At 47.6% G+C, this 142883-nt stretch overlaps 1 protein-coding gene and 1 pseudogene across 2 annotated transcripts; both read left to right on the top strand.

Annotated features, from left to right (window-relative positions):
- The first annotated feature begins 13777 nt into the window (after nucleotides 1–13777).
- On the top strand, nucleotides 13778–14146 carry LOC140511337 (cytochrome b5 pseudogene; annotated as a pseudogene).
- A 7906-nt stretch (nucleotides 14147–22052) lies between these two features.
- Nucleotides 22053–123145, top strand: GNAI2 (G protein subunit alpha i2). Of its 2 annotated transcripts, none has more exons than XM_072650660.1 (9): nucleotides 22053–22463; nucleotides 96257–96299; nucleotides 98033–98174; nucleotides 99614–99774; nucleotides 112165–112293; nucleotides 115209–115338; nucleotides 116285–116438; nucleotides 121226–121445; nucleotides 122161–123145. In XM_072650660.1, exons 2-8 carry the CDS (start codon nucleotides 96295–96297, stop codon nucleotides 121414–121416), a joined length of 912 nt encoding a protein of 303 aa, XP_072506761.1. In that variant the 5' UTR covers nucleotides 22053–22463; nucleotides 96257–96294; the 3' UTR covers nucleotides 121417–121445; nucleotides 122161–123145. The 2 variants fall into 2 exon arrangements, with proteins under 2 accessions (XP_072506761.1, XP_072506757.1); XM_072650656.1 differs by lacking the exon at nucleotides 22053–22463 and adding an exon at nucleotides 29020–29278.
- Nucleotides 123146–142883: the final 19738 nt, after the last annotated feature.

Below are 142883 nucleotides of genomic sequence, written 5' to 3'. Positions count from 1 at the left end.
AGGGCATTAATGAAGGAGACTTAATGAGGTCAGTGGGGAGAACCTGACAAGCCCCCAAAACTTCACTCTTGTTTTGCTCTGTACAAGGCTGGCACTCTAGAACAACACAAACCCTTTGCCTGGTTTTTAGGGGACCCTGGGGGTCAATTATAACTATTTGAGATACCCCTGTGGGCTTCAGGCTGTGCTTAGTCACCAAAACATGCCCATGCTAGTGCCATGGCATGGTCATCAAGCAACTGGTGTTCCCAGGTGCCCAAGCGCATGGGAACCCTTTAAAGGTTCAAGTGAGTTTGCTAATGAAAGAGGGAGTGCCATGCTAGGATTCTAGGGAGGTTAAGGCATCTCTCACATTCAAAATATTAACATAGGAATAAATGCTCTCTGGCTTCTGACCTCATCACTCAAATGAAATGGATCCCTCTAAAGTTACCCATGATCTCTTAAAGCCAAATCTGATAAAGGTTTTTCTCAACCTTCATCCTTCTTGACCTCTCTATAGTCTCTGACTTTGTTGACGAGTCTCTCTTCCTAAAAACTCTCTCCTCTCTGGGTTATCTTAACACTGGTCTCTCTTAGTCCTCCTACCTTACTGTTGCTAGTACTGAATGTGCCCCTTAACTCTAAGTGTATAACAAGACTCTGCTGGCTCTTTTTGAGTTGGCAAATAATTGGAAATTGAAGGGATGTTCATTAATTGGGAAATGACTAAACAAGTTGTGGCATATGAATGTAATGAATCATGCTCATCCTTCATTGCCAAAGAAGACCATGCCATCATGACTTGCACTTGACTTTGTTTTGAGTGAAGGAGGGCTGTGCAGGTCACCAGCCTCTGGAGAAGTCCTCCAGAACCATCTGAATCCAGTGACCAGATATTCCTCAGGATAACTGGAGATGACCCAGGATGAGGCAATTGGGGTTAAGTGATTTGCCCAAGGTCACTCAGCTAGAGAGTGAGAAGTGTCTGAGGTGAGATTTGAACTCAGGTCCTCCTGACTCCTGCACTGGTGCTCTATCCACTGTACGGAATACTATTGTGTTATAAGAAATGATGAGCAGGAGGATGTCAGAAGGACCTGGAATGCCCAGTGATATGAGTGGAACCAAGAGAACATTGTCCGTAGCATCAGCAACACTGCACAGCGATCAACTGTGATTGACTTAGCTCCTCAGCAACTTAATGATCCAAGGCAAGTCCAAGAGGCTCATGATGGAGAAGGCTGTTCACATCCAGAAAAGAACTGATGGAATCTAAATGCAGATCAAACCATATTATTTTCACTTTCTATATTTTCTCATGATTTTTTCCTATTTCTTCTTTCACAACATGACTAATATGGAAATATGTCTTACATGACTGCCTGTTTATAACCTATATCAAATTGCTTACCATCATAGGGAAGGGGGAGGGGAGGGAAGGGAGGAGAAATTTGGAACTCAAAATTTTATGTAGAAAAATAACTGTTAAAATTGCATTATATGTAATTGGAAAAATGCCATTTAAAAGAAAGAATGAAAAAGACTCCATGATAAACCGTCTTTTCTTCTCTTACTCTACTCTCAGAGACTCCATTATCTGTCATGGGCTTAATTGGTCTCTCTATGCTGATGATTTCCAGATCTATATTTCCAGCCCTTGTGTGTCTCTTCAGCTCCAATCCTACACCATCAACTGCCTAATGGGTATTTAGAATTGAATATCTTTACAAATGAAACCATATATAAATGAATATATACCTAGGGATATTCAACAGTGAACTATACTGATCCATTTACATCTTCAGAATGAGAAAGGCTAGCATTTTCAGTTTCAAAATTCTAAGTAGCAAAACCGAAGTCCGATGCATAATAGCAAAGGGTACAGAACTACAAAAACTGGACATCTTGGAAAGTATGGCAGTCACTAAAGCTTTGTGGCCCTGCCACAGCTGGGGCATCCACCATTGCCAGTCAAATGATGATGCCTTGTCCTCTAGCCTGGCACTAAGGGATTTAGTGGTTCTGTGACCTTGGCCCAAGATTTTCATATTCCAATTTAAAGCCCCAAGAATCATTTCTTCCTGAGGTTCACCAAACACGTGCTTTTAGAATTTGCTCTCAAACCTGTGCTAACAAATCCTTCAGCATCCCTGCCTCCTAAGCCTGACCCTGTGCTGACGGATCACCTAAGCATTCTCTAGCAAGCCTAAATCTCTGCTAACAGATCCTCTCCAATTCTCCTCCAAGTCTGACTTTGTGTGGGCAGATTCTTCCAAATCCTCTCTTAAGCTTGAATCTCTGTTAACAGCTGGTCTAGCATTGTCCCCCAGGTCTTACTTTATCCAGAAATTCTCAAAGTATGGTCCAGGGATTCCCTAGGGATCCCTGGAACCCTTTCAGGAGTCATGTGATCATGAGATAAAAATATTTTTCATAATAATTCTAAGATGTTTTAATTTCTATTATGGTAAATAGTGATAGCTGTAACTCATAGAAACAAAAGTTCTTTGTGGCAGGGGGCTCCTCAATAATTTGTAAGAGTATAAAGGGGTCCTACATCTAAATAGTTTGAGAACCACTGTGGCAACAGGTCCTCCAGAATTCTCCCCAAAGTCTGACTCCGTGCTGAAAAGTCCACCCTTTTCTCCAAGCCCACACATATGTTCGCAGCTCCCCTAGCCCCGCCCAAGTCTGACAATGAAGTCTACATGGAACTGATAGCAGTCCATTGTGCTGGTACCTTGGAGGCGAGAAATACAGGTGCCTGATAAATATCTTCCGTTGCTGGGCAACCTTGAACTGTAACAGTGGTTGCTAGGAGCATGGATGGGGAAGGCTCATTGACTGGGAAGTGCTTAGGAAACTAAAAAATGGTACCAACCAAGACTACTACTGTCCCTGTGTAGGCCCTGTGGGGATGATTTAGTGAGTTCTGACTCAAAACCATATTTCTTTCTCAACACAGTTGAGCCCAGTGGGGCCTGCAGGGTTCATATTTACTCAAAAAATGGGTCACCTTTGACTTCTGGAAGGTATGAGGCATTCTCTGGGGTGTCCCTCACTCATCTTCCATCCTGTCTCCCAGCAGTACTTTCCTCCACCAATTCCTCTAAGAGAGGAATTTTTTTATTTATTTGCCAAAGCCTGGGGGAATTGGGAGCAAGGAAGGTCAAAGAGGGTTGGGGTTAGATTATAGTAGGAGGGGAGCTGCTACCAGAATTAAGGTAGAGTTTTGGTTAGAGATAGAGTTGGGATTAGGATTTTGGAGCTACAGTTAGAAGCAGGGTTAAGGTTAAGGTCAAGATTCAAGTTGAAATTGGGATTCCAATTTCATAGCTAGAATTTGTGTTAGGGGTAAGACTGGGTTTGGAGTTATGGTTAAAGTTGGAGTTAGTATTGAGATTGGATCCCAGACCAACACCCTTGCACACTGGCTACACTCTCTTCCCTTCACTATCCTGACCCTTTAGTGAACCATCTCAGCTCTGTGCCATCCTGGATTAGTCCCACCATCTACTTCCTTCAGTCCTAGCCATCTAATGGCCTGTGGAGTTAGATTAAAATCACAAAACCATACTGATTGGATCCACTACAAAGTTATGTTATCTAATGTCAACTTACTTCCCTTACTACAACAATCAAATCATTCTACTCCTCCCTAATGGACTTGTTATCCTACTCTCCACCACAGCTATTCTAAACCTTCTCACCTCTCCTCAAGCCTCCCAGGGCACCTGTTCCCCTACTCCAATCCACTCTTTACTGAGGACCTTGCATTGTACTTAAAAAGAGAATTCATTAATTGAGAGCTCCCTCTTCCCCTCTCTTTCTCTTCTCACATCACTCAGACATCTTCCCCTGTTAATCTCGTCCTTCATGCTTTTATCAGATGAAAAGATCACTCTTCTTCTCACTAAGGCCAAACACTCTACACATACCCTTGATCTCATCCCCTCTCATCTTCAGCAGATTGTCTCTATTATAACCACTACTCTATCTCTAATCTTCAGGCCCTTCATTATTACCTACAAACACGCCTCTCTCCAACCATTCCTGCTAGCTTTTGTCTCTTTTACCTTTCTTGGCTAAACAACTGGAGAAAGCCATCTACATTAAGTGTCTCCAGTTCTTTTCTCATTGTCTTCTTAACCTTCTATAGAAGGCCTTCTCATTACTCAATTGAATTTGCCCTTTCCAGAGTTACCCATCATATCACTAGCCAAGTCTAATACCTTTTCCTCAATGCTCATCCTTCTTGACCTCTCTGCATCATTTAATACTGTTGATTAATTTCATTTTCTGCACTCTATCTCCTCTAAATTTTTATGACACTGTCCTCTTCTGGCTCTCCTCCTATCTAACCACTCTTCAGTCTCCTTTTTTGGATCTTCATCCATGTCAGCCCACTAACCAGTGACATCTCCTAAAGCTATATTATGGGACTGATTTTCTTCTCTCTATATACTATATTAATTTGTTTATCTCTTCAGTGCCATGGGGTTCAATTTTCATCTTCATGTAAATGATTCCCATATTTATATATCCAACCATACTCTCTCCTGAGTCTAATCCTTCATCACCAATTGCTTTTTGGACATCTCAAATTAGATTTCTTATAAGCATCTCAAAATCAACATATCTGGGGTTAATCTTTTTATTTTGCTACCATTTAGAAATATCTCCATCACCTCTGTCTCCTATGTTGCTTGGTTTAGGACTAATGGAGATTGTGATAATGAGATGGAAGATGCCTAGATACCCACTTCCACTTCTCCTTTCCCCAACTAACCAGTTTTTCCTAGGTTTCTCCCATGTGCCCTGATAGTTCTGGTTTTAGCTCTGGGGTCTCAAAAAGCTCACAATCTAGTTGGGGAATTCACAGCTTTGTTGCCTGATTGGTTCCTCTTCCCTTGATTAAGAACCTATGGTTTTCTGATCCCACTCTCCTTCATTAGAGGATAGCGAAGGAAGGGACTCTGTCTTCTAAGTTGCAAAAACAGGTAACCGTATTTACGTAAGTAAAGGGAAGCACAGAGAGGGTCCTAAAGCAAACTGGAACAACAGGAGAACACATTGGGGCTGACTTTTAAAAGACAAATGGGATTTCTGAACTGTTTCAGGTAGCCATAAAAAAAATCACTGATATTTTGTCCTATTCCTCCCTCTATCCCTTTGTTTCTCTTTTCCTCTTCTCTACCTCCTTCCTTCCTTTTTCCCTTCCTTTCTTCCTACCCACTCTCTCTTTTTGCCTTCCCTTCATTCTTCCCTCCTTTTCCCTTTGTCTTTGCTTCCTTCCTTCCTTCTTGCCTTTCTTCTACTTTCCTTCCCTTTCTTCCTTCCTTCCCTTCCTCCTTCATTCTTCAGTCTTTTTCCCTCCTCTTTTCTATCCTTTCTTCCTTCCAAGACAGGGTCTGCCACCTCAAGCAGAAGATAGTGTATGTCAAAGGGAGGGTGACCTTTCTGGCTTCCATTACCAATACTCAACTGTGTGTTTGGGGTTCCAGTCCAGGACCTTCCAGAGTGAGATGAGAGCTAGAAGAAGAATCACAATATAATGCAATAAGGCTCCAAGTGGATGTCAGGACACCTAGGTTCAAATCCCAAAGCTACTATTAACAAGTCAAAAATATGTGAAACTTTAGGGATCACATAAGAGCCATGTGGCCTTAAGCAAATCAATCTGCCTCAGTTTCCAACTTTGTAAAATGAGGGGTTTGGACTCAGATGAGCTCTAAGGTATCTTCCTGCTCTAATTCCTGTGATGCCAAGGCATATCACTTGGAGTGGCTAAGCTGATGCCCTGTGTGCAGATGCCCCCAGCTTTGGACAGTCGGGCTTGCCTGCAGCCCTACCCCCTCCTCTCCCTAAAGCCTGTAGGATGTGCAGAGTCTGGGGCCCTGGAGCCTAGCTGGGAAAGGCTAAAGGGATTGTCTCTGTTTGCTCAGGATGATGTGAAGTTGAAAAATGCTCTCTGAGGTCCCTGCCAGCTCTAGTGTTCTGTGAATCTTATTATTCTAAGGACTCAGGTAATTTGGATTTGCCAATTAATCATCAGGCCCCAGGAGTCCCCAAAGGCCTCTAGTCCCAGTCCTAAAGCCACAGAGAATAAAGTGCCTCCAAGCAGGGGAAGGCTCTGTCTGAGAGCCTGGTTCTACAACTAGGATAGTTTTTCCCAAACCCATAAAGATCTGTTCACCAGCCTTTAGAGAAAGTGTATGGCTCATATTTTTTAAAATGTTATCTCAAAGCATCTACTAAATTTTACCAACAAGAGAGGAGGGTCAATGGTGAGGGTGAGGAAGATCACACAACAGCTTGTAACTGGGCCAACTGAGAACCCAAGGCTTCAGGCAATAAAGGAGCCCCCTCTAGTCATGGCCCCTCTCAGCTTTGCTCACTTGAGGCTGTCCTTGCTGTAAGGAATGATTTCTCTCCCTTTAAGGCAGGGGAGAGATGCAAAATGTAAACTCTTCTATTCAGTCTGCCTCCCCCAATGTGTCTTTCCAGACTTACTGGACATTCTTTTCCTCCCATCATTCTATGATCCAGTCTCTCTGTTCCCCACACATCTTTTTTGGCATAAGCTTGTCTCCTCCCATTAGAATACAGGTGACAAATGGACAAGGTTTCATTCTTGGTCCTTGTACTGCTCAGGGCATGGCACATGGTGCATGCTTAATAAGACTTGTTGCTGGTGTGAGTGATAAGTGGGGGACAAGTCTATGGGGGAGCCTAATCTGGCTGGAGAGCTACAGGTTTCTGAAGATGCAAGTGCAGAAGACCTTCTGGTCCTCAGAAGGCAGAAGATGGGCTCAGACTGGAAAGGTAGAAAGAGGCAGGTTATAAAGAACCTTAAAAGCCAAACAGAGGATGTTAGGTTCAATCCTGGAGGCAATAATATTCACACGAACTACTAGCCAAGAAGGAGGCTAGCAATAAACTCTGACCTCAGATGTCTACTTGCAAATATACAAGGGATAGGCGATAATCAAGGTGAACCAGTGCTCCTTGGGCAAGGTTGCAAATGTGACCTTCTAGGTATGCGACTAATACCAGGTGGGATGGGACTTAGTGTCTGGAATGTGGCTCTGGAAGAATGTTTTTTTCAAAAAGAACAGATTAAGTAAAAGGAGAAGTAGAATAATATTGCAAAATGTTAAAATGTGCCTGTGTGAGGAAATTCAGGAACCAGTGGCAGGAAGCCTGCTGGATAGCACTTAGGTTAAGACTGACAGAAGCAGAAACCAGGCTTTTTTTTTTAATCCGCAGACTTTTATTAGATCCTCAACTTTTTGCAGAGTGTCACAGTGCTAGGCACTGGGGGAAGATAAAAAGTTTAGGTAATAAGATATGGTTTCTTCCCTCATGGAATTCACACTCTTGTAAAATGAATAATATGGCTTTAAATTTTTATTTTCATTCTGAATTTCACACCAAATTAAATGGGCATTTCCATACACAGAACAGAAAAAGGGTACATGAAACTGCAGGTCCCTATTATGTTCGGCTAAAGAATATTATCATAAGAAATTAGTATAGACTTCTTGGACAAGAAGATGGAAACAGATCACACACCTTACAGAAGAAAGAAAGAAAGAAAGAAAGAAAGAAAGAAAGAAAGAAAGAAAGAAAGAAAGAAAGAAAGAAAGAAAGAAAGAAAGAAAGAAAGGAGGGAGGGAGGGAGGGAGGGAGGAAGGAAGGAAGGAAGGAAGGAAGGAAGGAAGGAAGGAAGGAAGGAAGGAAGGAAGGAAGAAAGAAAGAAAGAAAGAAAGAAAGAGAAAGAAAGGAAGGAAGGAAGAAAGAAAGAAGGAAGGAAAGAAAGAAGGAAAGAAGGAAGGAAGGAAAGAAGGAAGGAAGGAAGGAAAGAAAGAAAGAAAGAGAAAGAAAGGAAGGAAGGAAGGAAGAAAGAAAGAGAAAGAAAGAAAGAAGGAAGGAAGGAAGGAAAGAAGGAAAGAAAGAAAGAAAGAGAAAGAAGGAAAGAAAGAAAGAAGGAAGGAAGGAAGGAAGGAAAGAAGGAAAGAAAGAAAGAAAGAGAAAGAAGGAAAGAAAGAAAGAAAGGAAGAAAGAAAGAAAAAGAAAGAAGGAAGGAAGGAAGAAAAAGAAAATTTACTAATAGCTGTTACTAATAGCCAATCACTGGATAGATAAATATAAACAAGAAGGGTGCTGTTACAGTGATGAAGAACTTCAATTATCTAGACTGGGTGTCTCCAAACTTTGTTGATTACATACTCCCCTTAATAAACATTTGGGGGCATGCCCCCCAGTATGTATATATTGACTTATAACTTATATGTATATATTGCTGTATAAATGAAGTCAATTATAAAGCATACATAAAAATGGAAATATTAATAGAATGAGATAAAGAGGAAATAAACCATATTTTTATGGCTTCTGGCCAAGCTGGAGTGGGTGGAAGGAATGACTGACTGACCACTAGTCTATTTGTCTCTCTGTAACAGCCAGCGTTGGTCGCAGGGAGAGAAGAGAGCAGCAGAAACCAGTAAGAACAGTAAACTAAGTCGCTGAGTGGCTTTCTGAGAGGCTACTTCTTCATGCCCATCATCAGATCTTCTTAAATGCCTCCTGCAATACGCACACCTCACTTTGAACACCACTGGTCTCAACAGTCTGGATCTCTTTGACTACCAAAAAAACCCAAACCAGAGCAATGGATCAATTCTTGACTTGTTGGCAATTACTTTAAATGAGGACAGGAATTGTTATTCTGCATCTGATTCTGATCAACAGGAAAGAATTTCTTGCTGAAGACACAATGATGGGAAACATTGGGAGGGAAGTGGCCATTTTATCTCAGCATTTAATGACAGAGAAGAAAAGTTGAACAGAGACTGACTTGCACCCCTAGGGTGAGGGGGGCAGATCCCAAAGAATTCAGAGAGAGGATAAGAAGAGAACTCCAATGGTCTAAACTTCTGAAAGAAAGGGGATGGGAACACAAGAATAATCAGTTTGTTAGCTAGCATTTGGTAAATGCCAACTATATGCCAGACCTGGAATCAGGAAGATCTGAGTTCAAATATGACCTCAGATTTGAATTACTAGCTGTGTGACCCTGGGCAAGTCACTTAACTCTATTTGCCTCAGTTTCCTCATCTGTAAAATGAGCTGGAGAAGGACATGGCAAACCACTCCAGTATTTTTGCCAAGAAAACCCCAAATGGGATCATGGAGAGTTGGACACAACTGAAAAGACTGAACAACATATACCAGTCACTGTTCAAAGACTGAGGATACAAAGAAAGGCAAAAAACGAACAGTCTCTGCTCTCTCGGGACTCACAGGGGGGAGACAACATGCAAACAACTATATGGAAACAGGATGAATTAAGAGTAGTCTCAGAGGGAAGGCACCAAAATTAAGGAGAACTAGAAAAGGCTCTTTGCAGAAAGGAGGATGTTAGCATAGAAAGATGATAGAAGATAATAGGAAGCAGAGGTGAAGAGAGAGGGTGTTCCAGGCATGAGGAACAGCCAGTGCAAATGTCTGGAGTCAGGAAATGGAATGTTCTATGTGAGAAACAGCCAGGAGGCCAATGTCACTAGATGACATGGTATCTGGAGGGGATAAAGAACAGATTCTAAAGGTGTCAGAGGAAAGATAAGAAGAACTCCACTCTTCTAAATTTCTACAGGAGAAGTTGGCACAAGAACAAAACCCAGAAGACAAAAGCAGAAACAATTTTGATGAGGATAAAAAGAAGAAGCTGTCTAAAGCGACCCATCAACCAATCATTAACCAGTCCTGATTTTTTTAAGACATGCATCAGAAGCAGAACACAAAAGCATAGCTAGCTGCCGGTGGTGGTTTGTCTTCCATTCTCAAAGCGGACCATGACATCAGGGACATGATGACATGACTTACAACTAACTTTGATTTGAGGGAGGGCTGTGCAAGGTCGCCAGACTTGCTTTCTCCTCCAGAGCCATCTGGATCCAGTGGCTGGATATTGATAAAGATGACTGGAGAGGACAGAGGATGCAATGGGAGACCTTGACCCTTTTAAGCTAAGGTCTTTTCAGGTTCTCACTTCCAGAGAGGCAACACCCATTCAGTGAATAGGCCTCTTTAAGAAGTGAGTCATGGGATGGTCCCTTTAATAAAAAAATATCAAACTGGGAGTGGAAGACCCTCAGGGTTGTTAACCAAAAGAGAATCCTTTACTATTTACATTCACTTTGAGCCAGAAGAGCCCCCAATATAACCATTAAATGGTACTTGGCCTAAGCCTCAGAATGAGTTGAGTTTGTTTGGGACAACCAAAAAATATGCCTTTTATCTCTGAGGCAAGAGGAACATCAAAGAAGTCCCCTAACTGCTACTCCAGATGCTTAGAAGGAATGAAAATGAACCCTGAAAGGAAGGCAAAACTACTTCGTTTTACCTGAATTTTCTCTGTCAAGGAGAATGACCTTTGGACTTGGCAGTACAGAGTAAAAATAGAGGACATGGAGTTAGGTGAGATGATAAGAGAGCAAGCACCTTGCTCCCTTGAATGACCTCCTTCCAGCAGAACTCTAGAGGAGCTGCAATAGGTAATCTTTGCTGTGGCTCCAAGAGATCTCAAAAGATGCATGAGGAAGTGGTGATCACAGACTTACCATGGCTTAATTAAAAATAAGTCATGTCTGTCACACTAAGCTTATTTTCTCTTGTGACTGGGTTACTAGACTGTACAGAGGGGGAACACTATAGACATAGTTTGTTTATCTTGAGAGGTAGTGAGTTTTCTCTGCTTTAAGCGAAGGCTAGAGGATGTTGGAGAGAAGATTCTTTTTCAGATATGACTGGAGTAGCTAGTCTCTGAGGTCCCTACTTACCCTGAAATTCTATGGGTCCTATGATTCTGGAACTGGAGGTGAGCAAATGGTTTCCCCTTTTTTTTCAAAAAGGGAAGAAGTTGGTCTGAATTTGACTTCATTTCCTGGAAAAAAAATTCCAGAATTAATTTCATTTTTAAAATATTTATTTATTTATTTTTGGTTTTCAACATTCACTTCTGTAAGATTTTGAGTTTTAAATCTTCTCCCCTTTCCTCTCCTCTCCCCAAGACAGCATGCAATCTGATACATATATAATTATATTAAATTTAATTCTACATTAGTCATGATATAAAGAAGAATTGGAACCAAAAGGGAAAACCATGAGAAAGAAGAAACAAAAAAATGAGAAAATAATAGCTTCGATCTGCATTCAGACTCTACAGCTCTTTCTCTGGATGTGGATGGCATTTCCATCACGAATCTTTTGGAATTGTCTTGGATCCTTGCGTTGCTGAGAAGAGCTAAGTCTAACAAAATTGGTTGCTGACCACTATTATTGTTTGATATTATTATAAGGGAATATTATTATGATTCATATATTATTGTAAGGGAATATTATTGTTACTGTGTACAGTGTTCTCCTGGTTCTGTTCACTTCCCTCAGCATCAGTTTATGTGAGTCTTTCTAGGTTTTTCTGAACTTTGCCTGCTCATCATGTCTTACGGAACAATATTATTCCATTATATAGAATTTATTTCAAAGGGAAGGCTTGTTACTATTTACTAAGGGAAACCATGGGAATAGCTGGACAAATTGTGATATATGCATTAAATGGAATTTTACTGTACCAGAAAAAGGGACATATATGAAGAATTCCAAGAAGCATGAGAAGGTCTTCATGAAACGATACAGAATGAAGAAAGCAGACAAAATGAAATACACAACGACAACAATGTAACAAAGTCATCGTTAAAAGACAATAAAACTTGGATCAAAGACAACCTGAATATTTTTACTGTATGTCCTTTTAGTTAACCATTAAAAAACCACAAAAATGTAAAGTAATATATACAGACAGTAGTAATGAACTAATCAACAAGTGCTTGATAAAGCTTTTTTTTAAGACAGGAACTGAGCCAAACTCCAGCAATACTAAATTAAAGCAAAACAAATCCCTGTCCGCAAGGAGATAATGGCAGAGACATTTTAAGCCATTAAATCTTAAACTATTTTAAATATTTTTAATTTAGTTTTAAATTTTAATTTATTTAATTTAATTTTTATTTTTAATTTTAAATTACTAAAACTTTAAATTGTACTAAGACTTTTGGGACACCCTGTACAAAGTGGTAAGTAGAAGATGAATAAAAAGTAAGTGGAAGGTAATTTAAGAGGAGAAGGCAGTAACAGCTAGTGGGGGTGGAGGGGGGAGAGGGCCAGCGGGGAGTCTGGAAATAGAAAAGAACTCCTGGATGACTTCACGGAAAGCTAAAGTTTCTAAGAGTCAGGAAAGTACTTCCAGCTAGGGCAAAGGTTTGAAGGTGGGAGATGGAGTATTCTGAGTGAGAAACAAGTAGATCAGTCGTACTGAATCACAGAATTCATAAAGAATAGAATGAAAGGAAGAAGAATGCGGGAGCAGCTGGGTGGTGCAGTGGATAAGGCACTGACCCAGGAGTCAGGAGAACTTGAGTTCAAATCCAGCCTCAGACACTTACTAGCTATGTGACCCTGGGCAAATCACTTAAATCCAAGGAGGAGAAGATGAATGGGTCAGGTTGCGAGGAGCTCTAAATGTCAAACAAGGGCCTTATATCTGATTCTAGAGGATGGCACAGTGGATAAAGCACTGGGAATCTTCCTGAGTCCAAATCCTGCCTCAGTCACTTACTTGCTGTGTAACCCTGGGTAAATCACTTAACCCTGTATGCCTTCATTCCTCATCTGTAAAATGAGCTGGAAAAGGAAATAATAAACCAGTATCCTTGCCAAGAAAATCTCAAAAGGGGTCATGAAGAGTTGGACATGACTGAAACTCTCAACAGTAACAAAAGAGATAATAGAGAGCTCATGGAATTTATTAGGTAGGGGAGTATTGAGTGTGTATATATATATATATATATATATATATATATATATATATATATATACACATTATACACACACATGTGTGTATAATGTGTATATATAACATAACGTATATAACATATGCACATATGTATAATATATATAACACATATTTCAGGAAAATCACTTTAGCAGCTGTGAGCAGGTTGGATTGGAGTGGGGAGAGGTTGAGGCAGGAAGATCAACCAGATCAGGAAAAGGCCTGATTCAGGGAGGACAATTAGAAGACTGCTATTAGTGGGGAAGGGGATAGGAGAGGGAAGATAATAGAAGGGACAGCAGATTGGGGAAGAAGATAATCAGAAGCAAATTCTATTGTAGGAGGACAGGTCAAAGGAGAGAATGGAACAAATGGAGAGCAGGACAATACAGACGGAAATGTGGTTAGTCTTTTGCAACATAACTGTTATGGATGTGTTTTGCATGGCTACGCATGTATGACCTATATTGAATTGCTTACTTTCTCAGTGAGGGTGGGTGGGGAGGGAGGAAGAGAGAGAATATGGAATGCAAAGCTTTAAAAATGAATGTTAAAAATTGCTTTTGCATGCAACTTGGCAATAAGATGTACAGGCAATTGGGTATAGGAATTTATCTTGCCCTAAAGGAAAATGAGGGGAGGGGGATAGGAGAAGTGGAGTGATAGAAGGGAGGACAGACTGGGGGAAGAGATGGATGGGGTACACGTTGTCCTGGGGTGGGAGAAAGAGAGATGGGGAGAAAATTTGGAATTCAAATTCTTGTGGAGGTGAATGATGAAAACTGAAAAATACATTATATATATAAGACTATTATTACAAAGGATTCCATGAGCTACTGCTCTGAAGGCTCGCTCCCAGTGCTGCCTGTAAAGTGCTACGGGATCTCTCCATGGGCCAAAATGGCAGAGCAGTCGAACAAGAATGTAAAATACAATGCCCTGGAGAAGATCCAGGAGCATCATCATCGCTGCCACCTCTGGATCACCCTGCTCAACAAACTTTACGATTCAACCAAATTCTTGAAAGGGTATCCTGGAAACACTTGGAGGGAGCAAGATGGAGGTGATGCCTCTGAAAATGTGGAGGGTGCTGGGCCATCCACAGGGCTGCCTAAGAACTATCCAAGACGTATTTTTGAAGAACTTTATCCAGATGACAAAGGCAAAGTAAAGAAACAGAAAGATGCTCTTATTACTACCATTGGCAATGACTCTAGTTGGTGGACCAAGTGGGTGATCCCAGCAGTCTTTGCACCTGCTATGACCTGATGTATCCCTTCGACATATGTTGGCACATTTTGTAAAAGTCAGTGGATGAAGAGAGTGACTTAAACCAAGAAATAAAAAAACCCATTGTCACTGTCCACTTGGCTGACAGAAACCAACTTCATTTTCAAAAAAAGCACTTGAATGTGATCTTTCCTGCATACTTCTCTATAGATTGTGCCTTTTCATTCAAACTAGTTTTAAGGTTTTATTTGTCTTCTTAATGCTTTATCACTAGTTTAAGTAACTGTAGCAGCTGCTACAATTATGATACAGATTTTAAAAATTAGATCATTGTGAGAAAAGATAGGAGAAGGGAGGATGGAAGGGAAGGAAAGGGAAGGGAAAGTGAGGGGAGGGAAAAAAGAAAAGAAAGCCATTGCAATAGCCCAGCTGGGAAGGAATGAAGGCTTGAACTAGAGAGATAGCTGTGAGAGTGAGGAGAAGGGTATATGTGTGAGATATATTGTAGCCTTGCTCTTCTAAGCATTTTCTTACAGCTTTCAAAGACTGTATTTTTTTTGGAGGGGGAGAGAGTTTGCATAGTTCTTACAAAGTGTCTGTTGGTACTTTAAGAGACTTCAGAACTCTAATCAAGACAACAAACAATTGTAATTCCCGAAGACTCAAGAGGAAACATGCTGTCCATCTCCGAAGGAGAGCTGATAGACTCCAAGCGCAGACTGAGACACGTCTGCTCATGTCCCATGTGGGAATTCGTCTCCTGTGACTATCCATGTTTGCCATAAGATGTGGCATTGGGTTTTGTTTTTGTTTGTTTGGGTTTTGGGGTTTTTTTTTAGCCTTCTCAATGCGGGGGAGAGGGAGGGAGAGAAGGCAGATCTAGAATTAAATTAAATTTTAAAAAATGAAAATATCTGTTAGGTTAAAGTATCTTTTCAGAAAAGAAAGAAATGCAAGTGGTTATCACTAAGAACCAGCACAGCTTCATCTTACCGGTACTAGGACTGAAGAACGTAGATGGCGTTGAATATCTATTATCCATTGTTTTCCCTTAATTGGGTTTTGGGGTTTTTTTTGGTCATAAAGGAAGGTTGGGACTGAGGGGGAGGAGCTCAAAGTAACCTGTGTAAAGACAAAAAATCATCAAAAGGTATTTTTGACAAAAAAAAATTTCAGAGGTCATTTCATGGTAGCTTCATTTGAGGTAATAGTGGGAAAGTACAAATTTAGACCTGCGGTCAAAATAAACTTCCTAATCATTAGGGCTACTCCAAAGTGTGACCTTAAGAGGTGCTGGGTGCTTCCTCACGGGATGTCTTCAAGTAAAGCCTGGTTGTACCCGTCAGGTTGATTTTAGAGAAGATCCTTTTTCAGAAAAGACATCCCTTGAGGTCCCTTCCAGATCTGCTCAGGCTCAGTCCTGGGGGAGTCTGGTCCCTAAAAAGAGGGATCAAGCTCTGTTCTCAAACTCTCTGACTCTTTTTGCCCCCACCCTGAAACCCCAGGTAAAATTTATTAACACTTAGATTTGGCTCATGTCTATGGTCTCTCCAAAAGAAAATTGTTTGTCCTTCATTTCTGGAAAGCACCATGGACATCACGGTGATGTTTTGTCTCAGGTGGGAATCAGATTTAAATGAAGCAGAAAGTTCAAAAAGTTGCAGAAAGTTGTCAAACTCACTCTCTTTCCCAGAATCATCAAAGTCCGGTGGCAGGACTAAAGTCAAGACAATGGCCTGGGATGCAGTGGATGCCCTTGGTGTCTTTGACATCTGACCATCTCCAAGTGCTCCACAGCACCTGCTTCAGTCACCTTTGTAGCCTTTGGAACCAATTGTTCTCATCTTATTCTGATGGGGGAAGTCTTCACATGCTTGGAGTGGACGGCCCCCCACCTTTCTCCCCAGAAGGTTTGAGGCCTGTCAGTTACCCTTAACCTGGTTTAGCCTGTCTGCAAAGACAGTTTTACTTGGGTGTGGTTGCTGCCCCTACTACAGCCTCTTGGAGTCACAAGTGACAGTCGAGTGACAGGTGGACACCAAAAGTGGATGAGCAGCCCTGAGGAGGGTTCACACCACAGAGGCTAGTGCTCCCTGAACGCTCCATATGCCCCTGGACGTATGGTGAACCTCTGAACACCTAAGCCCAAATCAACTTCAAAAGTTACTATTTTTGAACTAGTTAGGGATAAGCAAACCAAAATAAGTAAATTACTCACATGTACAAAAAATATTTATAGCAGCTCTTTTTGTGATGGCCAAGAACTGGAAAGTAAGGGAATGCCCATCCATTGGAGAAAGGCTAAACAAGTTGTGACATATGAATGTAATAGAATACTATTGTGCTATAAGAAATGATGAGCAGGGGGACTTCAGAAAAACCTGGAAAGACTTCTATAAACTGATGCTAAGTGAAGTGAGCAGAACCAGGAGAACACTGTACACAGTAACAGCCACACTGTGTGATGACTAACTTAGACCTGGCTCTTCTCAGCAATGCAAGGTTCTAAGACAACTCCAAAAGACTCATGATGGAAAATGCCTCCACACCCAGAGAAAGAACCATGGAGTCTGAATGCAGACACAAGCATATTATTGGCTCTCTCTTTTTTGTTTGTTTCTTCTTTCTCATGACTCATTTCATTGATTATAATTCTTCTTTGCAACATGACTAATGTGAAAATATGTTTAATGTGAATGAATATGTAGAACCTATATTGGATTGCATGTTGTCTTGGGGAGGGGGGATGAAGGAGGGAAAGAAGGGGGAGAAAATTTGGAACTCAAAAGCTTGTGAAACTAAATGTGAACTAAAAATAAACAATTAAAAAATAAGTAAATTATCATTAAACTTTGTAGAACACTGAAAATAAATAAAATTAATTAATTTTTAAAAATGGGAAAGGGTCCCACATGTACAAAAATATTTACAGCAGCTCTCTTTGTGGTGGCCAAAAACTGGAAACCAAGGGAATGTCCATCAATTGGGGAATGGCTGAACAAGTATGGTATATGAATGTAATGGAATACTATCGTGCTGTAAGAAATGATGAACAGGAAGACTTCAGAGAAGCCTGGAAAGACTTATACGATCTGATGCTGAGAGAAAGGAGCAGAGCACAGCAATGACCACAGTGTGCGAGAGCTTTTTGTGGTAGACTTGGAACTTCGCAGAAATGCAAGGACTTAAAAAAAATCCCTATGGTCTTTTAAGGCAAAATACCTTCAACATCCAGAGAAAGAACTATGGAATTCAATCGCAGAATATAGCAAATCATTTTTTTGTGTGTATTACATTTTGGTTTGCTATATGATTTCTCCCATTCATTATAATTCTTCTACACAGCATGACTATAGTGAAAATGTATTTAATAGGAACGCATGTGTAGAACCTATATAAAATTGTATGCCGTCTCGGGGAGGGAGGGGAAAAAAAATCTAAGTTATATGGTAGTGATTATAGAACACTGAAAATAAATAAAATTAATAAAAAGAAAAGATCAGACACCAGAACATGCAAAAAACCCCAAAACTAAACTTGTAGCTAAGGAGAATACGACAGATACCTGGATTTTAGAACAGCATTTGATAAAGTTGTCTCATGCTAGTCTTATGGGAAAAGTGGGAAGATGGAAACTAGATGACAAAATACTTAGATGAACTTGGCCTCCGGGATGGCCAAACTCAAACAGTGATCATTAATTGCTCACCACTAATTTGGCAGGAGCCCTCCCACGGAGAGCCTCAAGGATCTGTGCTCGTGGAGTCCTACATTATTCAACATGTTTATAAAGGGCTTGTATAAAAGCACAGGTGGCATGTTGATCAAACCTGCAGATCATGAATCTGGGAGGCACTTGCTAACATTCTAGATAACAAGATTCAGAAAGATTTTGACAGGTTAGAATATCAGGCTAAATCTAATAAGACAAAACCAAATAAGGATAAATGTAAAGTCTTACACTTACACTTTTAAAAGATAACATCACAAATCCAAGATGAGAGAAGCATAACAAAATATTACTTCATTTGAAAAAGATCCAGGGGTCTTCATAGATCACAAGCATCACCAAACTTCACTTGGGAGTCAGAAAGGGAGTAATCAGAGGGAGTTCCCCTGATCTGCTCCACTGGGGTACTTTCCAGGGAGCTGAGTTGTGAATGTTCGTTAGCAAGGGACCAAAGCACATGTGTCCACAGAAGGTGCACATGTCAGAGGGCATGTCAGGGGAGTGGCCTTGCTTCTTTCTATCTTGAGCTACAGTAAAAGAGTCATAGCTTGCAGGAATAAGGAAGTGATCATTTCACTGGCCTGGTTGGCCTACGTTTTGGGATCCTGAGTTGAGAGCTCTAAGAGGACTTAGATCAGGGGCTCTGGCCCTGTTTTGAAATAATGGAACCCTTGGACAGTCTGGCAAAGCCTATGGATTCCCTTCTCATAATAATGCATAAGATAAAATATGTTGGAGTACAGAGGAAGCTAATTATATTAAGATAAACCTATCAATTATTTTTTAAGTTCACAGACACAAGTTAAGAATCTTTGCCTTTCAGGTCATCTAATTTGACCTCCACTCATTTTACAAATGAAGAAACTGAGTCCTAGGGGGATGGTTTGCCCAAAGTCACACAGATGGTAAGGAAAAGAATAAGTCAGACTCAGGTCCTCTGCAGATGTGGCATTTTCCTCACCCAATTATTGCACCTCCTCCATCTAGAACATTGGATTCAGTTGGGAGAGATACAAATTAAGATTAAGATTGGGAAAGACAGCAAGTAGTCAGAGGAAGAGAAGCAGTATCGTGAAAGGCCTTGAGATGTTGGCACAGGAAGACCAATGGAAAGAACCAGACATTTTGAGCACAGTGCAGAAGATCTGAAGGCAAAAGATGCAAGGATCTGAAGGACTGTGGCATGGAAGCTGGACTTAGACTTATCTACTCTGGCCCCAGGTAGCAGAAGCAAAAGTTGGAAAGAGGAAATGGGGATTAACATAAGGGGGAAAGGTCCTACACAATTAGAGCTATTCAAAAGCAGAATGCTGGTGAGGTAGTCAAGGTGGCTTGGGAGGCAAGTGCTGGACTCAGAGTCAAGGAGTTGTTGTTCAGTCTAGTCCAACTCTTGATGACCCAAAGATACTGGAGTGGTTTGCCATGTCCTTCCCCAGCCCATTTTACAGGTGAAAAAACAGAAGGTGAAGTGACTTGCCCAGGATTACAGTAAGTGTCTAAGGCTGGATTTGAACTCATGTCTTCTTGCCTCCAGACCCATCACTCTATTTACTGTATCACCTGCTTAGAGTCAAGAAAACCCAAATTCAAATCCTGTCTCAGACACTTAGTAGCTGTATGACCCTGGACAAGTCACTTAAACTCTCAAGCCTCAGTTTTCCCACCTATAAAATGGGGTTAATAATAGCACCTACCTTAGTGTTGTAAGGATTAAATGAGATGACATATCTAAATCCCTTTGTAAATCCTCAAGTGCTGTATAGCTTCTAGTTCTTACTATTAGTGGGTCCCCCTTCTCTGAAGTCCTTCAAACCAAGGCTAGATGACCATTTGCTGGGTATGCTGTAATGGAGATTCGTTTTTTGGGTATTGGTGGGACTAGCTGGTCACTGAAGTCCCAACTCTAAAATTCTGGGTTGTGACTATGGTAATGGGGGGGAGGTAGATGGCTGACATGAATGGAGATCAGCTGAGGGGAAGGGTAAAGCCCTGAAAGGAAGCCAGTGGAGGATTGTTTCCCAAACTCCCCATACCCACCAGGGCCCTGAGCGTTCCTCACCTGGCCTTCTGGCAAAAATTCTGAAACTGTGTGCTTTGAAACCTCCTTCAGTTTTTTGTTGAAAGAAATGTTTTGAATCAAAAGAAGCTCATTGTGAGCAATGACAGCTGCCAAGGAGCCAGGACAAGATGTCGGTGTTGGGATTCTGCTAACGAGCACTAAATCAGCCCCCCAAAATCATGCTGTGCTGCTCCCAAAGCTTTCATATCCCCCCAAACTCCTGGATTTCAGAAAAGCTCAGCAGAAGAAATTCCAAAGGTAGGTCTGTCTCAGAGCTTTTATTTCTTCCTTCCCTCTCTCCCTTCCTTTAACCTGTCTTCTCCTTTTTTGCTCTCTCTCTCCCCCCCCCCCCCCACATCTGTCTGTCTCTGTCTATCTACCTTTCTATCTCTCCCCTTCTTCCCTTATTGATGGTCTCTTGGTTGCCTTTTTTTTTTTTTTGTAATAATGAAGTCCCAGAATTGCTGTTCTCCCTTGCTTCACAGAGCTTGAAAATTGATTTCTCAATACTTTCTTGCCTCCATTTCCCTTCTTACCTCTCTGTCTCTTTCTCTTTCTTCTCTCTTTTCCCCAGCCTCCCTTCCTTTCCTCTCTTCCTCTCTCTCCCTGCTTTCTTTTTCCTCCATTCTTTCCTCTCTTCTTCCTTTTCTCTTTCCTTTATTTTTTCCCTTTCTCCCTCTCTCCCTCCTAAAGGTCCTGGGAGCCCTCCTGTGGGATTGCTTTAAATCAAAACCACTTGGGGTCTGGCCCACTGCCCCTTCCTTCTAAAAATGGGAGTCCCCAGATGAGCTGTTTTTCCTCTGGACAGCTTCAGATCGAAAATAGTTCTCAGCAGTCAGAATTTGCTGTGAGCCTCCTGACTCACTGTCTGCCTACTCACTCCTAAGTCTCTGGCGGCCAGCGGGGTTCACTCTGCCTTACCTGGGACACCACAGAATTTCCAGGCCGGGGCCAGGCCCAGGCCCAGGGCCTCATGGGAGTTCAGAGAGCTGGAAGGGTGGTTTAACAGAGGCAGGAACCATCCCAGAACTCCTGCATCTGTTCTCTGGTCTCTTTTGTGGTTCCCCATTTGTAAACTTCCTGTCCAAATCTAAAAACAATTTATCCTGCCCTTGCCTGACATACAGTCCTACTCTAAGACATGAAGTCAGAGTCCCTGGATTCTAGTTCTTGCTGTTTACTCCTTGTGGGATCTTGGGCAAGTCACTTCCTTCCCCTCTTGGGTCCTCAGTTTCCTTATCTGTAAAATGAAAGAATGGGGCTTGATAATTCCTAAATTTTCTTCCAGGTGTAAATCCTATGATTTCCTGGGGGACTGTACTTCTCCAATTCAAATATAACAAGTTTTCAAGGGTTCCATGAGCAATTCAGTTCAACACACATTTAAGGGATGGTCTCTGAGGATTTCAAAAATCAAAATAAAAGAGTATTTTACTTCAAAGAGCTTCTTCATCCAAAAGTCTCAGTTTTAATGTAGTTTTAAGCTTTAAGAGTTTTAATGGATGAGGATAGATTGTGAGGGGACAGAATGAGGTAAGATTTGGAACACAGTAGGCACTATATAACTTCTATCTACTATTATTATTATAAACTAGCTTCAAGCTGCACTGAAACTTTCGGGACACCCTGCCCTCTTTCCAGTCCTCTGACATTATTCCCAGAGCTCTGGTCTATTTGTTATACAATTTGGTAGAAAGAATCCTGGAATAAAATAAAATTAGGAGACTTGGGTTGGAATCCTGACTTTGATTGTTATTAACTATGTAACATGGAGCAGATCACTTCACTGAGCCTCAGTTTCCCCACATGTAAAATGAGAATCATACTACTTGCATTGCTCCTCCATGGGCAAGGAAAGGAAAGAGCTACTGCTCTTAGGGCAGTTGTTCTTACCATTATTTTTGTTAAGCCCCCCACAAAGTCCTGCTCTGATGCCTCATCGTGGCCCCAAGGTGATGCCATGTGTTTGAAGGCCATGCCAATGAGCAAACTCTGGCAAATTCTGCCATGTATGAGTACAGTCCTGACAATAGACTGTGTCAAGCTTAACTAAGCATTGAAGGACTCCCTGCCATTGGCTGGCCACTTGGTGATGAATTCCTCCGCCATGGCAACCAGTGAAACAAAGTGAAATACAAAATGAATAGCAGAGCTTTACAGCTCTTGGCTGCTTCTGGAAGAATGGCAGTGACATGGAGGGAAGGGGGAAAAGGAAACTAAGATCCGAGATGTCAGACAGTCTACTGACACTGACTTAGCTTTGGTACTCTGAATGTAAGATCCTTCTCCAAGGACCAACAACCAAGTTAATTCCTGGAGAAATTGAATTGAAATTCATTTGGATATTTTTGCTACAAACAAAGCCAAAATACAGATGGGAATATGAGTAAAGGAAAGAAATTTGTAAAACACATAGTCCAACAGGGACTATGGGACTAAGGGCTGGGGATTGCCATTCCTTTTCCATTCTCAAAGTGGACCGGACACAAATGCAAGCAAGAAAGATAGTTCATATCTTCAAGGAACTTCTAATGGGAGAAGCCAATATTTAAAAGGGGACTAGAAAGGTAAGTGAGTTTTCTCTTGGCAAGTGCTTGGCTTTGGGCAAGATAAGTCAAGAATTCATCTATAGGAGCCTGGAGTTCCAGAGATGTAGTCCATGTGCAGATGGGAGGACAGTGAATGTATAGGCACCGTGGTTAAGAAATGGCCAGCAAGTAGCTGTTAAATAAAAGGATAGATCCCAGGTTCTCTTAGAAGAAGCAAATAAAGGAAATGACAAAGTTAGTTTTATTGTGTGTCTAAAGGCAAAAAGAAACATCATTCCATGGGACATCTGGTCATCTCGTATTGTGGTATAGCTCATAAGAAGTATTTGCAAAATGGCCACCATGAAAATAATTGGTTATGTACCAACATCTATATTAGAGGATTAGGAAGTAGGGAATTTCTATGAAGAACTCAATAAAACCCTACAAATTAAATCAACATATATTTTGATATATGTTGATAAATACTTTGGGTAACTGATGCAAAAGTAGGCATAAGTAAAGATGATGAAATGCATGTTGGAAAATGTGGTTGATGAGTAAGGAATGAGAGAGGTCAAAGATTTGCCAACTACACAGAAGCCTCTTGCCCATAAACAGATTTACAAGGTCATTATGAACATGATTAACATCAAACAGCATCCCAAATAATAAAATTGATTGTAGTTTAACAGAGAGAAAATTGCTCTGACACAGGAGTCACTTCATTGTATAGTCAGACCACCAAGTTGTTAGAGCAAAGATCAAAATTAATTTCAAGCTAAAAGATAGATTAAAAATGAAAACAATAACATGGTCTATCTTCAAAACAACTCCAAACTGACCTGCTTAAATAAGCTATTGACCCAGGAACACTGGAAATGGATGTACGAAAAGACATTAACAGAGATAACAATGTATTCACAGGGACACTTAACCAATGTAAATCAATTTTCATTAGACCAAAAGAGTTCCCAAACCACATTCATTGTTGACTTGTCCAAAAGTCAAGGGCAACATTGACTTAGAATATAAAATGTTATGGAGAAAGATGGTAGGAGACAATGAGTAATATTATCCCTGAAAAGAAACAGTGGAAAGAAGAATCCGTTAAAGAAAGTTTGGCAAAGTTATGCAGAGAACATTTAAGGATGAAACTGGAAATCAACAACAAACACGCTGGAAAAGATCTGAAAAGATTTTCAAAACAAATTCCTTTTACCTTAAGAGTGGGGGAGTTGCCACATTTGGACTCAGTCCAGGATGTGCTTATAAAGAAAGGAGAAATGATACCAAAAAAACAAACAAACAAAAAATCCCAAAAAACAAAGGTAAGAAAAGCAGCTGGACAAGACCAGATATAATTAGAGGAGGTCAGTGCTGCAGGCAGTAGAGTTTCGAGAGCAGTGATATTAATTAGTCAGGTGACTGAAGAAGGAGAAAATACCACAGCTGTAGAAAAAAAATTCAGACTTTATCACTAGCAAAAAAACCCAAAAAAAACAAAATAAGGAAATAACAATGATCACCCACGCATACGCCTATTTTCCCATCTTCTTACATATCACTTTGCTCCATGCATTCCATGCTCCAGTGATCTAGTCTACTTGGTCGCTGCTGCTGCTGACTCATTTCAGTCATGCCCAACTGAATGCCAAGGCGATATTCACAGCAGCCACTATGGATATGCAGGCATATTTCCAGGATAAATTTACAAAATATAAACTCTCTTCTTCAAAGACAAAACCAAAATATTTATTCAGATACCAGAAAGTCAATTCCACCATGGTAACAAAGCAGTTTATACATATCACTAACAGAGGGAACGTTGACATCCCCAAGTCTTCCCTCCCTTAGGCTTCTCCACAAACAAGCTCGTAGGCAAAATTCCTCCCTCTCTCACTTACACTAGCTGCTCTGCCTCAACTCTGCCTTAGTCTCTCTTAGCTCCACCATTTGGCAAGCTCCAACCACCATGGGCTTCATGTGACTCAAGCTGTGGGCTGGGCCAAAGCTCAAAGCAAGTCACATGGGCCTATTAAGGGTCAGGGAAGATCTTCAAATTCCCTTAATATTACACCAACTCTTCATGACCCTCTTTGGGGTTTTCCTGGCAAAGATACTGAAATGGTTTGCCATTTCTTCTCCAGCTCATTTTGCAGATGGGGAAACTGAGGCAAACAGCATTAAATGACTTACCCAGGGTCACAAAGCTAGTTAGTGTCTGAGGCCAGATTTGAACTCAGGAAGATGAGTCTTCCTGACTCCAAGTCCAGCACTCTATCCACTGTAACACTGAGTTGCCCTTTTGGTTGATTGATCACATACAATTTTTACAAAAATAATCTTTGCACACATTAAGCACATCCTTGATAAGGATGTTAGAAAGTGGCAGGCAGGGCTTCATGAGTGATATTCCATACGAGAACACAGCTCTGATGTTGTCGTTACCGGTGTTCAGTTGCTTCAGTTGTGTCTGACTCTTGGTGACCCCATTTAGGGGTTTTCTTCTTTGCCATTTCTTCTCCAGCTCATTTACAGATGAGGAAACGCAGGCAAACAGGTTAAGTAACTTGCCCAGGGTCACCCAGCTAATAAGTGTCAGAGGTTAGATTTGAACTCAGGTTTTCCTGACTCCCGACCCAAAACTCTGACCATTGCACCACCTGCCTGCACTGAACACAATTTTACCATCACACAATTAACTGGAAGATGTTTATAGTATAAGAACCAACTGTCTATCACTTATCAATATGAAAGTTTGATATAGGGAATAAAATGCTGTTTTTAAAAGCTATCAATAAATAGATCAAACACTTATTAAACATTTACTATGTGCCAGGGATGGGGGCAAAGCTATAACAAGCTTGTTCAAAGACCCTTTCATTCATAATATGAAGTGAGGCACAAAATAAGGAGACATTCTTGCCAAAGGTGTTGGTCACTGTCATGAAGGCTGTCTGGGCCAGAATCCAAACTGAAGAGGGATTCCCTATAGAGGGTCAGGTGCTTCAGGTGTGACTGATTGTGGAGTATTGCAGGGGCTTAAATGAGATCAGTGATCACCCAAAATAGCTTAGGGTTAAAAAAAAAAGTGGGTGAATAATGTCTATTGTCCTTGGCAGAGTGGTAGGTTGTGGACAACAGGTGTGGAATGAGATATATGCAGCCCATGTTTTAGTTTATTTTGCTTGACTATATGTATTGGTTACAATAGAAGTTTCTATTGAGTGAGGGTGGGGGGCAAGGTCATTGATAAATGACAGTTGTTAGAAAGAAAGAAAGAAGGAAGGAAGAGAGAAAGAAAGATGAAGGAAAGGAAGGAAAGAAAGAAGAAAGAGGGAGGGAGGGAAGGAAGTCAACAGAACATTTTAAAAGAATGCCTAGAGGCTAGACTATGATATACAGCTGGATGAACAGCCTATAGAGTTCATTCATATGTGTGACACATATTGAAAGTAGAAAATAGTTTGGGCCCCAGAAATCCACTGGTTGATGTTCAGGTGTTTTCAGTTGTGTCTGACTTGAGATCTCCTTCAGGGTTTTCTTGGCAAAGATACTGGGATGTTTTGCTATTTCCTTCTCCAACTCATTTTTACAGATGAGGAAACTGAGGCAAAGAGGGATAAGTGATTTGCCCAGGGTGACACAGCTAGAAAGAATCTGAGGCCAGTTTCTTGACTCCAGGTCTGGCACTCTATCTACTGTGCCACTTAGCTGCACCCCACCCCCATGACTGATGGGATCAAATAAAATCCTCTTTTTTGGCCTTCAAAGACCTTTACAACCTGGCCCCTTCCTACATTTCCAGTTTTCTTATCCTTTATTCCCATCCAGTCTGGCCTGCAGGATCTTCCTACCCTAGAATATTCCTCCCCCATGCTGGTCCCCTTCTCCCATTCCCGCAGTTTATGTGGTATGGTGGATGGAATTCCAGACCTGAAGTCAGGAACCCCCAGACATGGGCTGTGTGACCTGGCAAACCACTTAACCCTTGTCTGCCTCAGTTTTCTCAGCTGTCAAATGGGGATAATAATAGCACCTACCTACCAGGGTTGTTGTGAGGATCTGAGATATTATTGGTAAAGTGCTTAGCACATATAATAGATATATAATATATGACATATAGGAGATCTTTAATAAATTCTTATCTTCTTCCCCTACTGAGATCTCTGTTTTGGAGATGGGCCTAGGCCAGTCAGGCTTAATTCTTAACTTAATTCTCCTAACTTAATAAATGCTTGTTGACTGACTGACATTACAAACAAGGCATTATTACAAAGGAGAAACAGCAGAAAATGTGACCAAAATGGTGCAATCAGGCTGAGAGGGAAAACTGACCGGCAGTCTTAGGGCTTCCAACATATTTTTGTGCCATTAAGAGGACTCTAGAAAGACGTTTGGATCACTGTGGGTGATGGTTCCTCTGTGTCGAACTCTAGGGAGAACATGTACAAGGGTCACCTAGGCATAGGCAAGTATAGATGGGCTGCAATCCGAATCATTGGAGGGAATTTCCACATCAGTGAGGTCACAAATCCGACTGAGTCTTTGAAGTATAAAAAGTTATTATTAAAATTTATATTGACCTTGACACCTTCCACGAGTCCCACTTGCCCAGCTGTTATCCCCTCTCCCCTTCCTCCCTGTCTATATAAATTCTTGGAGACCTCAATCACCTTAAGTCCAATAGGAAGTCTTCCATGACCACTACCCTTCGTTATCTGGGCTCCAAGAGATCCTGAGGCCCTCAACCCTTCCATCTGAGCCCACTAAAGCCATTCTTGTTTCTCAAAGTCCAGTTTAGGTGCCTTCGTTGGTCCCCTCCAAGCTGAAAAATGTTCTTTCCCCCCTAATTTTCCTAGATGATTGTGTAAACCCTACTGAGGGAATTTTTTCATCCTTGTACTTCCAGCCTAGAGTTAATTTTTTTTTTTTAAATCACCCCTGGCCTCTAGTTTTTAATTTGGAACCTTCCTCCTCAGATATCATTGTGAACTCCATGGTTAGCTGAGGGCTAAGCTTCTCCTCTTACAGTTCTCCCAGTCAGGCATAATACACACACACACACACACACACACACACACACACATATATATAATTTTAGACATAAATATATTCATATTTACAAATCACTGTATATATAAATATATCCATTTTATATATCACTTTATATATAAATATGCTCATATTTATCTATCACTTTATATGTAAACATATCCATATTTATACATAAATATATCCACATTTATACATAAATATATCACTCCGAGGTCCACAAATCACTTTACATTGAAGCTTTTCCATAACCCTGGAAGGCAGGTGATACGACGATCTCCATTTTACAGTTGAGGAAGCTGAGGCAGGCAGAGCTTCAGTGACTTGCCCCAACAGGGTCCCCACCCTCAAGGAGTTCACAACCTCAGATTCAAGAGGAACTTTATTCTAAACAGAGGGCATCTCTGCCTGAGGTCACCCTGGTTGGGGAAGCCAGGTGTCTCGGCTCCCAGTCTGGAGCTCTTTATCACCTCAGGGAACCCAAGAACTCACCCCTTCTTTCTTCCCTCACACAACCCTACTTCCCAACACTCTAAGCTATCCGACCAGACACCCACACTTGGCTATAAGTGGATTTGTCAGGCTATTTCTTGAATGCTCTTGTGAATGACCCTTAACCTTTGCCTGCCTCAGTTTCCTCAGCTGTAAAATGGAGATAGCCTACCTCCCAAGGTTGTGGAGAGGATTCAAAGGAAAGTGTTTTATGGACCTTAAAGTGATATATATCTATCTATATACCTACCTACCTATCTACCTATGTATCTATCTATGTATCTATCTACCTACCTACCTATCTATCTCTATCTGTCTGTCTATCTATCTATCTACCTATCTATCTACCTATGTATCTATCTATGTATCTATCTACCTACCTACCTATCTATCTCTATCTGTCTGTCTATCTATCTATCTATCTACCTATCTATCTAATCTATCTATCTATCTAAACCTTCTGCGGAAAATCGTGAACTTAGGCTATACTTTAGTCTATTAAAGCATATTTTAGAATAGGAAAAAGCCGGGGACGTGGAACCACGTGCTGCGGTTCAGTTTCCTTCTAAAGAGAGCAGCCAGCTCTACCAACCTCGGAGTGGGGGGGGGGGGGGAGAAGAAGATACAAAGTGACAAGTGAACGCTAATTATTATTATTATTACATTAAACCACGCCCCCAGCCCAGGCTCCGAGAGCGGGGACTCCCCCCACCCCCATTTCACAGCTAAGGATTAAGTCTGCCCCAATCCCGGGTCCCGCGCTGCCGCCCCACCCGTTCTAGCTCCGCCCACAGACCCACCCCGACCATTCCCCGCCTCGGATCCCGCCTCCCCCCCAATCCCCGTCTCTGATTTCGTTCTGGCCCGCCCCCAATCCAATCCCCACCTGCGATCGCCCCTTCCGTTCCTTCCCCGCCTCCCCTTTACCTCACTCATTCCTCCATCCAATCCCCGCCTCTCGTCCCGCGCTCCGGACCCGCCCCCGGGCCAATCCCCGCCTCCGGGTCCGCTCCCGTCCCGCCCCACCCCGCCCCGCCGTCGCGGCCGCTGCGGAGGAGCCGGCGCCGCCCGCAGTCGCTGGGAGCTCCTCACACGAGCGCGGTCCGCGGGGTCCGGGCAGAGCGCGCGGAGGCGGGACGGGACGGTACGGGGCCGGGCCGGGGCCAGGCTGGGCCGGGCCGGCGGGATGGGGTGCACCGTGAGCGCCGAGGACAAGGCGGCGGCCGAGCGCTCCAAGATGATCGATAAGAACCTGCGGGAGGACGGCGAGAAGGCGGCGCGGGAGGTGAAGCTGCTGCTCCTCGGTGAGGCTGTGGGCCTGAGCCCCGGATGGGTCCTGGGCCCCCCACCCCGGCGGCGCCCCCCACCCTCCGGGCTCCTCGGGGGCCTGTCCGAGGGCCGCTGTCCTCCTGCCCCCCCAACCGCCGTGCCCCCGCCTTGGAGCCCCCAAACTCTTGGGTTCCCCCGCACCCTCAGAATCTCCGCCCCCACTGCCTGTTACCCCCCCAAATCCCCGACCTGCCCTAGTACCTGGGGTGCATCTCACCCCAGATCCCCAAACCCTGGCGTCCAGCTCCGCCCCCCCAATCCCAGCGCCCCTCTCTTATTTGGACCCCAACCCCCCGGTATCCCACCACCTTGACCCCCAACCGCGCCGGAGCCCCTGGCCCCCTCATCCACACTCTTGCACTCATTTCTGGCCCCAAATCCTTGCCTTCCTATTTACACCCCTGAACCCTAGTACCCGCAAGCCTTACGAGGCCCTCCGAACGAGTGCTTCCCCCCGCACTCACAAGCTCACCCCCCATCCTCTCCCGCTGCTCCCCAGTTTCGTTGCCCACTCTCTACGTTCCATTTTTACAAGGCAGGTTCTCCCAGATCTCCGGCCTCCCCATTACGCCTCCCGAACCCCCCGTCCTGCTCAAGGCTCCCCAAACTGACCCTCGTATCTTCACACTTCTTCTGGCCTCTTGGAATTCCTGCTCCCTTTGAGGGGAGTGCTTCTTAACTTGCCCCCCCACCTCATCAGCCTGGGCTTCCTCTGGCTCCCTCTGTGCCCCCTTAGGGGACGCCCCCCCCACCTGCCTTTGCCTGCCGTCAGTCGCTCATCCCCCGCCGCCGGGCTTTCCACGTCACACTGCCCCCCCAAGTACCACTCGCATCCAGCCTAACCACCCTTTTCTCCGCCCCCCCACCCCGTACCCCCTGGAGTCTCCTGCGAGTTTGCCGCCTGCGGTCCCCGGCTCGACCCGGTCTTTCCGCTATCTCCCCACCCAACCCCACCCCGCCCCTGGGGCAGAGATGGAGAGTCGGGTGGCTGCCTCCTGGGCTTGAGGTGTGGGTGGATTTCCCAAACCCTGAGGGTGGAGGGAAAGCTGCGAGAATCAAAGGCTTTTTCCGACCCATCCCCCCCCCCCCCCAGTTACGGAAACGCCCTGGACTGGAGAGGAGGGCGGGGTGTGTTGGGGGGGAAATAGAGAAGTTCCTCTTGGTGGGGTGGGGGGAAGCTGCCGGCCGCGGGGGTGGGGGGGGCGGGGCCGCCTCGGCCTCCAGGGCCTCGTTCCGCTTACTTTGAGCTTTGGAGTTTCGAGGTGTCCCCCCCCGCCGCGCCCCTCCCTCTGAGCTGGGGATGGGGGCCGGACCCCCTCCGGGCGCCCCGGGGGGACGCTCTCGCCCCCGATCCCCCCTAAGTGCCTGGGCCTGGGGCGGGAGAGTTGGTTTGGATGCTCGGAAAAGGGGATTTCGACTTTTTTTTTTTTTTTTGAATTCTGTTTCCAGCCCCTGGGGAAAATGGTGGCGCTGGGGGAAGGGGAAGGGGGTGGGGAGGGCCGGGAACTGGAGGCAGCTTCGACTTCCCCTTTTCTCAGTCCGCGGGACAGGCGGGGCGGCCGGGGAGACAGCGAGCCCGGCGGGGCCCGGGTGTCCTAGCGAGTGCCCAGGGCTGGCGGGGGCTCCAGGGGGCCTGGGGCCGGGGGCAAGGCCGTTCTCTCCCCGAGAGTTAGGGAAGTCTGGCAGTGCTGTGCCGGCTGGCACCCCTCCCCACCCAACCCCCCGAAAAGAAGCCCGCAGGGAGAAAAACAAAGCGGCTGGGCCGAGCTAGGCCACTCCTCTGGGGTTTGCCTGAAGGGCCCTGGTGGGGATGGACGTATTGTGATCCTGGGAGATGGCATCTGACTCTAGGGAAGTGTGGAGAGGAAACTGCCCAGACTCGGGGAGGCCTAGGCCTTGGGCATTGGGGAACCATCCAAGGATCCCGCGGAGGGTAGGGGGGCGTGTAGCCCCACCTTGTATTCCCTGGGCTAGCGGAGAAGTGGTTCGTGTGGTGTTCCTTATCACTGATGAAATGTTCTGACGTGGAGAGGGGAGGAAATGGATGTACCCAGTGCTGTGTGTGTGCTCCGGGGAAGGCTGAGGCCAGCTGTTTACGGGAGGGCAGGGCAGGGCACAGCACAGCTCTCTGCACAGTTAGAAGCTGCTTCCTGTGCCTGCTTGTGTTCTGAGAGGTGGGTGGAAGCCGTGTGTGGGCTGGTCCCAAGCTGTGGGAGCCTTCTCCACCTTCACTTCGGCCTTCCTCTTGTGATGGGCTCACCTCAGGCTTTAAGTGGCAGGTGGATTATTGTCCTCGTTTCAGCTGGAAGCTTTCCCTAGCAGAGTGCTGTTTTCATCAAGATGACTTCATTCTCCCTTAGACCCCCAAATGGGCATGGCCCTTGCCTTGCCTTCCTTTTGGAGAACCAGAGAGGATAAGTACAGCAGGGCCTTGGGTTAGGAGGAGGAGAGGTTCCAAACCTAACTTGGGGATTCTGAGCCCACAAGGCTGGACTGGGCTGCCTTCTGATCTGCCCCCTCTGAGATTTTTTTAAGCAAGAATAAGCTGGATTTTTTTTCTTCTTCCTATTTTTTTTTTAAATAGCAGCTGTTCAAGTGTAAATAGTGCTGAAGTCTTGAGATATCTTATTCCTCCAGTTTGAAGCCAGAAACAGCTTTGGGCTCCCCTTCAGATGATTGTAAAATGAGACTGTTTTTCACAGGGGAAGATGGGAGAGCTGCAAGCTGGCAGCACCCATCCTCTTTTCTGGATGATGACTAATTAGAGGTGCTATTAGAGGTGGTAATTTCTGGGCACATGCATCAGTTTTAGGGTAATTACAGCCTTATGCTCACCTCCAGCAAAGCCATTCATTGGACTTGTGGGTTTAAGGATCATGGCATCTCCTGTGGCTCCCAGAGAGAATGACTGACCAGGGAGACTTTGGGATGAGCAGACTTTTTCAAGATGGCAACTGAATGAAGGAGAAGGGCTTGCAGAGCTCAGCTCAGCCTCCCACCCTTCTTTCAGCGGCATTTTACTCCTATCTTAGCATGCTGTCCTGGGTCCAGCAGTGTGTCCTGGGCAGAGAGAAATGCTTTTATGGTTCTTGGGTTCTCAAAGTTTCTGAGAAAGTAACAGCGTCCTGGTTGGCAGGAGGAAACAAGCAGCTGAGAATGTGATAGCAGAGTGTGGGGCAGTCTTCTTGGCAGCCAGTGTCTTTGTAAGCCTTGGCCCTCAGATTTGGACGTGACCTCCGGGCTAGCAGCAACCTAATCTGGATTTTGATGTCTCCAGAGTGTCATGTGTAGCTTGGTTTTTAAGGTAGCTTTGATGGATGAGACCTGCCTGTTTGCCTGTGTGGGCTGAAGTACCCTTACCCTGCTGAAAGATTTAATTGTTGAAGGGCTGGCACTGGAAATCTTACTTGGAGTTTCCCCCTGACTAGTTGGGGGGGGGGGGGGTAGTGAGGAAGCAGCTGGACCAGTCAGAGAAGACCTTCGTTGTCCAGCTCCTAGTAGAACTTGGCCTTGGTGGGGCCGGGGGAGGGGGGAAAGCCCAGAGGAAGGAAAAGAGCCGAGCGCAGAGCTCAACATATCCTCTGTCCTGGGAAGCCTTTCTCGAAGCTTTCTCCTTTATCCATTTCTGTGGCTCTTGTCCCTTTCTTTCCCTGTCTTCCTGGCAGTACCAGCCACATTTTAGCCTAAGTGTCTGCCTTTGGGGCCCAGAGCACCCTCTCTAACGGATCCTGCTGTAGGTGCACTTTTTTTCCAGGCACATTGATAAGAACTGTCATTCCTCTAGTGCTTTTAATGCTAACAGAATGCTTTCCATACAGCAGCCATGTGAGGTAGCTGGTTCGAGGATTATTAGTCCCGTTTTACAAATGAGGAAACTGAGTCTAAGATCTGTGGTCACCCACATAGTAAATGTCTCTGGAATCAGCGCTCAGGTCTGCCCTAAGTCTAGGGTATTTGCCAGTATGCCTCACAAGAAAATGAGAAATCTCAGTGTTTAATAATGAATATTTTAATTCAGCAAATATTTATTAAGAGCCCCCGATATGTTAGGCATTCTACCGGGTGTTGGGGATACTATCCCCTGCCGTCACGGTGCTTATAATCTACCCATCCTCCAGTCCTGTGAAGGTGAGTGCAAGGATCCTGTTTTACCAAGAAAGTCCCAGAGGTTCCCAACTCACTGAAGTCCAGGTCTCCTGACCCCAAGGCCAGTGCGGTTTGCAAATGGGAAGGCAGCTTCCACTGGGCTCTAAGCAGGTCCCCTTCTGTAGGTGTGTGTTAAACATGTATTATGTCAGGCCTTGTGCCCATTGCCTGGGAGACAAAGATGAAGTAACCCAGCCTTTGCTCTCAGGGAGCTACAGGTCTAATTTGGGACAAGTTACTTGAGTAACAGATGCCAAGGTGCTAGACAGGAATATACAAACAGGACCCCAGAAGAGTCCCAGCCAAAGCCCTTCAGGTTTCTCCCCTTCAGAACCTCCCTGAGCTGAAGCAGCTCACCTTTAAAAAAGGAAGTCTGGGGGTTCTGTGCCAGGCTTGTACCCCCAAGGCTTGCTCAGGCTCCCCTCCATCCAGTTTGCTTGTTTGAAGGGTTTGGATTTGTTGATTGGGGAAGGAGGAGGAAGGAGGTGAAACCTGGAGGGCTGTGATTAATCAGCTAGGTGGCTGAGTGGATAGAGCCCTTGGCCTGGAGTCTGGAAGATGGGAGTTCAAATGTGACCTCAGACACCCACGATTGCAGTGATCCTGGGCAAGCCACTTAACCGCTGTCTGCCTCAGTTTCCTCATCTGTAAAATGGGGATAATCATAGTATCTACCTTTTGAGATTGTTGAGAGGATCAAATGAGAGATTTGTATAGTGCTCAGCACAGTGATACATAGTAACCACAATATAAAGGTGAACTGTTATTGTCCATTACAGTATCACAGATTTAGATGGAGTGAGATCATCCCTTAGCGTGCCTGGCATATAGAAGGTGCATAGTAAACGTGCTGTTATCTCCCCTTCCTTCCTCTTCCCTTAGAGGTAGAGGGAGACCTTAGAGATCACCTAGTTCCCCTATCCCCACCCCTTGCTTTTTTTTTTTTTTTTTTTTTTATGGATGAGAAAACTGAGGCCTACAGAAGGAAAGGAACTTGCCCAGAGTTGCACAGCTAATGTGGGTCCTGGCAAGGACTAAAGCTCCTTGATATTTTCTTCCCCTTAAGTCCCTAGCAAAATTATTTTTGAAAATTCTAACCTTATTTCAGTGAAAATTAGAGAGAGAACTGCCCACATCTGAGCCTGAAAGTCAAAGGGAATCCAGGCCTCTGGAGGCCAAGTGTGTGATGAGCAGGAAACCCAGGTGTGCCCTTCAGGCAGAACTCCGGCACTGCTGAGGCAGGAGGGCAGCAGGCACTTGATTTTATCTTTCAGTGCTCTCTTCGTGGGGCAAACCTTTGCCTGAGCTTATTGGAGTGGCTGTACTGCAGGTCTAGCTGATCACTGCAAGTCAGAAGGGGACATGTGTCCTCTAGGAATGGGAAAGGGAAGGGAGCTACAGGTGGATTATCTCATTAGTATTCTCTTTCCCAGGAAACCAGAAATTACTAGAAAGACTCTCGGGGGAATCTAGAAGGGATGGCAAACTACTATGTATGGACAGGGCCAGCAGGACAGGATCAAGTGGTGGCCAGGGAATGAGGTGAGGTTTCCATGGTGCAATGGAAAGGCCATTTGACTGGGAATGGGGAGATCTAGATTCCTCTGGTCCTGACTTTGCCGTTCTGGCTCCCTAGGTCTCAGTTTCCTGATCTATAAACGAGGGAGGTAGGCCACATACCTCTCTTCTCTTCTAAGCTCGCTTCTGGCTTGGAATAATCTGTACCCAAATAACCCTTTGCTTTTTGACATCCTGTGTTTTTTGTTCTAAGGTCTCTTACAACTCTGGCACTGTGTGTGACTGAGTCTGTGACTGTGTACTTCTCTTCCCTGAAAAATTGTTGTAAGAGTGATCGTTTTCCCTCATTCCTTTTTTTGACTGCGTTCTCAAACAGGGCCATAGGAAGTAACCCTTTTCTTGGGTTCAAGGTGAGCCCTGGGCCTCCCTGAGGGTGAGTATTGACAGGTTTAGGGCACAGTATTGAAATATGCAATATAACAAGCTTAGGGTTAATCTTTTGAATCAGGAATTGTACCATAACAGTGAGAGAAAATGGTGCTGAGTGGGGTGTTAGAAGTGAGCAGTGGGCATGTGTCCCCTAGGGGTGGGAAAGGGAAGGACAGCCCTGGAAGGGTCATCCACTCTAATTCTGCAAAAGCATGGGCCTGCAGTGGCACGCTCAGGATGGAAAGATGGGAGGGAAGTTCTTACACTTGCCTGGCACATGCCAGACTGGAGTGTATGTGGGAGTTATCCACAGGGCAGTTCTCTGTCACTGGAATACCAAGAAGATGCCCTTGTGTGTTAAGGGAATGCCCCCTTATAAGCTTCAATCTGGGTACTACTGTGGGCTGTCCTGGATGGGGTGAATCAAAGGTGACCTCCTCTCAGAACAGATGGGGGGATGCAGATGTGTAGGTGGTCAGTGCTGTGCTAGGTAAACCAGGCTTAATCAGGACTACTTGAACCTACTTACTCAGGCTTGCTGATATAATGGCCCCCTCAATAAGTAATACTTTCTCAGAGGTACCTGGGATGGGCCCCTCTATCCTCATTAAATTCCCATTACACAGGTGGGGGAGGGGCAGGTGCCCACTATGAACCTCAAAGCTCACTAAAAGGGGGAGGTCACATTCTGTCTGCCATTTTCTGGGGAACAGGGAGGCCCATGGAGACTGAGCTACATACTTAGGGTCACACAGTGTGCTGTTACTAAGACAAGGCAGCCCCTGAAATGGGCCCAGATGCCATCTGCATAGTTCTGCCCAGAGAGCAGTCCTCTCTTGTCTCACCATAAACTCAAGTGTACTGGCTTGGCCTCGGCATCCGTTTGTGTTGGACACATTGGAGATTTGTGTGACAATAATGGGCCCTCCTCTAATCATGGCGTGCATTGTGCCTGAGCTAGCTAAGCACTCTAATAGCTCTCCGAAGAATTAGCCAGGATGGGAAAGACATCTCTGCTCAGTGCTGGCTCCGTGGTTTTTTTTTTTTTAATTCTTTTAATTTTGTAAAGCTCTTTTGGAGAGCAGCCAGCCCCCAAAACAATAGACTCAGTTGAGTTAAGTTGGTGTGCAGGGTCTGTAGCTAATGATATTGGCCATTCCAGTAGGCTGGCATGCATAGGTCCTCCTTATCGCCATTTCTGCTGCTTTGCATGTGGGCTAACAAGTTTTATCAAAGCCTACAGCCCCCACCCAAAATGATTGTGGGAGTCCAGGTCCATGCTTGGTATGCTTTCCGTATAGGGACAGAAATCTACCTGTGAAGATCCTTCAGCTCCTGTATCAGTGCAAATGAGTCATAGGATTTAGAGCTGGAAAGAGACCTAAAAACCATAAACCCCAATGCAGTTGTTTTAGAGCTGAAGCCTAGAGAGATTAAGTCACTTGGCCAAGGTTACAACGAAGAATCTGAACTCGAACCAGGTGCTCTGGCTCCAAATTCAGTGCTCATGCAACTGCAGCAGTTGGCTTTCTCAGGGATCCTTGCTCCCAGAGCCATCCTTAGGGCCCAGAAAATCCTGTCCAGCCTTTACCTTGGCTGTGTCTTAGGTTGGAGGCTCAGGGCAGTGATTCTGAGAGGCAGCTGTTGAGGAGATGGGCCCACACTCTAGAAGGGACTTGACCAAAGACACACAAGAAGAAACAGAATTTGAACCCAGATCCAGTGGTTTGTCCACTCCATTTTGCTTCCAGGTTGATTCTGGTGGGAGATTGTCTGCAGGGCAAGAAACTCACTCCATCGTTTACTGGTGTTACCATAGAGGACAAATACCTTAATCTCTCTGTGTCCTCATCTGTAACAGTAGTATATGGTGTAAGCGCTCTATAGAAATGTGAGCTGCTCTTCCCCACATCAGCCATCCCCTAAATAGTGCTCGCTGTGTGTGGCGATCCACATGCCAGATGGGTCTCTGGGTCGGAGACAGAGTGCCAGGGAGAGTGGTGATGTGCCAGGTTTAGGGGTATGTAGGTGGGGTAGGAGTTCATGGTCCCAGAAGCTGTGGTCCTTGGGTCTCCCCAGGTCCTGCCCATTTTTCTGTCCCCCTTTCCTTTTTGAACTCTTCCTGAGAACAGTGGAGAGAGGACTTGAATCTAGGCCTCTTGATAACAAATCCAGCACTCTCTTACCACAGTGACTGACACTATTTATAAAGTAAGGGGTACAACTGCCCAACTCCCTCACTGGATTGTTGTGGAGACTGAAGGAGAGGATGTGGGGAGGGAACCTCTTGGCCTGAATTTGGAGTTAGCCCCGGGGTTCACATCCCAAGTGCCGTTTACCAGCCTTCCCCTCTTAAGGTTCCTATTTGATAGAATGAAGGGATTGAGCATGGTGGATCTCAAGGGGCCCTTCCAGCTCTGAATACTATGGACATCCTACAAGAAAGACCTGCTTCTGGGGCCGATGACTTCTGGCACCATCCCCATCACTCTCCCAGTTGTGAATCAGCAGAAGGGGAGGGCTTAGGGGGTTGGGACATTGGGGGCAGGACAGGGAACCAAAGATGTGATACCCCTGTGCCTAGGAGGAGTATGGTTTCTGGAGTCTGGGCTCTCTGCAGAAAGGCACACAGACCTCTCTACTTCTGTTCCCTTTCTCCTCCATCTGCCTCGGATCGTTCTGGTCCTCCAGCTCCAGTCTTGTGGACTTCCTTTAGCATCCCCCCCCTTCACCCAGTGCCCTGAGTTATTTTTAGATAAGGACAGGAAAGGCCTTTGGGTCCCAAACATTTGGGGAGGAGGAGACTTAGGAAAGCTCAGGCCTGGGCCTGAAAGTGGCTATTTCTCCAGGTACATTCACTGTTATTTCTCTGCTCAGGCTGATATTCCCAGAATCCCTTGCCTCAGCTAACTCAGTCCCACTGAGTATTGGAGGCTCTCCCTCCCCCAGGATTCAGTCAGCTGGTGGGAGTAAGGTGTGGTCCCCCAAAGTATTCCGTCTCCCTTCCTAGGATTTGAGGCTGGAAGGGACTGTCTAGTTGAACCACCTCATTCCAGAGAGGAGAAAACCAAATACCTCCGAGGATGGGGAAGTGACTTTTCTAAGGTCACACAGGTGGTAGCTTCTAGGATCTTGTGAGGAGCAGAGTCACAGTGTCAGGTACACAGTCCTCCTCCTGTGTGTTTGCACACTAGGACCTCCATGTGGACCAAGTGATTTTCCCAAACCACCTGTCTGACCATGTCACTCCTCCTTGATACACCTAGTAGGTAGGGACCCTAGTACATACAGAGTGTTTCTGACATGTGCTAACTGTGTATCCTCTGGGCAAGTCCCTTAACTGCCACCTGCCTCAGTTTCCTCATCTTTAAAGTAAAGATAACAGTCATAGGATTGTTGTGTCAACTGAGAAGGTGTGTGTATGTGTGCAGACATATATACTTACATACACACGCATATACTTATATATGCTTTGCTAACCTTAAAGGGTCACACAAATGTTAGCTGTTATTACTACTACTATCAGCCCCACCACCCCGGGGGCAAATTGAAACTCAAGTCTTGGACATTTCAGCTTGCTCCCAATTTCCCTCTCCACCCTTATTCCTCCTGGAATAAGACTGTCCTTTCTCATATCCAGCCCTACCATTCCAGAGGTTCCCTCTACCCACAAAATGTTGCGTTTTCTTTAAGACCCAGCTCAAGGGACCACCTTCTACCTAGGCCTTACCTCATCTCCACCAACTGCCAAGGCACCTTAGACGTGTTCTATGTGTACATATGCTTCTTCTTCCTCCTCCCCTGTCTAGAACATAGGCTTTGTGAGTGCAAGACTATTTCTTATTTCTCTACATCCTGGAGGCCTAGTAGGGTCAATGTAGCAGGTGCTTCATAAATGTTTTTTGATTGGTTGAAGAAGGGAGTGGAGGGCCAGCACCGTGCCTCTGGCCCTCCTTGTTGGCAAAATGAATCCTTCTGGAAGAAAATTGAGTTGGCAGTGCCAGGCAGCTTCTGTGACAGGGTGATTGATCCTGTGCCCTCTAACTCTGCCTTTCCCATGGGAACCTATTGATAGGCGGTGCACACAGTAGGTGTTTTTTGGATGTGTTTTGAGTTGATCTCCTTGCATTGGCCCTTGAGAGAAAGGAACATGTGGAGGAATGTGGGTGGGCATCTTCCTACATGTTTGTTGATGATGAAGCACACAGGAAGTCTTCTATCTTCTGCCATTAGACTTAGGGTGTCAGACTTCCAGGCTGAGCTGGAAGAGACCTTAGCTATAGAATGTCACCCCAAAGTGACTTTAGAATGGCAGGGTTGAGAGAGATCTGGAGTTATAGGATCATAGATTTAGAGCTAGAAGGGACTGAGAGGTCCCATCTTCTTTACAGACACTGGGTCTCAGAAACTGGCCAGAGTCACCCAGAGGTAGTATCAGTGCTGAGATGCGAACCCAGACCCTTATACTTCAGACATGGCACTCTTTCCGTTATACCACATTGCCTCCTACCTCAAGCTCTTTCTTGGACAACATTGGTGATAGAGGATGAGGAAGAGAGCCCTGAGGTTATAATGATGTCTGAAGAGGCCTGGTGGCTTTTCTGCCCCTCTTCCACTTCTGAAGGCAGCCATGTGGCTCCCGGAGGGAGCATTGGACTTGGAGTCAGGAAGACCCGAGTTCAAATCCAGTCTGACGCTTACTCGCGGTTCATCTTTGTGTCTCTCCCCACTGCCTCCACTTGAGAGGTGTTCATAGACACACAGTCATTGGCCGCCGTCTGCCTCAGTTTTCTAATAATGGCACCTAGCTCCCAGGGTCACTGTGAGGATCAGATGAGTTGATATCTGTAAAGCGCCTGGCACATAGTAGGTGGTTGTTATTATTAAGAGAAGATGGAGGGAAGTGCCGGGCCCCGCTGGAAGCCATCCTTTGGCTGGCCCCTTGGCATCCGTACTTGACCCCTGGAGTCCTGAGGCCCCTGTCCTCTACCCAGGGTGGGCAGGGGTGGTAGTCACTGAGATGCTAATGGGGCGCTGGCTGCCTCGCCTGCTGCTTTGCATTTCAATAACTTCCACCTGGTTTGGGGGAGGGGAAGAGCCGGGCTCTGGTGCCCCTCCTGTGTGTTTTTCTTCCCCAGGGCAGCTCTGGGGGGAGGGGAGGGAGCGCAGCCCCAGTGGCTTCGCCCTGGGCGGTTCGTTCCTCTTTGTCCGCCTTTGCAGCTCGAGGCAGGAAGGAGAAGGAGGGGTGAGCTGTCTTGAAACTGGAAGGCGGCTCCTTTTCTTTGGGGACCTCGGTCCGAGCTCAGGGATTTTGCCTTGTTTCATCCTGTATCCCCACTGCTCCCAGTAGGCAGCCCCAGCTGGCTCCCCAGCCTGGCCTTCTGGGAGTCCCGGGGTCAGAGCAGGGTAGGAGTAGAAGGACCCCAGAGGGTCGACCCCTCTCCAGGCTTCACCGCCTGGCTCGGGTGACCTGGAGTAAGGACATGATCTTGGGGTTTCAGTTTCTGCATCTGTAAAATGAGGGTTTGTTCTCCTAGATGGCCTCTGGAGTCCCTTGCATCTCTTAACTTTCTGGGTTCTAAAAATAAAAAGAGTTCTCAAGGCCCTTAGAGACGCCTAGTCCAGCCCCCTCCGACTGAAACTGAGAGAAAGAAAGGGACTTACCCAGGGTCACACAGTAAGGTGAGGAGAAGAGTCTAGGAGTAGGGTTTGCAGACTCCCACGCCTGCTGAGTATAACCCAAGCCCCCTCCCCAGCCTGCTACTGCTTGGGTCCCCCTCTCCACCCACCAAATTCCCGAGGCTTAGAGAGACTGGAAGAGGCCACTGCCACAATATACCAGACAGCATCACCACATGAGTCACTCTCTAACTCTTAGTTCTACAAGTCTGATGAGACCCCCATATGTGCAAATAAGGTTTGGGCCTGGACCTGTGCTATAAGCTAGGCTGCTTCTCAAACTCCTAGACAAATTATTGAAGTTTTAGCCTTACAGAGTAGGAAACTGAGGCCCAGAGAAGTTTGGGCTAAGGTCACAACAGGTAGTTCCTCTCAAAGCAGACTGTAAATTCCCTTTTCCTGTTAATGCCCGCAGGGCTCAAGTGTAGAAGAGACCTGGGTATGCTGCGTATGAGGTTAGGGCTGTATAAGAAGACCCTGCCCTAGGGAACACCCCCTTCCCAAAGTCCTGTAACTAAAACTGAGATAACCTCTTGAGAGATGTTAGTGTGAGGTATGGACTTAGAAATTACTGGGGAGTTGAGAGGACCAAGGTTCTGTGTGGTGTGGAGGCCCAGGGGGCCATTCTGGGAAGAGTGAGCCTCCAGAAGGGCCCTGAACGTCGGCCACAGGATAGCGATTCTCACCTTCACAAGTCTCGTAGCATTTGACTTGGTTCTCCCCTTTTCCCTCTCTTGTATCGGTGTTATTTGTGTTTGTAATTCCTCTCTTAGAGGCTTTAGTGCTGGAAGGAACCATAAAGATAATGTGGTTCAACCCCTCCTAACTCTCTGGAGGGAGAAGTTGGGGCTCAGAGGGAAGAGAATGACATATCCAAAGCCGTACAGGTTCCAGTAAGTGCAGAGCCAGGATGGAACCCCAGGTCCTCAGTGCCCTTTCCACTGCAACACAGTGTCCCGTGGTGGGATTCTCATGTCAGTAGGGGTTGGATTAGACAACTACCCTCTTCAGGCCCTTCCAACTCCCACTTCAGTTATCTGCCGTCTATGTGACCTTAAGTCACTTAGCCCTGGTGGGCCTCATTTTCCTTCCTTATAAAATGAAAGATTTATTAGGTGATCTCTAGCATGCTGTAACTTGGATCCAGTGGTCATGGAACGGAGGTCCAAGATGAGAATTGATAATGGCAGGTTGCCCATCTAAGCCCTAGAAATGGAGTCTGGGCCTGCAGAGCTATGGGTGTATGTGTGTGTGAGGGGGGTTGGCCCCAGCTGTGGTGTTCTGGGTTCAGGATGCTGCTGCTTTGCTCACCAAGGAGAGCTAGGGATCCCTAGAGGAGGCTGGCCCTCAAGTGGGAACCACCCGCCTGTTATCTGGGGAAATGGTGCCATGGAAGCAGAATTATTGGCTGTAATGATACCCTAAGTGGGCTATAGACTTACTGTGCCCTTGCCAGACTGATTTTTTTCCCAGTGATATTCACCAATAAATTTGTCAAAGACCATTTGTATGCTCAAAAGGTAACCCAGCTCCTTTTCCCCAGAGACTAGGGTGGGTGGGGTGACTGCTATCTGGGCCAGCTAGATAGGGCCCCAGCAAGAGCATCCCCGCCCCAGGACCTGAGAGATTATCCAGACTAACCCTTGTGATTTACAGATGAGGAAGATGAGGGCCTAACAGAGCAAGGCTTACATGGTTTTATCAGTAGAATCACAGGGTTTCAGGGGCCAAAGCCTGTAGCTGGGAATCTGGAGGGGAAGTAACTTGGCCAAAGTTGGTAAAGGGCAATACTGGGGATTGAACCCTGGGTTCTTTTCCAGTGCAGTAAGATGCCCCTCTGGGATTTGAGTCCAGAAGGTGTGCCCAGACTATGTTAGGGAAAAATGGAAGGATCCTGGGCACTGGGGGAGTAAGTGGTATAGGGATGAGTCGGATTGGTCCTAAACAAAAGTGCCTTGGTGGGTATGTTAATGGGTGAGATCCCTGTTGGGTTTGGAAGGCTCCTGGGTGTTCAACATGCCTGTATTTAGGTCACATTTCAGTTGCTGTGAAATATGTCTGGAAAAGACCTCCATATACTGCCTATCCTTCCCACCGACGCAGTGGCCAGAGTAGTCAGAGGATACATCTGGGGCCCAGTGTGTGGCCTCTGGAACAGTAAATCTGACTCCTTGAATGGGTGCTGGCCCCTTAAGCAGAAAGCTAGGTCTGGGCCCAGGCACCCCTCCCTATTTCTCTCCCTCCTGGGCAGTCAGCTCATTAGAACTTGAATGGGTCCAGGCTAGCAACAGGCATTGAGATGCTCAGCCAGAAAGAAGCCTTTCTTCCCCTCCCCCTTAATAGGGCTTTGTCTACAGGGAAGCCTAGTCGCTGTCTGGCCTCACTTTTCTAGGAGGGGAGGCTAAAGAGGAGGGAACACATGCATGCCAGCCGCCTTTGTCTGCTTGGGCTTTGTGAGCAGGGTGGGAAGATGTGCCTGGGGCTGCTGGGGCCTGGCCAGGATCCTTCCTGGGCAAACAACCATAGGAATAGGAATAATTCCCACGTCTGTGTGTCTTAGGGTTTACAAAGTGCTTTCCTTATAAGAATCCTCTGAGCTTGACAGTATTCAGATATTACATGCATTTTAAAGATGAGGACACTGAGCCTCAGGAGAGGAGAACAGTGACTTGGGCAGGGTCACACGATTAAGTGTGATCTGTGGCACGTCCAAGGAATCCCTGGCCCCCATTCCTCACTTTAAATGTCTGGAACTTGGTCCACTCCCAGGGCTGCCCTCTGCACATTCCCCAGCCTAACTCAGACTTCAGCTCTGTTGCTACTGGGATGCTGGCACAGGGATGTTAATTCCAACTCTGGTCCTTGGTCTCTGATTGGGTCTGAGCGATTCCCTTCTGTTTCTGTTTCTCTGGGAGCAGCAGGTCTGCTGACAAGCCCCTGGCTGGCCCAGGAGAGGTAGCCCTGGGGTCAGTTTCTCTTTGAGGTCTTCTAGCAAGGATGAATCATCAGACCATAATTGAAGGCAGAATGTTTAAGAGGCTTTAGCAACCCTTCCCCCCTTCCCCACTCTTGGAGGGGGGCACTTAGGAAAGGGTAATTTTCTATCTTGTAAAAAGTCCCTGACTAGAAATGAGGAGACCTGGGTTCTGGTTCAGGCTCTGCTATAAAGGGTAAATCCCCTTCTCTCTGGGCTTCAGGTTTCCCATCTGTGAAATGGGGAGATTGTACTTCAGGGATCTCTAAGCTCCTCTCTCTCTCCAGCTCGAATATGCCTCTTAGCGGCTCCCATGGCTGAATGAGTCAGATCCCTCCTCTCCCCTCCTTTCCCTTCTTCCCCTCCTCCCCCCAAGTACACCACACTCACTTCAGGCTCTGCCTGAGTTAAAGCTATGGCACGGTGGTACAGTGTGAAAAATACAGGGCCTTGGAATCTCTTCTCTGACCCTTCAAAATACTAGGTATTGAGATCTATTGTTATATGACCATCATTTCTGAACATTTCCTGCCCCCCCCCCCTTTTTTGGTTTAAAAAAAAGGAAAAAAACCAGTGCAGCAAAGCCAGTCTCTCCATCATGAGTCTGACAGTATTTGTCATAATATTCTACACCTTGCACAGAGGAGGGGGAGGTCGGTGCTTCTAGGCTGCTCTCACTTCAGGGCATTCAGCTTCCTGGAGGAGGGCTGAGAGTGATAACGTGCCCATTACCATGGCTCTAGCCTTAAATGTGGTCTCTGGTTCTGGCCAGTTCACTGCATCCGCTCATAGAAGTCCTCTAACGCTTCCGAATTCCTCCTGTCCCGCTTCTAATGACTCACTGCCTCTAACTCTGGGCAGTTATATGACCCTGGATGTCGGGAAGATGAATATAGTGATGCCCTGTGCAATCTGTCTCCCTGGGTTGTTAGGAATTTCAGCTGTGGTAATGGACATCCAGTACTTTGTAAGCCTTAAGGCCCTATCTAAATGCCAGCCACCCCCAACTCCAGGCCTCTGCCAGGAAGCCTTCCCTGACTACATTAGCTCACAATATCCTCTCTCTCCTCTGATTCTTTTATTTAGTGCTTTGTGCTAGGTCATTCAAATATGCCACAATTGTTCCAGAATTTACATTTTGGCCTCCTGCCTTCCTTTCTGTATCTGTCTTGTCCTCTAGCACAGGCCTAAGTGCATGTGAGGTTAGCAAAGAGTGCCGGAATCTTTATCCATAAAGGTTCTAAGGCCCCATCCCCTCACTTTGCAGCAGAGGAAACTGAGGCTCAGAGGAAGTCAAAGATTTGTAGAAAGTTATGCATCAGTCTAGATGTGGATACATGATTAGAACTCGTCTGTTCAGCCCAGCCCTACAGTCATCCCCCTCTACCACATGCTTGGTGGGCTGATGGAGGTACCTGAAATCCCTAGTTCATTTGCATTAGTGGGGGGATGAAGCAAAGAGGGTAGGGGAGATCACCCAGCTGCGGTCTGGCTCTCTTGTCCCCTGGTCAGCACGAGTCCAGACAAACAGGAAGACAACAAAGACTCTCTTGTGATGCCTGGCATCGGGCAGAACTTTTGCCATCCCCCTTTCTGAAACCCCGAGAATGCCCTCGCTCAGTTCAGGCAGGTGTCTGGGACTGCTCTGGGACATCCCTTTCCTATGTGCCAAGGAAAGATGTGATCCTATGGGACAGGGTCATGGCCTCTGTCTACCTCGCCTGCTTGCTGCATCTAAGCCATGGTCTCTCCCCCACTGCCCTGGCCAACTGAAGGCCAGTGCTTGAAAAACCCACTAACAGATGGGATACCAGCACCTCTGTGGGTAACAGCAGTCCCTCCTCCCACCCCACTCTTCTCCAGGCCTGAGACCAACAGTGTTTAGATTATTGGATGAGACTGCAAAGCCCAAGCTGGCATGGACTGAATTGCTGAGAATGGCATTTGAGTTGGGCTTTATTTATTGCAGGCCTCCCTGGACTGAGGCAGGAAGGCCACCCAGCTTCCTAGTTCTGCCTCTGTCACTGCCTCCCTGTGTGGGATCTCAAGTCACTTCCAGGCCATGGGCCTCTGTTTCCCCATCTGTAAAATCAGTTGCTTGGTCCAGATGGTCCTTTTCACTCAGATATTTTGAGTGTAGTTCTGTATCCCGTCTTTGTTGTTGGCAGAAGCTGAGGCCTGGGCTTGTGATTCTTTTGTCCCCCATGACTTGCTACCATTCTCACTTTCTCCCAGGTGCCCCTGGAGAGCCTGAAATGTTGGGGGTGGAGAGAACTGGACCCTGCTGGCACTGTAGGTTCTCACATCTGGCTTGGAAGTGTTCCTAGTGACTGGCACTGGCCCGAGGCTGTGCTGATATTGGCCTTGGCCAGCCTGCCCACCTGCCTGACTGCCTGGAGCTCCTGAGCTTTGCTCTCTGGACATTTCCCAGGAATTCTCGAATTCTTCCCTCCTTCCTTCCTTCCGAGGCCACACCGCAGGGAGTTGCTTTGGCCTCCAAGGGTTAAGGCAGGTTAAACCAGGAGGCCCCTTTCATTAAGTAGTTCATGCCCTGTTCCCTGTTCATGGAATTGAGGGGAGAGAGATGGAGAGGGTGAACACACTAGATAGTTCTTAGAAGTATGGAGAGCCCAGGAGTAATAATAGCTTGTGTTTATATGTGTCAGGAATTTTACATGCATATGCAAATTTCTATTACTTTTTTAAGGTTTACCAAGGCCTGTCCCCACAACAATTCTTTGAGGTTATTCAAAAAAGGAAAAAAATTCCTGTCTGGACCTGTGATGGGGCTCCTGATGTGGGAGCTCTCTCCCTCCATCAGTGGAGACCGTCTGTCGTAGGTTCTAGTCAGTGACCTTAATGGGCCCTTAAAGGAGGTATCAGAAGTAAGTTGGCAAAGGTGAACCAGACATTTGATGTCATAGCTGACATCTCCCTGGAGCCTCACTCGTAGCAGCCCTGTGACACAAGCAGCCAAAGTATTTTGCCCCCATTTTACAGATTAGTGAACGGAGATGAAGGGCCTGGGATCACACGATGAGTGGCAGCAGTTTTGAACCCAGTCTCCTGATTCCCAGTTCAGTACACGTTCTCCTCCATCACACTGTCTATTGATCCCCATTGAAAAGCTGTGGCAGAGAAAGAGGCCCATAAACGGCAAACTGTTGGGAACCAGAGGCTTCCTGGTTTCCCATTTAGGCTTAGTTGGGCCTGGCAGCCTAGGCCCAAGCCCTTTCCACAGGCGCCCAGAGCCCAGGTAGGAAGATAAGATGGTAGGATTTTAGAAATGAAAGAGATTTTGGAGATTGCTTAGCTCTACCATCTCTCATTTTTCTAGTGCAGAAGCTAAGGTTCAGATTAGACACAGTGACTTGTCTAAGGTCATATAGGTATGAAACTGGCTGAGATTTGTAGCCTCGTCTTCTGACTCCTTATCCATTGAGCAGCATCTACCATGTCCCCCACCCTACCCCACTGTGACGGGCTCTTGGCTGGCCCCTGGTCTCCACTGCTGGAATCTGTGGCTGCCTGGGTCATTTGACCTAACCGTCCTAGTGTACCTCCCCCACCTGCCCTCTGGTGCTGCTTCAAGGAAGCAGCCTCACTTTCCTAGATTGTCTTTACCGCCAGGCCTGTGGGATCTCTTCCCCCAATGTACTACCCCATGCCCCCACCTCTCCCTTCATGGTACAGCTGCTCCGAGCCCTGGCTGCAGGTGTGGAGGCTCGGTTCCTGGGCCCCTGTACAAATTTCCTTTTTCTTACTAAACTCTTGTGCTGTTGCTTCCGGGGCAGGGTTGGCCAGGGGTTTTGAACAGCGTACGTTGTCAGCCTAGAGGGCAGGGCTGATACTGAGAGACCAACAGATGCTCTATCTCCTGGTAAGAGTCGGGGGAAGATCTACACATCTTCCCTGGACCCCAAAAGTGAATGGGGCTGGGACTGGTCAGAGTCATCATGCATTTATTAAGCTCCTGCTGGGTTCTGCCAGGATCTGGAGATAGAGACAGACAGTTGTTCTAAGTAATCACACCTCCCATTTCTCTAAGTAAGATTTTAAAACTTCATTTTTATTGATACCTTTTGTCTTTACATTGCAGAATATATGGCTCCTCCACTTCCCCCAAGACTGTCCTTCTAACAGCGTTTTACAAAAATAATAAAAAAGTTCAACAAACTTGAAAAAAAATAAGGTCAGCAAAACAAATGGTGTATGTATGCAGCATTCCCCACCCATAGTCCCCCACCTCTGAAGAGAATCTGAGGTGCTCTTCTCAGAGGCTGGGATCGGTCCGTATAATTCCCCAATGTTTAGCCCCATTTGTTTCGTCATTGCTCTTCCTACATCGTAGCCGTTGTGTCTAGTTTTCCGGGGTCATTCTTCATATCCCTCGTTTCTTAGGGCCTACTAATCATCCATTAATGCACCTAACACAACCCCAGTTTGGTTAACTACTCCCCACTCAGCAGACATCTGCTTTTGTATTCAGTTCTTTGCTGCTGTAAGAGGCACTGCTAAGAATAGTTCATTTTACAGAGCAGGAAACTGAGGCCCAGTGGCTAGCCATGCCCACACAGCTCATCAGTGTGGGAACTAGTATTCAAGCTTAAGTTTCCTGACTCCAAGCCCAGACCTCTTTTCCACTGCCCCAAGGAGAGGAGCAGACAAATGTAGACACTGGTCCCAAACATTGCCGGTCCAGGCCACTGACCTGTGCCAGGCCTTGTATCTAAGGGTGGCAGTTAAAGGCCTGAAAATCAAGGCCCTCTGGTTATAGTTCTCACTCTGCCGTAAATTTGCTGTGTGATATTGGGCTGATCCCTTCCTTCCCCTCTGCCTACTCCCAGGCCATCAGTTTCTCCATTTCTAACATTATAGATTTGTATTAGAGTAGACATGTCAAATACAAGGCCAGATTGGGACCACAGATCAGTGTGTGCCCACAGGATCTTTAAGTCCCATTTAATGGACCCCATTTCTTTTGGAGTTTGACCCACTGCACTAGATTGTCCCTGATGTCCCTGTGCTAAGGGCCCTGGTAGCCCAGGGAGCCAGAGCCTGCTTTTAATGAGGAAATGAAATGACAACTAGCACTGTGGTGGACTGAGTTCAGATATAGTGGCTTAAGGAGGGGAAAATAAGGAAGGTGCTGGAGAGAGAAGGGCCCCAAAAGGGGAAGAAAGAATGGGAAGGGGGGTGGACCAGTCAAGATTTCATGACTATTGTCCTCTAAGAGCTAACTTTTCTTTGAACCAGCCTCTTACCCTCCCACCAGAGTCAGAGACCCAAACCTTCCCGGACACTGGTGTTCTGGGGAAAAGGGACTGATCGATCCACAAGCCTTTACGTTGGCTGCTACACAAGAGATTCAAAGACAAATAGAAAACGTTCCTGCTCTCAAGAACCTGTCATTTTTGGGGACAACATTGGGAAAATGTGTGTATACATAGTATATAGTATATATCTATTACTATATGTAGTAAAAATGTTGTGGGAAGGACAGTAGTATTGGGGAGTGGGGGAGGATGGTTCAGAAGAGGCTGCATTTAGAAAGTATCTCTTGAGCACAATTTTGATGGCAGTAAGTGATTCTAAGAGACAGAGATAATGCATTCTAAGCATTGGGGCTCAGAGATGGGGGTGGAGCATACTTTCTTAAGAACAGCCAAGTGGCCAGTTTGGCCATACTCTAGAGGCCGAGAAAGGAGAGTAGTATATAAGAATGTGGGAAGGCTAGGTTGGGGCCAGGTCATTAAAGGCTCAATTTAAAAGCTAAATTTAGTCGTTTTAAACTCTTTGTGACTCCATCTGGAGTTTTCTTGGCAAAGATGCTGGAGTGGTTTTCCATTACCTTCTCCAGCTTCTTTTATGAATGAGAAAACTGAGGCAAACAAGGTTCAGGGTTAAGTGACTTGTCCAGGGTCACACCGCTAATAAGTGTCTGAGACCAGATTCAAACTCTGGAGGATTCCAGCCCAGCACTTTATTTACTGTACCACCTAAGCTGCCCCTTTAAAAGTTAAATAAAGGAACTTACATTTTTGCCTAAAGGTGGTAGGGAGCCATTGAGTTTATCGAGGGGAAATGAAGAAGCCATATCAGCACTTAAGGTCACATTAGCAATAATCCACAAAAATGGAAGGGTATTTGAAATCACAGAATGGAGCAGAGGAAGAGGTTGTCTCTTTGCTAAGAAGGAGGCTTGCTGGACCCAGAGCTGTCTACGGCCACTCACCCCCCTGGCATGTATCCATCTTGGCCATTTTTCTTCAAGTCAGTCCCCTAGTTATGAATCAGCCTGTATTAATCATTTATCTTCTAGTCAACTCCATGTTTATTAAACACATACTCCCACACTGGGCTTTTTGGGCCCAGTGGAACGAAGAATTTTTTCCATTCTTGCCCCAAGTCTTGACTGAGCAGACCACGTTGTGGAGGAACAATAACGTTGGGTGCTGGCCTCCCAGACATCTGCCTCTGCTTCTCACTAAGCTTCCTCACCTCCTTTCCCTGTCTTGGTCTCCCTGCCGTACTGTGAGTCTATCTCATACCATCAGAAGGTTTAAAGTTGGGAGGGCCCTTAGAGGTGGTCTAATCCAACCATCCTCCTCACTTTGGATATTTGGAAACTGACCTTCTCTTTGCTTCCTTCCCTGTCGGCTCCCTTTGCCTTTGATGTCATTGAGAAAGAACCACGTCAACTTAATATGCTGTGCAGTAGCTAATGCCATCAAGCAGCCTGGCCCCCTCAGGCTCAATAAATGCTCCTTGTTAAGGTGCTTCTGAAAATGAGGGAAGAAGAAGGACAGGGGATAGCAGCCCAATCCTCATTGGGGGAAGTGGGGGTCCTAGAGTCCAAGCCATCACTGTCTGCCATCACTGCCATACCTCTCCTTCCTTGCTCCCGTCCCCCAAAACAAGTGTTGTCTGTGACGGAGAGTGTAGCAAAGCCCCATAGGAATGGTCAGAGCCTGCCTCCACACCCAGGCCAAGGAATGGGAGGAGAGCTTATAAAGATGGGTAATTAATAATTCTAAAAATGATAGTAATATTAATAGCGCATATTTATATAGCGCCTTAAGTTTTGCTAAGCACTTCACAGATAACTCATTTTATCCTCACAGCAACCCTTGGAGGTTGGTGCTATTATTATCCCCATTTTACAGATAAGGAAACTGAGGCAGATTGAGTGACTTGCCCAGGATCTCAGAGGCTAGTGCCGCCTTGCTGCCTGCATATCCTAGGCCTCATACCAGACTAGCCTCAGGTCCCCAGGCCAGGCAGGTTATCTCTGGGCTTCATGTCACCTACTTCGTAAGTTGTGTTGTTTGTAGAAACTGAAAACACCATAGACACAAATGTGAGGAGTTGTTCCTGTTATGTTGGGGCACTGAAGGATCCTAGTCTTAGGACTGTCTGCCAGGGCCCAGTTGGGGAGTCCCTTTCAGGACAGTGTCTGCTTCCTTTAGCTGTGAAGGAACCAGAGAAACAGACACAAACAAAGCCAGGAGTGGCCTTGAACTGAAGGCAGGAAGCTCCCCACCGACTGTGGTGTGGAACAATGCATGGGGCCCTGATCATCATGGTGATTTCTTGAGTATGAAGTGATGAATTTTCGGAAATGGTGGCCCCATTTCCTTTGACAGGGTGCCAGAGAGTTATATTGGGAATTCATTGAGGCCCCTTGTCTGAGCAGAGGAGAGGGCAACTTTAGGCCTTGGGCTTCCTGGGTTAAGGGTGGCCCAGCTTAGCCCCAGGTGAGCTGGTTAGGGAGGCTGATTGCTTCCTTCCCGTGGTCCAACAGGGGCTCTGGGAAGCCTGGGGTGTGATGGGGGTAGCCACGGGGCTTTGACCCTACAAAGACCCCCACACACATTACCTTTTCTCCCCGTTGGCCTATAGACATTTCTTTTACAGGAGACTGAGTTCAAGTCAAAGAAAATCCAAGTAGGAGCTATATTTAGTGGTTAACTAGTCCAGGGTCTTCATTTTACAGTGTTGGAAACTGAGGTCTAGAGAAAGGAAAGAAAGACTTGCCTCAAGTCAGCAAGTTCCTCAAAGAACTGAAACTAAAGTAAGAGTCTCCTGACTGATTGGCCAACCTACAGGTCCAGCCTTCTCTTTAAACTGGCCACTTAGGCCCCAGCTTTGACAAGTTGCTGATCTCAAGGGCTAAGGAGGTCAGGGAAGGTTCTTGCTGAGACAGAGAAACAAACAAATTTGAACATTGACCGAAACTTCTCTGGGTGGAGCAGAGCCCTTTTCTAATTCTTCGAGCCCTGGTTGTAATTCTGAGGGAAGCACAACCTTTTGTTAGTTGAAGTGGGACCCAGGCACTTCCTGGGAGGGCTTCCTTCCTGCCTACCCAATGGTCTGGTCAAATTTAGCCATTATTTCTTTGGGGGCATCATAAATGAAGGAGGCTTCAGTTTAAACAAGCAAACGATTGGGGTAGGCAGTAGAAATGGAGCCTTGAAGCAAAGAATCTGTTTGCTTATCAGACCCTCTCTAGCAGTTATCCAAAGTTCAGAAAGGACTTGTGGAGTGTCAGAAGTGGGACAAAGCACAGCCTCTGAGAACATCAGAAATGCAAAGGACCTTGGAACGTATAACAAAGAATGTTAGAGTTGGGAGAAACTTTTTAAAAAATACTTTGGGAAATCTTTTGTTTTGATTGCTTCTCAGTCAGTCTGTCCCCCTTCTAGAGAGCTAGCACACATCACACAGAGCAGATTTTTTAAAGAAAAGGAGTCAGAAGAGAAGCAAAGATCATCAATAGATCAGACTAGTCTGACAGAAGATGCAGTCAGCCTTCCCACTTTTACAAAAGAAGGAGGTACCTTCGCTGTGTCTTTTTTGGGGCCTGGCTTCTTCTCTGTTATTCTACAGTCGCTTGCGGTTGTTTTATGACTGTTTTTTCCAGTTATGTTGTAGTTGTACTACCACAAAAAACGGACTGCTCTGTTTTGATGTATAATGGAGACCTTGTTCTTATCAATGACCTCCTTCAGCTCTACAGCGAATACTAGAATCGGGGTCAAAAGATATTTACATTTTAGTCACTTTATTTGCAAAATTAAAACTGCCTTCCAAGGTGGTTGTACTGATTCACAACTGCACCAGCAGCCCCTGGGGCACCCCCACTGTCATCCCATAGCCCCACCAACATTGGCTGTTCCCATCTTTGGTCATCTTTGCTGGAGTCAGAGTGAAATTTCTGGCCTGTTTTGATGCATCTTTCTCTTTATTATTAGTTGATTTGGAGTATTTTTTCATAGGTTTATTCATAGTTTGCATTTCTTTTGAGAGCTGGTCGTATCCTTTGACTACTTATCTATTGGGGAATCACTTGGTTGCTGATCTGCTACTTGTCTTGGATACTAAGTTCTTATCTGAGAAATTTGATAGAGATCTTTGCCCCTTTGCCCACTTCCCTTTTGAACCTAGATACATTCATTTTAATTGTGCCAAAGCTTTTCCATTTCACAAAATCAAAATGAGCTGGCTTATCTTCTGTGCTGTAACACTTCTTTCTGTCCCTTAAGGTTTAGAATGCATCTCTACCCATAGCTGTGAAAGGTTTGGGATCTGACTCTCTTCTGATTTTGTTACAGTACTTCATAGTAGGGTCTTGTATCCATTTGTAAGTTATTGGGGGGATACGGAGCAAGATGTTGTCTAAGGATGATTTCTGCAAGACTGCTTTGTAGTCTCAGCCGCACATGGAACCTTAGCGATCATCTCCATTCCTCTCGTTTTAGAACGGGAACCTGAGGCCCAGAGAGAGAACGGATCTTTCCCAGAGGCCCACAGCTGAGTAGTGGTAGAGACTTGAAAAAAATCCAGATTTCCAGAACCTCAGGCCAAGGCATTGGTTATCATTGCACAGGGTTCATTGCGAGCTTCAGAAGAAGCCCTCTGAGATGTCTGCTGTCTGACCTCAGCCTTAGGGGCCCTCTGGTACCTGGTACTTGTTAGCTATATAGGGTATACCAGGAGGAAGATCTCCTTCTCCATCCCACCCACCCCCCTCAACCAGGTTGGGGTTTCTGAAGGTGCTGGGCACTGTTTATTCTAATTTCAAAGTCTTCTCCCTCCTGAGGCGAGGGTCAGGGGTCACTTGCAATGGGGAGGGTCCTTAGCAACAGTTACTGCATCTTCCAGAGTCCTTGACAGCTTTGGGGCTGGGAAATGATTTGGGGTCCATCGGGATGGAAGACCCTGTCTGGGAGTCCTAAAGAATCTGTGACAGAGGATCTTTTATATATTTTTATATATGTAAAATTTATTTTTAGTTTTCAGCATTCTCACTTCATAAGATTTTGAGTTCTAAATTTTCTCCCTCCCTCCTTTCCCCAAGACAGTGTGCAATCTGATATAGGCTATACACGTACAATCAAATTAAATTTATTTCCACATTAGTCATGTTGTAAAGAAGTATTGGAACTAAGGGGAAAAACCATGAGAAAGACGAAATATATAAAAAAAGAGAGAACAAATAGTCTACTGTGATTTGCATTAAGACTCCAGAGTTCTCTCTCTGGATGCATTTTCCATCATGAGTCTTTTGGAGTTGTCTAAGATCCTTGTACTGCTGAGAAGAGCTAAGTCTGTCAAAGTTGGTTGTTGAACAATGTCACTGTTAGTTACTGTGTCCAATGTTCTCCTGGTTCCACTCACTTCACTCAGCATCAGTTCATGTAAGTCTTTCTGGGTTTTTCTGAAATTCTCCTACTCCCCATATCCTATAGAACAGTAGTATCCCATTACATTCCTGTACCACAGCTTGTTAGCCATTCCCTAATTGATAGGCATCCCCTCAATTTCCAATTCTTGGCCACCACAAAAAGAGCTGCTATAAATATTTTTGTACAAATAGGTCCTTTTCCCATTTTTATGATCTCTTTAGGATGCAGAGCTAGTAGTGGTATTGCTGGATCACAGGGTATGCACAGTTATAATCCTTTGGGCATAGTTCCAAATGGCTCTCCAGAATGGTTGAATCAGTTGTGACTGAAGATCTTAACCCTCACTGGAGCTCTTGGGCTGTTCCCCCAACAAGGCCCTGATTGGGCTCTCTCCTCCTCTTCCCTGTCTCCGCCTCCTAATAGATAATGAGTCCCATGACTGTAAGTAGTTCCTGTACTAGTTTGAGGTTCCCAGGGAGAGCACTTGGGGATGTCCTGAAGGGAGGTCAGTGGTTGTGTTATTCACTATTATTCAGTGTCTGTCAGCTTTTGGCAGGAAATGAAGAACCCAAAATAAAGAGGGGCAGCTAGGTGGATAGAAAGCTGGGCCTAGCGTTGAGAAGGCCTGAGTTCAAATCTGATCTCAGACACATACTAGCTGTGTGACCTTGGGCAAGTGATGTAACCCTACTTGCCTCAGTTTCCTCATCTGTAAAATGAGCTGGAAAAGGAAATGACAAACCACTCCAGTATCTCTGCCAAGAAAACCCCAAATGAGGTCACAGATTGTCAGAAGTGACTGAAACAACTCAACAACAACAAAAAGTGCCTTTGTGTTCTCGGCCAGCGCCTTCATCTGCCATGAAGGTTTCGAGGATGACTTGGTCATTACCCTGGCATAGGTCCTGAAAACCAAGACAGCCAGAATATCTAGATGTGGAAAGGACCTTAAAACCATGTAGCCCAAACCCCTTTTACATGTGAAGAAATGACCATCTGGGATGGGACAGAACTCGGGTTCAGGTCGAGTCTTCTGACTCAACTCCTGTCCTTTCTGCTGATATCTGCCTGCCTCGGGTGCACCACACATGGCTGCCAGCCTAGGCCCATGCACTAGGCCCGCACACCAGGAGCAGGAGGATTCTTTCTGTGCCACAGAGATGCCCGTGCTTGTGAAAGGAAGTAAGAGGCTCTGGAGAGTCTCTCTAGGGAAGGGCATCCATTAGAACTTGCAGTCTTTTAAATCAGTTCCCATCCGTAGCGAGGGCTTTAAATTTTGCAAAAGATTTTCTTCACTACTACCACCTCCCCAGGCCTGCCCCCAGGGGAGTAAGATGTGATTGAAACTTTAATATTTTAAAATGGCACTGAGGCTTTGGGAATCCCCATAGATGTAATATCCCCATTTTACAGATGAGGAAACTCAGGCACAGGATAAGTGATTCTTTTTTTTTAAAAATTAATTAACTTGTTTTCAGTTTTCTACTGTCACTTCAGTAAATCTTAGATTTTCACCCACTCCCTCCCCCAGATGACTTGCAATTTTATATGGGTTCTACACATACAATCTTACTAAATACATTTTACATTAGTCACGTTGCATGGGAAAATTAAAATGAATGGGAAAACCATGACAAAACACAAGAGAAAATGGTCTGCTTCATTCTGTGATCCAGTTCCATAGTTCCTTCTCTGGATGTGGATGACATTTTGCCTCAAGAGTTCATTGGGAATGTTTTAGGTCCTTGCATTGCTGTGAAGGGCTAAGTCTGCCAGAAAAATTCCTCTCACACTGTAGTTGTTACTGTGTACAAAGTTCTCCTGGTTCTGCTCCTTTCACTCAGCATCAGATCATATAAGTCCTTCCAGGCATCTCTGAAATCTTCCTGTTCATCGTTTCTTAGAGCACAATGGTATTCCATTACATTCACATACCACAACTTGTTCAACCATTCCCCAATGGATGGGCATCCCCTTAATTTCTAGTTCATGGCCACCACAAAGAGAGCTACTATAAATATTTTTGTACGTGTGGGATCCAGGATAAGTGATTCTTGTCTGTGGTCATCCAGCAAGTCTGTCAAGCCGGCCTTCTGAACTTTGAGAGGTAAGAGGGTAAGGTCTGTGTATAGTGTCTTCAGAATAGGGTGATAGATGGAGCGGAGCCAGTGGAGCCGGGGGTAGTGAGGAAGCCCACCAGCCTCCTGGCTTGATCGGGAGAACCAGATGTGAGCCCTGTGTAGGGTTTGGCTTCACAATGGCTCTCACCTCACTCTAAGCTGTCTGAGGGCAGAGACTATTTAATAATTATAGTGATAATACCTTGTTCTATCGCTTTTTAAAGTTTGCAGGGTGCTTTGCATACGTTAGTTCGTTTTCTGTCTCCATCTCTGGCACCCACCACAGCACCTACATAGTAGGTGTTCACTAAGTGATTATTGAATGACTCATTCACAGAATTTCAGAAGTGCTGGAGACCTTAGGGAACCTCTTTGCTAGTACAGGAATCCCCTCTGGAGCTGCTGTTCAGACCCCACCCCCATCACCCCCTCCCACCACCTCCACCTCCACTGAGCTGCCTTGTCTTGGGAAGCCCCAGAGAAAGGGGTTAGATCAGGAGTTCGGGACAGGGGCAGCAGCGGGTCTTGGTCAGTCTGGATCCAGGCTTAGTTCTTTAACTACATGCATAGGCATTGCCAGGCTAGGGGGCCCAGGGGATTGAGGATGGAGCCTGGGCCTTCTCCACCTGTCGTCCTCTCGGTCTGAACCTACTGCCCTGCAGGTTGTCAACAGCAGGAAACATTTGCTGAGCTGAATTGTTCTGTGCATTTGAGCAGGGAGTCCCTTGACTGAGAGTTGGTGGTTTCTCCAGGCCCCTCTTTCAGGCTTCCTGTCCCCATTCCTCTTTCTGCCCCTCCCCGGAAGCAGCTGACGGCAGCTTCTGAGATCCTATCTAGACAATAGCTCCCCCTCTTCCGCCTCCCTGTTTTCAGTTCCTTCCCACCCTCTCTAGTGAGCTGGAGAGAGAGATGAAAGATCTCATCGATGCCAAAGGAAGGCAGAAGATCTTAGCAGGTTCTCTTGGATTCTGGGCCACTGGCTCAGGGCCCAGCCTGTCCGAAAGACAGACAGCCCATATTGCCAAAGAGCTCTCATTTCCCCGGGGTCATTTAACTCCTGTAATTCCCCATCTCCTTCCCTCACAACCAATTCCTTAAGTGCCAATTTCTGCCTAAAAAAACCAGAGCACCGGATTTGTTGTGGTTGGGGCGTTTTTTTTCTTTTCCCTTGTGGCTTAAGTGCCGGAGATTGAACAATGGCCACTGCAAAGGTTTTATCACAAGGCAGCACGGGAATCATAATATGACAGAGCTAGGAGGGATTGTATAAATCCTTCAGGCCAGAGATGGGGAAACTGAGGCTCAGGAGGGGAAGAGATTGCCCGAGACCACACAGCCCATTAATTAGGCAGAGCCAAGATCTGAGTGAGTGAATGAGTAAATGGACTCCCAGTCCAGGGATCTTTTCTATCTCATCCTATATCTCATTGTCACTCCTGCTAGTGTTGCTGAGCACCCACAGAGGACCAAACAGCTCCTGCTTGGGTGGGAAACTAGCACCAGGACTCAGCTCCTTTTAGGCTCCATCTCTTCTCCCCTGCCCTACAAACCTTTCCCGAGTTCTGCCACTGCTGTCCCTGGGCAATGATTCCTACCTTACTTGGCCTTATCAGAGCAGAGAGTCATATGGCATCTGTTTGGAGAGCCCTAGTTATCAGGCTTCTGTGCCAGATGACACAGAGGGACCTGGACCAAGACTACACAGTGATTGCTGTCCAGCTCACTGCCTAGGGTTCTCAGGGCATCTTTCTAGACCAGCCATGGGCTTTCTTGGGACCCTGAGGGGCCAATGGGAAAAGCTACCTAGATTCCTGGCCAGCCAGAATGATACTGCACTTACCTGTCTTGTTCTCTTGTCTACACACTTTCAGCCCCTAGGGCTCCCGATTAAGCACCAGTGTAGGAGGGACCAGCCCAGAGACTCCAGCCCCTCCTGCTTTTCTGGTGTCACTGGAAGATCAGTGAGAGAGAGGTTCTATCCTCTGGAGTTATTAGCAACGTCTGCTGTCCTCCTGATCACCTGTTCTGCCCCCATTGTGATAGTACTGATGAAGCCAGCACTATGGATGGGCTGCTGGCTTTTGGGGATGGGGAGAACAAACGGAGGCCATTCAGCCCTTAGGGCAGAGGCAGACCAGCCATCTGTGTGCTGCTAACCATCACAGGCCTGCTAGATTTCTCTGTCTCTCCTTGTGTCTCTAGTCTCCTCCCTAGAACTTAGGAAAAGAATTCTGGGTCACAGTTCTCCACTCTGATGAGATCCTATGGAAGCTGATACTGTCCAGATGGATGTGGCCAGTCTGATGGCATTGCTGCAGTGTGGGCCTGGTGAGGTCATTACTAATTTAGAGGGATCACTTCCTGTAAACTGCTCTGTAGTTATAGAATGATGGTGGTCCCCAGGGATCACAAGACAGGCCTGTGCAGTTAGGGGAGGGTACGAGTATCCGAGCCTCTTTACTCCTGGCCCTCCCCAGTCACCTGACTCTAGTGTCTGCCTATTCTTCACCATCACCTTAAATCCTTCCTGTCCTTCAAGACTCAGCCTGTGTTCTGTTCTGACTGCTTTTGGTCATCTACTTGGGGATAGTGAAGGTTCTTCCTGAAGTTATAAAGACCTGTCCACTTGGTGTTAGAAAAGTGGGATGGAGTAGTCACTTCAGCAGGGATCTTAGAGTGCTCATGAAGGCCTGTCCGCTGGTTTCCTTTTCTTTATTTTATTGACTTGCCTCCTCTTGGGAAGAAGAGGGTATCAACACAGGACATTGCTCCCCTTATCAGTAACTTGGATCAAGGCAAAGATGAGAGCGCATGAAGAGGGGAAACGAGGTCTGCATTGGGCATCAAGGACCTGGGTTCAGATCACAACTTCCTGCCTACTCATATAACTTTGATAAAGGCACTTAAGGCACTCCTTAGTCATTAGCTTCCCTATCTGGAAAATGGATGAGATGGCTTCTGAGGTCCAGCCCTAAATATATGATCTCATGATTGGCTTTGGAGACAGACCTGTAATCCTGATGCCCACAGTGCTCTTGCCCAGGGCAAACGCTGGGCTCCTCTGTTCTGCTCAGGGCCCTCCATTTTGTGATGAGTAAGTGATCTCCCTCCAGTGCATTGTGGGTAGGAAGTGGGATTTTGTGTGGGACCATGGACAAGATATTTGTCCTCCCAAGTCCTCAGTTTCCTCATCTGCAAAAGGAGAGAGGAGGTTGGGACAGGCCAATCTAAGGTCTTTCCAGCTTGGAGAGTCTGACACTAATTTATGGAGCTTGCAGAAGACTAGGGGAGCAAGCTGTTTGACAGAGGAGAGGTAGCTGAGGGCCTGTTTATGTCCTCTTGCAGTCACCCAGCCAGACTCTGGAAATGCAATTAGAAATGCAGTCTCCCGATTCCCAGCCCTCTGTGTCACCACGCCCATGTTCCTCTGGAAAAGACAGGCATTCCTGCTCAGTTGGGGAGAGGCATTCCTGTTCTGGGGGAGGACATCTGATCCCAGGAGCCCCAGTGAAGGGGGCGGGTGGGGGGAGGGAGTTGTGGATGAAGAGGCTATAGGGGGAGGAATTTGCTGATGACCAGAACCTTGCTTACTGGCACTAGTGGTTTGAGGCACATTGGGACAGCATGAGGGCAGGAATAGCCCTGGGTCAGACCACAGCTGGAGCTTCGGGGTCAGTTCTGACTGCCTTGTTCCAAGAAGGACAGGCCTTGGGCAAATCCCTTCCTGTCTCTGGGCATCAGATCCCTTATCTGGAAAATAGAGCTTTGGAGTAGATGGCCTCTGTTCCTCAGCTCAATCATGTCCAGAAGATGGACAGTAGAGGAAAAAGGCTAAAGACCAATGCCTACCATTTGGAGGGAGCTGCCTGCCAGTCATCTTCAAGTATTTGAAGACTTGTCATGCGGGGGAGTTAGTTTTGTTCAACTTGGGCCCAGAGGCTCAAACTAAGAGCAGTGAATGAGTGGGATTCCCAAAAGAGGCAGATTTCAGCTCAGTGAGAAGAAAAACTTGTTAACAATGACAGCTCTCCACAAGTAGAATGAGCTGCCTTTGGAGGCAGTGAGCGAGCCCCCATCATGGGAGTCTGGATCATCGCTTAGCAGGGATGTTGTGAAGGGATTTTGCTCAGTTCTTGGTTGGAACCCTTCAAATACTAACATTATTTGAGTCTTTCCCGAGGAATTGAAGAGCCACCCCAAGGCAGGCCAGAGACAGGAAGACAGAATGAAGTTTGGGTAAAGGCAAGTTAAGTCTCTTGGGGGCTCAGTTTCCTCAGCTGTAAAATGATGCAGTTGAGCTAGATGAACTAATTAAGCTGCCTTTTGGCTCTAAGTCCTTTGCCTCTGTCTCCCGAACGTTCCTTAAGATACGTTGAGCTTGAAGGAGATAAAACTTTGAGGGTAAGCAGGTGGGAAGGGAGTGATGTTGTATACAGTTCTCTGAAGGACTGTGGGGTGGAAGCAGAGAGACAGCTTGGGCTGGTAAAAGAGAGCTGGACTTTGACATCTTGAAGACCTGGATTGACATCTGTCATCTGACACTAGCTGCATGACCTTTCAGGGTGCCCTGAGACTTCTCTGCTCAGTCAGATGTGGGCTAGGGGTGCTGCTTTACTCTGTATTTGAACCAGTGCAGACCTGGATTTGGTGTGTTTCCTGGCTCTGCTCCTCACTGTTGGTGACCCTTGGCAAAGCCCAGACCCTTTCTGTTCCTCTGTTTGAACATCTTTGAAATGACCTCTAAGAGTCCCTAGAATCTTTGTGTTGGGCAGAATTACTAAGACAATCATGGGTAGGGAAGGTTGCCGTTATAAAACTAGGGCCAGCTGGCAGGCAAGGTCTAACCTTCTCTTCCCTCTTCCCCCAGCCTGGTCAAATAAGTGTAGAAGGCTGAAAGATGGTTCTCCATTTCTCAGATCTACACTGCAGCCTAGTTCAGTTATAAAAGCCTTCTGGAGACCCATTGCTTTTGGAACCTTTGAGAACAGAAGCTCCTGGGCCTCTGTCTTGTCTTGGCATTCCAAGTTTCTTCAACTCTGACCATAGCTGGGAAGCTTAATGGGACCTGGGCTACCAGGTGGGTTCTGAGTCACACTGGAAGCTCAAAGCTCACTGGTTGGTGAGCCAGTGAGTTAAGACAGCTCCTGGCAGAATACCAAGAGCTTGGACTGGGCTTGGGCTTGGGTGAGTGAGAGATGACAGGCATTTATTTTGATTTTCCTTCCTTTTCTTCTCTCGTGCATGGATGAGAACTTGGAGATTAGCCTTGGCAGGGGCGGGGCCTTGCCTGAGGAGTGGGGAGAGTGAAGTCAAAGATCACCAGTACTTCTGTAAGTCCTCCATGGGGTTGAATGTAAGGAAGAGATAGCTAACTCTCTCCCAAAGTTAGTGTCCAGAACACTGGGTCCCTTCTGGGGGCAGAGATAATGCTTCTCACTCTGGAGAAGTGAGCAGCCTTGCCACGGAATTGCTTTTCATATAAAGCATTGCTGAGAACTGTCGCTTGTCCCCACTTTGCATCAGTTGTAACCAGCCACTCCTTAACTCTTCTCTCTGTTATCTTTCTTTTCTGTTCTTTGCTCCCCTTCGTTGCATGGTGCCTATTGTGGCTGAGACTGAGCTAAGAGAAGAAAAGTCTTCCAAATGGTCCTCAGCATATGGATGGGGTCTGGTTAGGCATCAAGGGAGAGAGGAAGGATTCTAGGGTTCCCTGGGGTTCTAGGACCAGCTTTGCCGCTGACTCACTCTTCCTTCCTTCATTTATTCCTTGTTTCCTTCCTTCCTTAAACAGAATATTTGTTAATGTCAGGTCCTAGGAAAGATCCAAATTTTAGTTAAGACATTGTCTTAACTGCCCTTCTGGAGCCTCCTAGGAAGAGCCCTCTCTCCTGTAGGCACATGCGTCTACCTAATGTACAATAATACATTAGGGCATCAGAGATGGCAACCACTGGTTTGAGAGGAGATGGCTTTACTACCACCTGAGCAGGTGGCATCTTTCAGTGAACAAAGGTCTAGAGGACATGCCTGATATAAGGCCTGAGCCTAGGTTTAAAAACAGTGTTTGTTTGTGTGGTGGCAGAGAGCAGTCCAGTTTGAATTAGTAGCAAGTTCATGAAAGAAGGGTGAGAAAACCCTGTACAAATGCCAGGCAGTGGGATCAAGTTAGCCACTGAAAGCTTTGTGCCTGGGGAGCTGCTTTTTTCCTTCTTCACCTGCCCTAATAGGGACCTTCCCCGTGGGTCCCTTTGTCCAAGGTCTCTGGGAGGGTGGGGATTGTGGGCAAATCAGGGCTGTAGCGGGAAGGGAAGGGGCTTTTCTCTGCTAAAAGATTGTGATGTCAGCGGATAAAATTAGTACCATTGCTTTCTCCCCTCCCACCTGGAGGAAGGAAAGTAGGGACCTTGGGGATGGTGGCAGGGGCTCTACTTCCATCTGTTCTAGTCAGAAATAGCTTTCGTTCTGGCCTAGCAGTTTCCCCATCCTGAGCAGCAGCCTCTGTGGCCAAGCCAGCCAGAAGCCACCTGGTGCATTTCCTTTCCATTGTCCTACTCCCGAGTGGGGTCCATCTCTACTCCAAGACTGGCATCTCTGTATGGGAACCATTTCCTTGTTGGGATTTTCCTCAGCTGGGGAAGTGGGGGACTCTGTGGAAGAGGGGGTATGTCTCCAGTTTCACTGTCCCATTTCTGCCCTGCATTGGTTCATTCCCCAGGCTGGGAGCCCAGAGGGGGCTGGTACCATGCCTAGAGGCCTTGCTGGTCTCCGTCCCCTCTCCTTGCCAATCTGGAAGTTTGTAAATGGAGTCAGAATGACCACTTATTGAGGGTCAGAGAATTTAGGGAAGCAACATCCAGAGGTCTGAGCTTGAATCCTGCCTGAGACCCATTCATTAGCCATGTCTCCACGAGTGAGTCACAGAAAACCTCCGAGTCCCAGTTTCTTATTGGTGGGAAAGTACTTTGCAAACCATCACCCAAATGCAGATTGTGATTATAGAGAGATCATCTCTACAGCTTCTCAATCTTTTTGGCATGAGAGACCTTTTCAGGAGCATCTAGTGAAGCCTGTGGGCACCTTTTCCAAATTGTGTCTTTAAATACATAAACTAAATATATGGAATTACAAAGGAAACTCATTATGTTTCCCAAATGCTTTATTAAAAAAAAAGCTCAAAGACTCTAGGTCCCCTGATTTGAGTCCGTCTCATTTTTAAAGCTCGAGAAACTAAGGGGAGGTGATTTGTTCAAGTTCAGACAATCAGGAGGTTCCAACACCAGGGCTTCTGGCACTCAGCCTTTGTGACGACCTGCGCTGCTGTGGAGTGGCCCTCCTGTCAAGGCACTGGCTGGCCCAAGTGACCTCCAGGCTCCCTTTCAGCCCTGAAATCCTCCCAGAATCCTTGACTTCTTTCATCATTATTGGTCCCCCCTCCACTGGCACAGATCACAGCTCCTCCCAGATCTTAAGAGATGGTGAGTTGCTGTGGCCACATTATTACCTAAGGCCCAACCCTCTGGTGAAAAGCTCTCTTCTGTATGAAAGTGGTCCTCTAGTGACAGATACCCAGTCTACCTCCATTGAGAGGCAGTATTGTGCTGTGGATAGGGCACTGGACTTGGAGTCTGGTGGACCTGGCTTCAGATCTGATCACTTAAAATCACTTAATCATGTAGAAGCTGTGAGACCTTGAGCAAGTCAGTTGACCTCAATGGACCTCAGTTTCCTTATGTGTAAAATGAGGAACATGAGGCTTGTAGAATCTATGCCACAGGGTTGTTGTGTGCTTGAGCGAAATAGTAATATACGTAAAGTGTTTTTCAGACTTGAAAGCGCTCCACAGATGTGTGCAGTCGTTGTCATTTTTTATTGCAAAGCCAGTTCTCAAAGTCATTCCACTTAGTAGGAAGGCCTGGCTGAGCTTGTACGGTAGCAGCAGAGCCTTCAGCAGCTCAGGATCCCTTCAGTCACTATGATGAGTCAGTCTGCATCAGAAGGGGATAAGGGAGAGGGAATCAGGGCTGAGAGTCTGTTTGCATCTGAGGGGGATGGGGAGAGAATCAGGGCTGCAGTAGTAGAAGGAGGGAGGACCCAGCAGAAGTCACAGCCCTGCTTTTCATTTGCTGTCCCTGGAAGTACGAAAGCCTTGGGCTTAAGAAATGCATTTAACACAGTTTGTCGTGTACTCTTCTCTTTCTTTTCACCCAAAGCTGGGCTCACATGGTTTGCATGCTGCAGATAAGACCACTGAGGTCAGCCAGGAGTTCAGGGATCCCTCAGGGATCGTGGGCAGAGGCCAGGGATTGAGGTGACGCATAGTGTAAGGCATCTGAAGAGAAGGAAGTGGTTGGGCCTGAGCTGTGCCCAGAACTGCTCATGTTATCACGGGGCACAAAGGCAGAGGTGGCTGCTGGGATGGTGGCCCTGCTGATGCTCTTTCTAGAGAATTGAACGATCTGAGCTTGGCATGCAGCTCAGTGCCAGGCTGCTCAGGATGATTCCCTGGTGTGGGACCATCCCCTGGGCTCCTCAGGGGAACACTGGGTGATAGTACTGCTACCTTGTAGTCAGTGGAGCTTCTGGTCCAAGCCACTTACCTTACAGTGAGGAAACAGGGCTCCAGGAGGGGAGTCATAGAGCTAGTCAGCATCACCTGTGTGCCCACACTCCTTTCCTGCCCCGTAGCGATTTAAAATGACTTGTTAGTGAATCTCACTCCTATCTTTTCGAAGGCCTGTATTCTGGGCCTGGTAGTGGTGTACAAGGATTTATTATCCCTATTTCACAGAAGAGAAAACTGAGCCCAAGGTCTCACCTAGCTAGTAAGTGTCAGAGTCAGGATTCATACCCCAGAATATAAAAACCTTTCTGGCACAGCACCCACTGCTCCTTCTTGGCAGTCTTCCAGTTGTAATCAAGCCAGCCTTTGAACCTGGGGTATGTTTCTGGAAAGCTGCCCCCAAAACAGATCCTGCCTCAGACAGACATGATCCTGTACAGTCTAATCGTCATGGACACATGATTCTAGATAGGTATTTTTGCCATAAGGGAAGTTGCCAGGGGGGGGAGGGGGGGATGTTATGGCTCCAGAAGACTCCTACCACTTCTTAGGCACATGACCTTCACTCCTACAATTGACACTCAAGCTCAGGTCTCTTGACTTCCCTCCCATATACCTCAGGGTTTTTTACCTATGAAACGAAGTTGGACTCTAAAGTCCCTCTCACTTTTTTTTTTTTAACAAAGATATCTGATTTCGTAGGAATATGGGGTGGTACTTCCCCTACCCATACAGATTATTGTTACCTACCTGTTCTGCCATGTGGTTTGTAGAGAATGGCCTGGCCTGGGGCAGGCACTGAGAGGTACCTTTTTCAGACCCGAGAGACTTGCCCGACCAGTATTTGTAAAAGGCAGGACTTGAAGCCAGGTTTTCTCAACTCTGAGGCAGACTCTATCCACTGTACCGCCCTGCCTCTAATGACCCTACCAGCTCTAAATTTGTGATCCTATAACTAGATGACTCTTGAGATCCCTTCGAACTAATCAGTCAATCAACAAGTGTTTCAGCTCTGGGTGTACAAAGAAAAAGCAAAAGCAGGCTTTGCCCTCAAGGAGTTTATATTCTGCTGGAGAAGAAAGCATGACTATAAATCAATGTCTACGAAGTAGAGGGAAGGAAACTGGAGGGGAAGGGACTGTTCAATCCCCTTGTTTTTGAGAAAATGATAACCCCAAGGGGAAGGGACTCACCCTAAGTGACATGCTGTGCTTGGAATCTGTTGCTCTGACTTACTGGAATTTGGGTTCCACTCCATTGGACTGACTACTGCTCAGGATGGAGCAAGCTTGCCTGGTGACACTCCCTCCCTTTGACTGATAGTTGGCTTCTGGCCTTTGCCCAGTCTGAAGTGTGTTTTCAGGGAGAGGAGCTGGTCCATAGAGAGGGGCTGGCTCCATGCCTCCTCTGCATCTCCATCCCAAGTATTTCACAGGGAGGAAATGTTGAACAGAAGCTGTCCCAAAATCAGTCACTTTGTGCTCAGGCATAATGGCCCTATCCCTCCAGGGAGCCTGTATCCAGTGAGTCTCTGAACCCTGCTTTTCTGACTGCTAGCAGATAAGAGTCTCTTTCTCCCAACGTTGGGCCAGGACCCACCCAAGCTGCTGGGTCATGGAAAGGATCCAAGAGTCCATCTAGTCCAGCCTGCACCTGCTCCAGAACCCCCTCTACAACCAACAAGTGTCATCCATCCTTTGCTTGAAAACCTTCAATGAGAGGGACCCCCAGACAGAGCCAATTCTACTTTTGGACATCTCTGGTTATTATGAAGCTTTTCCTTATATCAAGCTACTTCCTTCCAACCTCTATCCCTGCTTATCCATCCCCTTGGGGCCAAGCAGAATAAATCAAATCCCTCTTCCACAGGCCAGACTTTCAAATACCCCAAGACAACAGACGACCAGGGGACAAGGCCCAGGTTACATGATAGCTGTTCTGGGATTTCTATCATCTTACTATCTGTATGCTGATGTCCAATATTCCAAGAGGCTTTCTCATTCGTTGTGCCTCATTTGGTCATCATAATTGCCCTGTGCTCCCATTTTACAGATGAGGAAACTGAGGCCTAGAGAGGAGAATGGACTTGCTTAAGTTTGTCCAGTAAGTTAAGGGCAGAGCCAGAACTCCATCCAGGTCCAGCGCGCTTTACCCTACACTGCGTTACCTTTAGTTGATTAATAGCTCTTGACCCCTTGTATTCAGTCTGAGTGGACTGAAGTGGACTGAGCCCACTTGTGCCTCCGCCTCCTTTTTCCCCAGTGACCTTGGTGAGTCATCTCACCTCCTTCACCTCTGCGTAAGGAACAGGAGATTTGAGCGATGTTGATATGCTCAAAGTTAAGGAGCATTCAGTAACTAGGCCAGGGAGGGGAGGGGTGGCTAGACCCAGGAGGACTGTCTGGATAGGAAAGCTGCACAAAATGAGAGGGGGGGGAGGGGCAGATTGTGCGCAGAAGCACGAGGTGTGCTACCAACCTGGGACTAGCTGTATGACCTTGGGCAAATCACTTAACTTTGCTGGGGTAAGAAGATGATCATCATCCTTACTCTACCTGCCTTATTGTTGTGATGGAGCAAGTTGATAATGGAGATAAAAGTTCTGGATAGAACATAATCCTTTGCCCCGACTTTCCCAGAGCCCTCTGGACAAATGTGGATCTTGCTACTTTGGGGCCGAGGTCAGAAGGAAGACAATGAAACAAGAGTTGAAATTAAATGAGGCTGGTAAGCTGGTGACCAGGCTTCATTCTATGGGAATGGGAAGTGATTCTGTGATGGTATCTCTGGGACATGAGCTGAAAGTCACTTTCTGTCGAGCAAAGTTGGTGTAGCCTTATCCCTGAGGACCTGAGGAACACTTTCCAGCCTCCCAACACTCCTTGAGAGCCTGGCTCTGATCTCTGTAGGAACCAGTCTTGGCTGTAGAGGAATAATGAAACATACTTCCCCCTCTTGGCATGGAGGTGGTGGACTATGGGTACGGAATGGGGCTTGCACACCTCATCAGACATGGCCATTGTAACTGAATTCTTTGTTGTAAAGGAGAGGGAGAGAGGGATTTTTCCCCCAATTTTTAAAGGATTTTTGTTTAAAGTTTTGAGTTCCAAATTCTATTCCTGCTTCCCCCTCTCCTCTGCCCTCCCCGAGAAGGTAAATGATCAGATAGAGGTTATGTGTGTGCAGTTTTGTAAAACATTTCCATGTTGGTCATTTTGTACAAGAAGACTTGAATAAAAGAAAAAATGAAAGAAAGTGGAAAACGGTTTTCAGTCTGTATTCGGCCAATATCCGCTTTTTCTCTGGAGGTGGACAATATTCTTCATCATTGGTTCTTTGGGCTTGTCTTGGGTTGTTGCATTGCTGAGAAGAGTGAAGTCATTCACAGTTCTTCACCACACAGTGTTGCTCTTACCATGTATGATGTTCTCCTGGTTCACTTCACTATGCGTCAGTTCGCGCAAGTCTTTCCGGATTTTTCTGAAATCATCCTGCTTGTCATTTCTTACAGCACAATGATTTTTCCTTTACAATCAATATACCACAGTAAGTTATATACCACAAGTTTTCAGCCATTCCACAGTTGATGGGCATCTCTTTGATTCCCAGTTCTTAGCCACCATAAAAAGAGCTGCTGCTATAAAATATTTTTTGTACAGATAGGTCCTTTCTAGTTTTTTGGGATGTCTTTGGGATATAGACCTAGCAGTAGTATCAAAGGGTATGCACAGTTTTATCACCCTTTGGGCATAGTTCCAAATTGCTCTCCAGAATGGTCACATCAGTTCACAACTCCACCAGTGTCCCATCAGTGTCCCAGTTTTCCCACATCCCCTCATCCAACATTCTCCTTTTTTGTCATATTAGCCACTCTGACAGAAGCAAGGTAGTGTCTCAATTTACATTTCTTTAATCAATAATGGTTTAGAGCTTTTTTCATATTACTGTAGATAGCTTTGATGTCTTCACCTGCAAACTGCCTGTTCATATCCTTTGGCCATTTATCAACTGGAGAATGACTTGTATTTTTTACAGATTTGTTCTCTGTATATTTGAGAAATGAGGTCTTTAGAGAGACTTGTTACAAAAGCTTGTTTCCCAGTTTTCTGCTTTCCTTATAATTTTGATTGCATTGTTTTTGTTTATGCAAAGTCTTTAATTGTATAGTAAAAAATTACCTTATTTTGCCTTTTGTAATACTCTCTGTATCTTCTTTGGTCCTAAATGCTTCTCTCATCCATAAATCTGATACGTAAACTATTTCATGCTCTCTTAATTTGCTTATGGTCTCACCCTTTCTGTGTAAGTCACATGCCCATTTTGGTCTTCTTGATATACAGTGTGAGATGTTGGTCTATACCTAGTTTCTGCTATACTGTTTTTTTGCTCCAAAAGTTTGAATTTGGAGGTTTATCATATACTAGATGATTATGGTCATTTACTATGATATGGTTTGTCCCTAATCTATTCCATTGATCCACGACTCTATTTCATAGTCAGTACCACATTGTTTTTAATAATGAACCACTTTATAATATAGTTTGAGGTCTGGTACATTTTGACTACCTTTTTTCACATTTTTTTTCCATCAATTCCCTTGATATTCTTGAACTTTTGTTCTTCCAGATGCATTTTGTTATTATTTTTTCTAGCTCTACAAAATAAATTTTTTGATAGATTGATATGGTACCTAATAAATAGATTAATTTAGGTACAATGTAATTTTTATTATGTTCACTCAGCCTACCTATAAGCAATTAATATTTTTTCATACGTTTAGATCTGACTTTATTTGTGTGAGAAGTGTTTTTTATTAGTTGTTTTCATATAGTTCCTGGGTTTGTCTTGGCAAGTAGACTCCCAAGTATTTTATGTTGTCTACAGTTATTTTAAATGGGATTTCTCTTTCTATCTCTTGCTGCTGGACTTTGTTGATAATAGACAGAAATGCTGATGGTTTGGGGAGGTGTTATTTTGTATTCGGCAACTTTGCTAAAGTTGTTAATAATTTCAAGTAGTTTTTTAGTTGATCTTCTAGGATTTTCTAAGTATAACATGGTATCATCTGCAGACAGTGATTGTTTTGTTTCCTCATTGCCTGTTCTAATTCCTTTCATTTCTTTTTCTTCTCTTATTGCTATAGCTAACATTTCTAGTACAATATTAAATAATAGAGATGATGATGGGTATCATTGGTTCACCTCTGATTGTATTGGGAAGACTCCTAGCTTCTCCCCATTACAGATAATGCTTGCTGATGGCTTTAGATTAAATATTACTTATCATTTTAAGGTAAACTCCATTTATTCCTGTGCTCTCTGCTGTTTTTAATAGGAATGAATGCTGTATTTTGTCAAAGGATTTTTCTGCGTCTATTGAGATAATCATATGATTTCTGTTGGTTTTGTTATTGATATGGTCAGTTATGCTGATAGTTTTCCTAATATTGAACCAGCGCTGCATTCCTGTTATAAATCCCACCCTGGTCATAGTGTGTGATCTTTATGACATATTGCTGTAATTCCTTGCTAGTATTTTATATAAAGTTTTTGCATCGATATTCATTAGGAAAATTGTCTATAATTTTCTTTCTCAGTTTTAGCTCTTCCTGGTTTGGTTATCAGCACCATATTCGTGTCATAAAAGGAATTTGGTAGGGATCCACCTATTTTTCCAAATAGTTCATGTACTATTGAGATTAATTGTTCTTTAAATGGTAGCATTTTCTTGTAAATTCATCTGATCCTGGAGATTTTTTCTTGGGAAGTTCATTGAGCACTTTCTAAGTGCTCAATTTCTAAGACTGAGTTATTTAAGTATTTTATTTCTTCTTCTGTTAATCTGAATAATAGATATTTTTGTAGATATTCATTCTTTTCCTTTAGATTGTCAAATTTATTGGCATATAATTAGACAAAATGGTTCCCAACAATTGTCTTAACTTTGATGGTGAATTCATCTCTTTCTTTTTTGATAGTAGTAACTTGGTTTTTTTCTTTTTTAAATCAAATTAACCAATAGTTTATCCATTTTATTGAGATTTAGGGTTTTTCTTTCATAAAATCAGCTTCTAGTTCTATTTATTAGTTCAGTGATTTTCTTTAATTTTTTATTAATCTTTCCTTTGATTTTCAGGACTTGCAATTTGGTATTTAGTAGGGGATTTTTAATTTGTTATTTCTAGTTTTTTTTAGTTGTATGCCCAATTCATTGATCTGCCTTTTCTCTATTTTATTGAGGTAAGCAGTTAGAAATAATAAATTTCCCCCTAAGTACTGCTTTGACTGCATCTCGTAAATTTTGGTATGTTGTCTCATTGTTGTCATTTTCTTTAATGAAATTTTTGGTTGTTTCTATGACTTGTTCTTTGAACCACTTGTTTTTTAGGATTAGATTATTTACTTTCCAATTAATTTTTAATCTCTCCATTTTCCATTATTGGATGTAATTTTTATTGCATTATGATCTGAAAAGGATGCATTTACTATTTCTGCTTTTCTGCATTTGTTTGTGAGATTTTTATATACAAATGCATGGTCAGTTCTTGTGTAGATGCTGTGTATTGCTATGAAAAGGTATATTCCTTTCTATTCCCATTCAGTTTTCTCCAGAGATCTATCTTATTTAACTTTTCCAGAATTTTATTCGCCTCCTTAACTTCTTTCTTATTTATTTTTTGGTTAGATTTATCTAGTTCTGAGAGGGGAATGTTCAGGTCCCCCACTAGTATAGTTTTGTTATCTATTTTCTCCTGTGACTCATTCAACTTCTTCAGAAATTTAGATACTATACCATTTGCTACATATGTATATGTTTAGAATTGATATGACTTTGTTGTTTATGGTACCTTTTAGGAAGATATACTTTCCTTCTTTATCTCTTTTAATTAGATCTGTTTTTGCTTTTGCTTTGTCTGAGGTCATGATTGCTACCCCTGCTTTCTTTGCTTCACCCGAAGTATGATAGATTCTACTCCAGCCCATTGCCTTTACCATGTGTATCTCTTTGCTTCAGATGTGTTTCTTATAAAGAACATGTGGTAGGATTCTGGTTTTTAATTCATTCTACTATCTGCTTCCATTTTGTGGGTGAGTTCATCCCATTCACATTTATAGTTATCATAACCAACTGTGTGTTTCCCTCTGTGCTATTTTTCACTTGTTTATCTCAAGAGAAGAATCAATGAAACTTTTTGAAAGATGCCTCGTTTGTGGCATCTGCTTGGCCTGTTGCTTTCTCCACCTTAATTCTAGTAGGAGGGTCTCTCTCAACATCCTTCCTCATTCTCTCCCTTTCATGGGCCAGAGGCAAGGAAGAGGCTGAGGAATAGACAGAGGTCCAGGTTTACAGTCCAGGAGTCTGGGCTGCCAGGAGGGATGCAGATTGTTGAACCTTCCTCAAAGAAGACCAGTGGAGCCCAGAGGAATGCGATTCTCTTCCCCAATCTCAGCTGACTCTTCTATCTAGGATATATGAGCTAGAGTTAGACTTGTGTGAGAGAGTGGAGGCAGACTTGCATCCTAGGCATTGAAGAAAGGTGAATCTTTTCTCCTACCAAGTGTTAAGGAACAGGGCCAGGGAGAAACTAGAGAGGAAAGTTAGGACAGAGGCAGCAGTTTGTCAGACTTGAGATATGGCAGCATGTTGGGGAGCCATTTGAAAGGGTTTACAATAACCTCTATTTGAGCAAAAGCTTGACAGTTCATAAGGATAAAATAATTCAGGTCATCTTGGTGCAAAAGCAGACTGGGGCAGCTCTAGAAGTGCAGGACATGGGCTGGCCCAGTGTTGAGGAAGCACCTAGATGTCAAGGTTCAGAGATGATTAAGAGAAAGGCACAGGTCTTACAAGAAAAATGAACTTTTCAGCCAAGACTAGGACTGTGGGCAACCCTGAGCAGGTTGTCAGCTCATGCTTCCTCCCTTGCACCCAGTGACCTTCATGCACACAGCCAGAAGGCTCCTGAACAGCTGGAGGAGGCGGGGTGGGTGTCAAAAAGAGAGCTCCCTTGGGTGGGGCAGGCAGGATACTTGATCCTGACCTGGCTTTCCCCAAAGTGGGCAATCCAGTTCCTGTTTGTTTATCTACAAGTCGACACTTTTAGCTTACTGTGTCAGTAAAATAGAGATTTCACTTTTCCTGAAAGTCAGGTTTGTTTAAAACAGGAGTGCATCCTATCATTAGCATTATATTTCTGGGTGTGTGTCTGTGTGTGTGTGTGTGTGTGTGTGTGTCTGTGTGTGTGTGTGTGTGTGTCTGTGTGTGTGTGTGTGTGTCTGTGTGTGTGTGTGTCTGTGTGTGTGTGTGTCTGTGTGTCTGTGTGTGTGTCTGTGTGTCTGTGTCTGTGTGTGTGTGTTCAAAGAGATCGTATTTTAAGAGGCTGCCAGTAGGCAGCCAGTATTACAGTAGATCAGATCAAACATTTCTTTGGAATTCAGGTTTTGAAGAAAGGGTGCTGGCTTCAGTGTCCTTATCTGTAAAAAGGGAATAATAATGCTTACAATATCTACCTCACAGAGTTGTTGTGGGGTAAGTACACATTTTAAAATACTACGTAAATGTGATTTGTTATGAGATCTTAAGGAAGGGAAGAATGTGGGGTGTTTTTTTACTTTTAGTTTCCAGATAGAATGAGGCTCTTTAATTTAAAAAAAAACCAAAACCTTCTTTGTCTTATTTTTTATCAGCATTTATTTTTTCCGCTCCCACATCCCCTCCACCCATTAACAATTTTTTAAAAAGAAAGAGAGAGCTCTCATACCAAATACACAGCCACACAAAAATAAATTCCCAGGTTGGCCAGTTCCAGAACTGTGTGTGCTATTTGACATTCTAAATCCCTCACTTCTCTCTCAGGAGGTGGGCAGCATCTTCATCTTTGGGCCTCTGGAATGATGACTTGTCCCATTGAACAGAGTTCTGAAGTCCTCCAAAGTGGTTTTTCTTCATAATATTGTAATTATATAAATTGTTCTCTGGGTTCTACTCGATTCACTCTTCATCCGTTCATGTGACACTTCACCTTTTCTTGTGTCACAATAATATTCCATTACATTCATGTGCCATCGTTTTAAAAAGTTACCATTCTTTATTAGGTGGGCGTTCCCTTAGTTTTCAGTTTTCAAAAACAAGTGCCTACCGTACTGGACTCAGGGTTACGAAGCTGAAAAGGGGTCAGATTCCTGCCCTCAAGGAAGCTTACATGCACACAAATCAGTTTGGGCAAAGGGAAACTGGCATCACTTTCCACTCTGGGTAGCTGGGACATCTTAGTGGAGGCCAAGGCACTTTGGTTGGGAAGGCCTGAGGAGGAACCACTCAAGGTATGGGAGATGGCCTGTCTTCAGGGTGGAGGGCAGGAAGAGACCAGCCAATAAGTAAATAGTCCTTTGAAAGAGACCCCTTCTGAGATGATGGGAGTGGGAAGGGGCCAGAGGCTGAATATGGCCAGGCTCATTGAGTCTCTTGAGACCAGAGCAGCGCCAAGAAATGCAGCTGTCCTGCTGAACCCTGGAGCCTGGGATCTAGCCTTGCCCTTCTAAGCCAGACCTAGAGAAGAGCATATGGAATAATCATCATCATCATGGACGTTTCTGTAATCCTTTACAGTCTCCCTCTTTGCATACAGGATTTCATTTGAACCTAACATCAGTCTTGTGAGGTAGGTTCTATGGGCCTTGGCCCCATTTTAGAGATAAAGAAACTGAGACTCAAGTTAAGTGTTAAGTGCTCAGGGTCACACATACTCCTCATTAGTGTCTAAGGCAGGCTTGGCCTCCCTGACTCCCAAGTCTAGACCTTTCCTATGGTAGCAAGGGCACTGGATTTGGAGTTCAGTTCTAACCCTAGCTCTGCTTCTTATTTTCTGTATTCTTCAACAAGAGATCCTTCTAGGTCCTGGGGTGTGGCCTTTTGACTGACTCCAGGTTGTACAGAACAAATCCTTTTATTAAGAGGATTTGTTCTGTGAAGTTTGGATACAAAGGGCCACACATGAGGACCTAGAGGGCCACATGTGGCCATGAGGTCGCAGGTTCCCCACCCCTGGAGAAGACCCTTACCCTTGCTGCACCTCATCTTCTTTACCTGTGAAATGGGGGGGAAGCAGTGGCCTAAAGAACATTTAAGGCCCCTTTTGGCTCTGAATCTTTGATCTCATGATCCTAAGGTAATGCTCCTTTGTTTCTCTGAGGTAAGTCTTTCCCCTAAGGCATATGGTTATAGACCAAGTGGCCAAGCTTCTAGGTACCACATTCCTTAAACATTCCCTTGTTTCCTGAAGAGGCGGGCCCAGTCGTGCGTTGTCCTGCTAGGGAAGCCTTCATGTCTCGTCTCCTTGCTCTCATTCTGGGCGTTGGGATTTTAAACTTGAAGAACTTCCCCAAATGACCTCGTTCCTCTTCTGGTGTCTCCATTCCTGGCTGTCCCCTCATGGCTTCCGGACTAACCAAGGTTTTTCGTCTTGAGGAATGTTTTCTTGTGGCTTTGCTGGCCCAGGGAGGGCAGGGCTGGTGGCTGGTTAGCAGCATTTTCCTTCCTGGAAGCCGGTCGTTAAAATAATTTGTCTCGAACGGTTGTTTTAAGCCAGCAGGACAGTGAGAAAATGGGCCTTCTCGTTGGGCAGCACGCAAGCTTCTCCTCCTCAGCAAGGATTGGGTTCACAGACTCACCCTGTTAACTCTGGGCTTAACCTTTGACTAAGTCAGGCAGCAATTTCTGTCGGTCCAAGAAGTTCGGGGGCTACACTTGCTAGGGCTCCACCACAGCCAGTTGTTTTTAAGCATCCCCCACCCTTCTTGCTCCACAGGGTACCAAGCTTGACAGCTATTGGGTTTTCTGTACCACTGAGGTAGGCCTCTGCTAAGCCAGCAAGCTAGCATGGAAAAGTAAGATGAGGAGTAGCCAGAGGACCTAGTTCAGATGCCAGTTTAGCTGCTGATTCTCTACATGGCCTTAGACACTCACTTCCTCACCCTGAGCCTCACTTTTTCTCATCTGTAAAATGGAAGAATTGAAATAGGGTCTCTCCAGAGTCCCTCTCAGATCTAAATTCTGGGATACAAATAATGGAGGTCAGAATCGGGTTTAAGAATAAAGGTGATATCCCTGGTCTGCCTCCTGGCCCAGGGAGAGGCAAAGGAAAGAGGGATGGTTGAAGGAGGGGTTCTTCCAAATCTGTCAAACCTTCTCCTTAGTTTGAAACCTCTGGGAAGGTGGTTTCCCTGCCTGGGAAAGCCTGGCTTCTGACCCTTGTCCTGGTCCTTCTCTCCCTCCCTAATGGCCAGAGGGTCTGTAAATGGGAAAGGCCATTCTGGAACTCTGTGACTTAGGACATCTCATAGCAGTAAAAGGTTGAGGCTCCTTCGTGAGAGAAGGAAGACAATAAAGCATTTTGGTGCCCTGGCAACAGTATAAAGGAACACTGGAAATCAAGGGAATGTCCATCCATTGGGGAATGGCTGAATAAACTGTGTTATATGAATGTAATGGACTACTATTGTGCTGTAAGAAATGATGAACAGGAAGACTTCAGAGAGGCCTGGAAGGACTTATATGATCTGATGCTGAGTGAAAGGAGCAGAATCAGGAGAACTTTATACACAGCAACAACCACAGTGTGTAAGGATTTTTTTTTGTTAGACTTAGAACTCCATTGCAATGCAAGGACTTAAAAAATTTCCAATGGTCTCTTCAGGCAAAATGCCTTCCACTTCCAGAGAAAGAACTGTGGAATTTGATCACAGAATAAAGCAGACCATTTTCTTTTGTATTAGGTTTTGGTTTGTTTTATGATTTCTGCCATTCATTTTAATTCTTCTATGCAACATGACTGAGGTGAAAATGTATTTAATAGGAATGTATGTGTAGAACCTATGTAAAACTGTGTGCTGTCTTGGGGAGGAGGGGGAAGAGGAGGAGTGAGGGGAAAATATCTAAGTTATATGGAAGTGATTGTAGAACACTGAAAACAAATAAAATAATAATTAAAAAAACAGTGTAAAGGGACGGCAGAGGCCTTGGCCTGGCTGCAGCACTACCAGCTCCCTTCAGCACTCTGTGACAGTGGCTGTGTAGTAGCCCCATTTTATAGATGAGGAAACTTAAGGCTCAGAGAGAGGAATGGACTGGCCCACAGTCATACAACTGGTAAATATCAGAATTGGGACTTGTCCCCAGAGCCCCCTAGCTGGTAAGTACTTTCCATTATACTGCACAGTCTTCAAGCCAAACTGGGGGGAAAGATGATTCTTCTTTAGGCTTGGCTTGGCCTTTTAGGCTTCCAAGGTTCCTTCCAACTCTTGGATTGTCTGATTCTGAGGTTATACATAACCTGAGGTTATACATAGGCCAATTCCCTATGCCCTCCTAAGCCCTGAGGGGAATCAGAGGTGATAATTAGTACCAATGGACTGGTCTGAGCAGCCTCCAAATCAAGGAGGCCTGCCCTCACGGGCCTGTTCCTTCCCAGCAGCTCTGTCCCCTGGTCCTTGTTCTGTCTGAGTGCTTCCTTTTCAGCTGGAGAGGCTAAGGCTGAGCAGAGTAGAATGGTAACTCTGGGGTTAATGTATCCTGTCGCTGGAAGGAGGCAGGTAGAGAGCAAGAGCCTGGACCAGATGCAGTAATGAAGAGCGGCCTTGTGGTAATTACCTCTCCCTGAGCCAGGCTCAGCAGATGCTCCTGTTTTTATAGCTCTCGAGAAACCATCACCTCTGGCTAATGTGCTTTGCTAGAGCCAGGGAGAGGTGGCAGCTTGCAGTTGGGAAGGCCTGGAAACAGTCTAGCCCTTCAGGGGCCCTAGGGAGTGTTGTTCAGGACTCCTGTTCTTCGTGGGAAATGTCCATCTGTCGCAGTCTCTCCCCCAGCCTTTTCTCCTCACCCCCAGGATTGCTGGCTCCTGAGTTTCAAACCCTTGATTAGGAATGACTGAGCCATCAGGACACAATCCACCCCCATCCAACATCTACTTTTCTTCTCTAGGAAGGAAGGAAAATAGATGGTAGCCTAGTAATGCCCTTCAGAGCCAGAGTTCTCCCAGCATACAAGCACAAGGAGCTGGGAATGCCCATGGGGCTCTCAGAGGCTACGCATGGCCAGCCTCACTGACTCAGGAGGCCAGCTTGCTTGGAGGGCTGCCTTGGAGCCATAGAGAGAGTATTGGACTTGGAATCAAGAGGCCCTAATTGTGACAGTAGGCAAGTCCTCTCAACTCTCTGAGCCTCAGTTTCCTGCCTCTGTAGAACTGGGAGTGGGGAGGGCAGTGGTTTTAGATCATCTCCAAGCTAAAATCCTACGATGCTGTGCAGTCCTCTCAGGAAGCTTAGTAACCTTCTGTGTGGTATCTAGAACAGCTTTCACTTGACCCGAAGATTGAATTAACCAGAGCATCCCTATGATCCCAGGATTATAGATTCAGAATTGGATGGGACTTTAGAGGCCATCTGATCTAGTCCCCTTGTTTTACAGATGAGGAAGCTGAGGCCTCAGGAGGTTGTAACTTATCCCAGGTTGCACAGGCAGAACCAGAATTGAGTCCTCTGGCTCAAAATCCAGTGTTGCTTCTAGTCTGTGCAGGAGCCCATGGCCTTCTGATTGGCTCAGGCAGCGGAATGGGGAGATTTGGTGGAGTTTCTCAGCCTGACTCCTTGTAGCTGGGCTCTGAGTCAAAGCTCTTTGCCCTGCTTTGTATCCCGGTACCTGGGCCCTTGCACCCTGATCTTGGTGCTTCACGTTAATCATGGAGACCTGCCTTGCTCTCTTCTGAAAGGGACCTAAAGGGAAGCTGTCGATGCTGGCCCAATCTTCGTATATCTGCCGAGAGCTACAGCAGGGTATGACTCACTGATTTCCCTGAGTGGAGCAAGAGCTGGGTGGGGAGAGAGGCAGGTCAGCTTCTGTATAACTTCCCTTTCTCCTGCCCAGCTGAGCCAGGAGTAGATTCTTGGGCTGAGACCTCGGTGACTTACACAACAGGGCTGAGAAATCCGAGTGCAGAATGCTCTTCTTCTTGGAATTCAGGGACCCATAGAACATTAAGGTATGGCTCTGTAGTTCTCATGGGGTCAGGGGGCAGCCAGGAGCCAGGATCCCTCATACATAAGAACAATCCTTATTGGAGAGACCCCATCAGTGGCAAAGATTTCTCAATTTGGAATGACTGCCCTTTTGCTTAATTTCAGTTCAAGGAATGTTTACTAAGTACTGCCTTCATGCAAGGCCCTGGGAATGGAAAGAGGAACGGGGAACAGAACATTCAGAGAGTTTCCCATCAAAGCAGCACACTCTGTTGCTAGACCTCACTAAGGCTTTTCTGTAAAATGTTCAGATGATCTTTAACGTCTGTGCTCTTCTTATCTGTGAGAACACAGCATCAGTGATTGAGGTAAGAGGGAGAGGAGCAAGGCTGAGGAATGTTGAGGTGGGGGCACATGGGGACTTTCGATTTTCTCGGCCTGGATTTTCTCTTTGCAACTTCAGAAGTGACTTCATCCTTCCTTAGAGAGTCCTCTTCTGGTGTCCATATTTCCCATCTCTCTCTAGGGTCATCTTAGCTGCCTACTGATGTTCATTCTCCGTCCTGTCAGTGTCTAAAGTTAGAGGTGCAGGAGCAATCTGCCACCCTGCTTTACCCTGCGGCTCTGGGTTTACCTGCCTATAGATCAGGCTGCCTCTGGCAGGGCTTCATGTGCTCTTGGCATTGGGCTTCACCTTTATTTACTCAGTTACCTTCTGCCCAAGTTATCCTTGCGTTTTGAGGAAGGGGCCCCAGCCACATTGCATTTTCCCAGGTTGATTGGCTTATTCCTGCCTCAATTCCAGGGCCTGTGGCAGTCTGGCCCTCTGAGCCCTGCCCTAGCTTGTGAGTTATATCTCTGCATTCGGCACAGTGAACTGCCCAGCTTAAAGTCAGGTGGCATTCCGAGGACCTCAGCTTGTGACAATGGGGTTTCTGGTCCCACATCTAACAGAGCCTTATCCTGGCATGCCTCAGTTACCCCATCTGTGAATTGAGGATCATTATACGTTTCATGTCTCATGAGAATGCCAGAAAGGGAAAAGTCTTTGAGCTCAACAGAAGAGATGAGTTCTGTGAGCCCATCATTCTGTTCCTGGCAGCCTCATGGATCCTCTCTGATCTTTTCTCTGGATTATGGGTCCAGCCTTCTTCAGAATTCTGGAGAGTTTCTTCCTGCCTTTGGAAAAATAGTATTCCAAGCTATAATGAAGAGAAAACTAATTATCCGCTGGCTTTTCCATTCTGAGGGGTTAGGGAAAGTATCTATCCTTGAGAGATGAGATGAGAAAGGAAATCCCTGCTCATGTTTCACTTTGCCCCTCAGTTGAACAGCTAAGCAAGCAGTGGGTTCACTGACTGACTGGAGTTTGGCCATTCGTTTCTTCCTACCCAACTACCCCCACACCGCATTAACAAGAACAGTAGAGAGGGACCTGGGCAGGCAGGAATACTTCCTCAGTCCTTGTACAGTTTGAATAAATGTCCCATTCCAGAAGCCAGGCCCAGAGCAGAGAGCAGGAGTGGATGATCCTGAGCCCTTCTCCCCACCTTCCTCTGAGCTATGGAGGGGTGCTGAAGGCTACTAATGAAGCTGAGCTTGGGCATTGGCAGTTCTTTGGGGTAAGAACATGGAATAGGTTGACCTGCCCCCCTGAGGTCCCTGAATGTGCGTGAACTGAAAAATGTCAAATTCCTCCAGTCATTCACCAGAAAATGGCCCAACTGCCAGCCTGGCAGCCTCCTCTTTCCCACCTTATTCCTTGGCTTAGCACCTTTTAACATTTCTTCCTGGGAGATATTTGATGTATTTGCCAACGACATTATTTACTATCTCTGTGACTCCACGCCAATCATTTCAGCTCCCTGAACTTCAGCTTCCTCATCTGGAAAATGGGGTAAATAAAACTTGTACCACCTCACTCATAAGGTTATAGTGGCCTTAGAGCCCTCTGCAAATGTGAGCTGATGTTATTAATGTTCGCGATTAAGACCAACTGGACTGCAGCACAGTGTTCTTGGGATTCGGAAATGCTCAACTGGGGCCATGGTGTGGTTCCCAGAGGAATGGCTTGCCACAGTTTGGCCAGTGTCCTCAGCAGTAGCCGGAGAGCATCTGCCGCTGTGACTTGGCTCATGTTAGAGCTCAGATGGATGGCAATGCCTCTCAGAAGGGCATCTGACTTCCTCCATGGGGCTTATGCTCTGAGAATCTAGTCCTTCGAGGCCCCTGGGCCCATGTGGACACCTTCTTTTCTCCTTCACCCTGCAAGAGGAAGCGTTCCCTCCTGTTGTTTTGAAAGCTTCCCCTTTCCCATAGAGAATTACAGTAATAATAGCTCCACTTTCTCCTTTGAGCATTTTTCCAAAGCACTTTCCTTGCCATGGCCTCTACAATCCTGGGAGGGAGGTGTCCCATAGCCCCAGAGCAAGCTGCCCTGCCATGGACGGTCCTGCTGAGGCTTCTTTTCCTAGGTTCAGTACCCAGGAATTGCCATCTGTAAATGGAGGGTCAAGGTGTGAGGGAATTGAGTGAAGCTTCAGTTACTTGAGTCTGGTGCCAGGTGCCCACCCTCTGCCTGGGTCTGTGAGTACAGATGCACATCTCCCTTTGGCGGTAGACTGAGAATGGAAGGACACACAGCCCAACTGGCATCTATAATTAAAGAGCATATACCAAGCTGGCAGATGTTCACTGCAAGTTCTGTGGCAGGGAGACAGAGACAGACACCAGTGTACTTCATCTGTGCATGCAGAGCCGTGGGGAGGAGAGGGGAGGGGAAGAGGAGACCGCACTGAGAGGACTGTAGGATTTAGAACCAGACAGGACTTTTAGAGACTATCAAATTTTATTTTACAGAGGAGGAAACTGAGGCCCAGAGATGTTGAGTGCCTTGCCAGTGGTCACAGCTTGAAAGAGAGGCCTCATCTTAGGCCCATAACTCCAGAGTCTCACCCAAACCTTTTAGGTAGAAGTGACACTTCTCTGCCCAGAATCCCATGTACTGCTGTGTGTGTGCCTCAGCATTTCTAACGTTCTTCATAACATTCCACCTGGTTACATGTATCACTGTCTATGCCTTCTGCTAGCCTGGAAGCACCCTGAGGATGGTGACCCAGCCTTGTTCATCTCTATCTTTCCCTCAGCTTCAGTACAGGGCTTTCTGCCCAGTGGGCACCCAGGGAACTTGTGGGGAAGAAACACACTCCTCAGAAGGTGAGAGAAAATCCTTTACATCCTCCCAGTCCCCCTTCAGGTCACCCTGGTGTAGAGGCTCATTCATTGCCCATGAGACACAAAGGTACCTGGGAGATGGGCCCTCCCTGCACAAGCCAGCTTTAGGTGGGTGACGTGGCAAGGGCTGGCTTTGAAGGGGCAGCAAAGAGATGCACCGTACATACTCATGCCAAAGCTGCAGGCCCCAAGCCAACACTGTAACTGTCGCAGTTACCCCCTCGGCCTGCTTCCCCTCAGGAATAAAGCCAAGCATGGATGCATCATTGGACCAGGGGTCAGGAGGCCTGGGTTCCGTTCCCATTTTTGCCACTAACTGTGTGACTAAGCAGGTCCCTTTCCTTCTCTGCATCTCAGTTTCCCCTCTCCCACTCTGAAATTCCTCAGGTTTGCATTCCTCTGTCTTTTATTCCCTGTGTTTCTCCTCTCTGTCTCTCCCATGCTACCACCCCCACCAAATCCCTCTCCTTTTCCATGAATCCACAGGGACAGTAGTCTTCATTATTCCTGGGTAAGAGCTGCTCTGAGCCCTTCCCTCCCCCATCCTTGCTTAGCCTTTCTGGAAGCTGTGCTGTCCACAAGAATGTGGCCTGCCTCGTGGTTTGGCCATGTGGCAGGCTCATCTCTCCCAAGCGCCGGGCTGGAGGCCAGCATCAGGCATGATGCTGAGATCTAATGGGGTGGGGATGGAGTTAGTGACCCCTGCTGCCTCTCACTTACGAGGGAACTGGATAAACAAGGAGAGGGGTCTGAGACTAGAAAGCCACTTAAAACACTGGTTTGCTGATGCCAGAGATCCTTGGGTAGTGTCTGGGCAGGCGGGGAGTCAGCCTCACTTGAGGCAGCTCACACCTGCCACCTGTTCTTGGGTCTCTCCCACCCCACCCCCCATCCAGAAGCTGGATTCTCAGGTGCATCAGGGTGAGGGGCAGGGGAGATCCCTGACCTTGGCTTCCCACCCCCTGGAGCCTGCTTGGAGGTGAGCCAGTGAGAATGATGACTGTGCCAAGTACATGTCTTTCCTCCACAGATTTGTAAAATCTCAGAGCATCTAGCCTCAGACTGGGCAGTTTCCCAGTAGTTATCATCCATCCTCTGCTTGGAGATATCTGTGCAGTCAGTTATCTCCCCATCTTGCCTGGAGCTAGAGCATCCATTCCACTTTGGGATGGTGCTTAAGATAAGAAGGTTTTCTTTACTGGAAGCCAAAATCTGCCTCTCTATAACTGCTCCCCCATCCCTGCCACCATTGCTCCTAGCTTTGCCCTCTGGGGCCCAGCTGAGTAAGGTAGGTCCCACTTTGCTGCTTCGAGTGCTTGAGATAACAATTGTACCCCACCCCCGACACCCAGTCCTATCTTCTCCAGGCTAAAGAGGCTTGGTTCCTTGCTGATGAATGTCTGGATTTACAAACTCATGTGTTCCTCTCCATACACACCAAAAACCAGGAACAACCACAGAACCTCCCCCTGATTCCCAGAAACCCAAATTAGCTAGCATTTATAGGGCCACTGTTTGACCCCAAGGGTTTCGGTGGTCTTAAACTACTCCCCACCTACTCCTATGTCCCCCACGTGGGGGCCACGTGGCAATTCTTGAGGCCAGTCCCCTAGAGAATGTAGGGTGGGAGGGTGAGTCAGGGCTGGGCAGTCATAGCCCAGTATAAGAAGGAACCAAGATGAGGCCCGGGGTGGGGGCAGACAGAGTACCCTGATAACAACCACCATTACCAGATTACCCAGTGTTTCCAGTAGGCATCTCTCCTGGGAGCATCTTCATTCCAGGAGCCCCTGTGAGGTAGAGCTAGGAAGGGGCGTCTTCCACAGCACTCCGAGGCCCAGGCTAGGGGAAGGGCGAACCGCAATGTTCAGCTCCTTTGACAGCCATGAATCTTCTCTGGCAACTTGTAAAATATAAATTCACATGTTAAAGAAAAACCCAACAACTTGTCAATGAGATCATCCAACAGCAGGCTTTTTATAAAAAAAATAAAATAAAAGCATTGTAGTCTTTTATCAAAGATTTTTGGTACGATGCCAGTTAGTAAATCTTGCCAATGATGAGGAAAGGTCCCCAAAGCTTTAACTCATCACTGAACACACATGGTTGACTCTCTGGGTTGGCCTTTAACTTTGAGAAGCAGATACCTTGCCTAGTGCCAGCGATTCCTGCGTAAGGTGGGAGAAGAGCTGGACAAGGCTTATGAACTTCTCACATCCAACTGATGACTAATTAATAATACGTCCTATTTCTGTAACAGGTTACAGCTTACAACAGCCAGATACGGTAGGTCACGCAGTGACAGATCAGGGTCAGTGAGGTTCAGTGATTTTGCCAGGATCACACAGCTAGTAAACAGCTGAACCAGGATCCCAGGCCTTCTTCCTTTGAGCCAAAGGCTCATTTAACTTCTTTGGATCTCAGTTTCCCCATTTGTATAATGAGGAGAATTAGGACTGGATGCCCTCCACAGTCCCGGCTCTGTTTCTTGGAATTCTGTACCATCTCGCTTAAAAAAAGAAACACTTTTACAATTCAGCTTCCATTTGAACACTTTTAAATGACAGGGATCTCAATGCAGGTTTTCCCATTTTAGAACAGCTCCATTTGTTGGGAAGGCCTTCTTGCATAAAGCCAAAATCTGCTTCCCTCCATCTTCTCTCCCCAAAAAGCTCCCTGTTCCACTCTCTGAGGCCGTACAGATGAAGTCTGCCCTGTCAGCCCCTTAAGATGCTTGAAGGCAGCAGTCATGGCCCCCACGAGTCTTGTCCAGGGTAAACATCCTCAGTCCCTAGCAGTTCCTCACGTGATGTAATTTCAAGTCTCTGTTGACCAGATGATCTCAAGGTTCTTTCCAGCTTAGGAAGTCTCTGATCTGGGTACGTGATCACCACAGCTTGTCTTATCAACATTAACCACCCTGCCAGTAGGCACACATACGTGCACGCACACACGCACACACACACACACTCTCCCTCTCCCTCTCCCTCGTCCCCTCTCCCTCTCCCTCACCCTCTCCCTCTCCCTCTGGCTGCCTCAGTTCCACAGCCCACTGCAGTGCATTTTTCCCTACTGACTTTTTCTCTTTGGCAAAATGAATACTTGTGTTTTGATGACAGGTTAATTTTAGCGTAATCCTTCGCTTTTCTCCTCCTGCCTCCCCCTCTAACGTCTCTTCCCCAAGGCATGTGACTCAGCACCCTATCATTAGACATTTGGAGTCCATTTTTCTGCAACAGGGAAGGCTGGGTGTAAACAGGGGGTTGCCGCTGCTGTCTGACCTCAGGCAGAGAGCTCACGTCTATGATTTAGGGCTGATGGGAGCTCTGAGCTGCCAGTAAGCACCTTGTGCCTGTTCCCAGGACTGACTTGGGAACTGGCTTGGTTAGGATCAGGTCATTATACTGACTCGCTCCCAAGAGGAGCAGCTGGGTAGTGGAAAGAACACTTGAGGAAATCCAGAAGCTTGAGGTTGGATCTTTGCTGTGTTTCAAACAAGCCAGGCATTTGTCTTAACCTCTCTGGGCCTCAGTTTTCCTCCTCCAGAAAATGAGGGATTTGTGCTAGATGTGGCCAAGGTCTCTTCCTGCTCTAAATCCTTTAAGCCCTATGGACCTTGTTCTGCACCCCGCCCCCCCAGCCAGCCTTTGTCTCATTCTTGTCCCGTGTACCCCTGTCCCAGTGGGTGCAATTGCATGGCCCTGTTTGAGAGGCAAACTTCTGATAAGTCCTTCCTCATTCCATCTCCCAGGCTTGAGAGCCCAGCCAGCTCTTGGGGCAGAAGCCTTGACGAAGGATGAGGGATTTGCCCACTTGTGCAGCATCTCTTAAGTCCATCCATCCCTTCCTGCCGATTTCGGTTGTCACTTCTCATCTCCGATGTCCTGGGACTATTCTCATAGCCTCTCAATAGGGTTTCCTCCCTTCATTTTTCCTGCCCCTGCCCTCATTGATCCCCCCTACCTCTGCCAACCTTTTCTTGCTCAGACATATTTGCATCTGCTTTTATCCCTCCTCCTCCTCCTCAGACCTGTTCATTGGCTCCCTGTGGTCTACCAAGAGACAGAGCCCTCTACCTACCATTCCTGGTGATCCATACTCCTATGAGAGCCTTGCACCCCTTTGCCAACTGGATTCTTAACCAGGTCTCTAAAGCCTGCCACACCTGCCAGGTGACGCTTCTCCTGGCCCCATCACTTTACCTCTCCCTGTTGCACTTCTTGTGAATGAGAGTTATTGGTGTTATATCTTGTAGAAGTGGTCCTTTATGATCTAAGTTTCCTATTTAGAGGTAGCTAGGTGGCACAGTAGAGTGTGGGCCTGGAGTGGGGAAGACCTGAGTTCAAATGTGACCTCAGCTGTGCAACCCTGAGCAAATCAATAACCTGTCTGCCTTAGTTTCCTCAGCTGTAAAATGGGGATAACAACAACTTCCCAGGGTTATTGTGAGGGTCAGATGAGATATTAATAAAGCACTTAGCACAGCGCATGGCACATAGTAGATGCTTAATGCATTTTCCCCCCTTCCCATTCCTCATTTCCCCTGGTGCCTAGCACTGGGCTCTGCACACAGAAAGTGTTTTTATAAATATAGGCTGAACGAATGGGCTTGAGTCATTTTCCTTTGCCTGGGCCATCACTCCTCTGTTCCTGGGTGTCCTGGGGCATCCCTGTCTGAGCCACCTCCCTCTCCTTTAGAACCACCACCACCATCACAGAAGAGACTAGCATGTCGGGCCCAGGGAGCCAATCTGCTTCTCAGCACTTAGGCCCTAAGTGATAGCACCCACCTGGGAGATTCATTAAGCCTGATTATCACCACTGTATGCTTTGCCACAGGCCTTGGGGAACAAAGACCATCCCTAGTTCCCTGGGTGTGCTCCCCAGCCCCTAGCAGCTGTTACTGGGCATGGGGATCTGGGCCTTGGGGACCCAGCATTACGTGCTGGTAATGAGGAGGATCTGATGAGACAACCAGGACCATTAATGTTTAGAAAGCACTTTGTAGACATCGGCCCATTCACTAAGAAGCTACCCCTATCAACTGTAGGCATTTTTTTCCCATTTATGAGCTACTTTCCCATCTGTTACAGAGAGTCTCTGTACCCAGGCTTTAATCATATCTCTGCTGAGTGCTAGTTGTACGATCTTGGGGAACTCATTTAGCCTTGGGGTGCTGTTTCCTCCTTCATAGTGTCATGGAAAGAACTGGATTTGAATCCCAGCTCTGGCACCTGTTAGCTCCGTGACATTGGAAGACTGGCCACCTTTCTATTTCTTATACACGGCACTGCACTATGTCTGTGCCATGCGCAGAGGATAAACAGATCACTGAACTTGGAGTCAGGACCCAGGAGGCCTAACTGGGAGGATGGGGGTGGGGGTAGGGGGGAATCTATTTGGAAATGAATTGATGTGAAAACCTCAGGCTTCCCTTTAAATGTGTGTGCTCCAGATGCCAATTTGAGACTTTGCTGCTCTCACTCCTATGGGTCTGTTGTTGGATATTTCAATTGGAGGCTGGGATAGCTGTTTCCTGAGGATCTGTGTGTTCTCCGGCAGAATCCCTGCTGCTGGGACCCACAGGCAGGTCAGGGAGAAGACAGGAAGGGTGGGGCAGAAAGCACTGTGTACCTTGGCTAGGTTTTTGGGCCTGGAGCTGGAGTAAGCCAAGCCAGGAGGTCAACCAGGGGTCTTCCTTTCTCGGTTTCTGTAAGGTGGGAGGCAGCTGGGTGGGTGGCTGGGTATTTGGGTGATAGTGTGGGTTTATTGTGCCTCTCGGGTAAAAGTGAAGGAGAAGTAAAGCGTGGTTGAATTGATGGATTGAAAGGTGTTGTCTCTGTCAAGGATGGGTTGAAGTGAGGTTGGATTGAAGGGAGTTTTGTCTTTGAGGTTAGGCTGAAGGAAGTTCTCTCAGGCGGGGAGGATTGAGGGCAGTCCTAGTTTAGAGAATGCTCCTTGGAACCTAGGACAAGATTTCTGGGTGGTATTTGACTTTGGGGCCAAGCTGCTTTGTATCCAGACAGACACTGTGCCCTGCCTGAGTAACCCTACCCCTACCCTCCTTGCATGGCCCAAAGCTTATGGGAGGGCAGTGGTCTCTCAGAAGAAAGAGAAGCCTGGGCCGCTTTGCAGGTTAGCAGACATTCATTAAGTTCCAGCTCTGTTTAGGGCCCTAGAAATAGAATGGCCTCTGGCCTGGCCTTGAGTGCCCAGGCAGAAAATGCTAAGGGAGGCCCAGACAAAGCCAACTGTAAAAACATCAGACTCCCTCTGACTGGGTGAGTGGAAGAAGATCATAGCGGCACACACTTATGGCTGGAAGGGACCCTGAGAGGCTGCTGAATCCAACCCTCCCAGCAGAGGAAACAGAGGCCTGGTTCAGGGACTAGTCCAAGGTCACACAGGTAGTCACAAGCAAAGCTAATCATCCAGTGTTTGGACTCCACATCTACTGTGTTTCCTCTCGCATTCATGGAAGTAGGTGGCTGCTGCCTGGGCCCTCAAGGAAGAGGCTGGCAGAGATGGAGGAGCGCTGTTTGAGCTCTGAGAGAGCGATCTGCACACATGCAAGGCAGGACACCAGAGAGGGTCATGAAAGTGAATAGTAGGAAATGAGATTGGGAAGGTGGGTTGTAGAAGAGGCCTCTAATGCCAGGCTAAGGAGTCTGTTTTATCAGATAGGCAGCAGAGAGCCAGTGAGGGGTTTTGAACAAGAGAATGGCATTCAAGTCAATGGACATTTACTGAGCACCTACTAATGACCCTGTGATCAGCACTGGAAGTTAGGAAAAGTCCAGTAGCCTCTGCCCTCCAGAAGCTGACTGTCTAATAGAAGAGGATCTGCCCACAAGTGTGATACAAGAAATATTATAAAGCTAAAGGTAGCAAAGTGGCAAAATGGATAGAATGGAAGGTACTCTATCAGGTGCAGGTCAGGAAGACCTGAGTTCAAATCCAGCCTCTGACATTTACTGACTGTGACTGAGCAGATCACAACCTCTGGTGCCTCAGTTTCCTCATCTGTAAAATGGGGGTAATAGTAGCACCTACCTCCCAAGGGTGTTATGAGGCTCAAATGAGACAATATTTGTGAAGCACTTAGCATGGTGCCTGGCACCTAGTAGGCACTATGTCCATGTTAAATGCTAGGAGAAATGTGAGGAGGGGAATGAGCCTCTCCCTCCTGGGGGCAAGCTACCTGTAAATTACTCTGGAGATAAAAATCAAGGGGACTTGGGCAGAATGAGAGCACTTGGAGATGTCTGAAGGGCTGTATTTGGCTGGGAATTCTTGTCATTATTAAGTCCTTACCTCTCTTTGAGAAGTCATTGAGATGTGATAAGCCGGTACTTCCCAAGCTCAGCTCCAGCCTCTCGCCTCCCCGTGGTCACTTCTCAAGAGCCTCTTTGGACAGAGGACAGGGGCCATCGAGTGTCAGGCAGCTCATGGTCCGTGCCTCCCTGGAGAGCCATGGAGACAGTGAGGCTGGGGCTCAGAGAACGGGGGTCCCACCTAGCATGGCACGGAGTGAGTGGGCTGCTGCATTAGAGGCTCATCAGGTGAGGGGTGGAAGGGACCCCAGAAGCCATGGAGTTCAATCTTCTCCTTATAGATGACGAAACAGACCAGAGAAGGCTTCTTGGGGCAGGGGGCATTTGATCTGGCCTTGAAGGATGGGATAGAGTATTAACAGGTGAGCTACAGATGTGTCTGAGAAATGACAGGTGGTCCTGTTTAGCTGTCCCAGAAGCACTGACGACCGGAGTAGGTCTTAAATACCACAGATGGGTCCGTCCCCCTCCAAGCCCACCTGCGCAGGGCAGGAAATAAAGAGAAGAGACAGCGTGACTTAGAATCAGGAAGGACTGGTTTCAAGCCTCACCTTAGACGCTGCATGACCCTAGGTAGACTGTTTAACTGCCGGGACCTCAATTTTCTCATCTGTGAAATGAAGGGCTTGGATTCACTGGCCTTTAAAGTCCCTGCTGGCTCCTAACTGATGATCATCTCTCTGATCACGCGGTTTCTAACAGCCCACATCATTTGTTTGTCATCATCCTCGTTAGACTGGGAGCTCCAGGAGGTCAGGGCCTGCCTTTTGTCTCTTCCTGTGTCCCAGCACTTGACTCAGTGCCGTTGCTCGATGATGAGTCCAGGGTCCAGCCACAGGGACCAGCAGCCCTGCACTCACAGCACTGGGCTTCACATAGGGATTGGGTGTGTGGATGGTGCACTCTCATGGATCTGGGTGGGCTGCAGAGGTGGAGGCAGTGGAGTTGAAATGACTGGCCACTGTGTTTAGGTTCATAGCCTGTCCCCATATTCCAATGCCCACTGCCCCCAGGCAGCTTGATCCTACCTTTCCTATCTTGGGGCTCCCTTCCACATTTCCCTGAAAAGCAGCAAGACTAGCCCCATCTGCCTGGTCAGTATCTGGGAGATAGTTCTCATGTCCTAGTCCTTAACTCTTAGGCTTTCGGCCTTCCTGAAGGGGCCCCCGGTCTGCTCCCCAGGAGAGGCAAAGAATGACTCCCAGGTCCCAGGCTGTGCCTGTGGAAGGACACTCGGTGGGAGGGCAGCTCTGCCTTTGTCTCTCCTCTTTCCCGCTCCATCCCAAGGGTTCCCAGGCCTGCCAAGGAGGCATCATGCAGCAGACCTGAAGCTGGAGGGTGGAGGGGGCAGGCCTGGATCTCCTCTGGGATGGCTTTTCCCAGCCATGATCATGGAAGTCTGGCTCAGACTTGCTCCCTCCCCTCAGGGCAGAGAATTGGAACATCAAGTTTGAGGTGGACAGGAGGTGCTTGGGGGTGAGAGCAGCAGTGATGGCACCAGGTCACACTAGGCCTTTCCCCCAGAGCCCACTAGTCTTATTACGATAGACAACTGTTCCTGGAATGAGGGGGAGGCCCAGTGTGAAGGAAAAAGCAGTGAGGGAGAGGGCTTGAGAGGCAGCTGGATCCAAATCCTGGCTCTACTACCTCCCACCTGTCACTTATTCCCTGGGCCTCAGTTTACTCATTGGTTAAGTGTGGGGTTTGTACTAGAGGATCCATAAGGTCCCTTCCTGCCTTAAATGACATGCTCTGAGTGCTCCCAGTTCCATCTCTGTCCACTGGCCTTCTTCAGTCCTCCACCCCCCACACCACACCCCACCCCACCCCTGCTTCAAGGTACAATTATCTAAGCAGTGCCATTTGTGTAAAGCTCTGGTTTCTTATCTTCCTGGCAACTGCCCCTGCCCTCCACCCTGGGGCAGCCACAGAATCTTAGAATTTAGCATTGGAAGGACTGCAGAGCTCACCCAGGATGGCCACCTCATAGTAACGGACCAGGAAACTGAAGCAGAGGGTGAAGCCTGTGCCCAGAATCTCACAGGTCACAATCAACAGAGCCAGGATTCAGAGACGATCTCCCAACTCCAGATTCAGGGAACCTTCCACAGCACCCACCCCTGGCAAACCCCCCCCTCCAGCCCCGAAGGTGGCCACTCCTTGGGATTGAGATTCCCAATGTCCAGGAACAGATTGAGATTTCTGAGCAAGAAAAAGAAACGGAAAAAATGCCAGGATACTCGTGCCTCTCACCAACCCTCCTACTAAGTCAAATGGGAAAGCAGAAGACCCTGGCTAATGGGAAAGGCAGGGCCTTAGCACTTAGTAATAAGCATTTTGTTTGCAAATGTTTTGCTGCCTCATCCATGAGTGAGGCTCTGGTTGCTGAGAATGACATGAGTTTGACTGTTGATGCACTGGCTAGGAGCGCTCCCTCAGGAGCCTTATCTCCTTCAGTTCCCAGCCCTCACTGCACCTGCCCAGAGGGCCACTGGAGCCTAATCCCAGACCTCCAGCATGGCTAGGGCTAGGCTGCTAACCCCACTTGGGAGCTCAGCAGGGTCAGAAAGAGAAATACACAGACTCCAGTGGGAAAGCGGGATTTTAAATTTGAAGACCCAAGTTTGAATGTCAACTTTACACTTCATACTTGTGTAACCATGTTCAAATCGTTTAGCCTGTTGGAGCCTCAGTTTCCCTGTCCGTGAAATAGGGATAACCATACTTGTGCTAACTACCTGTTGAATAGAGTGTTGTTACAAAACTTCAGAGTACAAGTGAATCAGAATTATCGGTCTGTCAGGCTGCTGACTCCCTGTGAGAGGCAGAAGTACGCAGGCCCAAGGAGGGATGAGGTCTCTCAATTCCAGAACTAGGTCATTTTTCTCAGAAGTAAGAATATCACCTCATGCTGTCCTGTCCTGCCAGCTGACCAGCATGGCACACGTGGAGTGGCAGAGGCCTGTGTGATCTCTTGTCTGTGCTCGGTGCTTTGTGCTTGTAGCAGATCCCAGGGGGCACTGTGGCTCCCCACCGTCAGCCTTTGGAAAGACTGAGCTGTCAAGCTGTTTGACAGGCGGCTCCAAGAACAAGGTCTCTGATGGTCTCCACGCCTGGTTAGAAATAGGAACAGTGTGGTGGGCAAAAGGCCTAAAATGAGCCTTCTCACCCTGGAGCCTTCCAGGTACTGCCTGCCTACACAAAGGTGTCTGGGCAACCAGATGAATGGATCCATCTTTCCACCTTCTGCTTGGCCTGAGCCTTCTCCATGGTAGCAAGTGGGAGAAGCCAGGCTCCTTCAAAGCCTTGAGATGGGCAGAAGCTGTTGGCAGCAGCCATAATGGCAGATATTACGTACCCCATGAGGGAAAAATAGAGGGGAGGATGGCAATTGATGAGGCTCCAGACCTTCTACCCCAGTTTTTGTTTTCAGAGAACAAAACCTGGAGGTTTTCCTACAAGGTTCCGTGCCCTTTAGCACTTCTCAAAAGCTAGAGGGGCCTCAGGGCCAGATCTGGTCTGCCAGAGCTAGTTAGAAAATGTAAAGTACGTTGTACTGGAAAGGACCAAGACGTGAAATCTGGAGATCCAGCTACAAATCCCTTAACATGATGGTGCCTCAGTTTCCTCATCTATAAAATTGTACTTGTACAGTCTACCTCTCATAAATGTGAGGAAAACATTTTCTAAATCTTGTAGTGCTAAAGAAATGAGACATTATTATTTTTACCACAGGGGGCTTTGAGTTCTCCACAGACCTGAGACCCACAGGAAACCTCTTTGCTGGAGCTCAGAGAGCGAGCAGGGGCCCAAGACTGCAGATGGGTCCTGAGTACCACAGGTGCCTTTCCTAGCTAGGCAGGAGATGGAAACTGTGAGGGGGGGGCACACACCTTCCAAAAGGCAAGGGATTAGATGCCAAGGAATGAACGGTGGAGCTTGTCAGAGCTGGGAGTGACCTCATAGCGCAGAATGGAGGCTGCTTCCATTGGCAATCTGGGGAGGCCTCCGTACCCCTTCTAAATGTGCAAAATAAAGACCAGAGGATCACAACGACATGTCCCTCAGGTTAAGAAGTCCCTAGTGTAGAGTGTTAGGTTTCTGGAAAGGACTTGGAAGAGCCATCTTGTGCATATGAAATTCATACTACCCCAGGCCCTAATATTTAAAATCAGTAAACTGAAAGAGCCCTGCATTTGGGATCTGAGGATCTGGTGTCCTTCCTTATGTGACCCTTAAGGAAGTCACTCAGTTTCTCTGGGGCTTAATCCGCTTGTCAGTAAAACAGAGGTCAGACTAGAAGACCCTGATGTCCCTTCCACAGCCCAGTAAATTGGATGCTAAGGTTCTGTCCCTGTCCTGGTGAGGGCAGTGACATGTGGCTAGTCACACACCCGTGAACTTCGTTTTCCTGGCAACTACCACATGAGTCCTCAGGATGGTGGGAACACAAGAGTTCCTCAGAGCTCTCTGGAGGTCCCAGGAAGGGAGGGAGCTGCCTTTGTTGTTCCATTTTTGAGTACAAAGGAAGGGGAGGTTTGTCCAAGGCCACCCAGGAAGAGTAACAACCAAGCTGGGGATGCTCTGCCTGCTGACTGGTCTGGGGAGGGGGAAAAGGAGCTCCTGGAAGGGAGCTGAGAGACTGAGGAAAAGACCAAGGATGGGGCCATCCTCCCAGGGAGCCTCAGAGACCTGCAAGGCTGTCCCCCCCCCCTCTGTGACAAGGGGAAATGGGACAGGAAGCCAGGCAAGCCTGGCCACACCTCAGCTCCAAGTTTCCTACCATTGTGCTCAGGGAAGTTGGGGGACAGAGCTGGACCCAGTGCACTCCAAGTCTGGGCGTGGGCCCCTGCTGAGGGAGTGAAATGCCTCCCCTGGGTGCTGATCCCACCTTGTCTGTACCTGCCCCAAGGCCTGCTGTGTGCAGGATTCTGGACCAAGGAGGAGACAGAGAGAGTAAAATCCTAGGCTCTGGCATAAAGTCATAGATTGAACTGACCTTTAGAACCCATTTTACAGATGAGTAAATTGTAATAGAGGGGAAGTGGGGAGCCTAGAAGAAAGAGATAGTCTGGCCTAGTGGAAAGAGCATCATATCCCTCTCCTGATGCTCACCACCTACCAGAACTGGAGCAAGTCTCCTGTACCTCTCTGTACTTTGCTTTCCTGCCCTGTAGAAGTTGAAGGGATTGGACTAAATTATCTGCAAGGTCCCTGCCAACTCTGATTCCTATGACTCAGCTGCAGAGCGGCCCAGAAGGCCCAGGGCAGTTACTGGGCACTAGTCATCCCTCCAGACTGGGAGATGTTCAGGGAAGGCTTTCTGGAGGAGTCACCATGAAGGGCATGGAAGATTTATCGAGGAGAGCTTTGGTGGGAGGGCAAAGCAGATGGAAGAAAGAGACTGTTGGAAGTGTGGAGTGAAAAAAGTCTGGATGCAGTGGAGATTCATGGTTCTATACGTCATCCTTTTCTGTTCTTGGTAGACGTAAATGTGTTGGTATTTGTCAAGTATATTAATAAGGGGAATTTTTTTTTCTTAAGGAAAACATGAGATTTGTTAAGGGAATGATGAGTGTTCTGGGTTAGGTAAAGTGTATGTACTTTAAGGCATTGAGGAGCTGCAGTTTCACCCATGTGGATGACCCTTCACTAATGCAAGTTGTAGCCCTTCTTGTGGTTATGTGATGGGCCAGAACATGATTCTCTCTACACTTAGCAAAAGTGTTCTGGGAATGACAAACAGCCCGTGGCCAAACCCATCCCAGACGGCTTCGGACTTGGGAGGACATGACAGCAGAACTGTCTCAGCCTTCCCAAGCCCACCCAAGACCTGCTTCACCTTCTGGGAGGCCTTTTCCCTTTTACTCTTGTATACTAAAGCACAGAATGATAATAGCAGTCCCATTTCCATCATCACACTTGGTAATTTCCAAAGGGCTGCCCCTGTGCTGAGCTGCATAACCCCTTTGGAGGAGGTTGTGAAAGGAAGGGAAAGGCTGGGGGCATGTGCCCAAGGGTGGGTCAGTGACATACTTGGACAGGTAAGGCTGGGGACTCTTGCTTTCCCTCCAGAGGCTTCAGTATCCCTTGGTAAGGGAGAAAATCTACTTGGAAAAGTTCCCTCCTTGTAGTTGTGCCCATACTGACCAGTGTCTCCTTCTGTGTTGTGTCAGACAAGCCTGCCCTCACCCGTTGGATCCCAAGTGGCAGCAGGCCTGGCTCTGCCTGATCACCAACCCTCTCCTTTTTTTTCCAGGTGCTGGAGAGTCTGGGAAAAGCACAATTGTTAAACAAATGAAGTAAGTGATGGTTCTTGGTTGACTAAAGGATGATGCAGCACATGTGTGCTGGTTAGTGCAGGCTTTGAATGTTCAGAGGGGAATATATGTGCCTGAGAGCTGTGGGGGGCAACGGGGGGGATATACAAACCTGGATTTTGTATGTGGGAGGTAAGAGTGAGGTGGATGATGGCAGCTCCATGTTGGAACCCAACCATGGACCTCAGGCTTTCCTTGCCTCCTGTAGCCTCCAGAGTAGCTGGGAAAGAACCAGACTTCAGAAGTGACCGGGCCTGGCCCACCCCATAGCAGCCTGGGATGGCTCAAATCTTACACTAAACAGCCCCACCCTCAGTTCAGCCGGTAGTGGACCAAGCTGTGGACTAGAGATGGGCCACTTAGGTTCTGGTCCTGACTCTCTTGCTAACTTAGGCAAGTCATTTCCTTCTGGACCTCAGTTTCTCCTGTAAAATAAATGGTTGTTGGCTAAGTAATTGAATGAAGTAAGAATGTGGGTGAAATGGTCCTGTCCAGCCAGGACAGTCTGTGTCCTAAAGCCTCTTCACTTGGGCTGCTATACTGTGTCCTCGGGGCCATCCTTCCACATCCGACACTTAAAGCCAAGATCTCCAATCTCAAGGAGCAACACCAGCCCTGCTTGAATGTGGGCCTTCTGGTCTCTGTCCCTCAGTCTGGGACCCTGGGACTAGAACTCACCCCTATAGAAATATCTTATCTAGATTTCCTCATGTTCCACCCTTAAAATCCATGGAGGTCTTAGGCCTTAGCTCTGGAAGGGAGAGGAGGAAGCTGAGACCCAGTGTGGGACAGTGACTAGTCCAGGATCACACAGCCAGCTTTTATTAGAGCGAGGGCCAGAGCCCACACTTCTGACTGCCAGGCCAAGGCTTTTTGGAGAGCATCACAACCTCATACAACCCCTCTGTTGGGGTCACCCTGGGAGCTCCTCGTGGCCTGATCCGATCTTACCACTTGCTCCTAGGGCCCAAGTCTAGGGAGTAATAGGCATAACATGTGGCAGACACAGAGGTATGCCTGGCTCTCTGTCTGGCCCGCTTCTTTATCCCCAACCCAAAGGGATTGTGTCTCCTACCCAGACCCTTCACTGAGCAGGAGCAGGAGTTAGTTTCATAAAATTTGGATGTAGGAGAATTGCTCTAGTCTAACCCCTCATTTTACAGTTGGAGAAACTAAGGCATAGGGGTTGTAATTTGCCCAAAGTTATAGAGTTAGCTGGCATTTAAGCCTAGGTCTTTTGAGGAGAAATCCTACAATGCCCATCAGAGATTTCAGAGAAAGATTGGGGAGAAGCTCAAGGCTGGAGGCTGCATGTGACTTGACTCTCTGAGAAAACTGAGGCCTCAGGCCAGTTTTCTCATTTTCTTCCCTCAGTCTTGTTAATTGGAGGTAACAGCACCTGCAGGACCTAACTTATCAGGTGGCTGGGAGACTCAGTGGATAGTCCTTTAAGTTCTATGGAAATAGCCACTCTGGTTGTATTCTCTTCAGTCATCATTTGTGTGGTTTGCCATCTGTCCCGGCCCAGGGGCTGCCCCAAGAGTGAGCTGGCCTAGGGGGGAAACTCTGCCCTTTCTCTCTGGAGTGTGCCTCACACCCCCAGAGCAGGCCAGTGAGAGCAGCAGCTATCCCAGCACAGGGAGGTGGGGGTCAGGATTGGGTCAGGGCACGTCCAGCCAAGAGGTCCACAATCTGACTTTTTCTCTCCACCCCAGGATCATTCATGAGGATGGCTACTCAGAGGAGGAGTGCCGACAGTATAAAGCCGTGGTCTACAGCAACACCATCCAGTCTATCATGGCTATTATCAAAGCTATGGGCAACCTGCAGATTGACTTTGGGGACCCTTCAAGAGCGGTATGTCCTCCTGGCCTGTCTTGTTCCCCTGAGGCAGGGTGCTAGCCTGCTACACCGGGGTTAGATACATGTCTTTGTAGGATTTCAGAGTTGGAAAGGCCCTTAGATGTTAGAACTGAGTAAGACCTTACTTCAGCCCAGAATGTCTAAGCTAGGGGGGACACCTAGATTCACAAACATGGAATGTTTGGAGTTGGAAGGGACGTTAGAACCTAGAACATCAGAGCCAAGAGGCACTCAAAGCACAGGATGTGGAGCCACAAAACTCAGCACTTTCTGGTTCCTGGGGGAGCATGTCTCCCAGCCAGGTGAAGAGATGACAGTATCAGTGTTGGAAGGCACCTCACAGGGCACTGGCTCCAGTGAACGCCTGAATAAGAGTCGTGTCTAACATGCCCAACAGATGGGCATTTTGCCCTGCTCAAGGCCCTTCTGGAAAGATGAACACCCACACCCACCCCCACCCCCCCGCAATCCCTCAGTCAAGGGGAGGTCCTAGACACTCTATGCCTCAATCTCAGCGTGGTGGCTGAGCTGGGATAGGGACCAGGCCTATGACATCATCTTACCATAGGCTCAAAGAGTTGCCTGAGGCACCAAGAGCTTGGGAAGTGACTTGGGCCAGGGTCCCAGTGGGTGCCAGGGCTCCAACTTGAACCTGGGTCTTCCTGGAACCCAGGCCAGTTCTTTCCCACCCCTGATGCCATGCCACCTCTCCTCTTAAGGATAAGATCCTGAAATGTAAGATTCTGTGGGAGTAACTGGGGATGTTTAGCCTGGAGAACATAGACTGGGTGGGTGGGGGGTGGGGCAATGCTAGCTAGCTGTTTGCAGGCATTTGAAGGGCTGTCACTTGGAAGAGAGCTCGGCCTCAGAGGGCAGAACCGGGAGCCGTGGGTGGGGATGGCGGAGAAGGCAGATTCTGATTCTGTAGAAAAGGAATCCCTGCAGAGGAGAGCTGGCCAGACACTGATGGAATGGGCTGTCACCACCAGTGGGGAGTGTCCCATGGCTGGGAGGTGTCAAGTAGATTCTGGTTGACTGCTGGTCATCACTGAATGATCTTCAGGAGGAATTTCAGATAGAAATTGAACTGAATGATGAGAGTTCCCTGCTGACTTGGAAAGTCAGTGATTCGAACTCCCTTGTACAAATAGAGAAACTGAGGCCCAGAAAAATGGAAAGGCTTTGTCAAGGTTGTCTGCCAGATTGTTAGCAGAACTGGCATGAAGAATAAAAATAGGTCCCATTTCTCTGCTTCTGTACGAGTGACGTGGTGCCTTGGGTGATAGATAGGTACCTATGTTATAAGCTCCATGTATAGATAGGGAAACAGGTCTATAGAGGGGAAGTCCCTGCCAGGTCCGGCTCCAAGCTCTTGTTTTTCAGTGTGGCCCTGCCAGAACTTCCCTAACTTCGGTGCTCTGTGCTGCCCCCAGGATGATGCCCGCCAGCTGTTTGCCCTGTCCTGTACTGCAGAGGAGCAGGGAATCATGCCTGACGACCTGGCTAGTGTGATCCGGAGGCTGTGGTCAGATGATGGTGTGCAGGCCTGTTTTGGCCGCTCCCGGGAGTACCAGCTCAATGATTCCGCTGCCTAGTGAGTACCTGGAAGGCTCCTGGGGCAGGGGGGGGGGGGGGGGATGCCGGCAGACCTGGGGCTTAGCCCTGGGGAGGCTGTTGGAATCATCAGGAAACCTGTCCTTGATTGCATCTCAGGCCTTATTGAGGGGCGGGGAGAGAAGGGACATCCAAGGCGTGGGAGAGGGTGAGTCTCTTAGTTTGCCTTCTCAAGGACTCAGACCAAATCTCCCACATTTACATGCCCACACACATGCACAGAACCTCTCATCCCTGGGAGAAAAGGTATGTGACAGGAAGGAGGGCCCTGGATAGGCCAGCTCCCCTATAATCTCCCCTCAGTCACTCACATTTCCTGAGGTCCTGCTGAATGGAGGGTCTTGAACCACACTGTACGAGAGGCAGGTGGCTAAAACACAGCCCCTAATTAAGCTCATGGAACCCAAACAAAATCTAATAAAAGGATAAGACAGACACAGAAGAGTATTATGTGGGGCCAGATGTGGTCAGTACTGTAAAAAAGGGACAAATGAGGCTCTGAGGTTTCGTAGACTGGTGACAATGTCACCATTTCTGTCCCATTTCTGTCCCAGTTCAGAGTTAACTGAGCATCTTCCCCATTACTGCACTATGAAAAGAGCAGCTTCTTTAAGTCCTTGGATTCTTATTTAGGGATTAAGAAGCTCCCACCAAGACAGGTAAAGTGACTTGTCCTAGGTCACACACCTGGGACAGTATCAGAAGGCGGACCTGAACTCCGGTCTATCCTGATCCCAAATCCAGAGTTCTATAGAGGAGGTAGCAATCCCTTCCATTTGGGGGCCCAGGGCAGCGTATTAAGGAAATGATCTGCCCAAGATCCCCTTTAGAGTCAGGGATGGACCTCAGCCTCCTAACCTGCAGCACACGGGCCTGTGACCCCTCCAGCCAGGCCAAAGAAAGGCCCATCTCTTGGGTTATTTCCAGCGCCCTGGTGTTGGTCTGGGAGGCCAGCCAGTCCTCCAGATGAAGCCTGAGAAAGACAAATGAGAAACTCCCACCTCCCTTCTGGAGAGAAGCTAGTACAGGAAGGGAATGAGCATTTATTTAGCACCTACAGTGTGCCCAGCCATGTGCTAAGTGCTTTTTTCAAGTATTATCTCATTTGATCAGGGGGCCAAGAGTTTCTTAAAAGCACAATCTTAGGTCCCCGGGAGCTGCAAGAAACTCACCCACAGCCTATTGTGATAATGCGTAGGGCCAGAAATGCAACAGTGGAGGAAGCAGGGACAAACCTGGGGTACTTCAGGGCTCAGACAGCACTTTTCTTCAAACCACTGGATAAGCCAGGCTGGGTCTTTCCCCACTGTCGTCCTCATGTTGCAGAAGTGGCAAGTTGAGGACACTGAGGCTCGCGCTGGGCTTGGGGCCACACAGCTGACTTGGATCTGAGTCCTGGAGCTGGAGATAGAATTCTGCCTGTGGTCTATGCCTTGCCTTTTACTGGGAAGCCCCCAGGGCCTGACCTCCCTGCTGAGGAGGGAAGACATGTGCTCGCTCATTCAGTGGCTCTGTCTCTGGGAACTCACCCAGCGGCTCCCTGGACATGCTTGGCAGGAACTCAAAAGCAAGTCCCGAACTCAAAGCCTGACATCCACATAGAGTTATTTGGCTTTTGACTCTGGCAGATCCAAGGGACTGGAGACAGAGACACAAACCCCATAGTTTTTTAGGGGGTATGAGCCTGAGGGTGTCTCGGCCTCTCAGATTCTGTCTAGAATGGACCTTGCCAAAGCTGGCTGCCAGTCTGGCGCTGTGGAAGACAGGCCTGAGAGCCCAGACTCCTGAAGGGTGGAGAAGAGGTCAGCGTGGGAACAGAGAGGAGAGCACCGCTCCCTTCACCACTAGGTAGAAGCCTGGTGGCTACCGTGAGAAAGTGCCTGGCACAGTGCTAAGAATTTTACAAATCTCTCATTTGAGCCTTACAACAACCCTGTGACATAAGGGCTAAAATTATCCCCATTTTACAGTAGAGGAAACTGAGGCAGGCAAAGGTGTAGTGACTTGTCCAGGGTCACAGAGCTCCTAAGTGTCTGTGGCCAAATCTGAGCTCTGTTATTCCTGACCCCAGGCTCAGTGCTCTGTGCACTGTGATGCTCCTGGTTCCCAGCCATACAAATAAAGGGAAAGCTAGGCCTGCCCCTCTTAGGCTTACGCTCAGTGCCCTCCAGAAGCTGATGTAAAGCTTGGACAGACTTGGGCTGCCCCAAAATGAAACTCTTTCCTGTCCTGCCAGCAGGCCCTGGCAAGGTTGCCTCGACATCCTCAAAAAGCTCCCTTTCTGGCTCCTGCTTAGACTAACGGGATTCTGTACTGCAGAACTGTTGCAAACATCAAGGTCCTCTAGGCCAGGGCCACCTCACCTTTTGGAGGTCGAGGACCCCTCCCGGAAAGCCATTTTGTGCATAAAATTATATGCTTGGCATCACAGAGGAAACCAAATCTACTGAAGTATGGTCCTTAACATTTTCAAAAGAACAAGTTCCTGAATCGCAGGTTCAGAAGCCCTTCCCTGTCTGTGTGAGCCTCTCATTTGACAGGTGAGGAAACAGAAGCCGGGAGAGGGAGCCACAGAGTCATTAAGTGTCCAAGCTTTTGGGGAGGGCACCCAGGAAATCACACCCGCTCCTTCCTATCTAGCTCTCCTGGTCTTACCCTCTGCTCTGCCTCTGTCCCATCAGGCTTAGCTCTTGGCCTTGCTATTACTAAAGGAATTAACTAAGGGGCCTTAAACCCTTCCACAGATATTTGCATTTTAATTGGAAGACTTCAGGCCCCATCGGAATGGAGCCTGCTGAGATTTGTGGGAGGGAGGCTCCCCTGCCCCCTCCCTTGGTGGACCAGATCAGCCCTTGCAGGGACCCTTCCTGGAGCCAGACTGGGACAGCCTCACTAATCTTTTTGGGGTTTCCCTTGAGAGGCATGTATTTCCAGTGCTCACATGCTCTGCTGGCCGTTAGATTGGGAGTAGCTCTTTCCAAAGTTTAGGTCTCTTTAGGCTGCTGCTGAGGTTTGGACTTCAGGGACCCAGCCTAGTAACTGAATCTCTCGCAAGCCCTATCCTTTCTCCATCCCCTGCTGACATGAGAAGTCTGATTTCTCCCCTCCCAGTAAACATCATTTTTTCAGACCTAGAAAAAGGAGGGAGCCCAGATAAGTTGTGTGTAAACCCTTCACGTGCACACCCTGCCCTCCTACTCACTGAAGGCCCCTTCCCAAGCCAAATGTTTGTTCAGCAAACATGTATCGGGGCCCTGCTGTGGGTAAAGGCCTGTACTGGGGGGGGAGGGGGGGGTCTCAGTAACATGTGACTCCTGCCCTCAGGGAGCTTATATGCTGTGCTTTAAGGCTGACCAAGGCCCTTTCTTACAGCCACCATGAGATAACAAACAGGAGTTCAGGTGGAATTATCCCCTTTTGGAAAAACAACCTCAGAGGGGTTTGGTGACTTGTCCAAGGTCACACAACCAGGAAGGCTCAGACTTGGGATCTGAACCCAGCTCCCCTGCCTCTGCCCAACACTTTTCTACCCTGCCACCCAGCTGAACATGGGTCAAAGTTGGAAGGGACCCTTGTCCAGACCCCTTCCTTTTGCAAAGGAAGTCACTGGGGCCCAGAAAGAGGAAGGGACTGAGTCAGTGACTAGGAACTCAGCTCCTGATTCCTGGGCCAGGTCTCTTCCCAGCACTTTGTTACAGTATCACATGCTCACACTGTCACACGTTCCTGGGGTTCCGAATGGGGGCTGCTTAGCTTTCTGTTCTTGAGGAGAGTTTACTGGCCCTTCCCAGCCTCACCAGGTCCCTGGCCAAGTCCACCCCCAACCCTAACCTCTTGGGCTGCTCAGCTCAGCATTAAACAAGCAGCCATCCCCAAGGAACTAAGATTACTTTGGAGACACACTGTAATTAGCAAAGGAACATTCTCCCCCTGCTGGGGAGGGGGGTGGATCGGAGTCTCTGTAGGAGCCCTCAGGATAGGGTGTAACAGGAGGGGGACCATTGAGAGTCCGGAGAGCATCATCCCATCTCTCAGGCCCACACCTCCCCTTAGCCCTTACCTTTGACCCCATGCCAACTCTTTCTCACACCCATCCTTGTCTTTGGAAGCTGAGGAGTCCAGCCACGGATAGCGATTGGGAAAGCCACAAGCCCAGAATATGGAGAGCCTTGAATGGCAGATTAATTTGAGCTTAACCCAGTGCCAAGCACAGAGCTTTAATCTTAGTCTACACTTGGAAATAGTTTGTTACCTTGAAGTGAGTTTGCCTTCTAGTCTGTGGAGAGCCACAGAGTCATTAAGTTTCCAAGCTTAAAGGTCGTCTCATCCACTTAGGTTACCAGGGCCCAACAAGGGGACAGAGATTTGGTCAGGTCCAAGCTGCAGTTAGTGGTGAGATTAGGGCCAGAATGCACATCTTCCACTGCAGGATGCTGAGCAGAAAAATGCTTTAAAGCAGTGTGGTAGCATGGGGGCAGCCTGTGCAGACCATTATAAAGAGCAGCCAGCAGCGCTGGACCTGGGTCCTAGGGCCATGGATTGAGAGGGGAAGGGCCTTAGAACCAATTACAGAGGAGGCCCAAAGAGGGGAGATTTGAACCTGGGGCCTCCAATTCCAGCTCCAGAACTCTTTCTACTTCACCATTCTGCCTCAAACCAAGCTCTTGAAAATTAGATGTGCTTTTTCCCTTTCACAAAAGATTGAATAATTGACCTGTTTCTCTGTAGGGAGCCCTTCCTTCCCCGAGTCACCACCTCTCCACCCTAAAGCAAAGTGGAGAAAGGAGCCCTGGCTTCCATTCTCTCTCCTGTGCACCGTGTCAGGGCACTTGACACCCCTACCTGGGGAGGGGTATGAAGGGTATGATACCTTCAGGTGGCTGCACTTTTCAACCCTCTTTTGTGTTATGAACCCCTTAGGCAGTCTGGGAAAGCCTCAGGACCCCTTCTCAGAATCCATTTTAAACGCTTAAAAGAATAAGGAAGAAGAGCAATCATATTGAAATACAGTTAGCAAGATGTTAAAAAACAAAACAGCAGTTCATGGTCCCTAGTTTAAGAAGCCCTGCTCTAAGGGACCCTCCAGGGTTCTTCCCAGGGGGAAACCAGCTCCACTCTCCCTGAGCCCCAGTAAGCCGGATGCCCCTCTGAGCAGACCCTTCATTCACCAGGGGCACCAACCATGGGCCAGAGTTGAAGCAGGTCATCGCCAGTGTACAGTGTGACCCTGGCCATTTTCCTGATGTATCTGAGCTTTCTTATCTTACCTGCACCTCCAGCTGTGAGAGAGATCACAAAGCGGAACCCTGCCTAGTGCTCTTTTCCTGACAGAACGGCTTGGAAAGGGAGAAAAGGAGGTGCTATGCTGATTTAGGGGCCTGAAATGTTAGGATTAGGATTTGACTGGCCCATTCTCACTCTGCATCTACTCCTCTTCTCAATTATGACATGTAATGAGCATAGGGCAGGTGACTCAGTTTCCCCTTCCATCCAGTTTGTCCGTAGTGTCCTGTGCTGTGTTTTGGGCCCTGTCCTCCTCTCTGCTCCAAGGAGGTGTCCCTCGATGAGGCATTACCCTGTTTCCTGTTAGGGTTCCAGGCAGCAGGTCCAATCCAACAGGCTCCCCCAACCACCTCGTGGTGGAATCTTGAAGGGGTGGCTCCTCAGCTCTGCTGGCGAATGGGCCTGGCCTCCCTCGGCTCAGCAGCAGTATTTAAAAGTCTCTGTTTTTTACCCTAATCCCCACTCAAGAGCCAACTAGTACTGAGAAATAGTGGAAGCAAGTCCACAGGTCACCCCTGTAGGCCGGGTGGCATCACCCCAGAGGCAGGGCACCGGGACAGATGACTGGGGCTGGGAGAGCTTAGGCTTAGGCTGGTTTTCCAGCTCCCCCACTCCCCTTGGAGAGAAGCACAGGGAGTGCTCAGAGTGCAAAGACCAACACATAAATAGCAGGGGAGACAGAGGGATGGCTCTGTCCTCATCACTGCTCTGTAGTGAACCCAGGCCTGGTGGGGAGAGCAGGGAGCAGCAATGCTCTCAGACTGAAGGGCCACTTCCATCTTGAGTGGTAATTGGGATCTTTCAAGATTTTTCCATCTTTCTTGGGGAAAATGCAGCCTTTTTTCCTTGTTCTACTGAGGGACCCCTTCTCCTGCTCTCTTCTGAACTAGGAATGCAGCCTTGGGGCCATCATACTTGACCTAGAGATAGAGGTTCTAGGCCAAAGGCAGGACATCATAACCATTTTTATGTCAAGGGCCTCTTGGGAATTCTGAGGACCCTTCTCAGAATCATGTTTTTATAAATACATAAATTATATTTTATTATACTGAAATGTAGTTATCAGAATATTAAAGAAAAAAAGGTTCATAGACCATAGATTAAAAACTCCTGATCTCATCCAACACCCCCCTCCCATTTTACAATGAGAAAACTGTGGCTCAGAGAAGTGAAATCATTTGCCCCTGGAATCTACCCAGAGGTATTATCAATAAGTCAGAAGTCAGAGTGGGCCTTTCAACTTTCAGTCCTGTACCCTGGCACTCTGCTGCGCTTTCTGGCCCGTGGAGGGCTGCCCTGCTTCAGCCTGCAGCCCTGGAACGCATTCAGTTAAAGGAAGGCCCATCAAGCATTCACTCTTAACTTTCTCTGCCTCCATTTTACAAGGGAAGGGGCTGAGGTCCTAGTGGGCAAGGGCCCTGCCCATGGTCACAGCAGCTTCTTGCAGAGTTGGTCTCCTGACTCACTCTCTGCAGTCTGTAGCAGGCTGGAGTGTGTGATCAGGCAGTGAAAGGTCACCTCAGGAAGGCCAAGTGACAGTGGAACTGAGGAAAACTTGGGAAGGGTGTGGTTCCAGGGCTGAGATCTCCAGATGGTTAGCACAGATATGACTAGAAGCAGTCTGGACCAGTGGTAGAATCTGGACTCTCCCTGCTGGTGGCTGCCTCAGGAACCTGAGCTTCTTTCCATGGTCAAGTTTCCCTATGTAGAATTCCTGAGCTCCTCAGCCCCCAGTCACTGCCTTGTGGGCCTGAGCTTCCCTGGGCAGAATATCCTTGTGCTTTGGCTTCTTACTGAGCTGAAGGTTGTGGTCTGCTCTGGCCCTTGGGCTCCTCAGTTCTTCCAAGGGCTTCCCAGGGGCTCTTTGCCATCCAGGAGCCCCTGACCTCTTTAAGGTCACCAGTCTCTGAGCGGTTCCTTCAGAAGTCAGTGCCCCTGACTGGGCAAGCGTGGGGACTGTTTATAGTCAACAGAGAGGCTGGGGAGGGAGTGTTGTGTTAGAAGGAACACGGTGCAGCGGTCCAGTTTTCAGTCTTGGTTCTTCTTGTGACCTGGATGGCTTCGAACAAGTCACTGCATCGTTTCGTTACTAATTGCAACAATGACGTTAGCTAGCTTTTGTATTTAGACGTCTGCAAAATGCTTTACAAACGTCATCTCATTTGATCATCATAACAGCCCTGTGAGGTGGGTACTGTGATCATCCCCGTTTACAGATGAGGAAAGTGAATGAGGCCCGGAGAGATTACATGACTTGCCCAAGGTCCTACAGCTAGTTAGTGACAGAGGCAGGAACTAAATTCCAGGCTCCTCTATCTCCCGTTACACCCACATCCCTCTCCTTTTCATCATCTAAAAGAAGATCTGACTGGATGACTATGGCTCTAAAGCCACAATTCTCTGATCTGCAGAGGGGGAACTGCTGTTTTCAGATGTACTATTTGGGGGAAACCTCCTTAGAGGAAGAGGCCAGAGAATGAATGGGGTCATCCCTGGCCCATGTGAACTGGGGAGTAGCCCTCTCACCTTATCCCCTCAGTGTGAGTGTGTGGCCCTGGTCTCCCTTGGCCCAAGGAGGCCCGTTGTGATGGTTACATGAAAGACTTTGACTCCAGGAAGGGGACCCTGGGGGCTTTGGAGAGGGCCACTACTTGGAGCCCCTGAACCCAAACCACATAGCTGGTTCTTCCCTCATTAGCCACCAGGAGACACAAAAAAAAACATATTCCAGGCCATAGAGAAAACTGAGGGCCTCAGTTTCCCCTTCCATGAATGAAATAGACTAAATGACCCTTAAGATGCTTCTCATTGCATTGACTTAGAATCCAAAGAGCATGATGGGGAGGTGGTGATGACCCAGCCCTAACAGAAGGCTCTAGATCATAGGCTAGCCTAGGAGACCTCTCTTCTTCCATATCAGAGGACCTGCTGGACTGGCCGAGGCAGGAAGGCAGGGTCCATCAGAAGAAGCTGGGTCTTGGGGTCAGAAGGGTCATTCTGCCCCCGCTGCTTTCTTATCGGAGCCATAAGGCTCTTTTTAGCTCGGAAGCCTCTGTTCATAGAGTCACTACCAGTTGGGACCACTTACCTCGCAGGGCTTGTGCAAAACCCCAAAGTTTTAGCTAATTGGACTCCTCGGTTTGACAGCTTCATCCTACAGCCTGTGAAGAAGGAGGCTGAGGCCCAGTGTTTGCTTGTTCCCTCTTCCCATCTGTCCTAAGTGCTGGCGTCAGCCCCATGGGCCCTCCTCCTTGGCTCTGTATCCCATGTCCTGGTTGCAACAGAAGCTCTGGACAAGCCCTTTCCTTTTCCTCCAGGCCTGGCCTCTAGCATGGACAACATCCCTGTCCTTATCACGAGGTGGGCAGAGAGGAGGTGATAGCAAAGCAGTGGGTTTCTGGACACCCCAAGCCCAGTCCCTTGTCCCTTTCTCCCTACCTCTAGCCCCCTGACCCACCCCCAAACACAGCTTTCAATCAAGGCCTAAAGTCATTCCTTCTCTTCCCAACCCCATTCCAGTGGGAAAGCTGAGCTGGTAAGCCATTACTAGGGCAGAGGTACCAAGCTGATGGACCTGGAGTGGGACTCCTGTCATTAACTCTCAAGGAGTGGAAGGGACTTTATCGAATCTCTGATCTGGCCCCCAGGGAGAGAAGAAGAAGGGACAGGACAAGGGAAGCAGGGAGAGAAGGGGATGGCAGTTGGAAGGACAGTTTGAGAGAAGCCTGCTCCCACCCCACCCTTCCTGCCTTTCTTTCTGAAACAGCAGGCGGGAGGCCACTGAACCCCCTCCTGTAAGCCAGCAGCCATTTATCTTAAAGCTTAGCACATCCCCACCGAGCCAGGCCAAGCTTAGCTTTGTCATTAAGTCCACAGGTCATAATTTGGGGGCCCAGGACAGTGTGGGTGGGCCCAACACAAATAGTCTCTAGGCTGGGCTTTTGACATGCTCCAGCTCCCTTCTGTTGGCAACAGAAGCCTTGAGCTGGCTGGCCAAGGCCTGGTAGTGGAGGAGGCCCGGCCCAGCCCACAGAGGCTGCAGGCACATTGTGCCCTTCTGTATTCTTTAGAGATCTAAAGGTCGTGAAGTCCATCCCCCAGTTTCTAAGCAACTGGGCCACGTTAGGCCCAGAGGACAGTCATAGGGGGTTAGAGCAGAAAAGACCCTGGTGACCTACCTCCTACATCCTCAGAGAGGCTCAGTGACTGGCACAGGGGCCCACAACTGTTAAGTCAACATGGGGGGCACTTGAATTCTAAGTGGTCTGACTTCAAACCCAGTATTCTTTCTGCTGCACTTAGAGTGATTGAGGTCTCCTCCCACCCACTGTACTCAGCCATTCCAGCATTCTGTGCCCTAGCAAAGCCCAGGGAGGGACTTCCTCTTCCCTAGAGGAAGTCTTTGTGAAAGCCAGATATCATTCTGTCTTTACTGTCATAATAATAATGGTTCACATTTCTAGAACTTTTTTCTCACAACTCTGAGCATGGTGATCCCCATTTTACAGATGTGGAAACTGAGGCCTAGAGAGGGGAAATGGATTGTCAGGGTCACACAGCTAATAAACTAGAAGAGGCTGGATTTGAACCCATTTCTTCTGTTTCCAAGTCTTGTTCTTGTGTTCGTGGTCTGATGCCTCTTTTTTCCTTTGGGTACTAGGGGTGGGTCTTGTGCTGGCCTACCTCTCATATTTAGTTGGTGGAGCACCTGCATAATAGAGTGACACACACACAGCTGTCCATGGAACTCACAAGACCCTGTGCCTGTAGTTCTGAGGAAGGCTGCTTCTTTCTGTCTTCATGTCACACTACTGCCTAGCACATCAGACCCTGTATTTCCAAAAGAGGTAAAAAGATGGCCTGGGATGGATCTTCAGTGGTCACAAAGGCCTCCCAGAGGGACAGGTAGGATGGGGTGTTCACTGGGCTTTGGAATCAGGGCCTGGGCTGAAGTTCTAGTGCTGTCACTGACTGGCTGTGTTAAGCCAAGGCAAGTCATTTTCTCTGAGCTTTAATTACTTCAACTATCTAAAAGGGACAGTTTGTAAACATTGGAGCACAGGAAAAAATGTGTGTGTGTGTGTGTGTGTGTGTGTGTGTGTGTGTCACACGCACACAGCAGTCTGGGGGGTATTAGGAAGTGGGCCTAAACCCTAACCCGTCCATGCCCCATCCCTACAGGACAATTGATCAGGAGTTCTGTCCAGACATTTCTTTGGACCACATGACCTGGGTGAGGTCAGGAACGTTTGGTGGAGTAACAGAAACCTCATGACACTAGAGCCTGAATCAGAACTGCCTTTCCTGTTAATGTATGGTGGGCAGGCCAGCTTCCCAGGCCTCTGACCCAGAGGGCTCTTGGAATTCATTGGATTCAGAGCTGGAAAGGAACCTTTGACATGATCAGACACAACCCACCTTATTTACAGATTGGGAAACAGGCTGAGGGAGAGGAAAGGACTTGCTCAAGGTGACACAGTGAGTGGCAGAGCCAGGTCTGGCCTCCAAATGTCCTGACTGTCCAGAGCACTTTGCCCTGTGTCATTATCTCACTAGCCTTTTGTCCCTAGTTTGGCTCCCTGCCCCCACTCCAGGCATCTGCACACAGTAGGGACTCAACAAAGGCTGATTGCCAGCATAGTTGGAACATCTAGGACTCCAGCTGGGCTTTCTTCCTGCTCAGCCTCCACCCAGCAGCTGTTGCCCGTAAGGTGTTTTGCCACTAATGAGAGAGGAGCTTTGTTAATTATCGGGTAAAAGGGAGCTGAGGCCCTAGGGAACAGGTGTCGGCACCACCTCCTCCCCGTGAGGCCCCCAGCTCCTGAGCTGGGATGGGGCTGTCAGTTCCCTGGGAAGGCCAGCATGCATCAGCCCACCCTGCTGTTGGGAGAAGGTGGGGCTGGGGTGGGGAGAGATTCTGTGTCTGGGAAGCTCGAAGCTGCTAATTGCCAGATTACAGCCTGGAGAATTCCCTGATTAGCCCAGCTAATGGCTCAGAGGCAGCCTGTTTGTTCTAACCCAATTATATGCCAGAGATTACATGGCAGAGACCTAGCTGGAGCCTGGCTTCCCTCAGAGCAGAAGGGCTACCTGGCTCCCATCCTCTTTGGCCCATGCACGCCATCCTTGGCTGAGTCCCTACTGTTGGCCCTCTCCCAAAGAGAGGCTAGGAAAGTGAAACCAATTCATGAAAGGCAGGATGAGGTAGTAGAAAGAACTCTGGTTCTAAAGTCACAAGAGCAGGGTTTCTCAATTCTTATACTTCCTAAACTGTGACAAATCACTATCCCTCTCTGAGCCAGAACTTCCTACTCTGTAAAATGGGGATAGTCATACTCAAGCTGCCTTCTTCACCAGGCTATGGTGAGGTGCTCTGTCAACCTGAAAGCACTTTAGAAATGCAAGCCACTATTGCTCTTAATCAAGGTGCAGCATATTGCTGATAGAAGGCTGGACTTGGAGTCTGGACGACTTGAATTCAAGTCCTGCCTCTGACGTAGACTCTGAGTAAGTCACTGAATCCCCATGCAGCTCTGGGACTGTCGGTGACAGATTGAGCTACCCAACTGCATCTGCTGAAGGAGTCTTCCTTAGAACAATCACAGATCCAGAATAAAAAAATTTCTCTTTCAGCTAACATTTCCCTAGCGCTTGGGCAGATGGAGTCAGCTCCTTTGGATCTCATTTTCCTCAGCTTAAAATGGTGGGTGTAGGAGGGCTGGTGGTAGCGGCTCCTGCCCCATCTCCATCTCAGAGCATGTCTAGGATCCAGTAAGATCATAGGTGTCAGTGGACTTTGAAAACAAGCCATACTCAGGCTTTCCAGGTGAGGGCTGGTGTTAGTTGTTTGAAGCAAAAACCAGAGGATTTTGATAGGTGAGGCTGGTGATCTACCATACAGTGTGTTTGGTGAGGGGAAGGACAGGCTTTGGGTTGGGATGAATCCATGTATAGGGCCTGAGGGCACAAGGGGCAAATAGGTGGATTGAAAGCTGGTATTCTCTTGCATCTCTGGACAGGCTTCAATGCCTCGGCACCTCTGCAGGTCGTTCCTTCCTGACCCTGTCCCTCTTTTCACCCCACCCAGCTATCTAAATGACCTGGAAAGGATATCTCGGTCCGACTACATCCCCACTCAGCAGGATGTGCTGAGAACCCGCGTGAAGACCACTGGCATTGTGGAGACTCATTTCACTTTCAAGGATCTGCACTTCAAGTAAGTGGCTAAAACCAGGGAAGGATAAAGCAAAAAAGAAAGTTCTCAAGCAATATCTCTGAAGAGTGATGATCTAAAAATGTTAACTAAAATCTTAGCAAAAGGGCTACAGCAGCAGATGCCTTGTGTAACACTGGTGTCTCAGGCTGAGTAGGCTGAACGGCCAGAAGCAAGGTTCTGTGATCCCCAACCTTCCCTCTTTGTCAGGGCAGGTGAGTGAGAGAGAACTGCCTGTCTCCACTGGGTGAGTGTTGCTCAGCACAGAGAAAGATGAAAAGACTTACCTCAGGAAGCAAGTGTCCCTAGTCAAGTGTAGTCAACATTCATTAAGCACCTCCTGCATTCAGAGCACAAGGTTAGGGGTTAAGAAGAAACAAAACTTCAGAGTCATAAGAGAGAAACCATGTAGTAGATGAGGGTTGTCCTCAGAGTCAGAACGACTGAAGTTCAGATCCCACTTCTGACGCGTGCTGGCCTAGTGTCCTGTCACCATTGTGCAGGAGTAGAGGGAGTTTCCTCACCTAAGCACTGTACACTAAGTCACAGGTCTAGGCCCAAATGGAGCATGGGCAAGCACTATATGTACTTTAACTCCTAGGTCTTCATGGCAATCCCATGAGGTTGGCATTATTATCCCCATTTTACAGATGAAGAAATAAAAACTGAGCCGCCCAAGGTCGCAAACCTAGCAAGTGTGTGAGGCAAGATTCCTGACTCCAAGGCCAGCACTTTAGCCCTACTACCTCCAGATAAGACAGAACCAGCCCTCATGGTGCTTATAATCTGGGAGGATGGTGAACAACCAGATGGTTATATAGGTGTGTGTGGAGAGGAGTGCAAAGGAAGTGCTTGTTGTCTGAGGTCCCAGTCATTCGGGAGCAGAGGATCTTATCTTTTTAGAGGAGCTAGCTTTGGAAGCAGGTTTTTCAAATGGATGGGTAAGGATTCCACAGTAGACAAGAGAATATTCCAAGAATGAGGACAATCTGATAAAGGCCTACAGGCATAGGGCGTGTTTCCTGGGGCACAGGACTGTCTAATTGAGCTGTGGCATAGGGGAAGTATGAGGCACCCTGGATTGTAGAGGGCCTGGAGTCTCAGGCAAGAGAGCAAGGAGAGATGGCAGGAAGCCTTTGAAGGGTCCTGAGCAAAGCAGCGGAGGTGGGAGACTATGGAATCCTCCAGACAGGCAGCATAGAACAGAATGGAAGGGCTAGTAGTGTGTGGAGGCAGAGTCATCCAAAGCTGGCGGCCAGTTGGATGAGAGAGGGAAGAAACCAAGATAACCCCAAGACTCCAAATAGCTGCTGCTCTGTTCTTGGCCTCCTGCGTGCCGAGGCTGAGCTGGGTGATCCAGATAACCCCGAGCCTGGCCTGTGGCCCCTTCTCCATCCTGTGCCAAGCATTTCCCAAAGTTCTCAAAGCCTTAGATGAGGATGACATGAGATCATATTGGCCAAAGCCTTTTTTTCTAGATGATGTTTGCACACACATCCAGAGGAGGGCAAGGGGCCTGTTCTTCGTTGTGTGCCCCTGGAGAAGTATCTCAGAACCAGGGCTTAGCTCTAGAAGAGACTTTAGATAGCAAGTCCATTCTTCCCTCGTCTTGCAGGTGGGGAAACTGAGCCACAGAGTAAGGAAGGTTGTTGTTGCTCAGGGTCACACAGGTAGTGAGCAAGTCATGACAGAATTCAAACCCATGTCCTGAGAGAAAGGACCTGGCCAAATCCCCCACTCCAGGGGTCCTGTTCTGGCAGAGACTCACAGCGTCAACAACAGGCTTCAGCCAGCATAAACTTGCTGTGTGGCTAGACAGTGCCCTCTGCATCCCTGGGCCTCAGTTTCCACCTCTGCATTTTGAGGGAATGGGATTAAATGGTCTCTTAGAGCCCTCCCAGCTCCAAGAGAGTTCTATCCATTTTTTTCTCATCACCTCCAGAACTCACCAGGAGGACACTTTGTAACTGCAAAAAAAATTCTTCTGAGGGAACACCACACAGAAAACTGTAACAGCTCAGGCAAAAAGTAGCCACTTCATTCAGTCCTCTCTGAGTCTGCCTCAGTGGGCAGGGGGTTGGAAGGAGTCAGTGGTTAAGGGAAAGAAGGGGACGTTAGCCCCTATTGAGGCCAGGAGAGCTGAGCCTGCCAAGGAGCGAAGACCAGTAGCAGCAGGACTGAGGGACTGTCCTCTCACCCCTTGCCCTGAGGGTTGGACCCTTCAAATAAAGGTCTCTGGGACTCAGTTTCCCACTGTTTCCTTTTTTGAGAAGTCAGAGAAAGAGCTCTGTGACTGAATCTCGTGGTGTCAGAGGTGGGAAGGACATTAAAGATCTATAGTCCAGCTTTCCCCTCCACTTTAAGATGAGGAAATTAAAGCCCCTAGAGGTGAAAGGAACTTGCCTATGCCCACATAGTAAGTCACTGGCAGAGCCAGTTGGACCTGGCCTCAGTGTCCCACTTTAACAGAGCAGGGATCTGACACTCAGAACCCAGCTAGTGACCATACAAATGTCATTTATCTCTCCTGAGCCTTCTCTAAAAAGTGGGTAATGATACTTGTGCTACCAGCCTCAGAGGACTGCTCTTGCACGCATGCACACACGCGCACACACACACACACACACACACACACGCACACAATAGTGCTTAGCCCGGACAGGGGGATGGAGGGGAGGGGTGACAGGGCTGCCTTCCAGGAGCTAAAAGGACTTTTAGTCTGCCCCAGTTGGTCAGACTAGATGCTCATTGAGATTCTGGAACACTTGCCCACATCATAGGACCAAGCAGAGTGGGAACCAGGAGGGGATCTACTTTCCTTGTAATGCCAGATCTGAGGGAGGTGGGGAGGGGGGATGGAGAAGAGGCAGCTCTGGCAGTAGGAGCCATAGACTGACTTGAGCCCTGGGTGTTTGCAGGATGTTTGATGTGGGCGGGCAGAGGTCCGAGCGAAAGAAGTGGATTCACTGTTTTGAGGGTGTGACAGCCATCATCTTCTGTGTGGCCCTGAGCGCCTATGACCTGGTCCTGGCTGAAGACGAGGAGATGGTAAGGTGTCACCTCTTCCCTCTGCCACCATCCCAGTGCTCCCCATAGAGGCTTCAGACCTATGAGATTGATATCCCCGCCCCCACCCCACCCCCATACACACCAAAGCTTCATGGGAGGTGGTGGGGTAAAGGGGAGGGGGAGGCTCATTAGAAAGGAAGGAGTAAGAAGTCAGTAGGCCTTGGAGTCGAGGAGGGGGTGGAACAAAGCACCCTTTCCTTCTGCCCTAAGGAGCCCTCAGTCTAGATGAAACATTCTTACTGACAATTAGCAGAAAAGCCTAATTACAGAAGGAGTTGTGGGGGCAGGGGGAATGGGGGTAGGTTAAAAACATGGTGGGGAGTTGCCTGGGGGATATGGATGGACCTTGGTCTGGGTCATAGGAGGATGGTTCATTGCTGCTCTGCCTTGGATCAGGCCTCTCCTGTCCTCTCCCCTCTCCAAAAGGCTGAGAGGCTTCTCTCTAGTAACAAAGAGGCCTCAGTCTCCCACTTAACCCCACTGCTGCCCCTCTAATGCCCTCCCTGCTCCTTCATCAGCCCCAATGGCTCCCAGAAAGGGCTCAGCTGGCAAACTAGCAAACAAGTAGAACCCTCAATGTGGTGAGCAGCAGCGTCAGTGCCCAGACTCCACTTCCTGAGCTCTGTTTCCCCAGATACCCCAGCGTGATGGTCCAATATGACAGTTCTGATCTCCCACCTTCCCCACTGCCCAGCTGTGGCTTGGGCTGTTCCCAGAAGGGGACCTCTTCTGGCCCGTGGCATGGGGCAGGCCCTACTGTGTTACCTCTCCTTCCCTATTCTACCTCCTATACTTAGGGGCCAGAGAAAGCCACTCCTATGCACCCTGGAGCCTGAGGCCCAGGCCATCAGCTCTGGAATTCTGGGGATTCCCTGCTTCTTCCTCCCCCTCAGCTGACCTTCCTTCTTCATTCTGCCTCCTCTAGAATCGGATGCACGAGAGCATGAAGCTGTTTGACAGCATCTGCAACAACAAGTGGTTCACAGACACCTCCATCATCCTCTTCCTCAATAAAAAGGACCTGTTTGAGGAGAAGATTACTCACAGCCCCCTCACCATCTGCTTTCCTGAGTATTCAGGTACGAGGCCTGGCTGCAGGAGGGGAGGAGGGGGAGCAGGGCCCAGGCGGCCGGGCAGGCCTCTCCATCTGCTTCCTCAGGCCCTTGGAGGGGGAGCGGGGGAGAGGTTTGCAGGCTAGGTTTCACCACCCCCAACATTGAATTCTCAGTGCTGCAGCCTGTGGCAGTGACAGAGCCTTAAGCAAGTCATTTGAAGTCCTAGCCTCTGCTTCCTCAGTCAGAACAGATGAGCCAAAGGCACCCCTGAGCACCTTTCCTAACAGCCCTTATCCTCCTGTGTGCCCAGAGTTGATGAGCCCAGAGAGGGCTGGGCAAGAGCAAGGCTCTGGAGATGAAGCTCCAAGGGTTCAGGTGAGGCATTCTCAATGCCCCCTCCCTAGTGTTCCCCTGTCCAGGAGAAAAGGCAGCAGGCCCTGGAAGGAGAGAGGGAATCGGAGGAAAGTCAGCCCTGATTGTGGGTGGGCCATGGGGAAGAACTGAGACCCCCACTGGACACCACTGGGCCAGAGAAGGGAGAGAGAACTATCCAGTGGGCCGAGGGGGCCCCCTGCTGGAGGAGAAGAGAATGACAGCTAGCCAAGCTCCCCCTCACCCCTCTGTCCCAGAGCAGGACAGATGGGGCCTCAGGAAGCCTCTCTGACACAGGGAACCACCATATTGGGAAGGACAAGCCAGGCTTCTACCAGGACGGTGATGTGGGCCACTGGCGTTGGGCCACCCACCGTGTTGGCAATAGCTTTCTCACCTATAAAATGAAGGTGTTTGACTAGATACCTTCCAAGTCTCTTCTAGCCCCCAAACCTATGGTTCTGTCTTGTCCCCCATTCCTCTAAACATGTTTTGTAAACACACCTGGGAAAAAAACAGCCCCCAGGAAGGAAGGGACCTTGGCATGGTGCTAGCCTCCTGTTCACCCATCTCCTTCTGCCCTTCCTGGCCACCTCCACACGTGGCACAACCACATTGATCTCTGTACCAGTGCCCCCTTCCCTCAGCCTCTTGGGCCTGGCCCTGATGTCTCTTCTAGAGCTTTACTGACCACAGGACAGAGAGATACAGATCAATCACTCTGAAATCTTGCCCTAAGATTCTCACCTCCCTGGGACCCCAGCCCACCCTGAACTGGCTCAGATTGCTCTGCCATGACATAGTGTCACAGAATTAGAGGCAGAAAGGACTTTGGAGCCAATCAAGCCCAACCCTGTCCTTTTATTGATGAGGAAGTGGACACTGAGAGAGTTCAAGGGACTTACCCAGGGTCCCCCAGCTAGTAAAAGGTCTGAGGCAGGACTTGAACTCAAATCCTGCCCCCCAAGTCCAGCTCCCTACCCACTGTAATACCTGGCTTCTCCCTGGTTAATGCAGGTGCAGCATGGTACATAAAACAGTGGGAGCCTAGGGTAGCTTCTCAGTTCAATACTCATGTGACCTCAGTGATAACTTCCTTGGGACTCAGCTGCCTCCTTTGTAAAAGGAGGGCACTGCAGCCTACTGGAGGCATTTCTGGACAAACTTGAATCCCATCTGTTCAGGAACCCTGGGCAGTTCACTTACCCAAGAACTTCTTACCTCATCGATAGAGTTAGCACAGTAACCACTGCCAGTAATCCAAGGGCCATCATGAGGTGGTACATGTAAAATGCTTGCAAACTTTAAAGCCCCCAATTACATGCATTCTTCCAAACAGAAATGAGGAACAGAGCAGGGGCTTGCATTCATCAGTCTTTAAGATCCTTTCTGGAAAACACCAGGATGCTATGGCTGGACAAACATCACACTGGTGACTCCTCCTGAATTCAAATTCTCTTTCCACCATCTTGTACTTGGGACATTAAGCAGCGGGACTCCATGCATAGTACAGATTCTCCCTCTTCACCTGCTCCTCCTGGCTTCATTCAGTCCTTCCTTATGTAAGAAGCCTGTCCTTGGGGCCTCTCCTGCCTCCCTTCTCTCCTCCTCTCCTCCCCTGAAGGCCTCTGACACTACCTGGCATTTCAACTGTATAGAAATGTTCTTTGCATATAGTCTCCCCCATGAGAATGGGAGGTCCTTGAGAGCAAAGACCATGTTTCTGCCTTTATCTTCACCCCAGGCATGGAGTGTGGCTTTCTCTGGGCACTTAATACATCCTTGACTGACTGACCTCGGCCTCCAAAGCATCTCATTCCCTTCCCCCTCCTTGAAGGGCTCAGGTTCTCAGGCCTCCATCCCTCCTCCACTTGGACTATTGTCATAACTTTCTGTTTGGTCTGCTTGCTTCTGGTTTCTCTCCTCTCCAATCCATTTTCCACACAGCTGAAATGAATATTCTTCAGTCACAACTGTGGCCATGTCACTCCCCAAGAATCCACTGCCACTCCCTACTGTCCCTAGGACAGAGCACAAGCTCTCCATCCTGACGCCAGAGCCCTTGCAGCTGTTTCCCACAACACCTTCCATGCTTACTTTCTGACCTCTCCTAGCACTACACCTGGGCAAACTGGTCTTCCACCTGCTCCCTAGACAAGCTGTGAGATCTCCAGCTTCCAGGCCTTTGCATAGACTGTCCCCATGCTTGGAATGCCTTTCCTCCTAACCTCCTAACCTCTGCCTCTTAGAATCCCTAGCAGACTTCAACATCCAACCCAGGGGCCACCTCTTACTTTGTCTTTCTCTGACTTTTGCCTGATTTTCCCCAGCTCATTAGTGCTCTTTCCCTCTTGAAATTACTTTGAGGTAGCTAGGTAGATTTGAGTGCTGGACCCAGAAGCAGGAAGACTCAAGTTCAAATCCTGCCTCGGACACTTACTTACCAACTATGTTACTCTGGGCAAGTCACTTTACCTCCCCCAGGCTCAGTTTCTCCATCTATAAAATGGGGACAGTAAGTAGCACCTTCCTCACCAGGCTGTCGTGAACATCCAGTGAGGTAACATGTGAAGTGCCATGCAAACTTTAAAGCTCTACGTAAGTGCTGTCCTCATCCTCATCACCACTGTGTGTATCATCTCCCCATCTGCCACCTCCAGCAGCATGGAACTCCTTGACAAGAGCGGCCATTTTTAATTTTCATCCTTGTAACCTCAGGGCCTGGCACAACTTCAGGCATTTACTCGTGCTTGCTGAATTCAATTGAATTGAGGTAGAGTACAGGTTGTACAGGTGACGTCTGCATTCTGCAGATGGAGAAAGTGAACTGAGTAAAGCCCGGAGTCCTTGCCAGAAGTCATGTAGCCAACGAGTTTCAGAGGCTGGATCTGTAAGCTCTCTCGGCTCCAAGTCTGGCCCTTGTCCCAGAAGATTCCGATGTGACCCAAGGTCATGACCCAAGGACCCTCCCCTAGAGATTGCTTTCCAGGTTGTCGTCAGGCTGTAAATGACTTCTTTGGGTGTGGTCCCTCAGCTGGGCCGAACTGGCCTCCCCTTTGTCTAGACCACTTCACTAAATGCCTTGCAGAAACCGAGGTAATGCACGTCGGGCTAGAAATGGCGTCGGAAAAGGAAATAAACTCATCTAACTCAACGTGCTGTTTTAAAAGCCATCTGAGACTTGGAAGTTTGATTTTGGGATCCCAAGTATAAAAGTACATTTGTCCCCAGCCATGAAAACTTCTTTGTGATTGATCACTGCCTCCTCTTTGAGATGTTCATTCTCCAGCCATCCCTGTAGTAGCTAATACATTCTCAGATTGCACCAGGGATCCTCACACAGAGTTGATAAATTCTACTTTTCCCCCTTTTTGGATCTTTAGGGCAACATTTCACCCACTCTGATTCCATAGCACTTCTCCTGTTCTACTAGGGGCAGCTAGGTGGCGCAGTGGATAGAGCACCAGTGCAGGAGTCAGGAGGACCTGAGTTCAAATCTCACCTCAGACACTTGACACTCACTAGCAGTGTGACCTTGGGCAAGTCACTTAACCCCAATTGCCTCACCCTGGGTCATCTCCAGTCATCCTGATGACCATCTGGTCACTGGGTTCAGATGGCTCTGCAGAAGAAGTGAGGCTGGTGACCTGCACAGCCCTCCCTCACTCAAAACAAAATCAAGTGCAAGTCATGTCATTACTTCTCTGATGGCCTGGTCTTCTTTGGCAATGAAGGACAAACACACACCTATTCTCCGTGGGCTTTCATGATTAAGGAATCACATGGGCCTGTCTTCACAGTATCCAGAGATACTGATTTTCTGGACCTCATCAAGAATCATTAGGCAGTCTTTGGTCACCCACTTTTGTTCCTTCTTTCTCTGTCCAAAGATGACTTTCCCAGGCAGAGGAGACAGTAGCAACACAAGCATTCTCTTTGTCATTCATCTCCATTGTCCCATGCAGCCTGAGCAGCTCCCAGGCTTTTCTACGATCTTTCTCTTTTTCCCCGGTATAACTGGAAAGTTGTTCTCTTTAGCGGTCTTCTCCAGCCTTGTTCTTGTATTCATCCTTTACCTACCCTTGCTTACACATTCTGCCCAAGTCCTTTTAAGGTCTTAAGTGGGCAGAGGAGTTCCCTCCAGATCCTCGTCAGACTCGTTAGACAGTTCCCCCTTTTCCTTATCAGAATTGTCTGTCTCTATTTATTGTCCCTGCCTTAGGTGAGCCCCCACCAGAGGTGTCCTGAGTCATCTCTGGTGAACTGGAGATGGAGCTTTGCCCCTGAGAGCTAAGGAGGCAGTGGGACTTGGACTGGGGCTTAGGCTGGATCTGAGAAGTGATCAGTCTGGGGATCACAGAGCCTGTAGCAGGGGTGGGCAAGGGCTGCCCCTGCAGCCTCTCCTTCACTCATACCCCAATATCCCCATCTCTCCCCAGGGGCAAACAAGTATGATGAGGCAGCCAGCTACATCCAGAGCAAATTCGAGGACCTGAACAAGCGGAAGGACACCAAGGAAATCTACACGCACTTCACGTGTGCCACTGATACCAAGAACGTGCAGTTCGTGTTTGACGCCGTCACCGACGTCATCATCAAAAACAACCTGAAGGATTGTGGCCTCTTCTGAGCAGGCGGCCGAGGGCCAGCGGGCGGGAGGTGAGAACCAGGGAGGGGAAGAGATAGGTTGGGACGGAAGCAGGGAGTGGACAGCCGGGGCTGAGCATTCTGGGGGAGGCAGAGCCCTGGTCTTAGGAAGTCTCTTATCTGAAGAGGAGGGGGACAAACCAGGGACAAGGGCTGTAAACTCCTGGGGAGCTCCTGGTCTGGGGAAGAGATCAGTGTGCATGCACGCACATGGACACACACACGCATGCACGCACATGGACACACACACGCATGCACGCACACACACCAGTTTGAAGGCAGTTTTAAAAGTGCAAGTCACTTTGAGTAACACAGGAAGACTGACTGGAATTGAAGTTCAGACTGGGCCCACCCTCCACCAGGGGGTCCTAGCAACAGGGGGTTGGATGTAGACACAACTAGAGGAGGGGCTACTGGCATCTCTCTCACCACCCTCAGGGCCTCAGAAAATCTGGTAACCAGGCAACTGCAGACTGGTTTCTAAGCTTGCAGCCAGGGCCTTGATGAATGGGCAAGGTCATTGTTCTGAGGTCTGGGAAGGCCAGAGGGAAGGAGATGCTGAGAGAGAGAGAAGTCTGCAGTGGGAACGTCCCCAGTGCGGGGCAGGGGGTGGCATGGAGCAGCCTGGACCCAGCCTGAAGGCTGAGCACAGGGCAGAGCCTCCTGGCCTGTGGCTGCATGGCCCTACCCACCAGGGCCCCAATGATTTCCTCTCTCCTCCCACCAGGACCACTGGAGCTGCTCAGTCTCTGAGCAGGAAGAAGATGCAGACAGGACCAAGGAAGGAAGGATGCACCATCTTAGTGACTTCACTTCTCTCCCCACTCTCCTCCCCTCTCCCTCTGTTTCCATGTCTTGGTTTCTCCCCCACCTAACAAAGAGACTTTGGTGAAGAGTGGAAGGCGGAGGCCCCTGAGGTTTGGATCTGAGCCTGCCTGGCCCAGCAGCTGGGAGGGACCTCCTGCCTCCCTAACCCTGCCCCCTCCCCAACCCTCCCACCGAAGCAGTCCCTTCATCAGCTCCACCCTGGGCCGCATCCTGGTTTCTCTCCTATTTTATTCTGTGTTGGGGGGAGGGGGGGCGTCAGTCTTTCTGAAACTTGGGTTTGTGGTAAAGGAAACCCTGTATTTCTCTGGCCAATACTATTGGCACCTCTGCCTTGCCCCGAGCCCCGCCCCTGGTCCCTGCATTTGCAGGAAGCCCCTCGACAGCTGTGCCCGTTCCCCCTCAGGGCTTCGGGGAGCCCTTCCAGGATAAAGCACAAACCCACCCTGAGCAGGACGGTGACACCGATGACAACATTCCTTAGCCCAGAAGTCCCAAAGTTCCTCTCTGTTTTTTCTTGGGCCTTTTGTGTGTGTGTTTTTTTAAAATATAAAACAAAACTTTAGGGACCTTTTTAGAGAATAGAGAAGACTATTTAAAACTGTCCTGTACTAAATGGCTGAGTTGTCCTGATCTGTGCTGGATCACCTCCTCCAGGGGAGCCCGTGCCTTGGCTGTCTGTCTGTTTACATCTGTCTATCTCATTGCTTGCTCTGGCCCTGGGGGCTGTTGTGGGGGTTTTGCCTGTATTCTTTCCCCACCGAGGATGGGACGGCAGCCTCTCCAGCCACCGGAAGCTTCATCTCCTTCCCCCTCTTCCTCTTCTTCTCCATTCCAACCCTTCCCAAGAATTCTCCTTTCCAACTCCCTCCCCCCCCCCCAACAAAGGTTTCCAAAGGGCTAAGTCTTGAGTCAACTGCCAACGTCACCGGGGGCTTCTCCTCATTTCCCACTCTCCCTTGCCCCCAGCCTCTGTCCCTCTCCGGCAGCTCTCCCGTCAGCTCCATTAACTGTAGCTCCTTAGCTCTAACGATAGGAAGGCCACTGCCATGAGGGCCCCCATCTTCATCCCTCATCCTCAGCCCCTGAACCCCACCCCAGGCCCCAGAGTCAACAGCATCGGATGCCTCCTTGCTTTTTTCACACGTTTTATCAAATTGTTCACCTGGTTTGAAATAATAAAATGTAGAAAGAAAAAAATTCACCTGCTCTGAGTCTCCCTCCTTCATCTTCTCTGATGTGGCCAAGGGCTCTTTCCAGGCTCTAGCCTCTGGCTTAAGTTCACAGGACTTTCCTGCACTGGCCTTGGGGGTTGGGAGTGCATCCTGTCCTGGTATAGTGAGGGGTGCTCCCACACCTGTTCTGGACAAGCGCTGGTGTTAGCATGGTGGGTAGTTGACCTCTAGGACTGGGCATTCCCGGATATATTCCTTCCAATGCATTAACACGCCTCCCTCCAACAGTTCTCCCTTCGCAGAGGACAAAACAATAAATTTACAGTGGGGGGTGAGGGGTAATGGAGCAGGGAAGGAATCCCCAAACATTGTGTCTGAATCAGGTGGTGGGTGGCCAGCACAGAAATGTGCCTATATGGTCTCACCCTGTAACCATCAACTGGTAAGGACTCAGAAGGGAGTGAAGTGTTGGGGCGTTGCCTGGGCACAAAGCCCAAACTGGAGTTTGCTTGCTACTCTCTGTCTCATTTTCCCTACTGGTATAATAAATACATAGAAGAGTTCTCTCCCTCCCAAAGCACTGTCTCATCTTCAGACAATTCTTCCTCATTTTAGTCAAAATCTGTCTACTCCATTGGGGGTAGCTTAATTCTGCTCCCAAAGGCCACAAAGCATATATCTAAGAATCTCTCTCAAATGCTATATTAAGGCATCCTCCTATATTGTCTCAGCTCTGGGGATGCCATATCACCCTCTTGACCCATATTGAGTGTGAAGACACCTAGTTGCACATCTTTCTGAACAACTGTTGTCTAGCCATACTTGAAATTTTGAAATTCTTTGAACCCAAAGAAAGACTTTTCATGTAGCACTATTAAATTTCATCTTAAGATATTTAATATAGTATCCTAGCATATTGAGATACTTCGGGGACTTAATTATTTTACTGATGTCATAGCTATTTCTAATAGTTTTACATCATTGGAAAAGTTGATGAGCATTCCATCTATACCCTTAAAGAACCAAAGTTAAGATCTGATCTCTTGGGCACTCCAGTAGAAAATCTCCTTTCAAGTGGATAGCAAACTCTTACTGATGTTTCTTTGAGTCTGACCATTCAACTAATTACGAATCCACTTGTCTAACCTAAATCTTCATTTTTCTACCAAAAAAAATAAGAAGCTTTGCTTTGTAAAATCAACATCTGGCAACTCAAAAAAAGATCATTAGTCTGGTGCGCCTTGTTCTTGAAGTCATGCTGGTTCCATGCATCCAATGCTTTTCTAGAATGTTCTAGGCTCATTCAAACTCACTGGTCTACAAGTTGAGAACTCAGATTTTTTTCCTTTTTATGGAAAATTGATATATTTGTACAGTTTGAAGGTAATTAAGATGGTTGAAGGGCATGGGTTCGTGTCATCAAGATCAGTGGAAGGAATTGGTATTATTTAGCTAGGAGAAAGGAAAACCTGGTAAGGGAACTCGATAGCTGTCTTAGGATATTTGAAGAGTCCTCATATAGAAGGGATTAGACTTGTACGAAAGAAGAACGAGGAACAGTCATCACAAAGAAGCAAACTGAGGCTTGATGTCAGGAAAAGATTCCTAGGAATGAGAGCGAGCTATCCGGAAATGGAATGCTTCGGGAGGGAATGGGCACCTACCCATTGGATGTTCTCTAGCAGAGCCTGGATCATCTCTTGTAAAGCTTGTTGTAGGTTATAGAGCCCTTTCCCATGTGGGTTGTCCCAGAATCAGACTACTGAGGCACCTTCCAGCTCTCAAAGTCTGCGATCCTATGAGCACCTTAGCTGTTCTTTGTGATCGGCAGATGTCACTGGTGCTGAGGGGAGTGCCAGTCATAGTCACCAGGTTTTTTTAATATCCAAGGATGCCATTTTCCAAGCTTCTGACTTGAACCCATCAAGGGGTCAAAATTTCCCTACTTCCGGAGTATCAGTTCCATGTTTTAGCCCCACATTCAGACCTTTCCAGTCCAAAGACTTCTCCTTAATGGGAAGAAAGATGGGAAAGAGAAAAGCCTAATAGATGAAGTAGTTCTGCCCGTTCTCCATCACCAGTTATCATCCCATCTGCCCCCAAGCAGTGATTCTATACTGCTTTCACCAAAAATGAGGTTTTTTAAAATTAAATTTTGCTTCAATCAATGAAAGCCTGCCTTTTGTCCCTCCCGCCTCCCGCTCCATGGCCAAGATAGTTTTATTTTTTAAAACGTTATCTTTCTTTTTTCCCTGTTATTTTTTAATTAAAATGTTTTCAACTACAAAAAAAATCTGCCTTCTTTCTCTCAGCTCCTCCCTTCCCCCCACTGAGAAGAAAAACAAAAGCCCTGCTACAAACAAGTGTAGACAAGCAAAACTAATTCCCGTCTCCATCTGCCCTCTGAACCCATCACTTCTTGGTCCAGAAGTGGGTCTCTGGTTTCATCGTGAATCCCTTGGAATCATGGTTTGTTCATTAGCCGCCTCCAAATCACTGAGCTTTAGCTCACTTTGGGGATCATGGAAGGTTAGAGCTGAAGAATAATTGCTGGGATGTCTGTAGTGTTTTAAGGTTGACAAAGCCCCTTCCATATGTCCAGTTGATATGGACAAGCATTTATCAAGTGCAGCTGGGAAGGGAAGGGGAGAACAAGGGAGAGGTAGGGAGGGGAGGAAGGGAAACAAGCAATCTATCAAGTGTCCCGCCATGTGCAAGGCATTGCGTAACCTTAGCAACAGGTACACAGCTAAGCAATACGAAATCCATACAGATAGAGAGCAGAACTATGATGTCATTGGCATAAGGAATTCCCACATAAGAAAGTTTCTGTCTTCAGTTTGAAGTCTTAGAGTGGTGTAGGGCACTGAGAAGTGCCACAGCTTTACTCAACTGCCTTGAATCTAGCGTTCCTGGCTTCAAGACTGCCTCTCTATCCACGACCACAGGCTCCCTCTCCATATGAAGCATCTTACCCAAATAAAATTGTGGACAAGAAGCAGAATAATGAAACAGAAGACACATGACCAGAAAAGGAAATGTAGCAAGAGCAAAGAAGGATAGAGGGATGGGACTGGAGTATGGAAGACCTGACTTCAAATCCAACCTTGGATAGTTACTAGTTATCCAGGGCTAGCCATTTAACCTATCTCATTTTCCTCCTCCATAAACAGGGATAACAATATTAGCACATACCTCCCAAGATGGTGAAGATAAAATTAATTATTTGTAAAGTGCTTTGCAAACCTTAAAATACCGATAGGTCTGCCTGCCTCAAGTCTCCCACCACTTAGATCTATCTTCCACTCAGCCACCAAACTAATTTTCCTAAAGTACTGGTCTAAATGCATCACCCAGTGGTGAGGCACCCTAGTGCCTCCAAATCCTGTCACTCCAAGTTCTTCATGGCCTAACCACCTCCTACCTGAATAGTCTTCATCATCTTCCATCCAGTGAGACTGAGCTCCTCCGGCCATTTTCTCTGACTGCCCCCCTCTGCCCCAATGCCTGAAATGCTCTCCCCTCCTCCATCTCTGCCTATCGGCTTCCCTGGCTTCCTTCAAATCCCACCTTTTACAGGAAGCCTTTCCCAATCCCTCTTAGTTCTAGCGCCTCCCCTAGGTTGGTAATTTCTTATCACTTGTTTGTTTCCCCCACTAGATTGTCTTTTGCCTCTTTCTGTAAACCCAGCTCTTAGCACAGTGCTTGGCATACAGTAGGCGCTTCATAAATGTTGGTTAACTGACTATACACTATTATTATAACAGACGAATAGTCTTCATGCTTCTTTGGAGCCCTGGTTGGGTTGATGCCTCCCCCCATCCATATCTTTATAAGAGATAGAACAAGAATGCCCAGGCAGAGAAGGTGTGACCTTTTTGTAGGAATCACCCACATTAAGGAGAGGTTAGATCCATGAAATATAAGTATTTGCAAAGTAGGATAAAAGGATTTAAAGTGAAAAGGACTTTAGAGATAATCTGACTCAACTCCTCATCTTCTAAGAGCTAAGGCCCTGGGGAGGGAGGAGGGAAGACTCCCTAAGGTCAAGGCACAAGTTAGTTACAGGGCTAGGATTCAAATCCAGATCAGAGCATCATAGATTTAGAACTGGAAGTGACCTTAGAGGTCACTGGATCCAACTCCTATATTTTACATATGAGGAAACTAAGGCACCAAAAGGCTAAATGACCTTCCTAGAGTCACATAGATAATGGTATCTGAGATAGAATTTCAACCCTGATCCTTCAAACTCCAAGTCCAGTGCTCTATCTGTTAACCCATGCGGGTTCTTCTAAGAACTCTAAATCTTGGGGGTTTCCCACTACACCACAGGTTATATGTTTTCCTCAGCATAAGAACTTAGCCTAAAAGGTCCAGGGTCTCCCACTGCATCCTGGGCCCTCTCCAGTTAATCCTGATGAGTATCCAGTCACTGGCCCCAGATGGTCCTGGAGGAGAAAGTGAGGCTGGTGACCTTGCACAGCCCTCCCTCCCTCAAATCAAAGTCAGGTGCAAGTCAGGTCATCATTTCCTTGTCACCGTCCTCTTTGAGAATGAAGGACAAACCATATTGGTCTGAACATCCACCTTGTTATTGGTCCAAACTTGTAAATTTCTTTAGTATAAGGAGCTTCCAATATGGAAACTGCCTTCCCACTAAGGAAGAAATTGATAGATAATGAAACATGGAGAACATGGATAACTACTAGAAGTCATTCTTCTGTACGAAGTTAAAGTCTTAAAGAATGTCCTAGGATAGTGAGAGGTGAAGTGATTTGTCCAGTCTTACAGCTAGTTTAATGACGCATTGCAAGAGTCCTTCCAGTGTGTTTGTGTTTGTGTGTGTGTGTGTGTGTGTGTGTGTGCACCTTCTCTGTCTTTCTTATCTTTGTCTCCCTCTATCTTTCTCTGCCTCCTCTGCTTTCTAGCTTACACTTAGTACAAATTGAGAGCAGTTCCTGAGAGCTGAAGGTGGTAGTTTTCCATTAACTCAGTGGCCAGGATCAGGATGGCAGTGAGATGACTTCCTTCTTTCCCCTGGAGACCCGGAACGTAGAGGGACCTTCTTGAGAAACACCAGGTCAGAAAACCCAAGAGGAGAAAGTTGTGATTTAAAACCTTCCTACAAGCAGTAGCAGGTTTTACCAGCTGACACCGTTCATTTCATTTTCTCTGTAACACATAATTCAAGAATAGTAAGAAAATAAAATTAAAACAACTCGGAGGTTTCACCTCACATCATGCAAATCAGAAAAGATGATAACAGGAAAAATAGGAAGTCCGTATTGAAGGGCCTGTGCAATGCTGATTAGTTTTCTGGAAGCGTGCAACATCCTAACCAGGGGGTGGGGAACCTGCAGCCTTGAGGCCAGGGGCCGTTCTTGAGGACCTAGAGGGCCACATGGCCTCGAAACTGTAGGCTCCCCACCCCTGGACTTTTCTGGATCTCAGTAAGATTATACAATAAAAGACAATTATACAAATTGTCCGTACCCTTTGATCCAGCGATTCCACTATATAACTCCAGAAAGTCAAAGACCAAAACAGGCCCAATACATATAAAAATATTCCTAGCAACATTCTTTGTGGTAGCAAAATACATTTGAAGAATGTTTTAAAAAAACCAGATATGATTGTAACTATAGTATGCAGTAAAAAGCGAAATCTACAAGCAATTCCGAGAAACATGGGAAGATTGGTGAACTGATTCAGAGTGAAGTAAGAAAAACCAAGAGAATCGTATACACAGTGGCTCTAACGATGAAAAGGAGAGCACTGAAAGAGTCAAAATCGGAATAATTTGTAAGAATCAAAGACGATATTGGAGAACAGATAATGAAACATCCCTCTTCCTTAGTAGAACTGATATAGGGAACTCCTAGGGATTATTGTCTTTCAGGGACCTCATTTAGTTTTCTTGGCAGAGATACTGGAATAGTATAGTTTGCCATTTCCTTCTCCAGCTCATTTTACAAATGAGGAAACTGAGGCAAACAGGGTTAAGTGACTTGCCCAGGGTCACACACCTAGTACGTGTCTGAGGCCAGATTTGAACCGGAAGAGGAGTTTTCCTGACTGCGGGTCCCAGGGCCATAGGCACTATGGCACCACCTAGTGCCAGAAGGGAATATTATCTACATTCAAAAGTATTCACTGATAGAGGGAGGGAGGGGAAAAAATATATGGAATTGATTGTAGAAAACTGAAAACAAATAATAATTTAAAATTAAAAAAATTTAGAAAGTACTCACTGGTACTGGATTTTTGCTTGGTTGTTTTTCTTCGTTCCAAAGGAGAGTTCAGTTTGGAACAAGATTGAAATAAGTGTTGTAAAGACAAAAGGATTTTTTTTAATGTATTTTTTAAAGAAAAAAATAAAAGAGTCTGAAGGGAGTTGCGATTTCAGACTGTCCTTTGGGACAGTCTTTGGGATTTTTAATCACTTTTTATTTCAGTAAAATAAGTCCATGCAGGAAAATGTATTCTAATCTACATGAGTGAACAATCTTTTTAGTTTATATGAAGCTGGGAAGGAGCATTAGGATCTCAGTGGGATAGGAGCAAGCAGGAGCCAGGCAGGCTGTGGATTAGTGTTGGGGATATATTCGCACCTTTTAGACCAGACTAGACTAAAATAATCTGTTCGGGTACAAAGGAACTGAAAGGGGCTAGGAGCAGCTAGGCGCTTCTGGCACCTGCCTAGAAAAGCTATAAAGCTCAGAATTCCCTTAGAGGTTTAGACAGAGATTGCGCCCTGTTCCAGGACTGACTTTGCCCCTTAGTGCCACTGTAACAAGCACTATTATGGACAGAAGCACCTCACCCCCTTTTACTAATTCCACAAGGGCGTCCCTAAAATAATCTTTTTTGGATGAAACAAAAATTCAGATGTAAACTGGAAAAAACCCCCACAACATTATTGGTGATGCAATCAAGTTTTATACAAGTCAGACTGGGGAGAACAACGGGGCCTGTGCTTATAACACTACTGTAGGTGATGCTCCGGCTGGCAGGCAGGGTCAGTGAGGTCCTGGGGTGCTGGCTCCTTACTGACTTGGCCCAGATTATAAAATTATCCCTAGGATTAAGACAGGCAGTCCAAAATTGGGTAGAAGCTAAGAGGTTACTCTGGATGGCAGGGTTTACAAGGAGCACTCAGGGTATGAGACTGAGCTAAAGTAATAGGAAAGATTAGAATGTGGATGTTTACATGCACGTGTGAAATTCAGACCTAAACCTCTGGGTGTTTTTAGGCCTTCACCTGGAGGCAGAGCTCCAGTCCTTTCCTTGGTCCTTTTATCTAGCTGGGCACAGAAAGACTAGATTTCCTGGTCTGCATTTCCACGATGTTCTTTCCATTAGCCAGCACTGCAGAAGAGGGCTTCTCAGAGACTGGTACTCCCAGTGAGTAAAGCCAGAGTTGTGCCATCAGCCCCCACCCCGTACACAACCCCAGTGAAGCATGAGCATGGTGATACAAAAGAGAAGGGACAGATTCTAAGGACTCTGGAGACCATGGCTGATGTCCAAAGGCAGGGATCTGGAGCAGTGTGGGACCATTAAAATGGGAGAGTAGACCATGACCAGAATGGAAAAGACCAAACTGGTCTTCAAAATCCTCACCTCCTAACCAATATGGGACCAGTGAGAAGCAGCACCCCTCTCTAGCACTCCCCTCCCCGACCCTTGGCTGCTCTCAGCAAACTCTGAACCAGCAATTCCTTCCCTGTTCCTTCTCCTGCTTATAAGCCAGGTAGAAAAAAAGTGGAAGGTAGAAGATCATAATGGAATCTATAATTTGCAGTTACCTTTTTATAAGATCTTTAAGAAATCATCAGGCTGGTAAGAAGTCAATTGTCTCTGTGGATGAGGGTGATCAGTTGCATGGGGTTTTTCTAAGGTGGGGAGGGAGCTCAGAGCAGAGATCAGAGATTTTCCTATTTTGTTCATTTATTATTATTTTAAAGCAAATTCTAGGCCGTAATCTTAGCCCACCATACCTGCCCACAGCTCAGGAAGTAGGAAGGGATGTTGGTATCCTTTGGTGAGCAGTGGGAGAGCATGTAGCCTTTGGAAAACACCAGGTTGGCACAGTGAATACCCTCTCTCATACCCTGGGCTAAGGGTAGAGCTACCTGGTGGCTAAAACGTTTTATATGTGTGTGTGTGTGTGTGTGTGTGTGTGTGTGTTCATCCTTTGTTTTCAAAGAAGACCACGACATCAAAAAAATGATGACATGACTTGCAGTTGACTGATTTGAGTGAGGGAGGGCTGTGCAGGTCACCAGCCTCACTTTCTCCTCCTGAGCCATCTGGGTCCAGCGACCAGATATTCATCAGAATGACTGGAGATGGCCCAGGATGCCACGTGAGACCCTGGCCCTTTCAGGTGCTCACTTAGAGGGAAATAATGTCGATAGATAGATAGATAGATAGATAGATAGATAGATAGATAGATAGGTAGGTAGATAGATAGATAGATAGATAGATAGACAGACAGACAGACAGACAGACAGACAGACAGACAGACAGACAGACAGACAGACAGATAGATAGATAGATAGATAGATAGATAGATAGATAGATAGATAGATAGACATAGATATATACTTATATTTCTATATCAGCCTGCTTTTCTACAGGTAGTAGAAAACAGGGGAACAAGTTAGGTATGAGTGAGTACAGCTTCAGCAGCCCCACCAAGTCTACCCCTCGCCCAGAGCACTTGGCACTCTTGGAACCAAGCTGGAAAGAGTATGATGGAGACATAGTAAGGTGTGGGCAAGAACTGGGCAACTGGAAAGGTCGCCTGGATCCTGAGAGGCCTTCCTTTCATGGCACTAGGGTACTAGAATTCTAGGCTCAGAAGCACTTGACCTTACATTTCCCCTCCAAGGGGAGAGACTAAAGAGGGAAAGTCTTGGCCTCAGAACCACAGAAATCCCAGAGGGATCCCTGAGCCCCTAACCCCAAACCCCTTGCCTTTAGGCTATTTGGGGAGGCAGCCATCTAACAACTTCTGTTCCCAAATTAGGTTTCCTCCTCTTTTCTCCTGCCCTCATCCACCCCCTCCCCCAGCTCATGGTTTTTTTTTTAGACTTTTGGCTCTACAAAGGCCCTGTGACATAAGTACTACAGGTTTCGTGAATGGTGAATGTCCATCGAACAGAAGAGGACACTGAGGCCACAGGGTGTTTAAGGTACTTGTCCTGAGTCATACAGTATTCGAGTCAAGGTTTGAACCCTGAGCACCTGACTCCAAGACCAACATTCTTTCATGGGTAAGTACTTTTCAGTCTGAGACTGCTAGGTTGCAATTGGTCAGATCCTAAGCCCTTGCTGAAGCCTACAGAGCGATATAGTAGACCGAGGGCCAAAGTAGCTGCCCTGGGGCAGAGAGAGTGGGTAAGGGCTGAGGATGGATCCCCCACCTTAGTAGGAATGCTTCCTACCCAATAATCTACCTCTCACTGCTCACCTCCAGCCAGGACCCTCAGCTTCCAGGCCCAAGGCTCCAGATCCCTGATCTCTCTCCCTGCCCCTACAAAGGTCCTCACTCTTTAAATTCCATAAGTAATCTTCTAATAATATCAGCAGCCCCCATTTCTGTAGGTAGTAAAAGCTCCATTTTTTTTTCAAATGAGAAAATCTGGTCTCAGAGGAAGAATCCATTTGGCCAGGCTCACCCATCAAGCAAGTATCAGGACCCTGGAAAGTCCGTTAGGGGTGTGGTAGGTAAAGGGAGCTGTGGGCAGGCTCTTTGTTTCAAGGTGTGGGAGGAGGATTACACCTGCAGAGCTGGAGGGCAGGAAGTAGAAAAGAAAAAAAAAGGCCTTCCTTGCCTGGAGTCCAGCCAGGAAAGCAACGAATTTACCTAGTCCCTCCCAGGCTTTGGAGCCAGAACTGCAGCCAGCCAGGCCAAAGCCCTCCCCAATTCTACAGATGATGAAACTGAGTCCCAGAGAAGGGAGGTGATTGCGAAGGCACAATGTCAGCCCAGAAGTGACAGGGCCGAATGGATCAAAGCCAAGGTCCTTGTTTGACAGAGAAGGAAACTGAGGCAAGAAAATCCAGACTGACTCTCCCAAAGTAACAAACTAGGACTAAGCAGTCATACGATGTCTACATTTGATCCTCAAAACAACCCTGTAAAGTACATGTTCTTCTTATCCCCATTTTACAGGTGAGGAAACCGAGGCAAACGCAAGTTAAATGATTTGTTCAGGTTGGAGGCAGATTTGAACTTCCTCTTCCTGACTCTAGACCCACAGCTCTATCTGCTGAGTCATCAGCTGCCTCATTGAGTCCATGACTGAGGCAGGATTAGAACCCAGATCCTCTCAACTCTTCAGAATTCCATGCATTTTCCAGACTGTGTACATACAGTGTCTTGATGGCTCCCTTCTGTGTGCTCTGAGATCACGCCTCTATGTTGTGATGATTACATATTAATAAGAATCTTTTTCGTAAGGACTCGAAGCATCTTCCAGCAATCTTGTAAGATCCTCATTTTACAGACGAGGACTCTGAGGTACTGAAGGCAATGATCTACCCACGGTCACAAGGCTAACCGTTGTCCACAGAGTCAGCCTTCCAAAAGGTAAGCTGGCTGTCCTGTTGAGAAAGGAAGGTGGTCCTGGGCCTTTTCTCCCTTCCCTTGGGAATTATGCTTCCCCCACAAGGGCTCTGAGCCGGCCCGAATGCCTTTCCCCACAAGGGGGCAGGCTTGACCTAGCTGTCCAGGCTCTGAGATGACCTTATCCCAGCCAGCCTTGGGACAACTGGCCTGCCCCCTCCTTGCTGCCCCTTCGCTCCTCCCCTTCCCCCAATGACTGATGCCTGAGGCGGGGTGGGGGGGGGGAGCTTCCTCCCCCAACCCCCTTGGGTTCCACCTTCCCGGCATAAGCAGAGGGGACATTAAGAGAGGGAACAGGGTTTGGAAGGCTGACGTCAGCCTGGGCTCCATGGCTGCTGCCCCCAGACCAGGGCCCTGGGCCCAAGGTACAATGGCTCTCATTGTCCAGCCTCAGTTGGAGGGCAGACTGGGGTCAGCCGGGGTCATGCTGGGGCTGAGGACACTCCTTTTCCCAAAGTCCCCTGACAAAGGAGACCTATGAGGCTGCTACTAGTCCCAAAGTGCCCCCTCCCACTGTGAGGGTCCTCAGGGATACTCCCCTTTTACCTGCCACCGGTAGGGAAATGGAGGGGCCTGTGAGCCCTGGGACAGGGGCCATCAGACATTCACAGGACAACCAGAGCCGCCAAGGACACCCTTAGACCATAGAGAATGTTGGAGCTGAAAGACGGACCTAGGACCTGGAACACAGAATGTCAGTCAGAAGGAGCCTTAGAAGAAAGCGTTATAAAGGTGAAGAACATAGATCGTGGCATACGAGGACCAGAAAGGAGCCCAGAACCTAGAAAGTCCAAATACAGAATGCCAAAATGAAAAGAAATTTTAGAGACCAAACCCCTCCATTGTACAGTGAGGGAAACTGAGGCACAGAGAGGCATGGGGACTGATCACTGGCTATCTAAGAGCTGGGGGCTCCTAGCCCATGTCTCCTCCCTACCACCCAGGACAGAACTGGAGAGAGCTCCCGCTGACCCAACTGGGCTGCCCAAATGTGGGAGGGACTCAAGTCTGCTGCTCCTTCCCCCATCCAACTACCTTCTTTCTTGGGAAAGTGCAACAAGTGGTATTGAAATACCACTATGGTACTTCCCATAGGTCCCTGGAAGACCCCACCTCACCCTTCCATTACATCAGATGGGGAAACAGACCCCATTGTGGAGAGTCTTATGTCACAGCTAGGTCTGTAAGGTGAGGAGAGATCCAGGAAATTCAATTCAGTTCAACAGGTATTAAGCATCTAATGTCCTGTGCTCCTGTTGGCGTCTACCAATGAAAAAAGGCACATTCCCCACCTCTGAGGTGCTTATATTCTAATATAAGGGGGAGAGAAAGGAGGAAAGAGAATGAGGTGCCCCAGCTCACAGGCCACAAGGCAGAGTGGGATAGAGGCAAAGACAAGACCCAAGCAAAGGGCTATGGAAGAGATTACTGTCCAAATAAAGGTTTCCTGGAGAAGCTGTGTCCAAAAGAATAGAAGACATCCAAAAGGAGAAGATGGTGGAGGAAGGAGTGCATTCCTGGCATGGGTCATGGCTTGGGCAAATGCACAGAGGCTGGAGGCGGTAGGATGAGAATAGAGGAAGGGGAGAAGTCTAGTTTGGCTGCAATGCAAAATGCCTGAAAAAGGATGAAATTAGGATGAAAAGGTAGGTAATGATGAGACTGGAGACAAGACCCAGCTCTTACTTCCATCCTTCTACCCCTCATCTTTCTGTCCCTCATCCCCTCTTCCTTCATCTGAGGCCCATCCCTCTGTTTCCCATCCCCCATCCCCCTCCAATCTCCTGTCCCACCCCACCTCTGTCACTCTAATTCCCCCTCCACTTTCTCTTCTTTCTCTTTCCAATTTCCATGCCCCTCAGGCATCTCCTCTGTGGGTAGGATGTTGGCATGAGATGAGAGCCCCCTCCCCGCTTCAGAAGGAAGCAGACACACCCCTGCTACCCCTCCCCCTTCCTGAGACCTTTCCTATGGATAGGGTTTCCCCAACGCTCAGCTGCTGGTCTCAGAGTCCTTGCCTCCCAGCTCTCTCCTCACTAGTTTGGGAGGGGGCATCTGTGGCCCCATCCCTACCTTGTCCCCTCTCCCCATCTCCCCCCAGAACATGGACCAGCGATGACATGAAGTCTTCCTCCCCATTGTCCGAACTGCTAAGTGAAGGTTCTCTCAGAATAGAGTTGGGGTGGGGGTGGGGAAGCTGCCCTTTTGATGCCCTCTCCCTGTGCCCACTGTCCCAGCTGAACAGAACACAGAAGACAGAAGCATCTGTGCCAGGGAGGCTGTCCAGGAAGGCCTTCCTTGTGTCCTCTGTCCTCTGTCCAGGGGCTATTCCGGGGACAGAGCTGCTGGGGTGCAGTACATAGAGGACTCTTTGAGTCAGCTGGCTTCACTGCCAAGGACAGCCTGGACAGAGCTGAACCGACCACACCCTCCTCTGGTTGGGAAGTAGGGCCAGTCCAGGTGGGGCTCCTGGACAGAGGGGACAAAGCCCTTAATTAGCCTGTGCCTCTCCCACCCAGCCACAGACGGCTCAATGAGGAGAGATCCAAAGTGGACGAATTCTTCTCCAACATCTCCTATCTCACCACCCTGCCTCCCGTCCTGCCCCTAACACCCCTGGCCTCAGAGACCCTCTTCTTCAGCTTTTCATATATAGTATCCCTGAAGCTCCAGTCTCTCTCTCCCTGTCCTTTTGTCCTACTTCCATCCCTGTGAACTCGGGTCATTATCCTCATGTCTTCCCTCTCTTTCCTTTGGCTTCCAACCCTCTTTGCCTCTCACTATGTCCCTCCATCCCCCTCCTCCAGACTTTTGTCCCCTCACATCCCTTATTCTCCACCTCCCTGGATCTTGGTCTTTCTGGGTGATGGGAGAAGGAGCACCTGGGGTCTGCTGTGATTCTCCAGCTCTCCAGAACATACAGAGTGCAGACCCTGATACACAAGTGATTCCTTAAGGCAATGGCCCACATCCCCCACCCCAAGTCCATGAACCCGCACCTCTAGGCAAAAAAGGCCCCGCCACCGGGGCCAAAGTGGTGAGGCTGAATGCTTCCCCCCTCCCAGGCTGAGGCTTTGTTCGTTTCTTCATCCCTCCTTCTCTCTCTCCCCATCCCCACCCCCCCACCCTACCCTCACTCCCACCACAGGACCAAGACATAAATAAGGAGAGAGGGGGGCAGGCTGTGTCAGCTCCCCCATCTTAGCATCGCTGAACTCTGGGAGACAAGGCCTTCATTGTCCTGAGTGGGCAGGCGGGGGCTGACTCAATAAGGCCTTATCTACCTCCTTGGGGGCTAGGGGAAATTCCCAGCCATTGTAGGGGCAAAGAAGAGGGTGCTCTAGGAACAGGGGTGGGGGTGGGGGAGCCTGAGCTGCAAAGAGAGGTCAACAAGGGTCTCGTGACTTTCCAGGCATAGATTGAGTCATTTGGCCCCTCCCCAAAGAGTCCATGGGGTTAACTCCCCTTCCCCCATCCTCATCCAGGGAGTGAACCCAGATTTCAGAGGACAGGGAAATTGCTGGTTTGGAGACAGACTATGGAAGAACGGGGAGAGTTGACCCCAGGATTATGGGAAGGGAGAAGGGTGGGATGTAGCCAGGACCAGGCTAACAGGGTTGGGAAGTCCCAGTCTTATCCTTAGCTGATGAGGAACCAGGCCTGTGGACCACTTACAGGCCCCCTTACTAAGCCTTGCAGCCAGTGGGGCTGTAGTATGGGCGAAGGGTAAGAAGTCAGTTGCTGTTCACTCATTTTCTGTTGTGATCCCATTGGGGGTTTTCTAGGCAAAGGAATGGTTTGCCATTTTATTCTCCAACGCATTTTACAGATGACAAAACTGAGGCAAACGGGACGACTTGCCCAGGGTCATCCAGCTTTAGTGTCTGAGGCCAGATCTGAACTCAGGAAGATGTGTCTTCCTTCTGGCCCAGAGGTCTATCCACCGCACCACCGAGCTCCCTCTCCAAGGGAGAACTTGCTTTGATGCCTGGACCTGTGGGTGGGGAGCTGGGCCTCCCCACCCCCCATGTGGCAGGAGCAGTGCCCAGAAACCCCACCCAGCCCCAAAATAGTCCAGAAAGCCCTGATGTGGTGGGAGTGGAGTCCTGTGTTATTTATAACCTGTTTGGGGGAAGCAGCTGGAGAGAGACAGAGACAAAAGGGACATGAAATGGGGGATCTTTCCTCACTAGCATCTCTTCCATTCCCTTCCATGGAAGACAGAGGATTCCCTGAAGCAGCCACCAGCGGTACATCCCCAGGAGGCCAGAGTGCTAACAGTGTCCAGGGCCTTAGGGGCCCACATGACCCTAAGCTCAGAGGGGGAAACTGAGGAGGAAGTAACTGACTGAGTCAGGCAAAAAAATTCACATTGTTGAGGGGAAGGGTAGGAGTTTGGACCAAAGATCTTTTTCAAAGGAGAGACAGAAGGAGAGCATGAAACATCAGAAATATCAGAACCGGGAGCCATCTAAGAAATGAGCATTTTACAGGTAGGTTCAGGGTAAGGCCTTCGAGAAAACAAATGGAGAAACTGAGACCCAGGTTCGCACACCAGGTTAGTGGCAGAGGTTAGACAAGATGAGCAATTCAAGTCCCATGTTCAAGCCTTCCCAGCTTTAGCCAAGATGACAGGAGAAAGCAGATGCACCCCACAGCCCTGTCATCAGACCCCACCCCCAAACAACACTACCATCGTAACCCGTCTCTAGGATATCTTGGTCCCCTCCAGGTTTGTGTGAGAGCCTTGGTATGTAGCACTAGAGTGTAAGCTTTGGAGTCAGAGGTGCTGAGTTCGAATCCCAGATCTGTCACTGACTAGCTATGTGACCTTGAGCAAGGTCACAGAAACTTCTGTGAGCCCAGTTTCCTTTTCTGTAAAACATGCCTCACACAGCAGGACTAGATTACCTTTATATTTGTAAACCTAATAATAATTTCTAGGCCTGACCCATCGCCTCTCCTGTGAGCTGTAGGACAGCCAGGTGGCCACCAGATGTATTCTGACACACCCCCTGAAGCCCCAGCACCCCAACTTTACCAGACTCACATGGTTTGTGAACTGGGGAAACTGAAGCACACATCCAGCCAACAGTCATCAACAACTTGAGGCTGGAAGGGTAAACACTTGGGTTCCCTTGGCCTGTCTTGGGACAAGCACTTTGAGCTCAAGCAGCCTCAGGCCTTTTGCCTCTAGTGAACATCCGCGAGATGAGGGCAGAACCATAGAAATTTGGGTAGCCAGGAGGCAAGGAGTTAAAATTTCCCACTCACCACTAGATAGTATGTTCATAGGATTTAGGTCATTTGGTCCTAGACCCTCATTTTCCAATAGGACTAGGATTTGTACCCCCGTCCTCAGACCCCAGATCCGTCGCTCACCTACTATAGTAGCCAGTCTATCCTTGCTGGACCCAGCCTCTGTTTGACCCCGAAGTGCCACACCCCAGCAATGGCAGCACTTCAGACCTGGGATGAAGCCTCAGACTTGGTTTGCCAAGGGGAGGGAGATGGGGAGAGCAGCTGAACTGAGCCTGGCATTGTCCTGGGTGTGTGCGCAGTGGGGAAGAGGGGAGGGGGAAGGCTCTCTGCCCACCCTCAGGAGCAGATTATCAGTAAGGATGAAAGTCTGAGATTTGGGAGGGGATCCTGGGCTCTTCATTCCCCCCCCCTTATTCCTCTCCGTTCCTAGGATTATGGGGTGCTGGGAGCCTAGCCCAGGAGGCACCTGACCCTAACCCCCCCCCTCCCTGGGGAATCAAGGTGGGGGGATGGGTGTGAGCTCAGAACCCCGAACGCCCAGACAGGCTCCCGGTGCCCACCCCTCCAACCCTGGCCCCATCCCTGGCCCCTGGCACAGATTTCACCACTCACCCTGCTCTCTCCTCCTCTTCTCTCTTTCGATAACCCCTTGTCCCACTAACGCTGCCTCACCCCAGATCACATCCAGAGTTACAGCCACACAGACCCAGGCCTAGACAGACCCATTCACAGTCACACACATGCAGGCACGGACTCAGCCAGAGTCTGGCAGACCAGCAGTTAGAGACGATTCCATCCTCTTCAACAAGCATGTATTAATTAAACACCTACCAGGTGCCAGGCACTGCTGGGTCTGGAAATACGAAGACAAAAGAAAGCAAAACAGTCCCTCTACTCAAGAGCCTCAAGTGGAACCAGGCCATAGATAGATAAATAAATACGGAAAAGTAAATAAGTCAATACAAGATAATTCGAGACATTGCAGGCAAGATCCTTGGCAGGATCGTTCATTCTTTATGTTTGCATCTCCCTCCCTAGCAACCGGCTTGGCATACAGTAGGCAATTAATAGATGCTTGTGGATTGGTGTATTGAAAGGAGAAAGTGATGAAGAATCAGGAAAATCAGCAGGTGGGAGCTGAGTCTTGAAAAAGGAAAAGTACTTTAAGAGAAGGGAGAGAACATTCCAGAAGAGCCTGTGCAAGGTTCTGGAGACAGTAAAAGATGTGTGAAGTTTGGGGGACAGCTCATTTATCTGGGTATAAACAGGACTAATGTGCAATGTGTGTGGAAAAGGAGGTTGGACACCTATTGTGACTTATTCTAGAGGTAACATGGAGCTGCCGAAGATTCTGGAGAGACAGAGAAACAGGCCAGACCCTGAGGAATTCCTTTAGGAATTTCAATTTGGAAACTGTAGGGAATGATCACAACTTTCTCCCTGCTCCTGCTTTCTCCATCGGCCCATGGCAGAAGAAGCCTGCCTGAGAGGAGGGAAAGGAAAGGGGGTAGGGGAGACCAGGGATGTGCTCTCAGCCTCCACAGCTGGGAGCAGGAGATTAGAGCCCTAGACCCCTCCAGAGTCTCCTGCCCTAGACCAAGTGAAAGGTGATGAAGGTGTGTCCTTCCATCTGGCTGGCCTGTCCAATCACACTACTATCTCAGAAGCTCACTCAGCTTGTATTACTGACCTTGGGGATCCAGAAGGGAATAGGCAGGACCCCTGCCCAGGCCCAGCTTTAGGGAACTCCTGATATCTTGATGGAGTGTCAGGTGCTGCCCTGGCTTGGGCTGTATCTTATGAGTCTGATTCATTGGGGGTGAGGGTTTGGGGGTGTCAGAGAGGACAGTGTGTGTTAGGGGCTACAGATTAAATCCATTTCTCTCTGAGGTCTAGAGGAGCCATCCATCTGTTTCTCTTGAAAGTACAAGAAGCCTAAAGGCAAGTGTGTTTTAGGAAGACACAGAGCTGCTCCCTCCAGGTTCAGAGAGTTGGGGGGGGGGGTTGGAGTGGTAGCGCTTCGAATAGTTTTGTTTTCTGAATAGTGTTGAAGGCCCTCTGGGTTGGGAAAGGAGAAAGGAGCGGACCTGAATGTCTATCCTTACAAACACACATACACACACAAGTTGCAGGGGCAGGGGATTGGCTCACATGGCGCCAAATCCTTAGGGTCTCCTTTCTGCCTCCCCTTCCCCACTCCCTTCAGTCTCAGGCCACAGAGTAAATGTGGGCAGGTGGAAGCTGGGAGCCTGCGGAGGTCCTGGGCCCTTCTTATTCACCTCTGACTCCTGGGGGACATTCCAAGGTGGGAAGAGGCAGGTGCCCCAACACAGCCTCTTACCCCCGTCCTGAACCAGGCCCAGAGAGGTCCAGTCCAGGAGATCGGGCCCCGAAGATGCATGTCCCCAGTTTGGGGGTGCTGCCTCCACCCTCACCTTTTAGAGAAATCCTGTTTCCAAGCGATTCCTTTTCATAGTTTTATGTAAATGTATGCAAATATATGCAGATTAACATAGTATTTCTACAATAGAGGACCTCAGGGAGTCCTGGGTTTCTGGGGCTTCCCTGGTGCCCCTAATGTTCAGGGGGAGGGGTCTGGGCCTCTAATCTCCTGCTCCCAGCTGTGGAGGCTGAGAGTACATCCCTGGTCGCCCCCACCCCCTTTCCTTCCCCTCCTCCCAGGCAGGCTTCTTCTGCCATGGGCCGAGGGAGAAAGCAGGAGCAGGGAGAAAGTTGTGATGTGGCTGGCCCGGGGCTCCCTCCCCTCTCCTCCGAGGGAGGGGGGGCGGGCTGACCTCACCCAGGGAGGAATGCGCAGGAGGAGGCTGCCAGGGGGTGGTGGCTGCTCTGGGGCCTCCGGGGAAAGGCTGTCACGTCAGGCTCCCCCACCAGCCCTGAGAGCCCACACTGAATGGGGCGGGGCTGCTCTTTCTCAGGGGAGGAGAGAGCCAAGAGGCCCCTCGGGGACAGCTCCCCCCACCCCCACAGCCTTGTGACCTCCTAACCTGCTGCCACTATCCTATCACCACGGAGACCTAGACTGGAGGCCCAAGCAGGCCCAGGGATGGGCAGGGGAGGGGGAAACCTGGGCTGGGCTGTCCCCACTCCCCCTCCTCCTTCCTCCATCTGAAAGGTCTCTGAAGGGCCTGTCACCTTTGCCCAGCTCTGCACCCAGTGTGTATTAGTGCTAGGGGAAGGAGGAGCCATTCTAGGCCAAGAAGGAACAGTGGTCTTGAGATCAGGGAGCCTTGTGGGTGCTCCGAAACCTTCCAAGGCTGCTTCCAAGCAGTTGGTGAGGAAGAAAGCTTTCGGTAATGGACCTGGAGAATGTCCATCTACCCTGCAACCTCTATCAGTAACCCTACTCCTAACTAACCCTCTCTGTCTCCCTCCAACCTTAAACTCCCCAGCCCCCATTCTCCCGAATCCTAGAACTATCTTCCCCATCCCCCAGGCCCAGTGCCCATGGCCACCTCTCTTCTTCATTCCCATATAGTCAGGGAGGGGTGTGTTGTGAGTCCCTGACCTTAATGGCTAAAGCAGGTGTGG

The sequence above is a fragment of the Notamacropus eugenii genome, chromosome 1 (assembly GCF_028372415.1).
Source record: "Notamacropus eugenii isolate mMacEug1 chromosome 1, mMacEug1.pri_v2, whole genome shotgun sequence".
Lineage (NCBI taxonomy): Eukaryota > Metazoa > Chordata > Mammalia > Diprotodontia > Macropodidae > Notamacropus > Notamacropus eugenii.
Note: the sequence above shows the minus strand (reverse complement) of the source record. Positions and strands in the feature narration are given on the sequence as shown.

Excerpts from the sequence above, each read along its gene's own strand:
- GNAI2 (XM_072650656.1), top strand. The coding sequence starts at position 29,161 with ATGGGGTGCACCGTGAGCGCCGAGGACAAGGCGGCGGCCGAGCGCTCC. Across the intron at positions 29,279-96,256 it reads GGTGAAGCTGCTGCTCCTCG|GTGCTGGAGAGTCTGGGAAA; the intron begins GTGAGGCTGTGG and ends TTTTTTTTCCAG. Across the intron at positions 96,300-98,032 it reads ACAATTGTTAAACAAATGAA|GATCATTCATGAGGATGGCT; the intron begins GTAAGTGATGGT and ends TCTCCACCCCAG.